General features: G+C 39.6%; 2 protein-coding genes across 6 annotated transcripts; one reads left to right on the forward strand and one right to left on the reverse strand.

The window, feature by feature from the left end:
* Positions 1-7,743: 7,743 nt before the first annotated feature.
* On the forward strand, positions 7,744-78,027 carry LOC128738182 (titin). 4 transcript variants are annotated; one of them, XM_053833114.1, is made up of 7 exons: positions 7,744-7,815; positions 40,628-41,178; positions 41,719-43,343; positions 72,249-74,589; positions 74,648-74,844; positions 74,907-75,119; positions 75,189-78,027. In XM_053833114.1, exons 1-7 carry the CDS (start codon positions 7,779-7,781, stop codon positions 77,422-77,424), a joined length of 7,200 nt encoding a protein of 2,399 aa, XP_053689089.1. In that variant the 5' UTR covers positions 7,744-7,778; the 3' UTR covers positions 77,425-78,027. The 4 variants fall into 4 exon arrangements, with proteins under 4 accessions (XP_053689089.1, XP_053689091.1, XP_053689088.1 ...); XM_053833116.1 differs by lacking the exon at positions 7,744-7,815 and adding an exon at positions 29,401-29,496; XM_053833113.1 differs by lacking the exon at positions 7,744-7,815 and adding an exon at positions 29,793-30,117.
* On the reverse strand, positions 18,300-19,976 carry LOC128738186 (antigen 5 like allergen Cul n 1-like). 2 transcript variants are annotated; one of them, XR_008412081.1, is made up of 6 exons: positions 19,761-19,976; positions 19,531-19,701; positions 19,388-19,469; positions 19,167-19,326; positions 18,811-19,101; positions 18,300-18,746 (listed from the first exon to the last, which is right to left on the reverse strand). XR_008412081.1 is itself a non-coding variant. In XM_053833121.1 (5 exons), exons 1-5 carry the CDS (start codon positions 19,908-19,910, stop codon positions 18,882-18,884), a joined length of 783 nt encoding a protein of 260 aa, XP_053689096.1. In that variant the 5' UTR covers positions 19,911-19,976; the 3' UTR covers positions 18,780-18,881. The 2 variants fall into 2 exon arrangements, 1 of the variants encoding a protein (XP_053689096.1); XM_053833121.1 differs by lacking the exon at positions 18,300-18,746 and having other exon boundaries at positions 18,780-19,101.
* Positions 78,028-104,920: the final 26,893 nt, after the last annotated feature.

The following is a 104,920-nucleotide window of genomic DNA, read 5'->3' on the forward strand; positions in this document are numbered from 1 at the left end:
ACACCTTTAGCAAATTCATGACGGTCACCACAGAACTTACAACGCAATAGTTTTGTTTTTGTCTTCTGCACTTTGTTTACCTCCACATCTGGAGTCGAGATACCTAGCTCAGAGGAATGCTTCGTTGTTATCTCCTCCGCTCGGCACATATCAATTGCTTTCGTGGTATCAATATCAGGCATGGATATCATTTTAGACCGAAGGCTAGGCCATTTATTGGCAGTCACAAGCTTAAATGTAACGAATTCTGCTTGTAACTCACCCAGCTTAGGGGCCATCCAGATACCACGTGGACAGAAAAATACCAATTTTCAACCCCCCCGTCCCCCTCCGTGGACAAGCGTGGACATTTGCTCAACCCCCACCCCCCTCCCCTGTTTGTCCACGTGGACATTTTTTTTTGCTTATGTCAAATTTAACAAAACTGAAATGCATTCTGCTAAATTTTATTTTCAACTTGATTTATGCAGTATTTATTGAAAAAGCTTACGTGAATGGAAGCTCCAGTCTAAAGACCCCGACACAATGCATACGGATTTTCAGTCATTGCGGAAGTTTGAGTTTTTCCATGGATTTTCCGTCAATTTTCCGCAGCGTATTATAATCCGTATGCAAGGTGTTAGAACCTTAATTCTTGTGATCTTGTCTACTGCAAATTATTATCGACTACAATAAAGTCCGTTTCAGCTTGACTTTCGCTTGACGATTCATCTCTGTCCAGAGTATCTTTGTCTAACCAAAGCACCTCAGTTTGGCCGTCTACTTCAATACAACACAAGACCTTTCCGATGCGATGTGATTCATAAAATTTTCTGCAGGCGGATCCTTTTGGAAATACGTTGCCCATGGATGCCCTTGCTTTTGATTTTGAGGCAAACTACAATCCATATTTGGTGCAAGCGCGACCTAAATGATAAATGAGTCACGTTACTGGTGACTATTCGTGGATTCTTCTGTTACTTTTATCATTTTCAAAAGAGGGCAAGGATTGTAAAACAATAATAACATCTTTGTTACTGCATTACATCAAATGTCAGGTTCGGCAATCAACAGCTATGTGTACTAACGCAGGCTTAATCTTCTCGATAAGATTTATACCAGATATGTGCCCTCGTAATGATCGGTTCATGTGTCAACATATGCCTCAGAAGATAAATCTTTATTTGAGCTCAAAAACAATCACTGATCAATGGTTAATGCTAATACATATGTAGAATCAATTCAACATTGCTGTTTCTAATTTCTATTTTTTGTAGAAAAAAAAACTTGTCCACGTGGACATTTTCCATACCCCCTCCCCCCCTTCCGTGGACAAGCGTGGACATTTTCATACCCCCCACCCCCCTCTAAGCTGTCCACGTGGTATATGGATGGCCCCTTAGCTGTTTTGGCTAGAATCTTAAGCCGTGTAGCAAACTCATCGATAGACTCTCTCGGATGCTGAGCTGCTGAGAAATATTCCAGCCGGTCTATGATGATGTTTCGCTTTGTAACCACTTTTTGCTTAATAGCACACAATGCCGCTTCAAGATTCGATTGCTCCTCCACAGTAAGCTCAAAATTAAAATATTTTTTTCTAGCGGGCTCGCCGATAACGGACAGAAGAAAACTCACTTTCTGCGGATCGTCGGCTGCTGGCCACCGGTCCATACCAATGGCTTTTGCGTAGTCTCGCCAGCTTTTTTCGAAAAAGTCAAAATTTTCTTGCATGTTTCCTTCCAAAGCGAGAGGAGACGGCTGCGGAACTGTTACACTTGCAGCACACGGCTGGCGACTAGCCGACGCGTTAGCGGTATTCGATTGATTTACTGCGGTTGTCAATCCACGACATAATTCAGCAAACATTCTGGTTTGGTGATCCAGAAGCTGCTGGAACTGTATATTATCCATCTTTATGGCACAACGTAAAACACGTGACAAGGATACGAAAACAAAATGGCCGCCAACAAACTGCGACTTAACGATTCACACGTTATAATTTTCGTCCTTGCTTCTATAGTCTCGTTTGTTTAACACTGAATTTTCCCGCGATATCACAAATGACGCCGAAAACACTTTAGAAACAAACTTTTACTTCTGACACCATGTTTTATTAAAAGAAATACTATTTGAAATTTTCCACCTTCTTTTATTCGACTGTACTCTACTACAAGCGGATACGGAATGAACCATCTAAAACTAAATTCAAAGTACATAGGATATGGGTCTAAAGCTAAAACCAAAGAGCTAAACACGAGGGGTGCATAGCTACCATAACACACCTGTCATTTTTTCTTGTGGTAATAATTGCGCCGGATATTATTCCGTACGGAAAAGTGACCTTTTAATTCACCTGCATGTAAAACTGCGCCATCTGAACGTGAAATAATATTTCTTATGAAGTGCGTACTGCTTAAGAAATCGTAAACGAAATCGATTTCTTGAGCATTTCTTGTCCTATCTTTTTACCCATTACTTTTCAGCAGCGTACCCCCACGGGAATGACACTTCCAATACCAACCTGTACAAAAAAAACGTAGCCAACATAGAGCGGGCCCAAGCTGACAGCTTCATAGATGGGCTCAAGCTGACAACCGGGTCGGATGTGTAAATTGTTAAATTTTGTTAGTTTTAGTTTGATTTTAGCCAAGGTTTTAGAGTCACATTGCTAATGCCAGGCAGGCAATTGATGCGAAACAAAAGAAGCTGTGAAAATGGTTAGTTAAATTCGTTTTGTGAAATCGCTTTGCGTTTGCCGCCTTTTTCATGTGAGCAACGAAAATGTGACGTCATATCAGCCCCCTGCGTACCCCGCTTTATCAGCAAAATTTTGCTGATTTTTGACAAGCTGAATTTTCAGCTATAAATTCAGTAAAAAATTTATGCTGAAATATTCAGCAATTTGAAACGTCAAAATTTTGCTGGAATTTCAGTTCATATAACCAAATTGCTGATCATTCAGTAATTTTAGTTTGACAACAGTTTGCTGATAAATTCAGCAAAAAGATTAAAATTTTAGGTTTTTCTTCATTTATTTACAAAAAAAATCTATGTACAATTAATACGCTTAATAATCGAATGATTAATTATTTATGTGCATTACCACATGCTGTCGAATTCCATCGGTAAAAACTTTCTACCAAATGACGTCGGGAAAAATATTTTAAATTGCCTGTCGCCGTTTGCTTCTTACTTCTGAAAAATTAAAATATATTGGTTGCGAACAAATAAACATAGCGAATATTACCTCTACGTTGTGATTGTTATCCGTAGAACTTCCGCAAGTCCATGATTCATATTTACGTTAAGTTTGAATTTCATTTTACTTCAATCGTGAAACTTAAAACCACAGAGAACAGATTAACAGGCTCGAAGGAGGTAATCGATTTTTTGTGTGTAAAATCTGTCGGTAGCGCCCTCCAGAAATAGTTTGCCAAACGCATAAAAAAATATCCATGTACCTTTATCAATATTTCTTTGTGCTGGAGTTACATAGCATCGATGGCAGCGACATCAAGATTTAGTTTGCCACTTACTGCTCGAGGGGTGCTCTATTGAAGGATTACTCGTAGATTACATGAAAACCTTTTACACACTTTTTGTCAATTACCTGTTAGTCTGTTCTCTGTGTTAAAACATTGCGAAATGCAGCTTAAAGCAAGAATATTTAATATGGCGGTTCTTTTGACTGTTCGGCTACGCTAATTGCTGAACGCTCAGAAATCGCCAACAGATTGCTGATGTTCAGTAAATAGAAATCAAATTGCTGATAGGACAGCAAGAAATTCATTTACTGACTTTATGTCAGCAAACCAAATTGCTGAAAAGCGATTTCAAATTTTGGTGTGTAACATATAACATATGTTTATTCAACCCGAAATGAAATGAGATAAATTTTATCTATCAAATAGGAGCAAATGAATACCAAAAATTCATCCAATTCCAACCTGTACTGAATAAATAAATTCGCTGTTATAGAAACATACCTTCATCCTCACCTTATATATGCTCTCATTGAGTAAAACAACTATCCATCTGTCAAATATGAAATGGTTCGCATTCTGAACTGATTTTAACCACTCGAGGAGAAATAACCATCAAACTGTCAAATTTTAACTAAAAAGTTAAAAATTTCGCGAAATGGTTCACAGCCTGAGTAAATTTATTATTGCGCAAAATTAAGTTGTTTTCAATATGTATAATATGCGTTACCAAGTAACGACATCTGTTGTATTTAACAGGGAAACATTGATGGTTTCAAGCATTTTCTCACGCATGGCGCATGATGAAACAGTGACGCCAACTTATGTTTTTTTAAGGAAGCTGGCAAGCGGCCATGGTTTCTGAGCCAGTACATCAATCACAACATATTGCGACATTTGCCCCTATTTAGACTACCCCGATTTACATGACTATCACAGTCGAATCTCGCACACGATTTCGCTCAAGAAAAATGAAGTGAAAATTAAGCGGAATAAGGAAAAAGAAGTCAAATTCATAAGTTGATTAAACTAAAAGCCACTTTAGTGTCAGATTAACAGTGCAAAATGCGATATGTTGCATTAAATGATAATCACAGTAGTCTAAATAGTTATAAAAGGGGCCATAAAATATCGCATGTAATTTCGTTGCTGCCCTTTCTGACACTTTCTATCCTTCCGGTCTGATGCTTCTGCCAATGCAGTTTCTAAATAACACTACTTGAACGAACCACGATGATCAAAACAAAACAAAAAACAACAATCCAGAATATTTGTTTGGGGCCGTATTCAATACGGCCCGCGAGATGTGCGTTGCTGACAGCTGCAGTTGAAAGGGATAGGGTTGCCAGTCCCCTGGTTTTTTACTATCAGAAACTAGAGGCGGTGTCCTATTCCTACTTCATGTACAATTTCAAGTTTAATTTCATGTGCATTACCAATTTTATTTTCAACTTTAATGTAGGTTCAAATCCAGTTTCAACTGCAATTTAAAACCAAATAGGGTATGTTGCTGCTTCGTCGTAATTGCCTATTCCCATTCAATCCAACACAAATGATTAAAAATATCAGCATTTTTATGACACACAATGCAAAATTAGTCATTCCCTAATATTTTAGTTAGTTGTCTATCATACGCGATCAATCAAAGTGAGCTAAGATCTATTTAAATGCTTTTTATCATTAAAGTAGTCCTACCAGCCAAATTTCCTACGTTTTTTCGTGCGACGAAGAAGAAAATGTCAACTAATCGTTTTAATTTCCGTCATTCATAAATGAAAATAACTCACGCCAGGAAAACTTGCCTGACCTGCAGAAATTTTACGAAACAACATTTATCATGCCGTCTTACACAAATACATGCGCGTTAGCTTCGTAAACATTGTTGTGATTTTTAGTTCGGACGATGAAAAATTTTGATGGACGGATTTTAAACCGGTACGACGAATTTAAGAAATAAAGTCAGTTGCTTAATTTCAATAATATGCTTTAATAATCGCTTTTCAGTGATTTCAAAGTCCACGGATCGGAAGGTAAGTGTGTTTTAGTCAAATCAGCACAAGAACTTTTGGAGTATTCATTAAATTCATCCAACAAATGATGAAAATTAGAATGGCTTTACTTACTACGACGGGAATTAGAAATAAACCCTAGGTTACAAAAATGTTTTCATTAAGAATTGGGCCACCAGTTGTTATCCTCAATATTATGATTTATGAAGCTAGCTTGTTTAGTTTTTGGTGAAGGCCGTTCGTATGCTCACACTATGGTCTAATAGATTACTATCATATATTTTTTGTTGGTTAACACGCAGATTAGGGGAACTAACCATCGTTTCTATTACGATCTAGGCTTATAACATTTATTTCCAAATATAGAGCGAGGCATAAATCATCATTATAGTGTCTGTTACGGATAAAACAATTAACCGCTTTTATCTCGAGATGTATGAATGGAATGGAACCCATTATGCAACCCAGCAGTGCTTCATTCTTCAACACCGACCGGTTTCAAAATAGAACTCACTATTATCTTTACTGCTCTCCAAATGGATTGCGCGTAAGGAATCCTGAGGAAGATTTCTTTTAGTTTATTTATTGACTCTTCAGTTCTTTATTTGTGTTTAATTTTAGTGACTGAGAAAAAATCGGAAATAGATTGCACACTGCCGGCGCGGCGGTTAGTTTGTCCTACACGTAAGTAAATAAGTACCACCAGCAGCAGTAGCAGCACCACGTAGACAGCTTGATGAAGGCAGCTAAAAATATTCCACCCGGTGTGTGGACGGAGTGCGAACGGAGAAGATGCAGCATGACCGGCCGTGAAAGCCGTTGTGTCGGAAAATTTGCAGATTGGGCTTTCCACATTGCGGTTTCGCTGCATAACAGTCGTACGAAAACTGCAATAGTTACGCATGTAGGGTACACGGTAAAATTTCTAACATGATTTGCTCTTAGTTTTTCTTTTCATTGATCATGAAGCTGTATACCCACACACCCGTATCTTGAAATATGCTATTTTAATTCAGAGTTGATTTCAATGGCTTTAATAAATAAAACCATCAAGATTTTTTTAATTTAGTAGCGTTGGGAAATTTGATAAACCAAATCATGAAAACACCACATAGAGAATCGAATAGAGGTAGGAGACTATTTCCACTATAAGAAGATAACATCAACAGGTCACGATTATTGTTGTTACTTTTTCTATTCTTCTGGAAAAACAGTAAAGAACAGTAAAGAATAAATCGTGTGTTTTAAATCTGACTCCTTGGAATCATGAATATACGTCCGGAACCCTAAACTCACACAAAACACCGCAGCATGTCCACATTATCTCTAAGTTTATTTGTGGCAAGCAGAACAGCACAGCACAGCGCAGCGCAGCGGCTACACCCGCCGTCCGTCGATGGGTCTGAGTTGCGTTCCGGGCCACAGACACTAACGTACCCCGTTCAACCGAAATTTGTAACGAGAAAATAAAAATCAACGCGCGCAAACCCTCGAGCATCGTCACCGGTGGCCATCGTCGTCCGTTCGGCCGGCCGAGCTATGCACGATACATACACTTTACTCTGTTTCTTCGAGCGCTGGGATTTGCACACAAAATCTCTGTGTTTTTGTGTTCAGATTTTTCTTTTCTGTTCTTGGCACTTTCTCGTATCCTTTTGTTTTTATTTTCCCTGTACCACCCAGCCCAGCCCACGTGTCCGGTGTGTGTAACGGAGCTTCCGCCGCCGACGACGACGACGACGACGACAACGACGACGTTTTCATTGCTCACGCATCATCAGATCTTCCGACGGAGCGCAGATCGCTTAGTGTTTGCAGTGGTACCAGTGAATTTATCACGCCGAAATCGAAACAACTGGACGCAGTCACCGGGCAAGGATCTTTGAAGCAGTTGCAGCTGCAAGTGCATTACAGAAGCAAAAGTGACTCGGGTAAATTGCAGGTACACTTTTGGCATTCACATTCGTTTCACCTGCTGATATTGCAATCGTTCGGAAACTATCGCCCAATAAACCCCGGTAATACGAGATATTTTTGACACCGTTCAAATGTATGTGCTAGTGAGTGTTGCGGGAAATTTTGTGAAAGAATAACGAAAATTGTACTCGTTCACGAGGAAAATTCGCTAGAAGAGAATTTTACTCAGTGCGGTCAACGAGAGGAATGCGTCAACGAATATTCGCTATAAATAAGTGTGATAGTATATAATTGGCCGAAAAGAAAAATTCGAGAAAAAAAACTACCGCCATAGGAAATTGCCGAACAACCTCAATTTTATTTGTTATGACCGCTATCTGTTCTAAACAATATGGAGAAGAAAAGTAAAGAAGCAGACACCGGAAAAGGTTTGTATAAATCATGATGAAACATTCTATTCTAGAGATCGATTGCTAAAGTAAACATCCTACGAAGCTGCTAATAACTCATTCTCATGCTCCCGTTTTTCGTTCATGTTTCCCTTTGGAGTGATTCCTTCGGTCGGATAATGCCGGTAGCCGTATTTCCCTGCAGCGCACATGTTGCTCTGCGCGCGGCACCTGTTGTAGGTAAATATATACTGTGAGGCGGGTCAGATTTCGAGCGGCAGGTTGCATGAGTTGTTACGCCTTGCAACACTGCTCTGGTGGTCAGATTTTAGCATGATTGAAAGTTACTCAATATATAGGTACCTACTTCGTAAATGCACCCATCGGGGCCATCATCTGTGTCAAATTCTTTGAATAAAGGCCAGCAATATTCGAGCAGATGCAATTCAATTTTCGATGCTGATGCATTAATCTAGTAGTTTTCCAAGCCCTTAGACATTTGTGCCTCATAAATTAAACTACACTACAACTCAAATAATTCAATTTGTTTATCACTATGTATTACTTTTTCAACCACTTTAGAGCACATATAAAATGCCCGGATGATTACCCCTTTTAAGCTTCTTTTGGGTTGGAAATCGTTTGGTCAACAAAAACACTATGACCATTCAGAAAAACTCAGTACAATTTCTTCTATTTAAAGATCAATTCAAAACAACTCAAAAAATCACAATGTACCTATTTGATTTCATTTTCATTTAAGCTCCTTATGCTTTTATACCATAAAGTAAGGATCACCTAATGAAAATATATTGGTATTGCTTAAGAGGACACGAACGGCTAAAAATTTTGAAAAAATCATTATTGTTTTATTTCAGATTTTGGTTCTGCAGTCTTTTCCGCTTATTTTGATACGAAATTTGTAATGATCCGATCACGGGAAGTGGCCGAAAAACGATCATACGCATAAGCATTCCAGTGCAGTGTGGAACAACTTCGGCGGAATAAAACGCCGCTCCTGGAAAACCACGATTTTCAAACTTTGTATGCCTTTTTCTCAGAAACTACATTACGTATTGGAACAAACATTTTTTTTTGTTTTATTGGTAGTAGCTTGGCAAAGACTTTTATAACTTTTCAGTTTCGTAAACAAAATATAGCTTGAGAAAAACGAAAAAAAAAGAAAAATAGATGCCTGAAAAAATAAAATTTTGTTTGTTTTTTCTTTTTTCTCTGGCAGTGTTTCGTTTACAAACCTCAAAAGTTATAATAGTCTTTGCCAAGCTACTACCAATAAAACAAAAAAAGTTTGTTCCAATAAAGTTTGAAAATCGTGGTTTTCCAGGAGCGGCGTTTTATTCCGCCGAAGTTGTTCCACACTGCACTGGAATGCTTATGCACTTCCCGTGGTCGGATCATTACAAATTTCGTATCAAAATAAGCGGAAAAGACTGCAGAATCAAAATCTGAAATAAAAAAATAATGATTTTTTCAAAATTTTTAGCCGTTCATGTCCCCTTAACGTAAAAAAGAAGAACAAAGACGATGCAAACTTTGTTTGTTCATTGTCTACTTATATTTTTTCCACAACAACACGACAAATTTTTCAACGTGTATGCCCTTTTTGCTTCTGCAGTATCCCTTTAATAATACTCTCAACTGGAATTAGACGAGAAAGTCCTTCAAGTCTAATTATCCACATCCTATTATACAGATACATCTACGTCTACACATCTACACATCTACACAACTACATTTGTCGCAAGTTGAGTAGTCAACATGAAGGTACTTTACCGTAGATACGTTTACCAGAAATTTTAGAAAAATTTTCTAAATTGTTAAGAAAAAATCGAGGATTTTCTTAGGGATTGCCTACAATATCTAACGAACTGGCCATCTGTGCCGCATGCCGCTTCTCGAGTCTCAAGTTCCCTGTCTTCTGCGACTTCTTCTTAATAATTAGCAAATATTTTGTGATCTAAATGGAATTGGGGTCATTTACGCGATTATTATGATCTTTTTCGATGAGATCCAACTAGTTATCATGGCACCACTACGAAAAAGACCGTTTGCTAAATCTGGTCAAAACTTCACCAAATCTGTTTGTGCCTGCGTAAATATTAGAATGCGTTTTCCAGGCGCTGTTACTTCGAGTCCAAACCTTGCAGCAAATTTCTTGCCAGATCATTAATTTGTGTACAACTTTACAAGCAACTCAAATTTGTCAGGATCATTACTTCACGCTACAGCCAGATAAAACTTTAGTCCCGAATGTGCTCAAAAACGATCCTCACGTATGTTTCGTCGTGATCAAATAGGGTATGTTGCTGCTTCGTCGTAATTGCCTATTTCCGTCTTATCCAACATAAATTATTAAAAATATCAGCATTTTTATGGCACACAATGCAAAACTAGTTATTCCCTAATATTTTAGTTTGTTGTCTATTATACGCGATCAATCAAAGTGAGCTGAGATCTATTTAAATGCTTTTTGTCATTAAAGAAGTCCTACCAGCCAAATTTCCTACGTTTTTTCGTGCGACGAAGAAGAAAATGTCAACGAATCGTTTTAATTTCTGTCATTGTCATAAATGAAAATAACTCACGCAAGGCATTGTCGTTATTCTACAGCCAAGAAAATTTGCCTGACCTGCAGAAATTTTGCAGAATAAAATTAGTCATGCCGTCCTACACAAATACATACGCGTTAGCTTCGTAAACATTGTTGTGATTTTTAGTTCGTACGATGAAAAATTTTGATGGACGGATTTTAAAACGGTACGACGAATTTAAGAAATAAATTCAGTTGCGTAATTTCAATAATATGCTTTAATAATCGCTTTTCAGTGATTTCAAAGTTGACGGATTGGAAGGTAAGTGTGTTTTAGTCAAATCAGCACAAGAACTTTTGGAGTATTGTTTAAATCCATCCAACAAATGATGAAAATTAGAATGGCTCTACTTACTACGACGAGAATTAGAAATAAACCCTACTTTATTTCGACTCAAGCGCGTATTTTGGGCTCCAGGTACTGCGTGTTTAGAAGATTACAGAAATGAAATTAAAAGAACGGTGGTGTTATTTTTCTACTCTTCTGATTCGGGAATCCTGGCTTCGTCGTGATTGTTCTTAATACCTTCCAGGATGTATTTAACGAGTAATCCAATAGTTCTTGTGCTGATTTCACTCAAATACACTCATCTTCAGACCCGCGCACTTTAATTTAACCAAAAAGCGATTATAATAAGCATTTTGTTGAAATTACGTAACTGACTTTGTTACTTAAATTCGCCCAAACCAAAAATCATACCAATGTTCACAAAATTAGTATGTATTTGTGTAGAACGGCACGATAAATGTCATTCTGCAAAAAAATCTGCTGGTCATGCAAATTTTCTCGGGTGCAGAATAACGATAATGGGTTGCGTCAGTTATTTTAATTTTATGAATGACATAAATTGAGACATTTTTTCTTCGTCGAATGAGCACAAAAAATGCAAAAATATATTTAAATAGATCTCAGTACACTTTTATTGATCGCGCATGATAGCCATCAAACTATAATAGTAGGAAGTAACTATTTTTACATTGTGTGTCATAAAATACGCTGATATTTTTAATTATTTGTATTAGATAGAACGGGAATAGAGCATTCCAGTTATGTGTGTATTGATGCTTGAAAATGAGGCAAACAACAACAGTAAACAAAAGAGATGCATTCCTTTGTCACCAAGGTACATAATGAATTTCGTCTTCCGCTGGCTTAAATACCAGCAAATTTTCAAAATATGTGCTTGAATTTGGAACAGGATGGAAAATTTGACCGAAATATATGCTTTGCAGTGTGCTAAACGGAGAAACACAACTAGTAATCGCTATTTTTCGGTTTGTTCCTCCAGCATCAGCATCAAATGAGGTAAACATCATGTATATACACGCGTATTTCATGTTCGCTAGTGTGGGTGCTTGAGCTGTCAGAAAGCTCTATAGGCATTTACGAAGAAGCAGACGACAGACCCTGTATCAGTTTCCTTGTTAGAAATATCCACTACGACCAGAACCAAAACAAATATCCACTATGACCAGAACCAAAATTTCAGGCTGAAATAAAACAACATGTGCAGGAGTATTTGAACCTTAAAGTCAGCCAAAAGTATTGTTATTCATTTTTATTAGAGTAAACAAGCGGTAATGAATGTAAACAAGAGTAATCAAGTAAACGAATGAAAACCAGTATTATTAGTTCCTTGAAGCATGTTTTTATGAAATTGTGTTTGTGTCTACTTAGCAGTGTAGTAGAACTTCTCTGGTATTACTTTTGCTGAAGTTGCAGTAGATAGAAGTGTCTCAGCGAAGCAGAATTCGAAACAATAGTGAAAAGGACAATTATAGTGTAGTGTCCGTCTCCATTACGTTACGTTAATCTTTATGTAAACATACCTTCCGATATGTGCAAGTTACGATTAGCGTGTATGAGAATTACGTCTTCTTGCAACGCTTCCGAAATGTCAAAAAGTTAAGCGCGAGAATTCGCTCGTTGAGCTCATAAAGCATTGCACGCAGACTTCAGTGCGTCTTTTTCGTCCCCAGGTTTGACAGTGTTTTGTGGTTTGTTTTGATTACTTATTCGCAAGATCCAGAAACAAAAAAAAGCAGAAATGGCAAAAATATATGTTGTACTGAACTGCTATCATTTTTTTTTGCTTCGGAAAAATCGGGCATTTTCGGTTTCCGCAAACAAGTGGTACGAATTACTAATAATAAATCCACTAGTAATAAATTTAAGTTACAAAGGGAATCAAAACAATCCACACAAAAACTTCAAACCAGAGTTGAGGTTAGGTACCGTGCAAAGGTTTATTGGTACGTAACCTCCGACCGAGTAGGACGTAATAAAACGTTTATCAAGATCGTGCAACCGCGTGTTTTATTTTCTGCTAGAGTAGAGTTAATTGTTATCAACAATATTGTTAAAGAAAGTTTAGTTTTATCTTTTGTACATACGGTGCTATGGGGCTGCTACCCTGGTAGCAAAAATAGCGCTCACTTGGTTACCAACGGGATAGCAGCTTCATTTCACCGTAAATACAAAATATAAAACCATACTATCAACAAATTTCCGCAGGAAAATGATATGCTCCAACCAAACTAATACTTATTTTTCTAAGAAACAGCAGTTTTGACTGATGAAACGCTTCGAATGAATTGCAATATGCTTCAATTGACCGCGCAAATTTGACAAACATTTGAGAAATTTGCCATGTTTTCCTTTTAATACTGCGTACGAGTTTACGCCCCTAAGAACTTAAACCTCTGACGAACTGACATGACACATAGAATAAAATCCTTTAAGGGGACATAAACGACTAAAAGTTTTGAAAATTTCATAATTTTTTTATTTCAGATTTTGATTCTGCAGTCTTTTCCGCTTATTTTGATACTAATTTTAGAATGATCCGACCACAGGAAGTGGCCGAAAAACGATCATACACATAAGCATTCCAGTGCGGCGTGGAACAACCTCGACGGAATGAAACACCGCTCCTGAAAAACCACGATTTTCAAACTTTATGTACCTTTTTCTCAGAAACTACACAACGTATTGGAACAAACTTTTTTTTGTTTTGTTGGTAGCAGCTTGACAAAAATTTTTATAACTTTTGACCGTAGTAAACAAAACACAACCAGAGAAAAAAGAAAAAGAAGACAAAATTTAATTTTTTCAGCCATCTTTTCTTCTTCTTTTTCGTTTTTCTCAAACTGTATTTCGTTTACAAAACTCAAAAGTTATAGAAGTCTTTGCCCAGCTCCTACCTACAAAACAAAAAAAAATTGCTCCAATACGTTGTGTAGTTTCTGAGAAAAAGGTACATAAAGTTTGAAAATCGTGGTTTTTCAGTAGCGGCGTTTTATTCCGTCGAGGTTGTTCCAAGCTGCACTGGAATGCTTATGTGTATGATCGGTTTTCGGTCACTTCCCGTGGTCGGATCATTACAAAATTAGAATCAAAATAACCGGAAAAGACTGCAGAATCAAAATCTGAAATAAAAAAATAATGAAATTTTCAAAACTTTTAGTTGTTTATGTCCCCTTAAAAACCATCGTCCAATACATTTTGATTGCACGCTAGCACATTCTGTTATGCATGTTGCGGAGTAGCTTGCATTTGCAGGGTTTTATGCTGTAGGGCTTTTACATTTGTTTGGTTTTATACTGAAAACTCGAAGCAACACTCACGCGCCGCGGTGTAGCCATGTTGCGAAACATGCTTTTTTGAAAAATGAGTGTTTTTGATTGGACGATGGAATTAATGCGAGTGTCTCGTCTGTTTGTCTGTGCTTAAACTAAATTAAAAAAACTCTAATTACTCTAATCTATTTCTCTATTCCGACCGCTGAGTGCTGCTGGCGTCCTGTTTACTCGCGAATCAATTCATTTCCCGCGTAGGGCAAAATTTGGTAAACAAAATTGGCTAAGCGGAGAGCGTCTCCTGCGCGGCAACCCTTTAACTTGAAATTAAATAAAGAAAACTTTTTCCAACTCAAATTCCACACGTAGGCGAAATACGTGTCTGTCGCGAATAAATATTAATAGTGGAATTTAACTTGGAAATAGTTTTCTTCTATTCTTTAATTTTAGGTTTCGTATTCTACTAAGACGCTCAAAAACTTCAGCCAACCCTTTAACACCCGTGCGGCTAACTAAAGGAACGACCGTAGCGCTTTCTGTATGCCACGCGGATTTATTTCGTTCTTCAAGCCGCAAAGCACGCGGGAGAAGCAGTTTAATTAAGGCTTTATTTAATTTTAATTTCTATGCGCGCACCCCTGGAGTAACTGGGCAACGCATTCTGAAGGTGTTTTAATATTTTTTGCTGCCGTTGGTCTACTTCCTGACCAACTCCGCGGCTGCCTTTAACTTGCCGCGAATTGACCGAGATTGAATCCGCGGGTTCAAGGGCCTGGTTCAAGAAATTGAGTCGAAAATAGGGCAAGGTCGTTTCACCTGTTAATCTTGTTCAATGACTTTACAAAGCACTCTTCCCAAGCCTACGGACATAAAATTTTCATTTTAAATTTTTAAAAATTCATGATTGTAGGTTCGTAGAACTTTTGTTGAAATAACGCTATCTTCAACTCTGACTTCCATTGGGAATAGTTCGCTCCAAATTTAAGACAGGAATATTCAGTGAACTAGTGCAAAGAAATTGGATTCTTCAAGGGACGTGCGTCACATGCAAGCGGTGAACGAAGCATCAGTCACTTCAAAAGGCGGCGAGTCTTCTCTAGCAGATTTTTCCAAAGAAAAAATACTTCGGCTACTTCAGCTAAAGGCAAACATTATGAAAAAGATCTGCGAAAGAAGCAAAATCGAGACAAAACTGGACTAGGTTCTTTTTCTTGTCCGGGGCCGTCTTTTACAGACCTACCGTTCCAAGTGAGGATGGAAAGCGGTCATTCTACCGCATCCTACAAAGATGCGCTTCTCAGAGACCTTCATAGGGCTCTGTATGCCACTCCTCCAGACTCATTCATATTTTCTTAAAAGGGGTATGGATTGAGATTTGGTGTGGTTTGCTTTGCTCTGGACATTGAGCAAGGCTCCGCTTGGCTCAAGGTGACATTAGGCCTCATAAACCAAAATGCCGACGAGCATAGCTTTGTTATTGAGCCTTTTAGTCTTGCTCAGAACAGAATCAGCAGGGTACCGTACTATCCTCTGTAGCATCGACTGTGGCTCTTTAGAACTCCTGGAATGGCAAAATCTGGAAAGTATGGTTTTTATAGTTTCTGGCTTTAAAAACGGTTCATGATAGCTTTTTTCAGATCTTCCACAGTGTTCCACCCTAAGTTGTACATGGTGGGATACAGCATAAATTAAATCACAAAAAACAAGTGAGATCAGCTGCTCATAGCTGCTCTTCCCCGAGATACACCCCCTTAAAGATTACATGTAAAAATTAAAAAAAAAACTAGTGATTGCTTCTAAAGGGAGAAAGATAGAGCTCTACTATTTTCGACGAAAATTACTAATTTACTAATTACTAATTCCTAATTTCTTAGAACATTTGAAAGGCGTACGAAGCGTTATTAAAGAGCTAGATTGCAAAAAAAACTGTTTTTAAGGGTGTCCCTAAGAGGTTGGTTCTATAACTTCTTTCACGTAAGCGATAGAAACCTTCAGTATTCAACAAAGTTTCTCAAAAATAGTTTAGCTATAAATTTTATGGGAGTAGCAATCATTTCTGACTTTAAATAGAAAAAATATTTGTTGTATCTTCTTAGAGCCACCCTAATGTCCAAATATTTTTTCACCACTAGAAAGTGCTTTTTAATGTAGAAACTTTTCTGAAGCAACTATCATCATGTATCCTAAGGTTTTGATGCTATTACTTATGTCTCACTTTTTTTTGAATCCGTCCCATTGTGGAACGTGAGGTGACCGAAAGCAGCACTTTAATGAATACCTGAATGGCGTCTAGGCAGAGAACCATCGCGACGAAGAAAGCAAATTCGACTCTGCTACCAAAGGAGAAGAGATACCAGCCCCAATGATAGGTCAAGTTAAGGAGGCCATCATGCAGCCACTTGTCTATCACCGGATAATTGTTAGAATTTGGGATACACAAAAGCTATCGGATGAGTGGTTAGATGGAATTATCTGACCAATTGCTGGGGGATTTGCGGGAATTTATCAAGCCGACTTCGTAGGAAGGCGGTTAACAACAGATCAAATAAATACACTGCGGCAAATATTCCAAAAAGGCCGTAAATACAGAATTCCCATGCACCATTTGTTCGTTGACTTCGAAGCTGCTTGTGATACCATCAAACGAAAAGAGCTATGGAGAATCATGGACGAAAACGGCTTCCCCTGACAGCGGATCACACTGATTCAATCTACGAAAGATGGTACACAGTGCTGTGTTTCGACTTCAGGTGGATTGTCAAGTTCATTCGAATCACACAGAGGGCTTGCTGCCCAGCATAGCGCTACAAGGTGTTCTGAACCGAGTGGATATCAACACTCGAGGTATGATCTTCAACAAAGCTAGACATTTTGTCTGCTTTGCCAATGACATGGATTATCGGCAGAACATCTATGTCAATCGCTGAACAGTAGACCAGACTAAAGCGCGAAGCATAAAAAATTGGGTTAAAGGTAATTAGGTCTCAAATAAAGTAGATGCAGGCCGGCGGAACCGAGGCCGACTTTCATTGTTCCATGTATGGAGATGAAATCCAATGAAGCTTTCTAATCTACTTTTAGTGATTTCAAATAGCCAAAAGTAGTGAATAAAACTCGTACTGAGAATATTTACTTTACATCAATCTGCTACCGCAGCAATGTTGTTGGATAATATGCGCATCAAAGAGAAATTTGTTGTCAATTTGGTAAAGAAATTTGATTCTCTTCATATGTTTACCAGCTGCACATCGTTAGCTCAACGTAAATTGCCTGCTTCACGGTTGTAGAATAAGGATCCGATTTGCTCTAAGCGATGATGGATTGCATCTCACATAATATCAAATTTCTCCTTTCTTGCTTCAGCTGGTTCTTAAGTTACTTAATTTGTTTTCTGTTCAGGCTTGTTAATCAACCAACAGAACACATCGAAATCGGATTCAGTATCTTTTTTTGTCCTCGCGTAGTGTTACAAATTACTAGGCAACTCCATCCTGAAAAATATACTTATTCTTCGCTACAGCACCACCATAACTTATATTGCATCACATCATAACAAAACCTTGTGATCGTTATATAAATGCCTAGTTAATTTTGTATATTATTATTTGTATTTGTGGCTTGAGCGACATGTTTCTCACAATTGTTTGGAAAGCTTGTGGCTTTTGACTTCGAAAGATTGAAATTCTGCCACAATTTGATTTGTGTGCCGTTATTTTGCATGTTCACTTGAAACTACAACACATCAAAGCCATGATGTTGACTCACCCTAATGCTCGTAAGCAACATATGAAAATTCCGGCGATAAAAATATATCCGCTTGCGAGCAGATGTGGGTGGAGCACGAGCTAGCAGCTTCAGTAAAGAAGCGCGAAATGACGTATAAACATTTTGGAGTAAACGAAAATATCGTCTGATTGTAGGTCAATACAGAAACGCCGCTCGGTGGTGCAGGGAAAATGAAATTCATGATGGTCATCTTTTCTCGGTAAGTTAGGTATACTCTACCTGTCCCACATCACTACACTTTTGACTGTTTGTTTATTGGTGTCGAAGCCAGCTTATTCTCGATTTTGAAAAAACAATATTTTCGTTGCATAAACATGGCCCACTTATGACTTTGTTGCTGACTGTTGTTTATTGAATCATATCAAAAATGAGTTAAGTCAATAGGTGCGTAATGTTATGACGCTGCATAAAGCATTTCACCAATTATGGAAATATTTGTATATTTTTGTTTTTTAATTATTTATCCTAAACTGACCGAAAGTCTCAGTGAGGTACATGGGAAATGCCAATTTGAGTTGAGAACATTACACAACCTTTTTTCAAATTGGCATACAAACCCATCATCTTTTTAAGTTTGACTACAGTTACATTCACAAAAACTGATAATAAATCAATTTATGTGGAGTTAATTATTAACTTCTCTCTGAATTTCCACCATTCTCGAGTTTTAATTGCTCATGTCCCATCTAATTCCATGCATGGGACATTTTCTCCGACAACAAATATTTTGTATTATTGAAATCTAAAGCTGGTCACATAAGGTTAAACATGGATCTAATACACATTCCATTAAATCGATGATTCCAATTCTTCTTACGAAATAATACTATTAATAGAACAGCCGAATAATTGCATACCAGCTTGGTCTAGACAACGACGAAAAATTTATGGAATAAAACCTACAGTAGCGGAATAACATTAATCAACTTTCAGACATATGTCAAAGACACTAGACACGAGAAAAAATTGTCTTGGGTCTTGCAGCTCTATTAATCTGCAACAAAAAATGTGTCGATAAAGGAACATCTTTCATCCCAGATGGTATTGGTTAATTTTACCGTTTTATTTTGGCACGTTTTTGCAGCATTGCCAGAGAACACTTGAACCTTTGTGTGTTTCAAATAAAGATCTAACTACCGCACAGGAATTTGTACGTCCTGTCACACTTTTTCCCCGGACATCCAGAGCACGGTTGGCCTCTACTGTACACGGCTTTCTGCAGCCAGGTCCACGAGGAATAATTGCATGTCATTAGAAAAGTGTCACCGGTTCCGCTGTAGTCGTACATCGATATGGCACAACCAACATCGGTCTGATAGTCCACAGCCATCGCGGTGAAGTGCAACACTCTGAAACATAGGCATAGATTTTTCTTCCTGATTCAATCGAAGTAATTAATTAAACAACACGTTACCCATAACTCTGGCCTTGATATTTATCGACTTCGTTGAGGTAAAAATCTTTATGCTCATCCCACCACGCTTGGATTCCTTCTTTAATGAGCTTTTCCAGGTTGGTCCTTTTAACCGACCACGAACTGTAGTAAATATTTTGCCCAGCGTTTTTGAACTTGACTAAACGAAGCAAGTATTCGAATAACTACACAAATATTTCACAAAGATAATAGAACATTACCGGTACTTCGACATCTGTCATGTTCCATTTCGCACTGTTTCACGTTCAACTCAGCTAACTTCGCTAACTCATCATTCCATTTCTGCAAATTAGAGGTTTGTACAAACGTTACTAAATCTTGGCAAAACTTAAAATATCATTACCAGTTTTGGCATCTTCTTGGCGCTGGGAAAAGTACCATACGTTGAGGACATTTTGCCACTAGCCAGCGTATTCCTTAGGCTATTATGTTGATTCAGTATCAGATTTTTGTACTGATTCGTAATTTTAATCATCCTCGGGTGCAAGTTGTAGCACGCTCCGTAGGCAGAAAACTTCAATCATACTGGTTGTGAGTTATGCTAAACCACAGTACTAATGCTAAGCAACTTACGTCCTTTGGATTACAGCCGATGTGCTGTCCTTTATTTTCGCATATTTTAGTATACGTACTGGAGCAATAATTAGGTGCCGTGCCTCCACTAGAGTACGCAGGAATTGTCACTAAAGCCAGCAATAGAAATAAGTTGTAAGTTTTCCCCATTGTAACGGTACAGTTAATGTGTCCTGCGGTTGTTTTCAATTGCGTTCGAGTCAATTAATGGCAATTGAACAAGAAGTAATGTTTCTATATATACATACACACACTTCATCCATAGCGTTAATACCATTTCTCTAAAGCTGAATCAACTTGAACACTAAGTGATCTTATGCCAGCAAATTGATTTCTGCGTTAGTAATCTTTCAATGTTTGGATAAAGTATTTGCTTACAACAGTCGCGTGTAAATTGTGTACATATCTATATTCTTTCAATAAACCTCAGTTTTTAATAACAACTTGTTAAGCGTGTTTACGCGTCTACGTGTAACATTATTTAACTAGCAGAACGTACCTATCATTTGTCTTGTATTTCATTTTTCCACTGCTGTAAATCTCTGTTCGAAAATTTTCATCATACCTAATAGTTCAACCAGCAAAAATGTCAATTTATACCTTTTTTATATTTTAAACTTTTGTTCGATTTTCTGAAAAGGGTATGCAAGCCAAGCCACATTTTATCAACTCATCAACTCATACACGAACATTGTACACTCCTTTTGAATAAAACCAGTCGTTGTACCACTATTAGGTCGTATTTCAATACTGACAGCTTGCCCAGTCTAGCCAGAATAGGCAATTAATCTCATGCTGTTCTAGAAATGTCTATCACCCTGTTCTGAAGATGATTCATGATTCCAGAAGCTGTAGATTGCTTGCCAAATGAAGAGCTTTTTCGGGAAATTTAACATCTCTCTTAGATACCGAAGACAGCTGACCTGGTAAAGACCAGCAAGATATTAAGTCTGTTCAAGCATTGGCCGAATCATTCGATTCGCGATGTAGCGAAGAGTAGCATTCTGTTCTCATATGGTTTGTCCAGAAAACGGTGTAATGTGGCAGCTTCCATGTCTTACAGATCCGGAAAACACCGACCGGAACAATGAACAAAACACGATGACCAAAACCTACGCCAGGAACTAGTACCGAATGTGGCTGTCGAAACCGATGTGCTTCGTGATGGACGACAAGAGTTTTATACGCTTCCTCCCAGTAAACCATTTGATTTGTATATCTCGATTGCAACTGAGATATACGATCCATATATGCGTACGAAAAAATTATATTTCCCGCCATGTAAGAACATATATGTACCAAAGTGGAGGCGATATACGTGCGAAAATTTTAACAATTGTTTGTAATTCTATTTTGCGTAGTTTTTATAACACGCAACTAAATACTCCTGAATATATGATTAAGATATAATCAAATATTGCAATCGTCTATACTGCTTTATAATTCACAGTCATGAATTGTATATGAAGGCACGCACGACTGCAAAACAACTTATTATTCACTTCGATTCGACATACTCTAATCATTATACAATTCCAATGTGAAATTGACATGAAAACGATTTAATGTGAACTTTCTATTACGATTTTGTGTTATCTGGGCTGCGGCCTCACGGAGACGAGACGCTGTTTTGAATGGATACAATTGGTGACTTATGTGTTGGAAATTGTCAAAATACTGCCATTCTTATTCCGGCCATTTCGGCTCGCGGCGAAAAGCCTCTGCGGGATCCGTTCAGTTTCTGGTAGAACTTTCGTGTTTTCTGAGCACGATTCTGCCACTTCTATTCTGCATACATACTCCTGCGCAGTCAGTACTTTTTCTCCCGGGAGATTCGGATTCGCTGCATATTCTTCTGTCTGTGTCTTTCCACGTTCTGAGGTGTGACTTTGTAAATCTTGACCGCCCAAGCAGTGTTCGCTCATCCATCACCCTCCAACGTTCATCGTCAAACCAATCGTTCCGCTGATGCCGAGTAACGTGCCCTATGGAGTTCTGCGCTACACTGCTAATGACTGTTTTAATGGTGTTCCGATAATCCTAGAGAGGGGCTTCGACTAGCTCGTCCTCTTCCGGTAGCACAGCTTCAAGTGAATGCGCGTAGTTTACGACTACGCCTAGCTGATTCAACCACGCGAGATTTTACCGAGGCTCGGTACCGACTGTTGCTCATAACGGAGAGTTTGAGTGCTGCTTAGCCATCACTAGGGAGTAGTCAAGGCAAGCGTTAGCGCTTCGATAAGATCAGATATCAATGATGTCTGAGAAGTGCCGACAGTCGGCCAAAACGTGGTAGATTTGTGATTCTTTTTGATTTGATGACCTCCAGATGTACTTGTGACAGCAGTCTATGCTGGACGAAGGTACTACGTACGACCATGTTCTTATAGGTGGCAAAGTCGATAAGTCTATTAGACCCATTTTGTTGGTCCGCGGGTGTATCACTGAACCACCCAATAACCGTTTTGTATTCCCTCTCCTGGTCGACCTGAGTAACGAAATCCCCAATGACGATCTTGATACCATGTTTTGGACAACGGCCATATTCACGCTCCAACTGTGCGTAGAATTCCTCCTTACTGTCATCGGAACTTCTGAGGTGAGTGCTATGCACGTTGATGATGCTTATATTGAAGAACCCGCCCTTGATTCTCAACCCGCAAACTCGAGAATTGATTGACCATCACCTAATCACCCGTTTCCGCATCTCACCCATTACTATGAAAGCTGTACCAAGCTCGTGTGCGTTGCCGCAGCAGCAGAGCATTGGAAGTTAAGTTCCACGGCCCCAGTTTCCAATCCATAGCTCTTTTTCGTCGCATGGTTCCATACCGATTGTTCCAGTCCGAATTTCTTTGTTCATCGTGCATTGCTTATCAGTTTTTCATGGTGGCGGCTTGCAAGGTCTCTGGCAGCATCTCCCTGTCTCGCCGGAGGACCAACGAATCTCAAAAGAGCTTGTGGCAAGTCCTACCTGCGCTTGTGCCTGCGACCGTTACTTCTACCGGGGTTGGTTATTATCCGATCTCCACCAAAGTTGCTATCCCGGTTGTTACCACGAGATTAGTACGGATTGGAGTTACTCTAATATGGTATAAATATCAGGATGCCACATCCTCCCCCTCCATAAAATGAATAATTCAGTATATGATATTATTCCGAGTTCATTATAGAGTATATTCATAGTTGGTGCAGTGTTCAAATTATTCGAGTTTGTTATATTGAAATTCGTTAACTCTCATACATGGCCTGCAGAGTAATCGCTTACTTTTGTAATGTGACTACCTAAAATAGAAATTACTAGGGTAGATGATCCATTAGTTGCGCCACTAAGCACAATATAACTTCATTTTGCTTGTTTATTGAGGTACATGCTTCAATTAATGCTTGTGGGATATAAATTTATCAAATACAAGGTATTTGTCACAAGGCAAGACAATTGCTTTCGTTGTACGAGAAGCTTTATAAAGAAAAAATGAATTTTCCGATTCAATTATATTGTACCAACAGTTGCGCTAATGTTTCCTTAATTAAATTTGATGTTCCTTCAATTGTGTTATTCCATATACATTGCTAGGTTGCTAAGTGAAAAAACATCGTAGCAAAACTATAGATGAGCGCCTATAGTTGTGCGCTCCAACTGCGCGTTAGATTTTGGAAAATTCGCATTTTAGCAAATAATGCTTTAATTTTAAATGGTGTAGTCTAACTACCAATACTTCTAAAAACCTGTTATATAATGAATGTAATTGTTTTATCTAAAATGCTACGGTGACGAAAATATGCAATAATAATGAATAGTAGCGCAACTATTGGTACTACCTCAACTATTGGATAAACTACCCTACTTGTCATAAAATCTTTGTTAGGACACGCATAATCGTCCTAGTATCTACCATATCTTGTCATTGATATTGTGCGTCTATGGATCTTGTTTTGCTGAAGTTAATGTTCATATTCTACCTATCCAACGTTCTAATGTTTTCATAACATTCGAGCCTTAGACTCATCTCGACCCTATCTTCATAGGTGTTGGCCTTGTGCTTTTCCCGACTCAACCCCAATAAATGTTTGTAATCAGCCAGCAGATCCACCTTTAAATAACTCATAAGATTGTTGCAATAAGCGGGCGATTCAGTCTATGCCAACCTACTAAAAAGGGGAAAAAGTAGGAGGAATGGCGGTCGTCCAACTTCGTTTGTTATTGCGACTGCAACCATCCTCCTTGTTTCATACAAAACGTTCGGAGCTCAATGAGCAAGCACAACACGCCCAGCCCAAACAAGCTCAGCCTAAAAACAACTCATAGTGCGAACAACTTCGCAAAACAAACGCCAGCCAAAACAAATCACCACTTTGCATTCGGAATTTCCCTCGAATAGTCAATTGCGTTACAAAATATATTCTGTATTTCTTACCACAGATTTTACCTCTAAAATCAAATGAAGGATCAATTTGGCCAAAAGATCGCCAATGTGATGTCCTGCGGTTCACCATCTAGCATAAATTGACCACTCATTTCATTTACTCCGGAAGCTGCCAACCGCTCTCGGCACTTTCTCTCTGCCCGTGTGACATGAGAGCTTCGGGGTCGCGATATCTACAGCCTGCTGAAGGGTCTGCTATCTTAGTTTGCAGAATACAGAATTTCATATTCAACTTCGAGACACCACTTTGTGCGCAGCCAGAGATGCAGAGCTTCCTTATTTCCACTTGTCTTAATGTTGCTAAACGGTTCATATATCCAGCTTGTTATAGTAGATGGAACTCCATGATTGTGTGCTACTTCCAGAAATCTCTTTCGATATTGAGAAATACTCCCAAACAGGAGTTTTTGTGAGAAACTGCTTTCTCGATCGTGAAAACGAATTTATGTAAAAGATCCAGCCAGCACCAACTCGTTTATCATTGTACGAAAATAACTCAAATCATAAATAACTCTTAGTAAATTCGAAATCGTAAATAAAGCCTTGTAAAGTGCGCACAAGTTGATATTCTATCGTTTATAATGATAGTAGATGACAAACATACGATTTTTAGTATAAAGTTGAATAGCTGTAACGGGTGGCAACTAAAAAATCGGCTGTTCGGCGAAGCTTCCGTTTGATGTCGGAACAGGAGCGTTGTACGGCAGTTATGCCAACTTTGCGAATGCATCTCTTGATTCTACCAATCAACTGTTTGCCATTCGTGGCTCTGCAGTTATTTTGATACACCAAGGAACTCAAAATTCCGAAACAATCTTCGATTGGGCGCACTGAGACAGATTTTTCGGGTCGTGGTTTTTGGGCGCAAACGGGATCGAATGGGCATTCAGGAATGATTATGTTTTTTGGCTTAATGCGATGATGCTCTATCCGGTGAAAACACGTATTGTCCATCTGCATGATATTTTTGTAGAAACGGGATCAAAATTTTCTTCAAACATTTGTCTGATGCACATCTTAATTGATAGCCAAACCAGATGGCTTGTTGTTGAAGGAACGAGAAAGAGAACGAGGCACCTTGGCTGGTCTTCCGCTACCTTGCTTGTGAATAGTTTTTGAGCATCTTAGAATATGGTAAACAGTCGAAACCGCAAGATAATCGCTTTTTAAATGCTGTACCGTATACTTTTTGCCGAGATTTCGGTGGCAGTTCGTAGAAGTGTACAACGCGCTCTCGAAATGCTTCTTGTTTCGACGCCATTTTAAGCAACGCTTGGCAAGCATAAACACAACAAAAAAATATTGACAAAAAGAGGAGATAGAGAGCTAACACATACATGCTCTCATTTCTATCTAAGCTCGTTTGTAAAAATTCCAAAATTTTTGTGGTCACCCGTTATGAAGCTGATCGGATGAAGCTTAATCGGATCTTACCGTATAGAAATACCTACAGGGTGTTCAATAAGTTCGAATACAACTTTTCATCGTTGTGAAGTGCGCATCATGTGCATTCTGTATATTGGTATTGGTGTCAGCTTTAGCCTTATATATAGGCTAACCGACGCGCAAGATGTCGACTTGATGTCATTTGTTATTTGTCTACCGCGCGCGATGAAGGTGTACCGCAACCCGGTAACAATGTGACAGCTCCCATACTAATCAAACGTACCTAAAACTGCTGGTTCATGGTTCACGGCAGATGTTTGAAAGCGGCGTAAATATCGAAGAAAGAGTTTATTATCATTTGTTTTGGCAAAAAATCCCTTGTGCATATAAGATCTGAATTGGTTTATTATTTCAATAGAGTATTTTACGAACTGACAACATTATGTCAAGTACCAAAACGTTTCCGTGGTAATGACAATAGCAGCATAAGTGGTTCGTCTGTCATAATAACAAGCTCTATTTGGTTCTGTCATGTAACAGAGTGCTTTTTGTACAACTGCAATGATCTCTATTGCTTGGATTTACTCTTGAATTTTGCTTAACTTGTTCTGTTAACGACAAAATCGATCCTGCAATCATGAAAGAGCATTTCATTTTTAATTGCGCAGCGGATAACTTTCAATGAAACACGCAATATTTAAATACTTTAGAGCAGACAACTCGTACACAAGAGTGATAATCTTGTAATAAATACCACTTTTTATCTTGTAAACAAATCAATCAAACAACCCATCAAGAATTCAAACAGTTTTACCGAAAACATAAAACAATGCTGAAATAATCAATACGCACATTTCAAATCGTTGTCCAGACAGCTTTTTGCGTTCACATTTAACGTAACAAAAATTAACATTTCCTTTGGAAATCGAATGTGCGTCAATTTTGACCGGCACGTAAAAACGACCGTCGCGACATTTTTGACACTGGCGGGTGTTATGGGAAACTGTTAATAACTGTCACTTTGTTACGGGGTAGGTGTACCGCAACGTCGTAGTAAAGTTGTTTGCGAGAGGTGAGCGACCCGGCGACATATTTCGGCGGTTGAAATCCCACGGGGTGAAGCGGAATTTCGTCTATAACACCATCCGTCGGTACCGGGAGACGGGCACGGCCAAGGACCGTGCAAGATCCGGGCGGCCGCATTCGGCGACGACGCCAGCAGCCACCAAGGTGGTGAGGGAGCGGGGTCGTCGATAAATGAACCACTCGATCCGGAAGACCGCTGTTGACCTGGATGTGTCGATCGGGACTGCCCACACTATCATGGCGAAGGACCTGGGATGCAAGCCGTACAAGAAATGCAAGGTTCACGGGGTGACGGAGGCTACAGCGAAGAAGAGGCTGGACAGAGCAAAACTGATACTTTCGCGGCACGCTGGTCAGGAGTTTGTGTTTTCTGATGAGAAACTCTTCATCTTGCAACAGCCGCACAATGCCCTAAATGATCGGCTCTGAGCGCCGATGTTGGCCAGCATCTTTCCGTCCCACATAAACAGCCTGAGCACCGCCTCGATGATGGTTTGGGTGGCCGTATCCAAGCGTGGGAAGCTTCCACTAATGTTTATCGAGAAAAACGTGAAATTCAACGCCGCGTACTATAACACCGAGGTTCTGGAGAAGGCTATGGCCCCGGCACTTCGTGACCTCTACGGGAAAGATCATTACGTCTTTCAACAGGACGGCGCACCGGCCCACACGGTGAATATCGTGCGAGCGTGGTGTCGGGAGAATTTGAATGATTTTCTCGATAAGACTTTGTGACCTCCCAGCTCCCCGGATCTTAATCCCCTGGACTTTTATGTATGGTCGTACATGTTGGCCAAGCAGAGCGAATATATAAAGTGAGCATGAACCAATCAAAGAAGCTCATTTACAAGATCTGGGACATGGGAAGTGAGCATGAACCAATTTAAGAAACTCATTTCCAAGATCTGGGACGAGATGCCCATGGACCAGGTGCGTGCCGCGTGTGATTCTTTTGAGAAACGTCTTAAGCTCGTCATAAAGCACAAAGGGGGATGCTTCCAACAAATACATCGTAAAGGTCCTCAATAAACACTGCTTCAATAAAAATTGACTCAGAAGAGCATATCTTGTATTTTCATTTTTTAAACAGATTTTTAAAGTATATTCGAACTTCTCTGTATATAAGTGTATCGTTTACAATTGTTTCTCAGTGCGTCTATTGCATCCAAAATGGTACGGACAAGCAGGTTTTGCATGTTGAATACACATCAGTACGTAATTCTTATTTGTAACCTTAATATACATATGATACATATGAAAATGCTAGCTGGATGATAAAGAGAGTGTTGTTCGTACTGAGTAGCAAAGAAGAATCATCTTTATTCCTCTGATCGGTTATCTCTTATCGGTTATCAATTTCTAATCGATTGACTCATTCTCTCTGAGCCGTAGCCTCGGAGACAGTAGTTCCTGTAAAACGTATGTTCACCAACATTAGCAGAGGCACATTGGGGGCCGCCCATTTGACATAAAATTATTTGGCATAATGATTTTGGCATAACGCCAGTAGGCATAATCATAAAGGACTGTTGGACATAAGGACCATTTGGGAAAATACCGCAAACATCCAAATGTTCGTTTTCCTAGATGATTCATGGCAAGACGGCGGCAGGTCGTTAGTGTTTGTTGGTGACCCGCCTAGCCATGAGTTGTGTAGATTGATTTCACCATAAGCAACATCACGTGTATGAAAATGAGGTGCGGCCACAGAAAATAGCGGTGCTGTAGTAACATTTTTGCGGTGCAATTAAAAAAATCGCAGCTAAAAGTAAGAGCAGAAAGTATAGTTTCTTATAATATATTTTACTGTAGCGAGCATGACGAAATCAGTTGGATAAAATATTTCTTTCAAGACTGACTGCTATTAGAGGACAAATGAAAAACGTTGAAACCAAATTTTCAGGGTTGGCTACAAACGAAGAAACGTTGTAGAAATCTGAACGACAATCGGATTCTACCATTAACCAGTTGCAAATCACAGATACAAATCGATTCTAGTGACAGGAAACGTAAAATTGCGCAAATACGAGACAAATGCTTTGTTATTTAAGGTATAATCGATTGTATGAAATGCATTCAGACGATTCTGATCAAGACAAATCCAAATATTGCAAAGAAGCTGACAAACATAACCACTGGCGGCTAAACATTGCAACTCATTTGTATCGACATCCAATCAAATCGCTTAGGTCTATTGTCTTCTTACTATATAATAAATAAAACGGTTCATTTAATCCAAACAACTATACGCTTGATTGCTCAGAAACAACAACGACCAAGACAAATTGATTCAAAAACCAATCAGTAAACTTTCGCTGACTGTTCCAACCGGGAACATACATTTCTAGTCCAATGTCGAAAAAAGTGTACATCACTATTATAACCATCGTTTACAAGGTGCAAATCACTACAAACCTGTAGGCCAACACTCACGCGAATTGATTAGTGTGTCACGTGTGTTTCGCTGCCGAGTGCTAAACGGAAAGGCGCTAAAAGTATGACAGAGAAGTTACAGCTTTCTACCGGTTCAATACCGAAACCTCCGACCAATCAATCGGTCGCTCGATGCTAATCCAGTATGGTCATCATCACCAACGAATCTTGTAGGCAGTAAGTGAGTAGTTCGAAATGAGTGTACATTATATTTAGCGAACCGCGGACAGTTCCGAAATATTCTAATAATAAAAACACCTTACATAACGTGTCTCAGACAAGCCGACCGGACCGACAGACCAGACACGAGCGGTAATAATCGCACTCGAATGAGCCAACTGTGAGTAGGGAAAATGATTCTATTTTGGGATCATCATATGTTGGACCAGTTTCATTATAAATTAGTAAGTTTTTTTGTCGTTTCTCATTATATGTTAAAACAATAGCAATGACATTGAAACATACTTCTCGAAAGCATATCGATTGATCAGTAAATATAGGAGTGCTTTCCGCGTAGGTATATTTCCGATTATTTGCGCTGCTCATTCAGATATTTATGCTTGGCTTCGTTTCGTTGCTCAATATGGGCCTAGTCGGTGCGATGTGCCGAGCCGCCAGTAGCTGGTCGGTGTTTTTCAAGTTCAACCGCACACGGCAGTGCACGCTACCCGTTCGCGTCACACAACACAATTAGCGTTTTGGCCGAATCTGTTGCGTAAAAGCGTGAAAGAACGGCCTAAAAAGTGTTATCATCATGTAAACAGAGCAGAAACCATCCCGCCACCGTCGGATATTAACTTGATCGGATTGTATTAGCATAACAGATGTGATAGCAGTTTTAAAAAATTAGTTTTAGTCGATCGGATTGTTTGAAATTTTTGTACTAACCCTTAGTGTAACGCACCATCATCAGCACAAAGTAGAGAATTTGCTGGAGAGAATAGTTTCCCTGGTGATATCACTATAGCTACGCGAGAGGAGCATGAGAATGATCGTCGTCTTTTTTGCTGTGATGGCAAACTACGGTAATTTGGAAAACATGCGCAAACTGCATTTTCATCCCCCGCTGGAAAACAGGAAAACGGATGCACTCTAGTTTATCTTGCAGTTTTAGAGAAAATAGTCTGCACAAACTGTGTTACCAGTGACAGTTTTTATTCATGTATCCACCGGCAAAATGCCACCGAACATTAAACATCGTGTGTTTCGTCTGTTCCGAAAACGTTATGGTAAAAAAAATTGCGTTTGGAGCAAAAAGTTCAACTATTTATAAAATGTAACATTGAATACATCCGGTATGGCGCCGTTTGCCGAATGTAATTGTAGCTGTGATTGCTTGCGATGTCTGCATTTATTAATCAACGCAATGCAGCGACCGCCACACCGCGCCGCCGGGGTGGTGCCTGGCCCGAAATGTGAAATTCCGATTGATGATTAGTAAAAATAGTCCCCTGATGAAAGTGTCTAGTGATGAGTAGTATGTGCCGTGTGTATAGCAATGAATGGTTCGATTCAGATATGCATCCGTATGGTTTTTCGTTCGTCGGATTTAGTTCAGCATCCTTTCAGCTTCATAAATACTAATCCGCCATCATGCACTGGCTTGCCGTTTCATGCACCCACCCTGTAATTTCATATTCCATTCACCAATCAGACTGTGTATATATTAGAATTGACTGCATATAAAAGCTTATAAAATTTAATTTTGTTTAATTGGATTGGAATGTTTAAAATTAATAAAAAACATCTCATTACGAAAAGAAACATTACGTAATTTAAAATTTATCTTGTCAAACGGTATTCTAGCGAGCTGATTTTCCACGGATGGAATTTGGAAAATTTGCGATACTGTATGTATGCGTACATATTATGTCCGATTATTTGTCTCCTTTTTCGATTATGATGGAGACGCACTATGCTTTGATCTTAAGGTGTAGCGATTAATTTACTTTAATTTGACCAATAGGTGAAAAGTTGTGAGTATGTAATCCAGTCGAAAAAACTTTATCAACCCGGTTTAACGATGAAAAGAACGTAATTTTGTTTACTATTTCGCCAATTATTTGGCAATATGTGTTAAAGTGAGACATTATTTTTTATAGTTCTACTTTTTGGCATAGTTTATTCTCTAGTTCACAGTTCTTTCCCTCTATTTCAAGGAGGGCAAATGGAAACATACAAATTTACACATGGTAAGACATCCGGGATGTTCACTCTCTGAGAAATAGTTTCGGTAATAAAATTTCTCCACGCTTCTTGAGAGTATGAAAATTTAGATCAGCCATAAATGCGCGCACCAAAATATGAAAAGTTCATGCATCAAGTGTAAAATTAGTTAATTTTATGCTGGAGTAGTTTGATTTGATCCGAAAAGTTTCATGTTAGCTGTTTATAAATGTCATGTCAACCAAAAAAACCAAATATTCCGTTCAGATGTAAACCTTGCGGCACGCTAGAAATTGCATTAACAATTGTAAAACAAAATTTCCTCTGGCCTGATCATTTGGTATTTTCCTATCAGGTGTTGAATACGTTATTTCCGCAGTTCAAAGCTAGTCTATTGATAATGTGGAGACTAACAGCGGTATATCCACTCTATGAAATGCTTTACCGAACTTTGTGTATTCCATCGTCCACTTCCTGCTAATTACCGTTATGAATTAAGTTTGACAAAAATGCCACAAAACGGTTGAACTAATAGCTGTTCATTGTCCCCCAACGAACAACACACATTGAGATACATTTTCATCGTCAACTATGTATAAAGTTTACTATTCTTTGGTTGAAATTCTCATAAAACAGTCTGCCGAATAAGGCGGTGGGCGGTGCTGTGCACCCACCGTAATTGCATTTTCTCAGCTGTAATATATTTTAGGTTTGTCCAATGCATTTAGCTGATTTTTGGTGTGCGACAAGTTTATGGCAGGCCCTAACAATGTAACAAAAATAATCTTTATTGATTGTAAGGTAGCTTAGAAAATGCAATGAAAGCATAGCATCATCTAAATATTGCCTTATTCGAGAGATTACTCTATACATTCGATTTGAATCCAAACTCTGAAATGATGTTACAAAAACACAAATAAATTAAACTGTTTCTTTACATATTCTGGAGGAAAGATGACTTCCACAAATAAATGAACTTGATCTCCAATAAGATATCGATTTTTTCATGACCAAGTTACTCGCAAAAATAAAAGAATAATTAAAACAAACTTATAAAATCCTGTCTTAAATATGTTTTGACAGAGGTATATAAATGCTTCATTTTTTTGATATGGTGAACAATGAAAAAAACTTACAAATATCATCGCTTGCCTGAACAATTTGCGATAAAAAAAATGTTGGGCAAAGTTAACTAAAGGTTCTTCACAATATATTTACTTTAGCATTTTTTTTTTGTCAAAAAACAGCAATATAAAATGACAAAAAGGCTAGAAATAGATGTAGAAAGGTCCATGAAATAACAGTTAAAAGTCAGCGAAACAGCGACAAGATATGCCAAAAAACTAATAATGACGCCATCAAACCAAAAACTCCACAAAAGGCGATGAAAATGGCAAAAAAAAACATCGCTGAAAAGATACCAAAACAAGATGTCAGAAAATCACATGTTAAAAATAATGAACAACGAGTACTAACCGTAAGGACAACAAAAATAAGGGATCAACATCACCTCTCACGCCGAAGACTCGAGTTCACATCCCAGCCCCGTATAAATCACGAATGACCCAAGTTATTAAAGCGACTATCATTAAATTAAGAAACAACGACAAAAAGATAACAAGAAAAGGCGACGGACTGAGCAAAAAAGTGAACGAAAAATGAAAGACAAAAAACGAAAAAAAAACCCAACGACGAAAAATGAAAGATGAAATACGGAAAAACAAAAACAAAAGGCGATTGATGAAAGTCAAAAGTAGGCGTCCTTGAATAATTTAGAGAAAATTTGGAATGTATCACGAACTGGTTTAATACAATCAAAAACAATATCTATGCGATAAAAATGGCAGTTTTTACACTTTTCGGCAAAACTAATAAACACTTTATATTATATATTATTAGGTTATATATTATTAGGTTTGTTACTTCTAATGAAGTACAAATGTCGGTGAAAGTTTCATTTAAATAAGTATAAGTAAAATAACTACAGATTTCAGCAAAACCTGGCATTATTGATGAGGAGTAACCCTGCCAGCCAAGACCGTCTGTCCCCATGTCAGGGGCAGCTCCCGATGGCTATACATTCTTCAACCTAATGAGCGCCTGCATTCAAGGTTAAGAACGGCTCAAGACAGCGTCTACTCCGAAGTGGGCGGCTGAATTAAGAAACGTGATCACCCGGTACTAAAGTTAAGATGATAGCCCCATCGCGGGACTCGGTAGCGTTGCCCTACCTTAACCCACCTCCACCTTACTGCGAACATTCTAGCAAACACGCATCAAAATATTCGGCATCGATCTGAGTGATGAAACAAAGACGACGAATGGAAACTCGGTACACTTATTTTTACGATTTTTGAATTAACGCGGTTTTTTTATGACGATTTTTGAATTAACGCGGTTTTTTCGATGATTTTGAATTACTGCGGTTTCTTACGTCGATTTTTGAATTAACTCGGTTTCAGAGGTGGGCACCGCTAACCGGAATTTTAGCTTCGCTAACAGCTAATCCGCTAAATCAAAACGTTAGCTTCGATAACCGCTAACCGCTAAATCAACCAACAATTTAGCGGAAGCTAGCGCTAACCGCTAACAGCTAAATTTGCTAGCACTGTAGAATCGGCATTACTTTGATAAGCGCTGATTTCGGCAATAAAAGAAATTTTTTATTTCAAAGGTCTAAGAAAAAATACCTGAGATAATTCCGTGCAAAGAATTGCAGGCATTCATGAAAAATGTTTGAAGAACATTATCGCTTAGCATATTATCACATTAAAAGGGTACAAAACATTTCCATGTTCCATGACATAGATTTCTCGATTTTTTATTGGAGTTTTCCATCGCTGTGAAAATTTTTGTAAAAGCTTTCTAAATAATATTTTCTCTGGATTGCTTAATAAAAAGTTACTTACATTTTGTTGGGTTTACACTTAAGCATTACCGGTAAGTGGCGCGTCTAGTAAAAAAATTTCAAGTTTCTAGTAAAAATGCAATGAAATCAGAATAAAAGGAATCAGAATCAGAAGGTAGAAAATTTGTAAAAAAAAATTTTGTAGATAATAATTTTCCTTGGTTGTTGTAAAAACTTTATTGCGTTGAAATTTGGCCCAATACTTATGAATTTATAAAACGAGTGATGTTCGAGAAAATCGAAAAATCTTCCTTGATGTTTTCAGTGAATGTAGGATCCAGTAAACCATTTGGTTTGTATATCTCGATTGCAACTGAGAAATACGAAATCATATCTGAACGAAAAAGTTATATTTCACGCCATATAAGAACATACATGTACCAAAGTGGAGGCGATATACGTGCGAAAGCTTTGACAATTATTTGTAATTCTTTTTTGCGTAGTTTTTATAACACGCAACTAAATACTCCTGAATATATGATTAAGATATAATCAAATATTACAATCGTCTATACTGCTTTATAATTCACAGTCATGAATTGTATATGAAGGCACGCACGACTGCAAAACAACTTATTATTCACTTCGATTTGACATACTCTAATTATTATACAATTCCAATGTGAAATTGACATGAAAACGATTTATTATGAACTTTCTATTACGATTTTGTGTTATCTGGGGAGACCTCGAAGTTTTTAAATATCGATTTATTTGAGTCCGCGCACAAAAGTAGTCCTCTACGGACTTGAGACAGCAACTTTGTTTACGGAAGTGCACTTGCCGTATTTGAACGAAAGATGTTGCGTACTATTTTTGGCGGAGTACAAACGGATAGCGGGGAGTGGCATAGGCGTATGAACCATGAGTTGTAGTCACTATTTGGAAAGTTGGGAGACTACGGTGAGCCGGCCGCATCGCAAGGATACCGAACGACTGTGCAGTAAAATCCGTTCTCTTCAAGAGCCCCACCGGCAACAGGAATAGAGGGGCCAAACGAGTTAGATGGTTTGGCCAGGTTGAAGCCGACTTGCATGTGCCGAGACGCGTCACAAATTGGAAACGAGCAGCCTAGGACCCAAAAGTACAATGGAGAGGAATTGTTGATACGGCAAAAGCCCCCCCGGCTTTTGGCTGGTAGAGTACGTACAAAAGTTTGGAATTTGGAATCCTTCGACCGAAGCCTGTGCAATATTTCTCACAAATTTTCCTTCTGCCAAAAAAAAGTTAGCGGTTTATTTAGCGGTACATAAATTTAGCGGAAGCTAACAAAAACGCTAACGGTTATAAAACCAAAATGTTAGCTGAGCTAATTAGCTGTTAGCGGATTAGCGGAATTGTGCCCACCTCTGCTCGGTTTATTTTATGACGATTTTTGAATTAACGCGGCTTTTTTACAACATTTTTCGAATTAACGCGGTTTTCTTAAACAATTTTATTTTACACGCCACGTATCCCTCGTGTAAAAAAGACTTGAGTGTACTTGGAACTGCAAATCGCTGAATTTCATAGGGCGACATCCATTTAGTACGTCACGCAAATTTTGACCAAAATCGACCCCCTCCCTCCCCCCTCTATTGCATGCTGTCACACCTACATGAACCCCTTGTACCCCCAAGACTTCCTGTTGACAAGTTTTCTGACGGATTTTGTCATTTTGTGTATTTTCTGCGATCATTGAACATTACCTGGGATGCGAAATATAGTCCGTAAGTGGCACAAACTCTGTCTTTCAGGGAACTTTTGAATGAGGGACGGAGGTACGGAAGAACCTTAAAACCAGCTTTGGACTTCGGTATAACTCCAAATTCATCAGTAGGTTAATTTTATAGAAGCCTTCAATATTTGTATCTTAAAAGGAAAGCTAACTTATAATTCCCCGAATAAATTTTCCATTTCAAATTTTTTTTCATGTGACGTCACATAACTTCATACCCCCCTCACTCCTACGTCACAAATCGTCACGATTAGGTCAACTCCCCTCCCCCCTATAAGCGTGACGTACTTTATGAATGGTCCCTAGGTAGCGATCGGATGCTGCTCGAACAGTTTGAACCCAGCAAACTCGGCATCGTAGCTCTGCGGAAAATTTGTAGCAGGATAAACAATTTGAAAAAGATCAATCCAGATCGTTATCGGGGATATTAACGCCCACGTCGGTTTTGAAGAAGTGTCTAGGCCGGTGATCGGATCTCACACCTTGCACAGTACGATAACGGCCAACGATATATCAACTTCGCAGCTTCTAGAAGCACCTTTTTCTTACGCAAAAGGTATTCACCTAGAGATCACCTTACCAACGCACAATGAACCAGATTGACCATATTCTCATAGATGGTCGATTCTTCTCTAACATCGACTTATAATCACGCGCGAATACTGGATGAAGCATTGCCTTCTTCCGAGGAGTTGAAGTACCTACAACCTTCGTAGACGCAGACGAATTCGCTCGTTTATTGGAGAGGCCGCTACAGTGATACTAAGTGACAGGCAACGGATTTTACGAAATTATATAGGCGGTAGAGAAAAAAACTGGCTTGGAGAAATTGTCTGAGCGTTGCCACTAGGAAAAACTTGGCCCGGTATTTGGCCAAGAAGGTTCAGTTGAGCAAGAAACCAGTCGACCATGATCCTGAAGAGTAAAAAGCACCAAAAGGTGAATAGAGGTCGTGAAGAATCAGAACAAATATTCCGAGCTAATGACATACGCAAGTTTTACGAAAAGGTGAACCAAACTCGTAAGCTTTACACACTGAAACCTGGTATGTATAGGGTCGAGGTGAATGACGAAGTTGCAGAAGTAGGCGGAACGGAAGTTAACCTAGAAATGCTAATGGAAGATAGTAATATCCTAGCTCCTTATTTCCAAGAACTCATACGAGTAATCGGATTGCTGAAAACCAAACAACGCACGCAACGACTCTACACTGGGTTATTTACGCCGCCTACAAGGTTCTCTCCCAGATCTTTTCACGCCGGCTGTCACCGATAGCACAAAGTCTCGTAGGGAATTTCCAGGCCAGTTTCATGGGATCTCGCGCAACTATGGGCCAAATTTTTGCTATCCGACAGACTTTGCAGAAACCTCGGGAGTGTAACGCACCCGTGCATCATATCTTTATTGACTTCAAAGCAGCATACGATACAATCGTTTGAGGCCAGCTACGGCAGATAATGCACGAACAAAGTTTCGCGGACAAACTAACGCGACTGATTAGAGCTATATTGGGTCGAGTGACGTGTTTCGCGCATCTCGGGGACTCCTTACTCCTCTTCGAGACGCGTTGAAGATTGAGCCAAGGTAACGGCTTATCCTCCATGCTATTCAACAACGCTCTTGACGTATTGATCTGACGAGTGGGTATCGAAACAAAAGGCATGATTTTCTCCGACTAACTAAGTTGTCAACTAACCGCTAACCGTTGTCGGCGACGAACTATAAGCAGGGATGGCACGATCACTTTGACTCAATTCACATTTATTTGACAATACCGTCTCAGTCAAGCAAAATTTGACAAAGTTTTGTTTGAAGTATTTGTATAACTCGTTATTATCTACAACTTTTCTGAATAAAGTTGGGCTGAATCTTTTGTAGTTACGGTGCTACAATGCTAGAAGCTCATTAGTAGCTAAGTGAACGTTCACTTGTCTACAAATAAGCTACTAGCCTTGTAGTACCGTAAATATAAAAGATACAGCCCAACTTTGTTCAGAAAAGTTGTAGATAATAACGAGTGCTTCAATCGTTACATACATAACTTTTTCAACTTCTGCTTGACTGAGACGGAACTGTCAAATGAATGTGAATTAAGTCAAAGTGATTGTGCCATCCCTGACTATAAGTGATAGATGAGTTCGTTTATTTGAGATCGCAGATGTCCGTAGACAACAATACAAATAAGCGGCGCATTCAATCGGGAAAGTGGACCTACTTTGTCTTTCGCAAAATACTGCGATCAAGAACTATACGTCGCCGCACGAAGATCATAATATTAAAACCCTCATTACACCGATAGTTCTTTGCAGGCTTGTTATTTCCTCACTCATTGTGCAAAAAGTGCAACTTTTTTTGTTCAACACAATGAGCAGAACTGCTTTCAGAAATGAGAAATAAATCCACACAATGAGAAACAGACTAAACATAATGAGAAAAACTGACGCGCAGAAAAACTTCTTAATGCGCTCTTTAAATGAGAAACTTTCGGTTTTGCTCCCGGTCCTCTCGGTAGCTACAGCAGTAAACGTGAAAACAAAACAACCGGAGCGTACAGCAACTATAGACTCAGAGGCGTCAAGACAATCAAAAGTCGTTAAATTTTGAATCTTAGCGGAGAATTACCTTTGTTTATAATGGGACATTCCTGTTGGTGCGTGTCAAGAAGCAAATGCATGGGAATTCAAATGTTGTCATATCTAAATAACATTTTTCGCTCTGTTGCCGTTGTGACATGCCTAACCATATGATGCAGTTGCGTTCACGGGCAGCCAAACTCAACTGAATATACTAAATGTAAGAATCATGATTCAACTGCATTAATGGATTAATATTTTTCTGATGGCAATGACCGCTACTGACAATCGTCGTTTTTTCCCAACGCACTACCCATGTTAAAACTACCCGTATTTATCATACGTCAGCGCATCGCATCCACGTAATTAAAGAGTATTAACATTCTCCTCAATGAGTAGCACAGTGTGCGGTTGCTCATACAACTGCGTTCAGCAAGAAAGAGAAAAGTTAAAATGAAACGGAGCAGAATAAATCGCGTTGAAGACTGAGCACAGTTTGAATTTTTCTCTTCTCTTTTTTTCTTCTGAGGAGGAACCATCCCTGGTTCTTTGTCTTTAGGGATCTGTGACGCTAATGACGGAAGGCATACACGTCCTTGCCGTGTTAAAGCGGAAGGTACTGCGGACGATATTTGGCGAAGTACAAAGTGAAAGTAGGGAGTGGCGGAGGCGTATGAATTAGGATCTATATTAGGTGAAAGTCGATAGACTATGGTGGGCCGGACGCGTCCAAATAACAATTCTGACGTCACCTATGTAAAAGGGACTGTAATGCGAGTAGCGGCAGTATATTGCAGTATTAATCATTACCACTGGTTTTATTATTGTTTTACGCAATACCAAGATGATACGAATCAAAACATACTTATAGCAATCTATAAAACCATATAAAGTCAGCTAATGACTCAATTTTATTTTGGTTGCTCGTATAACCGCAATAAAACTAGGGGCGTAGCAATACCAAATGGCGTACCAACCGAAAATTGATCTTATTAATGTTACTTGTCAAACCACAAGATCAACTTTTCACAGCGATTATGGTGGACAGATTTGATATGATTTTTTATTTGTGGGCCTTATATGTGACTTTGAATTCTTCAAGACATTGTCAGATGGATTAAATGTAAATAAATAAGAAAAAGAATTATATCCAGTATTTTCTTGGGTTGCACTTCGATACCTTTGTAATTTTGTCAGGGGTACTCGACTAGTCGAGAGAAAGCACGTTATACATCTTAAATATCAAGTTCTTTAAGGCAGCTTCGGAAGTGACGTACCAACTGCTTCACATTTTGTGCTTTCCAACTATTTTTATCGGCTAAAGTCTTAACTTGTCCAGTGAAATCGTCAATCGGTCGGCATTATGCTAGATTTGTTAGATTTTATCGGGCCAAAATATAGAATTATTATTTCTATGATGTTTATGTGTAAAAAACAAAATTTATTGAGATAATTGAGTAGGTAATATATATTTTATGATTTATTGTCTGCTCATTTGGTTTAAAAAATGGCTCAGAAATACCCTTCTGCAAATAATGTAGAGCATAACTTTTTGTTGATTTTTTTTCTCATCAAATTCATGCTTTACATTGGGAGAGATTGTAGATATTCTAGCTCCGGCTGAACATGTACTAAAATAGGAACGATACGTTGCAGTTTGCAGACACATCATTTGTGTAATAAACATCGTTACCCAGTCTTATTAACCCATTAAGTCCCACGCTTTTTCTAGCAAAGAAAAAACTCTCAGGGAAGTTGAAATATATTTTTACGACTATTTGACGACGGACATTCTAGAAAAACTTCTGAGATAGAGCTAAAAATGATGCCTCTTTGCAAAATCATCAAAAATAATCGTTTTTTGTGTGTTTACATGGTAAAGGACATCAAAAACCTTTTCATTTTACATCCCTTTTTTGAACAGCTGAGTATTTTTAAATTTAGTTGCTGCAATCCGTAACTCCCCATACACTGTTAAAGGTTGCAAGTCGTAACAGGAATACGTGTATTTCGTTAAGATCGTATGAAATAGAGTAAAATTGCAAATGTGAACGGTTAGCTACGTCATATCATTGAACATAATCATTATTCATTACGTGACAAATACAATTATGATTTGTTTGGTCGTTTCTAATGTATTATTTTCGTTTTCTTTCATTCCATCCCAACAGTGTCTTTGCGAAGTGGTAATGAAGAAGAGAAAACAATATTGGAAGAACAGCGACTAGGTTTGACCGATAAGCCTCCACCTAGACGACAGCAAAGCAAAGAAAAGACTGTTACTGACGATGATAAAAAGAGCAAGTCGGAAGAACCTTCCGAATCTGCCGAGGAAGAAGAAGTCGAAGAGGAGGAAGAGGTTGAAGAGATCGAAGAGATAGAGGAGGAGATTGAAGTTGAAGAGGAAGTAGAGGAGGAAGTAGACGAAGACGTTGAGGAAGGTAGTGAAGAAATCGCGGAAACTCAAACGTTGGATGAAACCGAAGCGATTGAAACCGATCAGCAAGTTCCGACTGGACATGAGATCGCCACAGATCAGAGAGCCAAAGAAACAGAGTCAAATCCCGAACCGCAACAATTGCCTAAGGAGGAGGAACGGGCACTTAACGATTCGCAAGAGGATGCACTGAAATTCCACTTGGACGGAGCTGAAAAGCCCTCTGTTCCGCCTCCGACATATCTATGGGAGGAAGTTAAAAAATCCAAGGAACAGGTAAGTGAAGTAAGGTATCGGCCAATTTTCGCTTTTGAAAATGTGCCTCGGCAGTTACTAACTCGCTACTTGCTAAGGTCGTGCTTGACTAACTCCGCTTTCAGATGACCGGGGTAATTATTTTTTTCTTTGTTTAGATGTCTTTTACTATTTTTTTCTATAAATTCAAAGCTGCAACAAAAAATGATAGGAGGAGATTTAAAATACAGCCACATGGTTGACATAGGACTGTGAAAATTTTGGCACACTGCGAAAATGGTATCTGAAAGTGTTAACTATGACATATACTATCAATCATCTCTCTCTATGACTATGAAAAATACTATCAAACATATCTAAAGATGATCATTATGACTGATATATAGATTCTGGTGTAGTCTCAGCGTTTATAAAAAGCATGGTTAATCATTGTGTTGTTAGCTAATTTTCATCAATGAAATTCTAACAATCAATGGAGCTTGCCCAACAGACCGCAGACCTAGTTGTACCGCCAAAAGTAACACATAGAACCGAAGAAAACTAATCAATATGCCCTTTCCTACCTTTTAGGGTGGATACCCCTGGACTCACCTGTACAAGGATCCCCTTGGACCAGACGACGAACCAGAAATCATCCTACGCTATAGCAACTCTCCAATGAATCGTCGTCGTAAGGTCGAAGAACAACTAATCGAAGGAAGTCCTCGCGTAGAGAAAAAAGCCAAAATTGAAAAAGATAGCGAACCTGGTCAGGCAGAAGATTCCACTACTGCAGCTGACACGGAACAATCCCTATCGGCGGGTCCTAGTAACGGTCAACCAGAAACTCCCCGACGCAGCAGAGCTCGTACGATTTCGAACGAACCGATGAGTTTAAGATCGGAATTCAAAGCACATGCCAAACATTTTCTTGAAGATCATCCAAGCATACGAAGCTTTAGCAATAGTCTAACCCGGCAGGGAAAGCGAACAAGAGCCTTCGTCAGCCGATCACTGGAGAGAGCAAAGTCGATGGCCGATAAAGGAATCGACAAGGCGAAGGTTCAAATGAATACCCTAAGGCGAAAAAAGGCAGCCTCGGAACCCCCAAGTGGATTACCAGCGCATAAGATCTTAATGTTGCGTGAATCGCCCAGGTTTGGAAATCGCGAGATTCCAGCATACGTTGTGCGTCAACCGAGCGATGAAATCATCACTGATGGTGAAGTAGAAATGGACGTCGATAAGGTTGAAGAAATGCAGTTAGAGACAACGACTGTTGTGCCAGATGAAATTATTGAATTGCCTCCTCCAACCAGTGAGGAAAGCGTAGCAATTGTAGAACCCGAACCAACACAACCTGCAGAGGTTTCGAAGGAACCGGATAAAATGCTAGTTGAAGAAGAGCGTTATGAAATAATTGAGCCCCCTAAGGATACTGTGACAGAAGCGGTTAAACCGGTTGAAGTAGTAGAACCTGTGATAGAACGCGTTTCACAAGAGGAGCCCAAAGCGGTGCCACCCAAAAAAGCACCTCGTAAAAAGAAGGAGCATCACTACGAAGATATTGAGGATTTACCAGCTCCGAGTGAGGAAGTTAAAGCACCAGTACCGGAAACAAAATTGATAAGACAGCACGAAATTGACGGAATTGATCCGATACTAGGTGAAATGTTGGGAAATGAAAAGATTAAAATTTCTCTGCAGATGCAGGACGAACAAATTGCGAGCGATATGCTTAGTCGGAGGAAGCACTTGGATGAAATTCTGCAACATTCGTCGGAAGATGAAAAGGATAAGGAAAAGATACCGGCGATTGGACTGTTGGCTCCTATTTCGTCGATAGATTCAACCTCATCCGACGAGGAAGCAAGAAGATCACATTTGTCTACACTCGCAGAGGAAAGCGATACCGGCAGTGTTGATGTCGTGGTAGCTAGAAAGCAAGATTCTCTAAAGGAAACAGAATTACCCACAGTGCAGGAAACAGCAAAGGATCAAGAATCTGCAGTGGAGCAAGAAGCTAGCAAACCTGCTACAGGCGAAACTGTCAAAAAGTTCGAGCTAACTCCCGCGGAAGAAAGGATGTTGGTTGAGGCAGAACAGAGAAACCTGACGACGTCCGTGGAGGAAAAGATTCTTAACACCGATAGTCCAGTAGCGGAACCGATTGTGGAAACCAAAGCGGTCATCGATGAACGTTGGTCTAAGATGAGGTACGTGGAAAAATTTTGTTGTTGCTTTAGTCCTTCGTGACGGACGCATTTCTTAGAGGGTTGTTTCAGGTTGCACCGATTAAATTAGCACTTGTTGCTCATGCTGATAGTTTAGCTTTTAAAGAAAAGTTAGCATTACCAATTAGAGTGCCGGAAACATTGTTCGCTGCTGGTTGGCTAGCATTCAGCACTGGGGCAGTGCCAAATACCTAGCATAATTTGTGGCAGTTAGTCATCCATAGTCGGCTCTGTGCTACTCGGTTCGACAGTTTGTTGATTTATTATTTTTACTTAATTAATATACAGAATGGATTTTTAAAGAAAGGGTTAGGTTTCAACTGTCCGAAACATCCTGCTCCATTCTTTCTGTTTCGCATCCAAAACTATTAGCTGTAATTTTTTTTTTCAAATCTAAGATCACATATCATCTGTAAAATTTATTAAAATAACTGACTAAGATTCCAATAAGGGCTGTGTTTTCTACAAACAAAATTTACAATAGCTAATAATTTTCGGACATCGCGCTCTGAACTCGACTGAGTAGCTCTTATTTCCTGGCTTTCCTACGGCAATTGCGTCATAAACATTATTTTTCATCTTTTTACTCACCAGCTCGGCGTCGACAATATATAATGTCTGTAATTCAACCGCTAATGTTCCTTAAAACATGCATGTTTTAGTGTCTATATAAACTATAGGTGTTGGCAAAGAAGAACAACAGACAAAGACAACAATATTAGTGCAAAAGATGACTATAATATTTGCAGTTTATAAATAAAACTTCCGGTTACGTTGAATGTAAATCTTTCTTTTCACAAAAAACTGCAGTTCATTTAATCGCTAATAGTGTCACTTTTGGACTGACTTAAATCTAGATAAAATTGAATAAGCCGTCTTTATCCTAGGTTATTGGTAGATTTTGCGCTTCAAATGACGTCTCAGTGGTGTAAATGGAGCACTTGAGTGTAAATCCTTTGGATTCGAAAGAACATATTTACTATAACAAACCTACTTTTAAATTCTACATATGTATAGGAATACACACTTTAATAGCAGTGTTGTGCCAGATACAGAGAGGAACGCTCAGTTTCTGTAACGTTCGGAGCTCCGCTGTTGAAATTAATATTCCCATAAAAACCCAACACATCAGTTGGTGACAAAAATAAAAACACCAGCGATGGACGCAATTTCATACCAATTACCCGAACAATGGAATCTACCCCAAAAAATAAATATGGGAAAGATCGTCAACCAGCGCCAGCGGTCGTGCATATCATCTCCACCGTAAAATGGGGTAACATTACTTATAGCTGACTCTCAAAATAAACATTTATCATCATTAATGATTATTAGTGCCGTACTATAAACCACTTTCTAAACATCTTTGTCACGCCTTTAGGCTTATACCTTTAAAAATTGTAAATAAGGTTGGATATTTATCCAAGTAAAACAATTCAAATCTGATATTACAATGAATATTTCCAGTTAATACAAATTTCTTTCTTAGTAAAATAGAAATTTTTGACGTAGGACTACGTCTTTGTTTACTATACTGGGACTGGGTAGCACTTTGTGAAAACGAAAATAGAAGTGTAACGTTTGAATGAAAGATTTCAAATGCTAATAACTACTAAACTAGTGAACGAAACTGAACAATTTATATGTCGTTGGAAAGATAAAATGACCAGCAATTTTATGGGGATGATAAGAGAGCAATTTTAAGGTGGGCGTAAGAGGGGGCTCTTATATAAAAGAGACACAAAATTCCTCATAACTCTATAACTAATCAAGCAACTGGAACCCAATTTGGCATGTGGGGGTTTGTGGGTTTGTGTTTGTGGGAAGGCAAGAATTTTTTCTATGATGAATTGAGATCCCTCCCCACCCCCACTTTGGTAGGGGGGGGGGGAGGTCTCCCATGCAAATAATTTTTTTTTGTTAGGGGGGACTTAGACTACTTTGTCCATTGAATTGAACTTTTGTAGTAATGCAAATAATATACAAATTTTCTCATAACTCGCGAACTAATCAAGCAAAAGGAGGCATATTTGGCATGTGGGGATTTCTGGAGGTAAGAATTTTTTCTATGGTATTCTGAGACCCCTTCCCCTTCTAAGAGGAGGGGCTCCCATACGGATAAATTACAAATTTCTTCATAACTCTTGAACTAATCAAACTAATTTGGTTCAAAATTTGGCATATGGGAGTTTTAGAAGGAAGGGTTTTTTCTATGGTGTATTAAAACCCATCTGTCTTTTAACAGGGGGCTTCTATACAAATGAAACACAAATTTCCTCATAACTCGAGAACTAATTAAGCAAATGGAACCAAATTTGGCATGTGGGGGTTTTTGGAGGCATGAATTTATTATGATTTGAGACCCCTCACCCCTTTGATAGGAGGATAAGGATAAAGACTCTCATCAAATAAAACAGAAATGTTTGCGAATGTGCCATATTTTATGCTATACAACAAGCGGTAACTAGTAACTAAACTAGTAAAACCTTCTGGGAGCAAAAGACAGTGAACCGGCGACGCTAACTTACGTGCTTGTTGCCATTCATCTCAAAAGAGAAGGACATTCGAATGGCACATCATATTTGCGATGAACGGGTTTTGACTTTATTGTTATTTGTAATCAATAGCCCTTTTAAAGGCCGCAAGCGTGTTAAAGTAAGTACTATTTCAACTTTATGATACACACAAGTGATTTTTAAAAGAAATCTCTATGTCTCAATGGCTGCAGGCGTTGTACTTATGGACCGCCGTCCTCGTATTTTCAAAGCCACCATTACTTTCAATGAAGAATTGAATCTGAATATTTTGCTCTCTCTTCTAAACATTCGCTTGAACAATGCCAGATTCTTATAAACATGTAAATATCAGAAATACAGTTTACATTAGTCTTAGATCTAATGATCTGATATAGTCCTACGTCACCCTTTCGTACAACCCTTAGGGCTGTACCTTGATAGTTTTTTGGAATGTTTTTTCGGCTTTGTAGTCGTTTAATAGTAGCTAAAACAACGTTTTGCTTCTAATAATCCAACGTTTCGGTGATTTTATTTAACCTTTTTCGAGGAAATGTGGCTGTGTTTTGTTGTCATATGTATGTGTAAATCACTCATAAAATTGTCGGCGTAGTTTGCAAATGGCGTCCTGTTAATCTAGGCTATGTAATGTTCTGCATTTAACTAAATGTTTTCTACAACTAACTATTGGTTAAATTTGTTACTGTCCGAAACGACAGGCCATTACGGTTGTCTGCTTTGATCTCTTTGCGCAACACGGCACACGAATCTATTGTTGCTTCTGGTCTCTATCACTGTACATCGTTATGGTTTAGTGAGTCTTGCATCTATATTGAACAACATGGCCTTTCAAGTAAATACAATGCATAATCTCAGATCTTAAAGTTGCTTTTGAAGCAGCTTTTGAACTCTGGAGCAAATTCTGCTTTAAAAACTGAGCCACTTCAGAACTTCTGACGGCTCTGTTTGCTGACTTAAGTGGTGTAATTGGTTAAAGAACACACTCGACTAGAGATTGAGAGCTGTGCGTTCGAGTCTCAGCTTCGCTAAGTTTATATTTTTGGCCTAATATCAAGAACTTTTCAGTTTACCTGAATCTACATTTTTCGCATTAAGCATTCATTCTTCCCCAACATATAAGGAATTGTAACGGTCCTAAGTTACATCCTTATGGAACATCAGAGCGATTGCAGAAGATGTACGATTCAGTTAAGACAACTGTCGCAGCAGCATCACAGGCTGTCGATCTGATTATTACGTCTTAGGGGCCGTGTAATAATTACGCAAGGGCTTTTTCTTCATTTTTGAACCAATTTCGTGTTTTTCGACCAATTTCTAAACCTTTTTTATATAGTATAACAAAGGTAAAAACAAACAAAATCAATTATCTGTTGTAAATTTCTTCATATCCCACTCACGAACACAAGATAGTTCGGTATTAAGGTTGTCAATAGATGGTGGTACATGCTCAGAAACTCACTAGCGTTCACATAATTCGCATTGATCCATTCTACAACCTTTGAACACGTGTCCTCGTCAAGTAGCATACAAAGAACTTCTTTGCCTCTTCTAGATGGCACGTGATAAGACAATGTTATCTTTGTATTGGCACTACGTTGCGTCGAATGTACAGATCTGTAATGACCATTTACGGTATCCTATGAAGCAAAATACTGACCCCACTCATGGCACACACGGCAGGCAAGGTCTTTGGGAACAGCAGAACAATACATCCCATAAGAAACATTTTGGTTGTATAATAGCTTATCAAGCTTCATTGGTACAGCTATACATTAGTTGAATAAGCTACTTTTAAACAATAATGTTTCTCGTGATGTCATAAGGGATTTTGCGGCTGCCTTGCGGGATTGAGAGAGGCAATTGCAACGAAATATGTTGGAATAATAGCATAAATCGATGACATCAGATGGCTCTGGAACAAGTAAGCCGACTGTTGTTTTCCTGAGTGGGCAAGGCTAAAATATTCAGCAGGTTGCGATGCATTTCCTTGCAGCATGAAGGATTTCGACACTTCACAACTTAACTCATCAATTTCAATTTGTTTGTAACAAGTAACATGAGTTGCTATTAAAAATGTAAATTTATCATAATTTTTTCGTGCATGAAAATCTTACGTAAGAAATTATTAAACGCCCCCACCCGCTGTAAGATTTGGGGAACTCCCGCTCCCCCCACCATGCCTAACGTAATTAGTGCACGGCCGGGGGTTGTATTCAACAGGGAAACATCTCAAGCAACAATGTGAGTTTTATCGTACTCTTATGGTGCTTTTCATGATCAATTTTGGTCTTAACCTTCCGTTACTCGCGCTGTTGTATTTTGCACAACACATGTGGATTTTTGGATGCCATTTTGTTTTAAAGTAACAAATCGATGTCAAACCAAAATGTATTCTTCAATTAACTTATTATGAACAAAATGACATAATTATTCAATACATAATGCTTTAAACTGTTCAGCAACATAGATGAGCATAAACCGAAATCGCAGAAACGATGTAAGCGACGCGTGAGGGGTACCGCAATTTGGTCCCTACTGGAATTTCTGTACACAGCAAAGTTATTCAGCAGTTGATGGTCATTTCGCAGGTGTGCAAAAGTTCAGAATTTCGTGACTTCATAGTGATTTCGTGGCGCTAGTGTATGGGTTAGTTTTGTGAATGTGTTCTATCTACTAAATCTCTTTATTTTTAAGATCCTGTTTCCAGAAAATGTTTTAGTGGATCAAAAATGCAAGGCTGATAAACGGAATTATCCAATTTTCACACTATATGTCATTACTGTGCAAAAAACTTTCTAAACATCCTGCCCAAGTAAATCAAAACACCCAAAACATCAGCCCTACTTTCTAACCACAGATGCCATAGATGCCAACAGCAGAAATGTTATCATACTTTATGTGTTAAGATGTTTTATGTGCAAAATATCTAAGAAAACATGATAACGGCTTGAAAAAAAATTAATCAATAGAATGCTACATCTCTTAGGAACGATAAAAGGATTTTTCCGAATGCCGCAACTTGTGTATGGCCGCAATTGTAAGATGTATAATTTACAGCGGGTTTTGGCGCCGCCTGGTGACAAACTTATAAAATTCTATCCCCTAAACGAAAGATCTTAACCTACTGATTAACTTTGCTGAAGACAGTAACTTTCTATATAGCCAGGATTCCGAGATATTTCGAGATAAAGAGTGTTGTACAAAATACAACGCGCGAGTATCCGTGTTACAAAAGTTGGCGCGAGTAACGGAAGGTTAAATGCTATCATAAGAGTGTAATAAAACCCAAATTGTTAGTTGGGATTGATGGTTTCAAGCATACTCTCACGTCACGCATGGCGCATGATGAGACACTAGCGCCAACTTCTGTTCTTTATTATCAGAAACTAGAGGCGGTGTCCTATTGATGATGTACGGGGCTATAAACCATAGGTGGCAAAATGAGAGCCCAATATTGATCAACATAAATCCAGGTTTTGCAAATTTACTCAATTAAGAATTGAATGATTTCTTTATTTTAGCTACACAAACTGTTGTTTTGAAAATTGCTTAAAAGCTTGAACAACAAAAATTAAAAAAAATATAAATAAAATTATCACAAAAATGATACCCCATTGTACGGTACGCATATTCGCGCTACTAATGCGCTGAAGCGCTCATTCACAGCCAGCGTCGTAGACGTGCTCTAATAATAGTCGAAATGAAAATCTATTTTCACCACGAGCGACAGGAAAAAAAGAGTTTCGGTTTGTTTGCTGGCTTTGACCGAGCAGTTCACCACTGTTCTTCACAACAATTATTATTGTTTCCTTTTTCATTAAGTAAAATAAACGAAAATGATTGCTGTCCTGGTAAACAATAGCTTAACTCATTGCGTACCAGACAGTTATAGGGGAATGCAGTTTGTTGAAGTCTTATAACAGATTTTTAAATATTTAACCAAAAAAAATGGGATTTTACTGTATTTTTCCTTCGAACACCCCATCAAGATAATGGACGTACGGCGTACAAATTTTAGCCAAAGTAGATGCGATAATTTGATTAAAATTTTATTATTTGTGACCTTGAAAATTATTACAAAACCTATTTATTTCAACATTAATTTAAAACATAAAACATCCAGTTTATATCATATTTGAAAAAATCAATATAACTTATTTTTCCACAAAATTACAAAGGAAGTTATCCGATTTTCGCAGAAATCGCCTAATTAAAAAAACAATAGCTCTCGAACCAAGCACCGTAGAGCAAACATTTTTTTATTGAAAGTTTCTCAGCAATTCAGAAAAAAATACTAACAGGAAAAGTTGTCCTCGGTCGGTAGTGGAAAACTCCAAAGAAAAATCGGAATAATTGTTTTTCGTTAATAGGGTAAATGCTCCAGTAGTGGTGGACACTCGAAATATTTAATTATTTCTGCAGATTTTGGTACAAGTTTGATACTTACCAAACGATACTGGTACCGGTAGTTCGATACTTATCAAACTTGTACCAAAATCTGCAAAAATAATGGAATATTTCGAGTTGCCATCACTACTGGTACTACCACAATTACTGGAGCATCTACTCTACTTATAATCTTTTTATGATTGTGATTTTTGTTGTTTCTGAGTTATAAACGTTCGTTAGTCATTCATCGCTAAAAGACTGACAATATCAACAATAAAAACTTTTTACAACTGTTTTTCAAATAATATTTCTCCTAAGTAGTTGGGTAAATTTACTGGCATTTTCTTCAACAAATATTCTGCAATGGTTAAAAACTTATGAATTTGAAAACAGGGATTTCCGAGAAAATCGGAAAAGTTTCTTTAGAGTTTTCTAGGATAATAAGAGATCTCAAGATTTGAAAATATTGTTTAATTACGAAAGTCCATTAACCATATTCTTATATCAAATTTTATAAAATTCTAAGACGGTTCGCCCCAGGTTGCATGATCATTTTGAAAAATAACCATGTATAATATAACATAAATAAAGGTAGATTATATGAAATAATACAATTATTAGAAGGTGTAACTAATTTCCCAAACGATATCCGGATCTACGGTAAGAAACTCGTCATTTTTCGCAATTACCGCCGTCGAATGTGTATTTGTGAAGCACGAACAACAGTTGTGGCAGTGCAGGGCAAAACTGGCTTTGCAACCGGTTGACGAAAATTTCAAAATATCCCACCATCCTTCATACCTAATCCTCCACACACGAAATTCGTGTACTTTTTCGTTATTTGACAGCAGCACCACTCTTCGTTGTTTCGTTTTTCACTGCAATTCACGGCATTCACCGATACGGCGACGATCGCGTCCGCCAAATCTCGCCACACTTAGCGGCATTAAATTTAGCTCGGTCCGATGGGAATTCTGGTGGGGAAAACCGTGCTGGTCTCTTAGTGTCCGTTAGAAAATGTCGGCGTTCGCACAGTAGCGGTGTCTCCGGTTTTGCCTTTTTATTTGTGCACTTTTTATTTTTCTTATTTTCTGTTTTCTATCTTACTTTCTATAACTTTCAAAATCATCGAATAGTATCAATAGTATTACAAAGTAACGATATATCGACGGTGATAAATTATCGCGCGATCCCGAAATTCCGAATCATGTTTTAGTACTCGGTTTTCTCCGTACGGTAGAATATTGCTCAACAAATCGAGAAATTTTGTTGGCACAACGAAAGTTTCGCTCAAACCTGCTTCCGATCTCGTGATCAAACAGAACACCGTCCACCACGTTAGTAGTGCCTAGTGTCCGTGTGTTTGTGTCCTCAAGCCAGTGCTCCAGATCAGTGTTTTCTCCCCGGTAAAATCTGCCCACAATGGCTTCAATCGGCAAGAAAATGAAAGTGCATCTCCGGGAAAATTAATACGATTTCACAAGACGATCTGCAATTTTTTGTGCGATGATAAAAAAATGGCTCTTGCTTAAAAATAATACAGATCCTCTCTCGAGCTGCCAGCCGATCCAAAAATAATTCACCTCGTCACCCGTGTGAACCACCTTCCCGGAGGGTGGTGGTACGCTGCCAATTATTGGTGCCGTTCTAAAATACCACCGTCCAGTGTTTTGTAGAGAATAGTTCTTCGACGTAATTTTACCATACGTGGCTGTACTAATATCGTATATCTTGAAAAAAAAAATAGAATCTTAATTTGAAGAAAAGTTTCTATCAATATTTTGGTACCAATGTATCTTATACATCAGGTCGTGAAAACAACCACTTGTCTGGAATTGAAAAAAAATTAATTGATAGTAACCTGAGCCGCCAATGTTTCGACTATTAAGTCATTGATGTTAAACACAAACAAACAAATGAACCAGAGTGTATGAGTGGATCAGCAATTCCTATTTTCTATGCCAGTTATGACTTAGTGATGCTATTAGAGTAAATCTTTCGATTAAGATTTTATGCTTAAAATAATAAGATATTCGTTAAAAATTTTGACAAATACTAAATTCGACAAAACTAGACAATAAAAATATTAAGGATCAAAACTTCAGCAAAAAAGTATAGCTGAAACTACATATGTCATTTTTTCGTGTTGGGGACTTGCCACCGCGACCATTATTTTGATCTATTGTGGTGTGTCCTCTTTTATTTTATGCCATAGTGACAATTTCCTTAAAATTTGGAAATTTCTAGCAAATCATTTAACATGAATCGTAAATTAATGATTGACTGAAGTTTCGAAAACAGACACTGAGGAAGCCTGCAAGTCGTAGGCGAAATACGTATCTGTCGTGAATAAAATACACATAGTAGAAATAAATTGGAAAAGTTTTCTTATTTTTTATTTTTAGGTAAATTAATGATATTTGTTTGTTCTGTTTTTGTAACAAAATAACAATACACAATGTTAATAATGACGGATTATTACAGAATTTGTACCGAAATTTGAGTTTTAAATTCATTGGTTTTGTATTGTTTCCCTCCAGCAACAGCTTTCAATTACTGCACAGTTATCATCGTACGATCATTTTCAACAGCTTCGCGATCCCGCTCTCTAACGAATATTATTTAGATTTGCGTGCTAAAAATTCAATTCTTATCGTCTGTGTACAACTGATGAATACCTGACTTTATAAATTAATTTACGATGAGTTCTAGAAATCATTGTTTACAACTTTTTCATCATCAGCATCAATTACTTCGCAGCAAGTTCAAGATGCAGATCACCCATTAATGTCTCTTCATTTTTTGAGTAGTGAGGCTCTTCTGAGGTTTTTTAATATTTCAATATTTTTTTCGTTCATATTTTTGAACCAAAAGATCTATTTGATTTTTTAATTTTCTTCTACGTTTTATTTGATAAACTTTTTGAAATGTTCATTCAAACTTTTGCTCTTAATTTGTTACGTAGTTGAATAACAATGTCTTTCAGAAGATTTGTATTCCAAGAGAATTGACGTAGAAACTGTCAATAATTCAAGTTCTTACTCTCGCTCTACTTGTTCCATTTTATTGCAATAAATAAGCCCTACCAAACAATAAAATATTAGTGTCAATAATAAAGTTGTCAAGCCAATTACGGTTGTGTCGTCTGTGCTTCGTAAGTTGAGAGATCGTGAATAAGAGAGACGACAGCATTGCATTTTTGCAACGATATTGGACCACTAACAGCAGCCCATCGACCACTAACGCTGCTTCTTCTTGTTTTTGTCACAACACAAGTGAAATCGGTCACGAATAACGGACTGGAAGGAGACATTTCTCGCGCAACATGTCAAAGTGTCCATTTTTATATGTATATAAAAGTTAAAAATCAGCATTACGTACATATATACATGCTAATAAATCGTATTTGATGCGCAAAATTGGCATATCCCTGGTATTTTGGAGGCGATATACGTGATGAGGAATAAACATACGCGTTTCATCGATATAAGTAATTATATACGATAATAACGGGTGACAACAAAAGTCTTGGATTTTTTTTGAGGCCCTTATACTCCATAACAAACCAGCTCAGAGAGAAATGAGAGTATGTATGTCTTAGCTCTCTCTCTCCTCTTTTTGTCAATATTTTTTGTTTTTTTTATGCTTGCCTTCTTTTGCTTAAAATGACGTCGAAACAAGAAGCATTTCGAGAGCGCGTTGTACAGTTCTACAAACTGCCATAGAAGTCTCGGCAAAAAGTATACGGTACAACATTTAAAAAGCGAATATGTTGCGGCTTCGACTGTTTACCATATCCTAAGATGCCCAGCAACTATTCGCAAGCAAGGTAGTGGAAGACCAGCCAAAATAATGGACGCAGAAGGACATCATTCCCTTTATCGTTTCTTCAACAACAAGCCCTCTGGTTTGGCTGTCAATTAGGATGCAGCAAACGAATGTTTGAAGAAAATTTTGATCCCGTTTCTACAAAAACATCATGCAGATGAACAATACGTGTTTTATCCGAATAGAGCATCATCGCATTACGCCAAAAAAACACAATCGTTCCTGAATACCCATTCGATCCCATTTTTACCCAAAAACCACGACCCGAAAATCCTGTCTCAGTGCGCCCAATCGAAGATTTATTCGGGATTTTGAGTTCCTTGGTGTATAAAAACAACTGGAGAACCATGAATTGAAAAAAGTTGGTTGGTAGAAACAAGAGATGCATTCGCAAAGTTGACATGACGGCCGTACAACGACGTCAAACGAAAGCTTCGCCGAACAGCCGATTGCGGACCGTTTTCAAATATACACTTATTATTTTTCAACAATGGATAATGTCTCTTGACTCTTGATAATGTCTAATGACTCTCTTGTCTTGTCTCTTTTTGACAACTCGAGAAAAAAAATCCAAAATTTTAGTTGTCACCCGTTATCCGATTAAGCTCGACCCGCTCCGTATTGCTATACGATTCTGTGCTGAATATCGTATATATGTCAGCTAGATTCGACTGAAATCGAGGGGCCCATCAGTGTGGGGGTATTGTCATATCATATGTGGGAATGTATTGGTGACACCAGGCAGAGAAAATCGGTCAAGAAAGGTAAATTCTGACCTGACCTTTCGTGCCGCTAGTACTTATCGATTTTTTTTTGAATAACCTTCCTATCAGATGTAGTTCTAGGTCAAAAGTAAAACGTCTCTTCTTGCTCAGAGGCTTTGGCACTATTCCAGCTGCACGCGCTGATTTCTCATCTTCTACAATCTGGACATTAAATTCGCGCATTTGATGCGGTAACAAAACGAAAACAGAAGTCAAACCAGAACAACAACAACTGCATAGTTTGCCATACTTATAAAGGTTGTTTACAAAAAATCGAACATAAAAATGTACGTTTAGTTCCTACTTTTTAATTTATCGAGTATTTACATTGCCGGATTCAGCCATAGCCTATTGCTCGCGCTAAACCCCAAACACGGCCAGGCTATTTTTCTAGTCTTATTCGGCAGCCTAATTCTAATTTCACTTGCACTCCTTCTCGTCGCTTGCAATTCCAACCTTCTTCAGTATACCCTTCACGATCCACCAATAGTCTTCAATATCGGCCTTCACTTCGAAGCAATGGCTGGATTCTACCCCTTGGGTAGCACAGCGACGCCATTGTCGTATCACTAAACAGAAATAGAGGTTAAAACACGAACAATTACATGTGACACTCCTACATACACTAACGAATCCGGTAGTAACTGGTGGTCCACCTGAGTTGCAGACTACCGAACCTCAGCTGCCTACGTAATCCGTAGACGGCCCTATTGGCAGTCACTATCCGCCTTTTTACTTCACGGATCACATCGTTGTCACATGTCACTAACGTACCAAGGTAAACTTTCAGACAACAAAATATAACCTATTAGTAAGCTTTTGGCATATTTATTTCATTTAAGTTCAATACCATAACCGTATGCTAGCACTTTACGCTTAACTCCACTCGAAAAGTTTTCTACGACCTGGCTGCAGCTTCATCTGTATGGAAACCCACTTTTTCTTCTTGTCTTTCTCAAGTTTGACCTCCTAGTAATGTTTCCGTAATGTCTGCTTGATAATAGCCTAGTATTTTTCGAAGGGCCTTAGTTCCGGTGCGTTGGGGGGGGATTATGTCCTTGGGTACGAAAGTGGCTCCGTTGGCTTCGTACCACTCCAGGACATCCTTTGAACAGCGGCACGAAGCCAGATCCAGCCAGAAGATCATAGGGCCCTCGTGTTGCATCAACAGAGGAAGCAGATGCTTCTGTAGATACTCCTTCAGTAGATCTGCCCATTTACAGTCCCGGTAGTCACGAACGGCATACTCTGTTTGCCACATGAGTAGATCACTTGCCAAATCATGTATTTCTTGGCAAACTTTGAAAGTTTCTGCATGCTTACTTCTTCCGGAACATCAAACTTGTGCTAGGTGGTGAAGTACAATAGCCCCGGAAGCTGCCGGAAGTCCGCCTTGACGTAAGTCTCATCATTCGTGATGAGAGAGTTGAGGGTTTTCCAGGTGCTTGCGCAAAATCCATTTGCGACGTTGCTTTTCGGGTGACGCCATTTTTTGCCAACTCTCGAAAAACCGACCGCGATAAAAATAGAGTGTAAACAATACACCCTGAACTACTACTCCTCGAATTTTCAAGACAAAATACCCAATGGGTAATTTTCTACAGCGTTTCTTCCGTGGTGCAATTTGATGAGGGACACCCTTTGTCGATGTCGTGCGCTAACCCTAGAAGCATGTAAGATTTAATGATGGTGCCACTACTCTGCACGCATGCCCTGCGGATAGCACCTTTCCATGCGATAGCCCGTCACCATCTAACGTCACAAACGAGTCCGTTGTCTCACCCGCTAGCCTGATGCTTAGTTTTAAACCATCAATGTTAGCACGTATCAGCCTAACCAGTTTTGTTGCCATTTTCATGTATGATCCGCTACAGCTCACTTCGTTTTACTGAATCGTACGCCGCCTTGAAGTCTATAAACAATTGGTGAGTCTGTAAGTTGAATTTCTGGAATTTTGAAAAACGCACTGGAATTCGCCAACAAAGGTTTCCTGCAATGACCTCAAACTGAGAAACAGGAAGAGAACGGGAGAGAATTTTGTATGCATTTTACGTGTAATGGATTTGAATTGGTATTCAAGAACGAATGTGTTTTTTGCTTTATCCGGTCGAAACACGTATTGTCCATCTGCATGATGTTTTTGTAGAAACGGGATCAAAACATTCTTCAACCATTCGTTCTATTGCACATTTTGATTGCTAGCCAAAACAGAGGGCTTGAACCATGGTTTAGAAATACCTCTCTCGGAAATATCAATGTACAGCATCACTTTCTGTTCTAACTTATGTTTAAACTTGTATTTTATGTTCGGAGATGCAGTAGAACTATCCATGGAATAGTTTCGATCGTTTCCGGGAATGTCCGTCCTCGAAAGAGGGAAGTAACTTTTGTCGTCCAAAACAACACATTTCCCGGAACAATTTGTTATCAACCAGCGGCATAGGGATTTCATCGCATCGAAATCTGTCCCTCAGTATATTCCGGGGCTCTTGCCTGGGCTTCTTTCGGCACTTTATTCCGACTGTTTTCAATGTTTTGCAGATATACTAGATGTACTTTTTTGCTCACGGAATCCTTGTTGTTGAAAGCACGAGAAAGAGAACGATGTCCTTCTGCGTTTATAATTTTGGCTGGTCTTCCACTACCTTGCTAGCGAGTAATTGTTGAGGATCTTTGGAGATAGCTGAAACCGCAACATTTTCGCTTTTAACCCTTTATAAGGCAGTGGCAACTATATTGCCACCAACAAAATTTTTTTATTTTGCTTCTATAATTATATTGATGTCATTATAGACGCAAAACAAATATTTTTCGTTGGTGGTAATTTTATTGCCACGGCCTTATAAAGGGTTAAAATGTTGTACCGTATACTTTTTGCCGACATCTTTGAGCAATTCGTAGAAGTGTAAACACTTAAAAAATTCGGTAAAATTTATCGAAATCTCAACAGCCGAACGTTCGGTAAAAATTCGGATCTTTAGTGATGTTTGGTATCATGAAAATTTAAACCGAACATTCGATTGTAGAGATTCCGGTAAAATTTTACCGAATTCGGTACTTTTTTACGGGTGTACAACACACTTGCAGAATGCCATTTTAACGCCATTTTAAACAAGCATAAACAAAACAAAAAATATTGGCAGAAAGAGGAGAGCAAGAACTAACATAATGTACACACTCTCTCCCTGAGCTTGTTTTTTGTTGTGCACAACCATAGCGGACTCGAAAAAATTTCAAAATTTTAGTTGTCACCCGTTAAATCATGGAAATTTATCAAAAAAAAAAACTAATTTGGAACAAAAAATAACGCTGTCGTAAATTTTTCATATGCAATAATTTTTTTTAGAAATTTTACATCAATTAGAAAAATTCGATAACACTTTTTCCGGATTGTTGAAAAAATTCGTAAACATTTTCATCTTAAAATGTTGGTTCTTTGATTTTGTTTTGCTTGGGATAAAAAAAGAAATATCATAGAAAATCTGCAAATTTCTATTGGAGAATTTTGACCTCGTATTTTTAAAGTATTATTTTCGCCCAAGTAGCACTTGTAACTAATCATTAAAATAAAAAAAATACAAAAAGGTTGCACAGCAGTTACATTTAGGATACTTGTAACGAGTTAGGTTACATAAAATTAAAAATAGTTACTTTTTAGTTTTCTAGTGACAAAAATCTCAAAAAGTTACCAGGTAGTTACCAAATGACCAAATTGAAACCTTTTTTTCGAACTGTCAACAACTTGGTCGTCGCAAAACAGTCACCTTTCAGTTACGAGTTACCAAATAGTTATCAAGTGACGCAAATGAAACCTTTTTCCAAACTGTCATCAACTTGCTGGTCGCAAAACAGTTAATTTTCCGTTACGAGTAGTTCGAAGTCAAAAAAAGTCGGCTAGTAACATTTTCGCAACAATTTGTTCACTGTTCCTTGTAAACACAACGGATTAAGGAAAAACTAGACCTGAAGAATATTGCTAATGGTAAAGATAAACAATTGGTACACGGGTTGCGAAATGCTCTTGTAAATGCGTTTATTTACTTAATTGATGGTACTTGGAATCTTCTCCGCCCAGACATTGGTATTAAGTAAACAAATGATGATTATTCTCAAACGTCAAAACGATCAAGTTACATCGAAACGAAACCGGCAATGAAAATAGGTTACAGTGTAACTTAGAAATGACGACATAAGAAATAAATGACTACAACAGGTTTAATATTGGTTACCGTATAACCGATACCGTAACCAGGTCGAAGGCTAAGGTTACGTACAACTAGAATGTAACTGAAATGTAACCTTCTATGATTAACACTGGTGGTAACTGTTTTATTCAAACTGAAACTATTCTTTGATATTAAATTAACACTTTCTTTTCACAACAATCACTAAAAAATACCTTTTCCCGATATCAACAATGTGAACAATGAACAATGGCTGCTTAAAATCATTTCATGCAATATGCCGAAAACGATACAAAATTTCAAGGACGATGGTATAGTAGTTAGAACCAAAGGCAAAATGGCTATGAATTTTACTGTGATAGAAGTGATAGCGAAAACAACTTGATTTTTAATGGTTTCTTGGTGAATGCTCCACTAATTCATTATTGCTAAGAATAAATTTAAAAAATCAAAAAATTAAAATTTAAATTTTTATATTTGATTTACAAAACATCAATTTTTCAACGAAGTAAGTAACGAAAAGCTATATTAAATAAGAGCGCGTGAATTTTTCAAAGCTAGAATCATGCATTTCACCATAAATTTGAAACTGCATTAAAATTTGTGTTGAAATAATAATTTATACACTCTTCTATATTCAACAGTTAAATTTACTGCTTGACGTTGACAGCCATAGATTGAAATAATAAACCTGCTACATTTTCGCTATGCAATAAAAGTTACAAGATAACTAATTTGCCACCAATTGAAAGTCAATTTACAGTTTATGTGTAACTTCAATAGTAACCATTTTGTAACTATACATGTTACATATTGGTTATTGAGTAACTGTTAATGCAACCAGATTTAGTTACATAAGTTGCGCTATTTCGGTTACACAACTGTTATATTTTAGGTTACTGTAACCGAAGTTTTACATTTAAATTTGTCGCATATCAGCCGCTGCGACTCAATTGTGACAACGTGTGCTACTTGGGCGTTCATAAGTCCTTTAACTCTGCACATGTGCGAAATTTCTTAGAATTTTGGGATCGTTCAGCCTAAATATTCACGATAATTAAATAAAAAGCACGGATATAGAATTCGTGTCCAGACAATTGTGAATCAAATGATACGTATACCGGACGTTTCGCAATAACATTGCGTATATAAATATTTGTAGAATTTCGTAGAATTTTATTGAAATTACGCAACTGACTTTATTACTTAAATTCGTCGTACCACTTCAAAATCCGTCCATCAAAATTTTTCATCGTCCGAACTAAAAATTACAACAATGTTTACGAAGCTAACGCGCATGGATTTGTGTAGGACGCATGACAAATGTTATTCTGCAAAATTTCTGCTGGTCTTGCATGTTTTCCCGGCTGGAGAATAACGACAATGCGTTGCGCAAGTTCATTTTATGAATGGCGGCAATTGAAACGATTAGTCGACATTTTCTTCTTCGTCGCACGAAAAAACGAAGGAAACTTGGCTGCTAGAAATTCTTTAATGAAAAAAGCATTTAAATAGATCTCAGCTCACTTTGATTGATCGCGTATGATAGTCAGCAAACTAAAATATTAGGAAATAACTAATTTTGCATTGTGTGTCATAAAAATTGCTGATATTTTTAATAATTTGTGGTGGATAGGACGGGAATAGGCAATTACGACGAAGTAGCAACATACCCTACCGATTTACCGAGCTTTAAGATTAGGTATACCTTGTGCATTGATACTTTTTAGTCCTCTTCTTTACTTTCTGAACATTAAGTTGCGAGTTAGTTTTTGTTATTTTAATCAAGTCCCTCGAACTTTGAGTCCCTTTCAAATATAATTCCAACCTTCAAGAAGGTATTAGTGATCCTAATTTTAGTAGCAGAATAAAACGGAAAGCTTTCCTAACTTTTCTCGTATTAGTGATCCTTTCTAAAACCTAATAATGGTGTAACTGGGCACAATCTAATTCCTTTTTCTTGTTCATTGAGATATTTTATAAAGATAATTTGTACAATAAACGTAGTTGTTTTATTTAAAACGTCAGAGGCATCAAAATATACATTTTAATGTAAAAAGCACACTATTAGCAATAGCAGAATCCCTGTGATACTTAGAAAGTCGTATTTCTTTTTGGGTCATTGGCTGATGGCGGTTGTTAATGTTATAAACATGAATTACAATTTTTTACAATATTTTTAAACATTGAGGCCAATTGAACTGCCGCTTAGGTTCGGCTTATATTTATTTTTTACTTTATACATAGATTCAGATTTTTACTATAAGACTAGATAATATATACGAGTACTGTAAATCTATTTTTCGTTTCACTCATACTAGGTTGTTTGTTTGTGTTAACAATGGCACTGAAATAAGTAATTTATTTACTTTGATCATATTGGTTCGGTAGCAATGCAGTAAAAGATATAATTTGGCTTTATTTGTTTTAGCCGGCAATTTTTTGTTTCATTGTAAGAAGCGTTTGCCAATGATAGAATTTATACGAGTCACTCGTATCACAATTTTCTCATCAGAGAGCAAAAATAAATATTTTTGAAACGCATAAATAAATAATATACAATAATATTCTTCGAGAAATTATAACTCACTTCAGTTGCATAAATTTCTCTCGGGTCAGCAAGGTTGCATAATGAATGCGTTCGACTAATGCTACGGATTGTCGGATTGTGAATTATAAATAAACCAAAAGCCGATGAAATCTGCGTACTTCTCTGTTAAGATGCCAACAAGCGCAGATGGTCCTCTTTACTGAGCTGCCGGTTATTACTGTGCCAACCTGGCATCGTACATGATTCAAGCATTTGACGAGGCACACAAACATACGGGCACTAAAGTAACGTAATGTGGATGAAATTCTAATGTGTTAAATAGGTTAGCAATATAAAGTGACGGTAACTACAGGAAGCATAAAACAAACCAAATCGAAGAAGAAGTGTATCCACGAGGAAAAGAAACCAGTCTAGCCGTCAACATGTCGACACAAGATCTACGCGGGCGAAATTCCAAACTACTGCAGCGTTACCAATCGAAAGCTGTTTCGCAAGATCCACTTCAGCAGCCAGTTGATACGTCACCTTTCTCGAAATCAACCAGCCAACGAAGCTTACAACATTCGACGCTGCTCCAAAAGCATTATGCTCAGGCAGGTTCTCAAAATATTCCTAGCGGGCCACCGGCACCAGCGGATCCGACACTCAATGCGCCCAGCAAGATAACCGGCAGTCAGCGTAGTTTGGAACGATCGAAACTTCTACAACGCTACACTAAACAACACTCACTCGATTCACAAGACGTACCCAAAGCAGCAGAACCTCAAATTTACAGTAGCCAGAAAAGTTTAGAAGGCTCTAAACTGTTGCAACGATACAACCCCAACAATAGATCGCAAGATTTTGCGGGGCTTTCCGCTCGTGAGGGAACACCGGTTGCACGTTTCGCACGTAGTGGAAGCCTCGATCAGGATAGAATAGTTCGTCCGTCGCTCTTATCGCGGTACACCCCCAGATTCGGAAAATCTCTGGACCGAAACAAATCCTTCGAAACCGAAGCCTATAGCAGTTACAGTAGCCAACATAGCCTCGATCAACAAGATCCTATGAAAAGTATGACACAATCGCAAACTTTGGGCGATTATGGAAGTGATCACTTTGATCAATACGATAGTCGAAATCTGCGCAGCAGATCATCCAGTATGGCCAAAGGTCTCTCCCGAAGGAGTGGTTCAAGAGAACTGCTTCCATCAAGCAAAAGAGTACAGCTGGAGAAAGAAAACATCCCTCTTGATCCAGTAACGCCAGAAACGTTGCCTATAATAGCAGCAGCGGAACCAGTCATGGGAAATATTGCATCGGCACTGCCCATGCCCATGCTGAATATTGTCCCGCCCACTCCAGTGGTTGAAGTCAGTCCACCTCCAATGCAACCAACTGCTCAGACGTTACCGGTTCAACCAGCCATCGTTCCGGCTGAACCGATAAAACCAGCTCGCGTCGAGCCAGTTAAGCCACCCAGAAAAGATTTGTCCGCGTCGACAACCGTGAGTATTCCCATTCCCGCCATCAAAACAACCATCAATGTCGAACCACCACTGAAGCCCATCATCAAGCAGGAAACACGTGCCGTCCCGAAAGATCCATCACCACCATTATTCAGCGATAGGGATCGCATGCAACATTACGGAAGCGCTTCCAAAACATTACCTTCATCTGCATTGTCATCGAAATCAATCGCCCCCATATCGCAGACGAAAAAGGCAACCATATTGCTGCCGCCGGTTAGTGACCTCAGCGGCCGTCGGAGCTTAACCGATCTCCGAAAGCCTATGGCGGAGGACAAACATGCACTGGCATTGGAAATTGACGAAGCTAGCGAACGAAACGAATTGCGACGATTTTCACTGCAAAAAGAACCGATCAAGCGAACTCTGGCGTCCGCCTTCGAGAATGTGGCTGCACTTTCCGTTCCACATGCAGTCAGCACTCACGAAGACGAAGATGAAGTAATCGAAACCCTGCCTACAGATCGAAAGCTGAAAAAACGTGACCACACCTACCATCCGTCATTCGTTCCGAAGCAAACTACCAAACAGCAAGACGCAGAAATGAAGAAACTTGAGGACAAAATTAAACTGGAAATGAAGAAGATCGAGCACGATCGGAAAAAGGAGGAGGAACGAATTAGGAAGGAAGAAGAACGACTTAGGAGAGAACGAGACAAGCAGAAAAGGCAAAGTGATAAAATTAAAAGTGAGGAAGAAAAGCGGCTGAAGGAAGACGATAAAAAGATTAAATTGGATGAGGAAAAGCGTAGGAAAGAGGAAAGCAGATTGGCTAAAGAAGAAGAGAAGAAAATGAAAACGGAGGAGGAAAAGTTAAGAAAAGAGGAGGAAAAGTTTGCCAAAGAAGAGGAGAAACGTTTGAAAGATGAAGAGAGGCGTAAAAAAGAAGAGGAGAAAAAGAAGCAGAAAGAAGAGAAGAAAAAAGGTGTTTTGAAAAAATCACTTTCAGCCGATCAAGAGCCTGCAGTCCAACTAGAGGACGAACCCATTGATTTCGGCAGTCATCTGGAGCAATACAGTATAACGGGACCAGAAAAACCAAAAAGCATTTCAACCAGTCGGGGACGCTTCGATGCCACGCCGGTTGGCAGTCAAAGAGCCCTAAATAGGCATACCCTCCCTACGATGTCTAAACCTATCTACAGTAGTCAACAAAGCCTCGATAGAGCCACCGGAATTCAGTCGAAAATGCTGCAACGATACGCCAAACGAAGTGGCTCACAAGACTATACACACACATCGGCAGATGACGACACACAGAAATTTCTACGGGAAGTGAACCGCAGTCAGGGAAGCTTAGATCAGCAGCGAATAACACGCTCCTCACTGCTTCAAAAATACACTCCAAAACCGTTAAGTGCTTCCACCAGTCCTACTAGCCAGCCTCCGGCATCAGCGACACCGGCGACAACGACAACAACGACGACGGCACCGAAAACCCCCAGTGAATTGAGTTTGGATAGAACCAGACTGGAAAAATCATCGCTACTGCAACGTTACAGCAAGCCACGAAGCGAATCGACCGAACCTACACCGTCGTCGACGATCAGTGAGAAAACGACTCTGCAAACCGATAAGGAACAGCGCCTGTCGGCCGTTGTGTTTCATCCGAAGAAACGTCCGGAGAAATATGATGCTTTTGATTACCGGTAAGATTGGGTGCTAATGACATAATCCTAATGACATATTGATTCTAGAAGTGTGTAATATTCAAGTTACAAAAACTATAGTGGGTATGAATTTGCTAAGAGCTTCAAATAGAAATTGGCACGGTATATTTCTGTTAAATACTCGCTCTTCTAAAAGTTTCTTTTAAATGCAATCGATTTCTGTGGTGTTCATCTCCATGTCCACCGGTTGGACAGAATAATGGGATGAAGTCAGGAGTCTCCATTATCGACGGTCACCAGCCATAGCCTTAGCGTCCACCTGCTGCCAGAAGAGGCTTTCACCAACAATCTGAATATTGCCGCCATAAGCCTCTAGGTCTGCCTGTTTAGCGCTGTCCCTCCGAATTCCAGTTGACTGCCTTTCTACAGTTTTTGTTCGCTCCTCTCCTCTACACCCCGGATCTCTGTTTCACTCCTGGTCTCTCTGATCCGTGTGTTCATATCAGTCTTGACTAGCGTTGTCTGGCTGCCAGTCTGTTGAAAACCTTTCATGTTCTGAACCTGTTGTCCCGCTACTGTAAAGGTGGAAGTATTGTTAGTATTCATTCTAGTCGCCGTTGTGCAGCACTTTGCTCGAGAATATCTTAAGTTGAGCTTCGGAGAGATTGACTAGCTTGTAGGAGTCCCTTTGACGGCTTAGTACACCTCTGATGTTTCGCCATAGAGTTGACGTGGTTGACGCGACGTAAAGTTTTGAAGCCGATGACCCTCTAAACTCGGGGTAGTTGTTGAAAGCGTTCAGCACGACGGGTAAACTGGTCCGTTCGATCAGTTAGTAGCTGCCCAGGTATGTCCTGGAGTGGAATCTTCAGTTCTAATACCGCCGACCGGCTCTCTTATCCCATCTCCAAGACTCTTAAACAGCCCTCTTCAGCTTGGCGTTTCGTTGACCTAGCTGGTTCGTGCTTAACTAATGTTGGTCTTCGCCTTTCTCCGTTCATCGATCCTCCGAGGTTCAACTCAAATCCTTTCCCACCGCAGTCTGCCATACACTTCATGACCCGTTAGGGCGAAGGTTTTACACCAGTCCATTCTTGTTCAACAGCTCCGCTATACGGTGAATCTGAGGCTATGGATGTTAGTTGTTAGCCGAAGGCCCTTTCCACCTCAGGATTTTCAATTCGGCGGACGTCATAACGGCATCCGACTTGCTTTGCGAACGAGAGGAGTAATTCCGGTTGAAACAGGGCCACTACTGACACGAGGTTTTCAAATATTGGGACTTTTGTACTTGGTTGGTTGAAAATGGTTAAAAATGAGATTTACACTTTTAATACCTAGAAAGAGTGGACAATCCGTTCTCCAAGGGGCCCGATAGTTTAAAAAAATTGAATTTTTAGCAAATGATGTGATATTTCATAAATTTGCAATGAAACAGCTAACAAATGGCATGGTTCTGAAAAGTGGAAAAACAGAGCATTCAAATGTAGTTAAAAAAAACTTTTGGCGGCCATCTTGGATTTGGTTGCTATATTGGATTTTATCAAAAAATCGCCGTTTTCGCCACGAGCCCCCCAACCGATTTTCATTTTAAGACCACCATTGGAAAACTGTACGATAAGAATCTTCCCAAGTCGGCTTCACATACAATTTGTACTCCACCAAATATTGTCCGCATCACCTTCCGTTCGAACACGGAAAGGCCGGGTATGTGCTCCTTGAGTAGTTAGAACTTCATATGCATAAAGAACTACCGGGTTAACGAGGGTTTTGTACTTTGACAGCTTCGTACGGCGGTGTACGCTTCTTGATCACAGGGCAAAATAGGCTCGATTTCCTGCTTGAATGCGTCGCTGGATTTCCTTACTAGTGTTGTTGTCCGCGGTCACCAGTAAACCTAAATACTCGAACTCAGCTACGACTTCTAGCTCGTCGCATCAACGGTTTCTTTGCGTGAGAGACGAGCATTCGTCTTCACTCTACCTTTTATCTTTATTAGTCTTCAACCCATTTATTTCAACCCAATCCTCATAAACTCCCCTTTCAGTCTGGCGTAGATGGCCTCCACCGTGGCAAAGTATCTGGCTATAATATCAGAGTCATCTGTGAAGCTCAAGAGTTGGCTACCCTTGTTAAAGACCGTACCTCTCGTTTCGATGTCTCCTCTTATCATCACCCCTTCAAGAACGATGTTGAAAACCGTGCAAGATAACCCGTCACCTTGTCTCAACCCTTGCGGCGTCTTGAAGGGACTCAACAGCATCTCATTTACTTACTTGACCAGCCGACAGCCGGGGTGGCTCTTGCCGTATCAAGAGTTCCTCTCCATTGTACTCGGTCCTGGGCTACTCGTCGCAAATTCGTTGCGCGTCTCGACACACGCAAGTCGGCTTCAACCTGGTCGAGCCATCGTGCACGTTGAGCCCCTGTATTCCTGGTGCCGGTGGGGTTCTTGAAGAGAACAGATTTCACTACACAGTCGTCCGACATCCTTGCGACGTGGCCGGCCCACCGAAGTCTCCCAACTTTTGCCAGGTGTACGATGGGAATCTCTCCAGGCAGTGCCTGTAGCTCGTGATTCATACGTCTCCGCCACTCTCCGCTTTCCGTTTGCACTCCGTCAAGAATAGTCCGCAACACCTTTCGTTCAAAAACGGCAAGTGCACGTATGTCTTCCGTAAGCAAAGTTACCGTTTCAAGTCCGTAGAGGACTACCGGTATTATTAGCGTTTTGTACATCGTCAGCTTTGTGCGGCGGCGTATGCTCCTAGATCGAAATGTCTTACGGAGGGAAAAGTAGGCTCGATTTCCAGCTTGAATGCGTCGTTGGATCTCCGTATTCGAATTATTGTCGGCGGTGACCAGAGATACCAGATATACGAACTCATCAACCACTTCCAGTTCATCGCCGTCAATAGTCACTGTTCGTGGGAGGCAAACGTTACTTTCTCGGGAGCCTCTTCCTACCATATATTTGGTTTTCGACGCATTAATTTGTAACCCTATCCTCCTAGCCTCCGTTTCTAGTCTGGTGTAGATTGCCTCCGCCGTCCCACGGTTTCTAGTAATGATGTCGAGGTCGTCTGCAAAGGCTAGGAGTTGACTACTCTTGCTGAAGATCGTTCCTCTCGTTTCGATGCCCGCTCGCCGGATCATATCTTCAATAGCGATATTGAATAACATACAGGACAGCCCATCCCCTTGCCGTAACCCTCTGCGCGATTCGAAAGGACTTGAGAGTGTCCCCGAAACGCGCACGTAACACATCACTCGTTCCAGAGTAGCTTTGATCAGCCGCGTCAGTTTGTTCGGAAAATCGTACTCGTGCATTATCTGCCATAGCTGTTCGCGTTCAACGGTAGCGTATGCTACTCTGAAATTCACGAAAATATGATGCGTGGGCACGTTGTACTCTCGACATTTCTGAAGGATTTGTCGGAGAGCAAAAATTTGATCCGTAGTAGCACGGGCCTCCAAAACGCCCGCCTGACACTGCCCTACGAAATCTCTTGCTATTGGGGATAGACGCCGCAACAAAATCTGGGAGAGCACCTTGTAGGCGGCGTTGACCAGCGTAATGCCGCGGTAGTTACAGCAGTCTAGCCGGTCGCCCTTTATGTAGATGGGACAGACTACGCCTTCCATCCACTCCTCCGGTAGTTTCTCTTCTTCTCAAATCCTTGAAATCAGCCAGTGAAGTGCCGTTGCTAGCAGTTCTTGGCCATTTTTGTAGAGTTCAGCCGGGAGTCGGTCCTTTCCGGCGGCTCTATTATTCTTCAGCAGACTGATTTCTCGCCGGATCTCTTCGAGATCGGGAGCCGGTACGCTGTTGTCGTTTGTAGGTACTCCGAGGTTAACTTCCATTGCGTCTCCTGCTGCTATAACGCCGTTGAGGTGCTCATCGAAGAACTGCTTCCACCTGTCGACCACCTCGCGCTCGTTTGTGATTAGATCCCCTCCCTCGTACCTACACATGTCAGGTTTTAGTGTGTGGGCCTTGCGAGTTTGGTTCACCTTCTCGTAAAACTTGCGGGTGTCATTGGCCCGGAATAGTTGTTCTAGCTCCTCACGATCTCTGTCCTCCTTCTGGCGCTTTTTGCTCCGTGGATAGTGGTCAACTCATTCCTCGCTCGTCGATACTTGACCAAATTCTCTCTCGTGGATATGCTCGGATAGTTTTCCCAAGCTCTTTTTTTCCTCTCTATCGCTTCTTGGCATACCCCGTCAAACCAATCATTTCGTGCACTCGAGGTTTCCACACCTAGCACCGAGGTTGCGGCCTCGTGGACGGCCAAGCGTATCCTACTCCATCCGTTTTCGAGGTTCGAAGCATCTAGCTCCACAGAGGAAGGCAGAGCTTCATCCAGTACGCGCGCGTAGTTTTTGGCAGTTCGCAGATTGTCTAGTTGCCGAATGTTTAGCCGAGGAGGGCGACTTTGACGTGAGGTATAAACCGTCGATAGTTTTGAGCGCATATGTACTGCTACTAGGTAGTGGTCCGAGTCAATATCCGCACTCCGTAGAGAGCGTACGTTGGTGATGTTCGAGAAAACCCGGTCCTCGATGAGAATATGGTCGATTTGGTTCGAGGTTCGTTGGTCAGGTGGTCTCCAAGTGGCCTTGTGGATATCTTTGCGCGGGAAAGAAGGTGCTTATGATCCCCAAGCCTCGGGAAGCCGCAAAGTTGATGCATCGCTGGTCGTTATCGTTCGTGTCGGTGTGCAGGCTATAGGGCCTGATCACCGAGCTATACATTGCTCCCTGCCGATTTGGGCGTTCATATCCCCGATGATGATCTTGATGTCCCGTGAGCAGCTGTCGTACGTTTATGCACGTTTATGATGGTATAGTTGAAGAAACGGCCTTGTATCCTCAACACGCATATCCTCTCGTTGATCGCTTTCCAGTCCATTACGCGATTCTGCATTTTGCACAACACTACGAAGCCCGTTCCCAGCTCATTGGTCGCTCCACCACTATGGAAAAATTGGGCTTTGCCGCCACGGATCCTCCACACCTTCTCGCCTTTGCGACAGATCTCCTGCAGTGCCACGATGCCAAACTTTCGAGCAGTCGCCACCAACGAAGTTTAGCGATCTGCAGTTCCAGGTACAAAGTCTCCATTCCATGTCCTTATTTCGTCGCCTTGGTCCATGTCGAATATTTCGAGAAGATATTTCTTCACTCTTGTTGTTAGTTTTTTAGGTTTAGATAGGTAGCCGTACTAGGGCTTACGCTACCGAGTCTCGTGATGGGGCGGCCATCTTGCAGTATCGAGACACACTGTGCCTTCTCCCCTGTTGGTATACGACCTTAGTTTCCACCGGGGTTGGTTACCCGATCTCCGCTAAGGTTGCTCGTATTCCGGCTGGTACCACGTGGAGGTAGGGGTAGGAGTTGCTAGATAAGAGGTTAGGGACCACAATGGGGTCTGTTTTACGCATTATCCAACCATTTACCAACCTGAAGATCGTACCTCTCGTTTCGATGCCCGCTCGCCGGGTCACACCTTCGACAGGATCTCCTAGATCCGCATAAACCCCATTACTCGATCCAAGGTTGCTTTGATCAGTCGCATCAGTTTGTCTGGAAAACCGTGCTCGTACCTAGTCTACGATAGCTGGCCTCGATCGACTGTATTGTTTGCTGCTTTGAAGATGTGATGCGTGGGCATATTTTATCCCCATTAATAAAAATATCGTCCGCAGTGACGTGTGCTCCCATAAAGCTCGCATGGAAATTACCTATGAAATCGGCTACCGATTTGCTATCAGTATCTGGACGCGTAATTAGCGTAATGCCACTATAGTTGTAGCAGTGAAGCCATTCCAGTTTGGAAATGTGTGACGACTCCTTCCATCTGTTCCTTCAATAGCGTATCTTCCTATCTAATCTTGGAAATAACCCAGTAGTACGGAACCATTGCCAGCGTTTCTGGCCAGTAAGCTGCTGGAGTATTTGGCAAAGTTCTGTCTGTTAGTTTTTGCTTGCTTTCTGTTTTCTCTCCATCGCTTGCTGGCCTTCCAACCCGTCAAACCAGTGATTTTTTCATCCAGCGTCGCTACGGTTACAGTTTCTATTACGGTACAGTGTATCCGACTTCCTCAATCCTTCCCAGTACTTCTCACACTGTGATATTTAATGGCCGTACAGCAGATATTCCTACGATGTCCAATTCCTATCCTTAAGTTAATAATTAAACCGCGTGACCTTGATATTAGTATGCTGGACAACTGAGCGCAGATCTTATCTACCACGAGAGAGTTATCTCAGTTGACGTTAAGGTCCCGAAAAGACCACAAGTCGCTTACACTCATAAAGTGCAGATTATCATTAAGTACGGTCAATCTGGAAACATATATTTTTATCTAGGTCTCTCCGGATGTGCTAACGAATATTTTGAGGTGCAAAACAAGCAACTAAAGATGACTGCAGCGACATTCAGGTGCCTCAAGTTAGTGCCATTTGTAGGGTTCAAGCTTTCTCTACCAATTCCAAGGTGAAGCAAATCCTCTACTTTGTATCTCCGATGACAGATGCCATGTCTTGGATTCTCTCCATACGTCTTATTTTTAGCCCTATTTCTTCTCCAGCAAAATGGCCCGCTATTAGGTCTGACCAAAAGACCACATCCTCTTTCGCGTGATAATTCTTGATGAAGGCGGCATTTTCCGGGAATACTTTGTATTGTATATCTCCTCGTTCACTGCAATCCTCGGAGGAAAGAACAGCAGCTTAGACATGTCCTTCTCTGGCTGATCGTCAGTCACGGAAGGAGCGTCCAGTGTCGAGTGGGTCTCGACATCCGTTATGACCAGGACGTATCGCTTCTCCGAAAAGACATTTTTCATTGACACCTTAAGCTTCTCCTTCTGGGTGATTGTCTGCTGCTCAGACACGGCCAATCTCGACTGACATTTCCCCATAAAAATATCTAATTTTGCCTGGTACCTCTTCACCGAATCGGTTATATCTGTCGGACACGCCGTGCCTCACGATGTCCAACTACTTCGCTCCGGGATGGAGGTGGTAGCACGAACAAAACATCGAGCGTAGTAGCTTCACTGTTTTCCCCATGGCTGCTGCAAATCAACTTATAACGCTGGCATATTTTTTCTGTACACAATTGGGTTGCTACGATTAGCGATGCACCACAAATTGGCAGGATAATCACATAAAAAATCGCTAAATTGAGTTCATTTTTTAATGTATACGCAATGTTAGTTCTACGGAGAATATTTTAATACGACTATGGATGGTTGACTAAGCCAACTTTTGTAAAATACTATAAATTTTTGCAGCCCCAGAATAATAAATCCATAGTACATTTTTTTGTTTCTCAATCAAGCTCAGTAGTTAGCTTAACTGAACTGTAGTTAGTTGATAGACTAGTTTGCTGTGCTAATTAACGGCTTAACATAATGGATTATTATCTTCTATCCAATGAGACCAATGATTTGAAATATACGAGCACTCGAATTCGTAGATGAAATTAACTGTGCCATTTCCGCCCTTCCAGCGATCACGAGTATGAACCAATTGGTGAGGCCATCGACACGGCACCGGAGCCAAAGCCAGCGGCAGCAGTTAGTTTGGCCCTACCAGGTGGCGATATCAAGCGAAAGTTGTCGAGTGCGTCGTTGCGCGTACCAGACGATGATGCCGACACCCTTAGTATGGAGGAGCTACAGAAGGACATCGAAGATCGGTACTTCAACCGTCAAACGGAAGAAGAACACGAAGAGAGAACCGATATTGCTGAATCAGCGGAAAGCCCACCCGAGAAGGGCAGCAAGATGAAAGCGGTGATGGCCAGAGCGCAACAAAGTGGCAAAAAGGCTATGGCCAGGGCGCAGGAAAGCAGCAAAAGCGCTATGGTCAAGGCACAGGCGGGCGGGAAGAGTTTGCACCAAAAACTTCGCAAGCAAACCGACAAGTTTAAGACTAAAATGTCCAACATCAACGTAAAGAAGGACAAGGACGTTGCTCCTTTGGCGTCTCCGGAGATCGTTACTACTCCAGAAATTGAGAGATTGGACTTCACCATCGCGGAACCGAAATCGGAACAAGAAACTGGTGAAATCGAGTCTCCAACCGTAACGATAGCAGTTGAACAAGCAACGGACTTGGGTGAGGAGAGTGCTGTAGAACCTACCACTGGTAAAAAGAAATTCAAAGGACTCAAAATGCCAAAACTTCAAAAACCTGAATTCAAACGACCAGAATTCACGAAAATCTCCAAACCAAAGATGCCAAAGTTAAAAACTCCAGATATGTCCAAATTCAAACGTCCAGAGATGCCAAAATTCCTAACGGAAAAACCAGATTTCTCCAAGCTAAAGATGCCAGAAAAGATTGGCACCATCAAATTACACCGCAGCAAATCCTTGAAAGAACCGGCCTCTGCTCCTGGTGCAACTTCTCCTACGGACATTGAAACGGAAACTCCCTCGGTCACAAGTGCAGAAGATAGCAAGAAAAAGGTCGCATACACTGATTTTAGCACCTATCCAAGGTTTTTGGATAAATTCAAACGACAAAAGTCCGCCCCAGGTAATGCAAGCATCCGTGCATCGACGCCTCCACCGCTGGAGTTCAGCAAGGCTGGCAAAACAACTCGAACGAAAGGACCGAAATTCATCTCACGGTGGGCGGAAAAATCCTCCGAAGATACCGAAAGTACTCGCTTCTTTTCGGGCAGTGAGCTGGGCGAACGCGAGTCATCCGTTGAAAAACGTATGCGCCAGCGATTGGAACGCACCGACTTTGATACGCCAGAACTACCGGTTACTGCTGAGCAGAAACAACTGGAAGAATACGATAAAGAAAATCGTGAGATCCATCTCCTATCTGCTGCACGACACGACGAGTTCCTTAAACGCAAGCCTCCAATGGAACGACAGGAATCCGACCTGGCTTCGGAAGAGGAGAAACAATTTTGGGCCAGTTCCTTGGGGCAGAAGATTCGTCAAAACATTGACATGAATAGTAATGATTTCGATTTTCTTGATGAAGAGGATCGTTTGAGACGCGAAAATGAAACAATGGGCCTCAGCGATCGGGATCGAGCACGTTTCCTGGGTGAGCCAGCGGAACACTCGGAGAAGGATTACGATATGCGTTCAACGACGCCTTACTCCAACAAAGAATGTCAATCTTCGGGAAGTTCAGGCATTCGAAGACGAAAGGGTGTTCTGGAAGAAATAGATGACGATGAGTTCTTCCTTCGCCAGAAGGGAATATCGAAGGATAACATACAAATGGGTGAATATATTAGTTCAGCGATAAAGGAAGGACTGAGCACTCCGACGAATGCTTTGGCAGAAATGGGTCGTTACGAGCCGTACGACGATGAAGATTTGGATGTCAGCGAACGAGCCAGCATGGATTATCGTGGCGAAGGTGGTGCGCGCGGACTTCGATACTACCAACCGAGCTTCGAATCCGATGATGTTTCCAACAAGCAAAGCTTCACTGACGAATTCCATAGGGATACGGACTTCTTCAAGACATTCCCTCCCGATCGTCCTGTAAGAAAAAATAGAAAGGAAATTAACGTTGAACCACAGGAGCAAGACATTCAGAAAGTGCCTTACGACACGTACCAACCGACGGACAGAGACGACGAGGTCGAATTTTACACCCGCAATCGTAAGTATGCCAGCGAACCGCCACAGGGTGGCCCGGAGAAAGACGAACGTTACATTGACGAAGAAAGCATTGGCGCGGCTGTGCCGCCGACTCCACCGAGACGTCGAAAGAAGCGCTTCCGTGATGTCGCCCCATCTGACCTAGAACCATTCGCTAATGGTTTAACCAAAAAGACCATTTACAATAGCTTTACCATTGGACCCGAAACGGTAGATTGATGTTTTTCGGTGTAGTGTCGCGTGGTTATTAATAAGGTTTCTATTTTAGCTCCTTTATCCAGCCGAGGTTCCATTAGCGGAAGAGGAAAGCTTTACCACTCCATTGCCGACACCGAGAAGGTCTCGCTCGCGATCGCAGCTGTCGAAATTTTCCGAAGATGACCGCGCCTTCAGGACTAACTACGTTTTCGGGTTCGAAGACAGTGCCATGGACCGGGGCACTCTCGGTATGTCGGAATCAAACGGGTAAGATGAAAATGTTTGAAATTTAGGCATGTGATGAATGAGATACCATTTATAACCAACAGCTATGCAGTTGTGAGGAAAGAGCCTCCACCACGTCCACCGGCACCGATTCGACGCCGAAAATCAACCCGATCGTTGGAAGGACAACGGCAGTTCAATACACTGCCCAATTACCATTCGGTATCACCGATGCGTCCCATCCGAAACTACAGCACAATCAGTCCGAACCGGCCACCGAGGAACAGATCTGTATCCAGCCTCAACGAGAATCAGCCGTATGCTATATTGATTTTTATCGCAGGACAAGATTCCGTTGGATCTAATTACCTTTTGCTTCATTTCAGAACACTGACTCGCGATAGTAGGGAAGATGTTAGACAGTACGAAGAAATTGAAGACATGGAAAATCAAATTAAACTACAACAGGCTCTGCAATCGGGAGCTGTCGTAAGCAAGATGAAAGATCGGCCACTTCCTCCACCGCCGCGTCCGCCCAGAGAAGGGAGAAAGACACGTAAGCAAGACATCGAGGATGATTTCGACGGCGGTGCTGAACGCATAGTTGTACTGGATCAACACGGACCACGAGTCGTAGAAGAGGTGGAAATCGCCATTCAAACCGATCCTGTTTCCGATGACTACGAGCTAGACATTGAAGTGTCGGAAACCATCGGTGCCATCGGTGGGGATCCATTCGAGCGTCCATCTAAAACTTTACAGGAAATTTTGAAAGAGGAACAACAAGCGGAAATAGATCGTGCTCGCCAGCTAGCTGAAGCTGATAACTTAATGAAGAACATACAGAAATTTAGAGATTCCACCTCATCACTATCTTTGCAGGGCAGCAGGCCGGAAACACCGGCTGCCGCGGTATTGATTGAACGCCGAGTTTCAACCCCTTACTCAAACAACAGTCGTGCAGAACTCGCATCTGCTGTCATTAGACCCGTTAGTACTGATAATCTAACGGAACAGGATCTAGCCGATGATGATACATTCATCGCGGAACTGGTGAAGAAGTACGTTTCCGATGAAAAAGTTACTGAAACCCCTAAGAAACAACCGAAATTCACTACACAGGCCGTTTCCGACGCCGTCGAAGCTAGTATTTCACGCGAAGAACGCGCTGCAGTTCAATCCGAACCAGCTGCACCTCCACGTAGACGTTCCTTAGTAGCGTCAAGTCAAGATCTGACTCGAAGTGTTGATATCCCATCGAATGTGATCGAAGAAATTGTCGAACGCTTAAGAACCAACGAACAGCAGCATATTGCTGAACTACACCAACTTCACCAGCAACAACTGGAAGATCTACGAAAACACCAGGAAGAGCAAAGACAACAGCAGGAGCAAAAGCTAGAAGAACAACAAAAGCAACTACTTCAGCAGCAAAATCAACAACTACAGGAAACTCAACAGCTCAAAGAACAAATATTGCTCCAGCAGGAACAACAGAAGGCTTTGCTTCAACAGCAACAGCAGCAACAACAACAACTGCTGCTTGCCCAACAGCAACAACAGATACTGCTCGAACAGCAGGAAAAAGAGCGTGAGCTACAACGGGAACGAGAACGCGAACTGCTGCGGGAGCGTGAAATCGAACTCGAAAAGGCCCGCGACAGGGAACGAGAACTTCACCACGCTAGGGAGCTGGAGCTCCAGCGTGCTAGGGATTTGGAGCAGCAACGTGCGAAAGAGCTAGAACAGCAGAGGTTACGCGAACTGGAGCTACAACGAGCGATGGAAATGGAACATCAAAGGCTTAGAGAGCTGGAAATTCAAAGAATCCAGGAAGCAGAAGCGCAACGGGCAAGGGAAGTGGAACTACAGCGTGCTAGAGAAATTGAGCTGCAGAAGGCAAGGGAAACCGAAATGCACCGAATTCGTGAAGTAGAAGCGCAAAGGATCAAGGAATTGGAACTCTTAGCAACCAAAGAAACCGACAGCAAGGAAAGCGAAAAAGCTGACATTGCAGAACCAGCAGGTGAAGCCGATGTACCGCAAATACCAGATACAGAGAAACCTGTTCAAGAAGCAACCAGCGTGAAATCCGAAACAATTAAAGAACCAGCTCCCGTCCGTCCCCCTCTACCACATTACACTCCCCAGCCCCCGATGGCCACCCAATATCCGTACCAGGAGTATCTTCAGTTTCCTCTTCCACCGCAAGCCTTCTATCCCGGTCGAAACTATTCCGACGATGAAGGAGCAGCACCGCAGGCACCACAACGACGCCGTAGACATCACCGATCCCGACGGGAATCGACATCGGAAGAGGAATTTCAGCGAGAACAGCGCAAGCAACGTCCGGGAACACGTTCTCCCGAACCGTCAATTCCAGCGCTTAGCAGCCAGCTAATACGAGCCTGTGGATCTTCAATTCGGCAAACCGGTGAGGATCTCATGGCACTGCTTCGTGCCAGCAGCAAGGATGAGAACAAACGAGACCTGCACATTGCTCTCATCATTTTAATCGTCATCGTTGCCGGTCTGATGGCGCTGGGAATGAGTGGCGAGAAGGCGGTTCATCATCACCACTGGGACTACTTCAATCCACCCGGCAACAGTGGGAAAGCATAAGAGCAGTAGCAGCAACAGGAAGGCAACCCTCAAACCAGCCGTCGTTTGTTGAAGGATCAATTTGTATACATCGTTACGTGGACGCCGGCCTCGACGCTTCTATTTTTAGAAACAAACCATGAATTAGCAAATCATTGGTCATAATCGTATAATGAGCTAGAAAAAGTCGTTAACACTCTAACTTTAAAATTTCTTCTACAATTTGCATTTGAGCGTTCATTAAGCTATAGAAACAGAAATTGTTAAGCTATTTGACGATTTAATTATTTCACTACTTGATAGTTTTCACATCTGCGCACATTGTTACTTAATTATCACAATCTAACAAACAGAAGCTACTACCTACAACTAGTTTTGGATGCCAAAGAGCAAAATGATGAACAGAAATACAGAATATTGCAAACGAAACATTTTTTTTGTACAGTAGAAAGTAGAATCGAAAAGCAACATAAAATAAATTTTGAACCGATCATACATACATGATTCGAGAAACCGCGAGTTACAGTACTAGTCAATGGATTGTACATAGGGGATCAGAAGATCAGAAATATCGGACCCTTCATTGCTAAATTATTTGTTTTTGTAGCCATAAACACACTTTAAGCAAGGTAAATAAAAGATTTTTGACGAAGTTTGAAATGGAGGCTTTATTAGTAAAATTGGTATTTGATGCCCTGTCCTGACTTTTTTCTGAATGGACATTGTCACTGCGGTCAGTATTCCGATTTATTGTGATATCCTTCAGGTGTTTTTCTGTATTCCACACTTCATTCTTGATCAGTATCGCTATTGATTCAACCAGCAAAATTCGATTGTAGGTATTTGTTTTATATCTTCACCCTTATACTGGTTTAAAGAGTAGCTTAAGAGCTTATTCTGCATTCTTACGTACAGTTGGATTCGAACGAACCTATTTTGAATTTCAACGAGGCAACTTACACAACCAGCCTGGATCTAACTGTTAGAGATGCGGAGAAATTTATCATCGTTCTTGGGGCAACGTGATATCTCCAACAGTCGAGCATGGTGGAAGGCTCAAGTCACTTACAGAAGGACCCAGCTACCATACATGTCTTGTTATGTAGCTTTTACTAACTTACTAACTTACTTAATTGGCTTTCCGTCCTAAGACATCGCCTGATAAACCAATTTTCTCCAACTCACTCGATTGTGGGCTACCGCCCTTCAGGTTTTTTGGACACCGCGTACTTTCCGCCAGATCTCGCTCCACCTGATCTAACCATATAGCTCATTGTGCTGCGCAGGACGTCTTGTTCCTAGCGGATTTGAAGCAAACACCATCTTCGCAGGATAGTTGTCCGGCATTCTTCCAACATGCCCAGCCGATGGTATCCGTGGAGTCTTATCCGCTCAACTAGCATTTTCATACGGATATTAAAGTTACAAATGAAAACGAAGTATCGATATAAAATCGTATTCTAAATGATTCTAAATTCTAAACGATTCATCTATACAACTCTGTGCTAAAAATCGTATGTTTGTCAGCTACAATCATTATTAACGATGGAATATCAACTTGTGCACGCTTCATTAAACCTTATTTACGAAACCAAATTTGTAAAAACAAATTTAGGATAATTTTCGTATATTGATATACTAGTTGATGCACGGCTGGGCACCTTTTGAATAATGGGTTCGCCATGGAGCGTGCGATCTCATGGTTCATCCTCCACTTCCATACTCCGTTCTCCAGTCGGCCACCGAAGATCGTTCTTATAGTAGCACTCGTTTTTCAGAAACTCCGAGTACTCACAGGGCCTCCTCGGGCATTGTCCACGTTTCATGCCCATAGAGAACAACCGACCTAATAAACGTCAACCTTCCATACTTATCCAGCTTTTTATGAACTATAATCATTGACGAACTGACATGAAACGGGCGTTTCATTCACAAGATCTTGCAAGCAAACGAACACTTGCTTACAAGTGAGCGATCACTTAGGTCAAACAGCAGAGAGATGTAGAAAGGTATGGGAAACAGATTTATGAAAAATTCAGTTTTTTTCGAAGGAAATCTGTATGAATATCGGAAATAACTTGGTAATTTTTTGTATATTGCAAAAACAAAGGATAAAGTAATTTTTACAAAGGGCTTTATTCGTTCACTTGTGCTCCTAGTGTGTTTTTATTTTTTTTTATTGGGGTAAATATTCGATTACATAAAATACTTAAGAGTAACTATCCTATATCATAGTGTGTGCTTAATCACAAGTGGTGACTTCTCAACACTACCGTGTTCCCCCGCTGGAATGACCTTCCTTAATCTGAACATTTTTAATCTGAACCGTTGGTATGAATGCGTTCACAAGTCACAACTACCAGAAAACGTTTGTTTATTCTCCCGAAAATGTTTTTATATTCAGTAGCCGGGTTGGAACTAACCCAGGTTTTTTAACTGAGGGGTTGTGCACAAGACACGACCGCATAGGTGACGTAGGACTGCGTAAGTCCCTTTGTAGAGATAGTAGGATGTATCCATGTATGTAATAATACGATTCTTCATGTATACAACCTACATACGCAACGTTTGTCAAAGTACTATAGTAACATTGTATACGTTCAATCCTCAACCGATTTTGGAGTTATATTCATTTTCGAGAAAGATTTTCCGGAATGACACCCTATCCCAAACCTTGCCGTAAGACGTAGTCCTACGTCCAAAACAAAAACGCCGAAAAGGGTAATTTTTTTCTAAGGGGTTTCCACCTACGCCCCTTTAAAAAAAGTTTACTTTACTGATTACCTCTGGTTACCAGTAATCAATCTCTTGTGATACAAAAAAGCAAAGCCATGGGTTTATACCGTCTTTAGACATTACCCTTCTTTATCGACAGACTTCGCAGCCGGCTGTTAGAGTACAGGAAAATTACGGGGCCAGTGCAACGATCCTATTGACTCTAACTAGCAAGCACCGCCTAGCCGAGATTCGAACATACGACGACTAGCTTGTTAGACCACCATCGTACCTCGAAGCTAACTGGGCGGTTTGTGGCTCTTGTGATTACTATAAATTAATCATGATTACCAATGATTACTTAAGATTAGCATTGATTACTATACTGATTACCATTGATTACCTAATTAATTCGTAAATGATTACAAAAGTAATCTCTGATTACTACGCACTTATACGCCTTACTGGAAACCCCTTGTTTTTTTTTCAAAGGTGCGTAGTAATTACACTCAAGTCGCTTTTTACGCGAAGGATACGTCCCGCGTAAATCAAAACCGCGTAAATTCCGAAACTCGCGTAAAAAAACGCGTAAATTCCGAAAATCGCGGAAAAAACAAACCGTGTAAAAAGCGACTTCAGTGTTTAACTGTTGGAAACCCCTTGTGTGTATATACCTTGGACAAAATTCAAGTTTTCTGCCATATTGGATATTAGCAACCGGGCCTCGTTCAATTTTATTGTCCATTTTGAATTGGAATTGAACGTTGAAGGTTGAACCTTACCGCACGCGCGCCTAGGAAATCAAAAATGGTAAGTAAATAAAATAGTAAATGCGGTTTATTTTCGAAGGTGCCTAGAAAGGCTAAACAGTTGTAAGTTTCATTATAATAAATATCTTTTTTGTTTTAATAATTTCTTTTTTTAGTTTTGTCGTCACTGTGGATTCAAAATGTCAACCACAGGAACAGCAAAAACGTCGAAAACACCAGCGAAACCGAAGCCGATACGGGAGGTGCAGCCGCCGGTACGAGTAGATCCGGTACGGGAAGTGGTCAGTTAATAAACCCTCAACTACCACCGGGTTTTCTGCAAACACATGGGAAAGAAAGCCAGAAAAAGTGATGGAGACTCCTCGTTCTAACAAGATTTCTTAGGACTGCGACCAACCTAGTGCAGTTTGATGTCCTGAAGGTAAACAATTTTGTTAAAGCATAAAACCACCCCTTTCAACCTACATAGTTTATTTTTAAACATTCACACTTAGATTTTATCACCGACCACGGCAAAATAAAATGCCGAGATCTCAACAGCTGATATCTCGATGAAAATCTCGGTAAAACATTGAAACACCGAGATCTTGGAAATCCAAAACATCAAATAATTGTCAAACTTTACCGACAATCTCGGTATTATTTTTCCAAGATATCCGGTAATAAATACTGAAACTCGGCTGAAATTGCCGAAAATTCGTAAAGCGTAAGCGATCCACTGTCAAATTTTAACGAGATTTTTTGTCAAACACTAGCTGAAAATGCCGAACTACGGTATTAATATGCTGAAAACTCGGTATTTTTAATAAGTTTATGAAAATCAATAAAATTTTGAAGAAAACTATCATAATTAATCCATATGCGCATTTTGACGTAGGACTACGTCTTTGTTTACTATACTGGGACTGGGTAGCACTTTGTAAAAACGAAAAATAGAAGTGTAACGTTTGAATGAAATATTTCAAACGCTAATAGCTACTATACTACTGAACGAAACATAACAGTTAATATGTCGTTGGATAGATAAAATGTCCAGCAATTTTATAGTAACATATTAATAATAATTTTTTATACGCTAAATAGTGAAAATGTGTGTAAAGTTTTAAGGCAGAATTTTCCAATACATTTCCCTTGTTATCGCCTAGCTTCACAGGCACGGACGACAATTAGATACACCAAAGGATTTGGATCCAAATGATAACCTTTGAGACCACTTTGTAAGCCACACCCCTTTTCCAATCCAATTGGCAACATCGATGGCTATTGACGGCAACAACGACCCCGAAAACAAGCAGAATCAGCGGGCAATGGCCAACGTGAATCCCACACGATGCACTTTGCGTTACATTTTGCATTATCCCCATCGCAGACATGCGAAATTGTTCGATAGCTTGCTCAATCAGTGTCGGACAATCATTTAAGCAGCAGCAGCCGATATGGTTTCCTCCACCACCTACACTAGCTTACAAGTAGCAGCGGCAGTGCCAGTGACTATAAAATGGTGCACTTGGTTCGCCGCCTGCTCATTTATCGCACTATCGCACTGACGGACGGTCAGTATTTTATTTATCATCGACGGCTATCGGACACTGAAGGCAAATGGAAACGGATCGACTGACGGGCAGCAAATTCAGCAGCAGGCCGTTGTGGTCTTAAACAGTTCTTTAAGAACTATAGTAATTGAAGAATGGAAAGATTTTTCTACACTTTCTAAAATGGTTAACGCTCCATTTTGCGTTATACCATGGTAACATGGGAAATGCTTGCTCATTCAGCGTCGGATAATCATTTGAGCAGCAGCAGCAGCAGTCGATCTGGTTTCCCCCACCACCTACACTAGCTTACAAGTAGCAGCGGCAGTGCCAGTGACTCTAAAATGGTGCACTTGGTTCGCCGTCTGCTCATTTATCGCACGATCGCACTGACGGACGGTCAGTATTTTGATTAAACTAATCCATTTCTACTTTACAGTGATTTGGTATTTCCTATCACACCTGTATTAGCGGACAACCATCATCCTAGAGTCTAAAGGACCGAATAGCGACATCCATCTATATATTGGCAACAGTAATTATAGTACTGATTTTTAAGAAGTGCTATCAGTTCAAACATAGTTCTTTTCAGGGCCACCAAACAATTTCAAACGGTTTTTTTTAAAACCACCATTGATTCAATGAAGAATTAAATCAGAATATTTCGCTCTTCTTTTACAAATAAACACTCAAACAATGATACTCACAAATACTCAAATATGCATATGCTTGAAATGCAGTTTACATTAGTCTTTGATTTAATGATCAGACATAAAGTTATACTTCATCGATTAAAACATGTTATCAATATAATGAGTATTATATGACACAGTCCTACGTCACCCTTTCGTACAACCCTTAGGGCTGTATACCTTGTAGTTTTTTATTTTAAACAACCATTGTTTAACAGTGTAATAGTATAGTTAACAGTATAAACTATTGAAATATAAAGGAAAAGTTTTAAGGTAGGACGAGCAAATTTTTCACCTGTAGTGAAACGTTATGGGTTGGGAGGGAATCGTCAACCTAGAAAAATGTTTTTCATATTTTATCTTCCAAAATTCAGTACAGTAATTAAAAAAGCTTACTCCAATCCATTGCACCAACCCGTTCAAAGGATTTTCTTGTGTTGCGGCTGCATCACGCGTGCGCTTACAGCCTCTGGTAGGGTTCTTAGACCGAATGATAGCCAGGAATCGAAAAAAAATCTGCAAGAATTTATGCGTTAAGTTAAAACATTAACTCATTCATGAACATTTTATTTACCATCCGAAATTTCTTTGAAGAGATGCCGATACGCGGTTAGAATTTTTTCTGCCAGATCCGCCATTGATCTATAAATACTGTCGTACACTTGTGTATTTTACGAAACTCGATGTCAATCTATGAAAAAATCAAAAATACTATCAAATAGGTCAAAGGTTTTAAAGGTCAACCAACCAGTTCCCCGTCATACGCGGAAGCAGACGGAAATTCATCCAAAAAGGCATCAAAATTCCCGGTGAATCGAAGGTTTATTCTAATAGAAATATTACTCTCTTTTTATTTTCAATTGATGGGACAATAAATTTCAACTCTTCAACCTGTAACCAGAGGATTATGTACAAATAGAAGATAATGCTAATGTATAGTCATACCAATTCACTCTCGTCAAACTCACTAATCTCATGTTCTTCGTTAGATTCAGTTTTAAGATGATGTATATTTTTTGGTCGTCTTGAGATAACTCTTTCATCAGACAGTTAGCCAAGTATTCCATTCGATAAAATATTTTTCCTGCATGAGCATCGTCTACTCTAGCATTTTTATAAAACCAGAGCGCCTTAAATAATAAATAGATGTAATTATTAATTACAATAACCTATGTCAACGAAAGTTGTAAGGATGCAGCTGAAGTTACCTGTGGTACATCAGAAGTCTTAGATTTTAAAACTGGATATGATTGAACTAGCGATATCGCCAAAACTTCTTTATGGAAAGTACTTGGTCGTCTGAAGGATAGTAATATGTATATGAAGCAGCTTTTAATTTAAGTTAATTATTTTGTATTAGTGACACTCCGTACACCGATTTGAGGAAATCTCCAACAGATTTCTAACAGATATGGTTCACAAAATTTAGATCATCCATAACGGTCACTGCTTAATAAATTACTGTTATCACCGAGTTAAATTTCATGTTTGCGCTTTTTTTTATAGAACTTTATACTATTTTTTACTAAACTTTATATCCATTGTTAAAGCACAATAAACTAGCTGAGAGGCTGCTTTAATTGCCTGCTTTATTACTTTTTGTGTGAACTATGGGAATGCGCAGTGAGATAGGTCGATATGATGGTAACATTTTCCTGCTGGTCGCGTCATTCACCTGGTTTCAAACAGCAGATACTGTATAGGGCTATCAATCCCCTGATCACAAATGTCATAACTTAGTTTGATATTGACATTTAACGAAAATACCACAAGACAAATCTCGGGAAATTTTTCAAAAGAGTATAAGTCACAAAATGTCAACAAACGGGTTTTTATGCTATATGTTACTGTATAACATGTAAAGAAAGCACTTATTGAATTATTTTAACGAAAATTGACTCTAATAAGTTTAAACCATTTTGACAATATGACCGAACAGCCCTATAATAATTAAATTATATTTTTGTACTTGCACCCTTTTGTTAGTAAACCGACGAATGTATGAAAGAACTGTCATTTGACATACGCATTTGTAAAATCGGCGGAAATAACGGAAGAAAAAATCAGAGGGGTTGTGTACAAGACACGACCGCATATATAGGTGACGCAGGACTACGTAAGTCTCTTTGTAGTGATAGTAGCATGTATTCATGCTTGTAATCATTCGATTCTTCATGTATACATGCTATATGTAACATATAAACATGCTACATGCGTTGTATGTAACATTTATCAAAGTAGTAACATTGCATACGTTCAATTCTCAAAAGATTGTGCAGTTGAAAACCACTTAACAAAATGAAGAACACAAACTACTACTTTCCTGCTACCTTACTGAAATTAAAGATTGTTTTTATTACCCATGGTTCCCCATGTTGAAGGGATTTTATCAATTCAATCCTATTTTATCTACAGCACATCTTTTCACTACACTTCTAATGAAATGGCAAGTATGCGTATTCATACAGAGTCGTATTGTAACCGAACACTACAGCTGTAGCACATTTTTCCAACACAGATATCAAATTCGCCTAGATTTAATCGTCTCACAGTACAGAATTTGCAATCTGTTGGTACAGTGAGCTTGTGTCATTTTTTCTGGCATGCTTCCCTAACACAGACATCAAATTGGACTAGGTTTAATCGCGTTCGTAAGAAATCTGTTGGCACGAGGGGGCTTTGTCACTCTTTCTGGCAAACTTCCCAAGCAAGGACATCAAAATGGTCTAGGTTTAACCGCGGTGTTAAGAAATCTTGTTGAAATGAAGAAATTTTGTCACTTGTTTTGGCTTACTTCCCAAGCACAGATATCAAATTGGTATAGGTTTAGATCATCGTGAAGAATCTTCCAACCAATCACAAAGCGTGAATTCTGGTAAAACATAGGTTCACTATTTTCAATTTTTCAATAGTTCAACATCAAGAATCCATACTTTTCTTCATTTGGGTCAATTCTTAGAAGATTTTCCGATCGATTGGTGTAAGAATATTGGAAATCGATCGGAAAACCGCTGAGCTATTAGCGCTCAAAACCTTTCATTTTTCGTGACGCTCGCATTTTTCGATTTTTTGGAATGACAACCTATCTCAAAACTTGCCGTAAGACGTAGTCCTACGTCAAAATCAGAGGGGTTGTGTACAAGACACGACCGCATATATAAGTGACGCAGGACTACGTAAGTCTCTTTGTAGTAATAGTAGCATGCATCCATGCTTGTAATCATTCGATTCTTCATGTATACATGCTATATGCAACATATATACATGCTACATGCGTTGTATGTAACATTTATCAAAGTAGTAACATTGCATACGTGCAATTCTCAAAAGATTGTGCATTTGAAAACAATTTAACAAAATCAAGAACACAAACTATTGCTTTCCTGCTACCTTACTGAAATTAAAGATTGTTTTTATTATCCATGGTTTCCCACGTTGAAAGGATTTTACCAATTCAATCCTATTTTATCAACAGCACATATTTTCACTACACTTCTAATGAAACGGCAAGCATGCGTATTCATACACAGCCGTATTATAACCGAACACTACAGCTGTAGCACATTTTTCCAACACAGATATCAAATTCGCCGAGGTTTAATCGTCACGCAGTAAAGAATTTGCGATCTGTTGGGACAACGAACTTATGTCGTTTTTTCTGGCACACTTCCCTAACACAGACATCAGATTGGACTAGGTTTAATCGCGTTCGTAAGAAATCTGTTGGCACGAGGGGGCTTTCTCACTCTCTCTGGCGTACTTCCCAAGCAAGGACATCAAAATGGTCTAGGTTGAACCTAGTGATGTCCGAAGTTTTCAATTATTCGATTACCGATAGTGATGTCCGATTTTTCCAATTAATCGATTAGCTAATAATCGATTACTTTTTGGGCGGCCAATAATCGACATCGATTAATCGGCGCTATATAATCGATTAGTCGAAAAAATCGATTGGTTATAACCTTTACGTCCCGATACCAGAAATAAGGATACTTGCAGTTACACTTTCGACTCTATCTCCATTGTTGTTCAATCGATTTCTATGCAACTGACGTTAAAAGAACTACTTCAGATTGGTCGGTAAATAGCAGGTTTTTTCTTGAGCTGTTTTCTTTTCAGCTGGATACCAGGCTTACGACTTGACACCTCTTTATCGACAGACTTCACATCCGTATTACTAGAGGGTTATTAGAGTAGAATGGGACAGTTACGAAGCTAGTGCAACAACTCTACTGATTCTATCTAGCAGCATCACCTGGCCGAGATTTGAACATACGAATACGACGATCGGTTTGTTAGATCAGCATCGTATCTCGAAACCAACTAAGCGAAACCAACTAACTGGCCAATCGCAAGTGGTTAATTTAGTAGCTAAGCGCCAGCCACTGTAATAAATTAAATTTGCTAAAAATTGTTGAATAATAAAATTTCAAAAAATCCGGCATAATCGATCGGCCAGGTAATCGATTATCTAATAATCGGAACATAAAGCAATCGATTAAAAATTAATCGATTATTTTAACAGATAATCGACTAGTTCGATTAATCGAGAAGTAATCGGACATCACTAATTACCGATTAATCGTCGAGCGTTGTCTGCACTAATCGATTAATTCAACTATTCGTGCTAGTGGTATTCGATTACAAATATTCGAATATTTTTTTCATTTATTCGATTAATCGAACGATTATGAACGATTAGCGGGCATTATTCGAGGATTATTCGCATTCATATTATTTCCTTTGAACTATTCGATTAATTCAACTACTCGTGCTGGCAGTATTCGATTAAAAATTATTCGAATATTTTTATAGTTATTCGATTAGTTGAATTAATCGAACGATTAACGGACATCACTAGTTGAACCGCGGTGTTGAGAAATCTTGTTGAAATGAGGAAACTGTCACTTGTTTTGGCTTACTTCCCAAGCACAGATATCAAATTGGTATAGGTTTAGATCATCGTAAAGAATCTTCCAACCAATCACGAAGCGAGAATTCTGGTAAAACATAGGTTCATTATTTTCAATTTTTCAATAGTTGAGTATCATGAATCCATACTTTTCTTCATTTGAGTCAATTCTTAGAAGATTTTTCAATCGATTGGTGTAAGAATATTGAAAATCGATCAGAAAACCGCTGAGCTATTAGCGCTCAAAACCTTTCATTTTTCGTGACGCTCGCATTTTTCGACTGTTTGGAATGACACCTAATCTCAAAACTTGCCGTCAGACGTAGTCCTACGTCAAAAAAGCACCTCATTTCACTTGCGTCATTTTGTGTAGGTTGTGGTTTTTATACCGAAAGGTTCTGAAATTATGCAAACTTGTAAATTGTATGTTTTTACCTTTGTTATACTATATAACAAAGGTTTAGAAATTGGTCGAAAAACACGAAATTGATCCAAGGCCCGGAGGGCCGAGTCACATATACCAATCGATAGGGTTCGACGAACTGAGCAATGTCTGTGTGTGTGTGTGTATGTATGTGTGTATGTGTGTATGTGTGTTCGCTCCGAATTTTCTATCGCCTGTTACTCGGAGATGGCTGAACCGATTCGATCGCTATTACTTTTGTTTGAAAGGTATTATTGCCTAGTATATCACTATTTAATTGTTTCGTGGTCTGACTTTTCGTTTGAAAGTTATAAGCAAAAATGTGAAAACTACGTGACACGGTTTTCTCCGGAACCACGCAACCAATTTTAACAATCTTAGTACCAAACGAAAGCTCTTACTATTACTGAACATTTTGCTAAGTTTTATTGAAAACGGACAAGCAGTTTAAAAGTTAGCCTGCCTTGAAAAACCTGTTTTGACTAGGTACAAATGAACGCCTGTTTCTCAGAGATGGTCAAACCGATTTATTAGTTTCATTTGGCAGGTAATATAGCCGGATAGATCACTATTGAATGGTTTTTTGATTGGACGTTTAATTTGAAAGTTATGAGCAATCGAATACACCACACCAAAATTAACAATAATTTATAATGATTTTAACCAAGATAATTTACCTAATTTCAATTATTTAAATATCAAACGAGAGGTTTTCACACAACGAATATATATGCAAAATTTCATAAGAGTTGGTTTTACCGGTCAAAAGATATTAACCCTCGAACACTCGCGCCCACTTTTATAACACGGTTACTTGCGCGCGTAAGAGCCCAAAACCAAAGAAAACGTGCGCACTAGGGTTTTGACTAAGAAAACTTAGTTTTAAGTTTATTAAACCTTTGGAAGAGTTTCCTAAAATTGAAAGCTCTATCGTCTGGTAGAATTTGAATTTTGATTAATCCACCTAAAAGTGAAATAAAAAAATTACTTTCCTTTAGTTTCAATATAACACATTGATGTGTTCTGCAAACTTTTAGAGCATATTATTGCAAGAAATTTTGCTAAAGACAGTAACCTTCTATCTCTTCAGTGAAGATAGAAAAATCTTATTTATTGTATATGAATTTGTAAAGTCAGTTTTTCTATTCTAACTCTTTTTGTAATTATTGTATGACTTTTTCATGTATTACAAAGTTGTACAAATAATAAAAATACATAACTTTGCTGAATTTATTATACCTCTATGTTTGCTTGTTTAGGAACTGTAGAACTTGGATTGTGAAAAATACCCTGATTTTGACCCCGAATTACTCGACTACCAACAGACGGGTACATCTTAAACATTTTACATTTGTTGGTAGTTTTGCTGCATACAGACACCATTTTTCCATATGAAGAAACGAGAGAAAATTCCAGTTGGGTCAATTGCGGTACACCTCACATGCTACTTGCTTCGTTTCTGTGATGTCGGTTTATGCTAATCTTGCTTCCTAACAATTTAAAGTATTAGTGCATTAAATAATTCTGACATTTTGCTCATAACAAGTTTACTGAAGAATATACGTTAGTATATACGTAATATACGATTTGTAACTTTATAACAATATGGCATTCAAAAACACATGTTGTACAAAATACAACAGCGTGAGTAACCGAAAGTTAATAAAAATTGATGAAATTTATTCAAGAAAACTTTATTGTTGTGAATCAAATAGAATGGCATTACAGGAAATTATGCATAATTCAAAAACTTATAAACTAGACCTTTACTACTCAATGTATATGTTAAAGAATAATATTTCATCTTACAACTTACTTTTACTTGCACTTACCCTCATTAGTAACAACTCATGAGAAAAGGAACTATCAAAATTTATAAGTGCTTGTATTTGGTTCAAATTTTGTAAACTTATTCAATTTCCAAAAATTTCATGTAAGTCAAACGTGTCGATTTCTATCTCAAATAGCAAGTAAGATCGTATAACAAAGGTTCCTTTCACCACTAGGTGGATTAAATCAGGTTTTTTTTTAAATAAAACAAGACATAAATGTTTTCCAGCTTGCAGCTGCTGCTAGGTAAGTAATTAGGGTAGACGCACCATTAGTGGTGGTAGTACCAGTAGTGGTGGAAACTTGAATTAATCCATTATTTTTGCAGATTTTGGTACAAGTTTGATACTTATCTAATAATACTGATACTGGTTGTTCGATACTTATCAAACTTGTACCAAAATCTGCAAAAATAATGAAATAATTCAAGTTTCCACCACTACTGGTATTACCACTACTACTGGTGCGTCTACCCTAGTTGCAAAATTTATTAGTAGAAAACAGTTATTTTTTTAGTTTCTTCTACATTCTGGTTGAAACTTAATAATTATTGTGTTATTCTTTGGATTAGTTTTTAGACTATTTTTGGAAATTAGTTAAGCAAACTTTTTTAGAACGCAGATACTAGTCCTAAGTTTCTTTTTTGTGGCAACATATGATGTATTTGTGAAACATTTCCTAAGTTGATTATTGGTTAGCCATCTGCGTTGTATACGATCCCATGTGCTATGCTATGCTATTCGGAGTTGCGTTATATTTGGATGCAATACACGCTTGCCATAACAAATACACTTTTACCACCCTATTGGCATCTCTATATCGAGCTGGTAAGTGACAGCGACTGAATGTCCCGGGCTCCAAATTTGACAGCGGGCCCAAAACACCGTCGAGTGAAACGTAGCGACGAAGTGCCTTCTCATTTCTGCTCACGCTATTATGTTGGCACCCAAAACATAGTTGTCTGCCAATATGGTGACTTTTCCACTTATTTACCTTAATTTCAATGGGTAATAATTTCTATTGCCTTTCGCCCGTTGTGCCTCAGACTCTTGCCGATTGTTTTCAATTTGGCTCGGTTGAATCAAAAGGTTTTTTATGCCTAGGAAACCAATCTCTTCAGAAAACATACTTTACCTATTATTATTATCTATATGTACCTATAAAAATGAATTTCTGTATGTCTGTCGGTATGTTCCTTATAGAATCGAAAACCACTAAACCGATCGGCGTGAAAAATTTGCAGGAAAAATGCAGGGGTTTTTGGGGCCAGGGAAGGTTCTTCTAATAGTTAGAGACCCCTCCCATCATCAAGAGGGGGGCTCCCATACAAATGAAACAAATTTCTGCATAATTAGAGAACTAGTCAGTCACCCTCACCTCACCTAACGGCACCTCTTTGAGAAAATGTAGAAAAACTTTCGATTCTGTAAACAACGTGAAAACACCTTGCCTATATGAATTTCAAGGTTCCGTACTATCTTTTTCAATCTACAAAAACAGCTGCCAAGCCCGCATCTACGCTGCGGACAAGCCTTCTATGTAAGTCAGCTTTACACCTACAACCTCACATTCTTCTCTTCATATCTAAACAAAAATTCTGCAACCTGCATGATGTGGGATGAGACCAAGGCCAGGCGAGGTTCGCAGGAGGTCGCCTCGTGCCTGCTGCGGGATCTCCGGAAGATGCCAAAGACTGTGACGCATGTATCATACTACAGTGACCGCTGTGTGGGTCAAAATTTAAATAGGACTGTCATTTTTGCATTTGCGTATTTCATCGAGTTGGCGGCTCAAGATGGCAGAGATTTAACAATTGAGCATAAATTCATGAAGACCGGACATTCTCATATGGAGGTGGACAGCATCCACTCTGCTATTGAAAAAGCGAAAAAAAAACGCAAATCGACATAGAAATCCCACATCACTGGCTTGTTTTAATTTCAGCCATCAAAAGATCGGTTCCATTTTTGGTGGAAGAGCTCGAGCAACGAGATTTTTGACGTAGAACTACGTCTTACCGCAGGATGTCAATCCAAAATTTGGATTCAACCCAGCGTCACGAAAGAATGAAAGATTTTGAACGCTAATAGCTCTGCCAATTATGAATCGATTTTTATGGTTTTGATACCGATGGACTCATAAAAGATGTAGCAATTATGTGATTTCTACTGTAACATTCTTTTTCAATCACTAATTAGTAAAAATCACCGAACAGTTTCAAGGTCAAATTATCTCATACATTTTCTTTGTGATCGTCTTGCTCCACAGGCAGGGACGACAGTTTCGTGTTTTCGATTACTTCATGTTTAAAAAAAAAGCAACAAAACCACCTCGTCCTAATAGGTCGAAGATTCTTTAGTCTTTAGTCGACGTTTAGTCTTATACTAATTTGATATCTGTGCTTGGAAAGTATGCCAGAAAGAGTGAAAAAGTCCTCTCGTCTTAACAAGATTTCTTAGGATTGCGACAAACCTAGTCTAGTTTGATGTCCTGAAAGTAAACAATTTTGCAAAGCATAAAACCACCCCTTCCTTTCAACCTAGTTCATTTTTAAACAATGAATCTTGTGCAAATTGATGTCCTAAAGGTGAAACGTCACAGAAAAGTGAGCAGCAATCCTTTCCTTTTGCCAGATTGTATTCACATTCGCGACTACGAAGTTGCTAATATTTGTTTAGTTTTTGCGCGAGAAAAAAGTGAAGGAAGTATTTTTGCTTTTGTTTTGACAATGGGTTTTCGTGTAAGTGCGAACAGGATTAAAAATCTCTAGCTTTCGCAGTCGCGAATAGGTACTATTCAAGAGTCAAGCATTAATTTCTTTCGAAAATGATGGAGAAGACAATGCAGAAGTGATCCGTAGTGGTGCTAATGTTTATTTGACCGTCAACTCAGTAGGCAGTAAGGTACAAAACATTTTGCAAACAACTTCAACTCACTTAGTAGCCTTCAATCATTAAAATGAATAAAACGATCTGAAAAATTATCGACTTGCAAAAATTTGGATTTCTCAACCTGTAGCACAGTCAAGCCATTTTAACATAACAATATTTTGATATCATCAAAATACATATGTATGTGAATAGTGTTTGATATTAACGAGAGAAGTTGGTTAATAGCTGGGTGCGTGAGGGAGATACGGTTCGTTAATTGGGTGTTGGTTAGTTGGGCCATGCTCCAACTTGAATGTCAAAATTCTATTGAATTTTTGAGTTTAAAAATTTCAAACAACTGTCTGTCGGCCAAATTAGCGAATCAGCTGAAGTGCAGTCGTGACCCAATTAACGGATTCAGACTGTACTCCGATTCTGGCACTGGTAAAAATATCTGTTTTTGGCATCACAAGTTACACAAAATACATACCAAAAATACGATACAATTATTTGGCACTATTATTTACTTAACTCTATTTTACGTTTTTTTTTGTTGTCAATATGGCGTGAAAGACAAGTCAAGGTTTTTTTTCGCAAAAACCCGCCTAACGTAGTTCTACGCCAAATACAACCTTTCTGATTTTTTACTAAATTTTTTATCCATTGTTAAAGCACAATAAACTAGCGGAGAGGCTGCTTTAATTGCCTGTTTTATATGCGCAGTGCGCAGTGAGATAGGTCGATATGATGGTAACATTTTCCTGCTGGTCGCGTCGTTCACCTGGTTGCAAACAGCAGATACTGTAGGGCTATCAATCCCCTGATCACAAATGTCATAACTTAGTTTGATATTGACATTTAACGAAAACACCACAAGACAAATAGTGACAAACAAGAAACAGCTCAAACAACTTTTACATTCTCTCACCAACGGTCAAAGTGAAAAAATCATACTAAGGATCAGGCTTGTGAATTCGCGATTTAGAGACGCCATTTTATTTTTTCAAATTACACAACATTGATAAAGTAGAAGTGTGAATACGCAATTAATTTATTCTCATCGATTTAGTAAGTAGATATTCTCCAAGGGTACGTCGCTTAGAACATTGTGGCAGGCTCAGTTTAGAGAACAGCTTACCTCATTGATTGCAATTGCGGTACATTCATTTCACAGTTTATGGCACACTGTGGCCCACCTATTTGACATTTAAATTTTGAAGTGTTGGAAATTGGCAGCCCTGCCAATGTTTGTTTTTGTCAAGGTTTTTGTCAAAACGATCAAGAGTCTGGCTGGCGCTGGGCGCAGCCGAGTTTGACTGGTTTCACACGATCAGCACCTCGGCGGCACAGTAAGGCACAGACTGAACAAAATTTCTATGAATGAAGTGAACGGAATGTTCTCAGCGACTTACCCTTGATATTCTCCGTTTCAAGTTTTATTGGTTTCAAGTGTGGATCTACAAAACTCGAAGAGAAATTTCATTAATAGCGAATGAAAAGCGCGCCACAGTGCTCAGATGTAACTTTAACGTCCATGGATATAGATAATATAAGCAGTGACTGGTCCGCCAGAAGAATCTGCGATGGACAAGCGAAGACTCGAACATAACCGAAATACTGAAACGCACGATGAGGTAGACAGTAAAATTACGAAGACCTCTAACAAGAATCTGAAAACCGCAATAACAAACAAACAGAAATAACAGCCAAACGACATATGTTCGACAGGGTCAAGGAAAGCAGGGAAAAAAAATAACTTATCGAAGAAAATTAACAGGAAAGAGGATACAGGTAAGCCTTATAGTGACGAATTGGGGGAAAATTCTACCTACAGAACTTTTGTTATTGAAAAAAGAAAAACGATAATTTACAAAGCAACACTGAGGGAAAATAGGGAAAAATTTCCACATCCAATAGAAGTAGCAAAGATCCTTCACAGTATTGGAGTGAAAAATTATGTAGAGATGAAGGCGATAAGGCTAGGACGTTTCCAAATAACATTCGAAAACCCCAGAGAGGCTGAACAACTTATCAATTCGAAATTACTTAAGGACGATTTTGGTTACACTGTGTTTGTCCCGCCAAGATTCAAAGAAAGTATAGGTGTGGTTAGGAATATTCCTCCATCATTATCTGAACAGGACATATTAAACAATATAGACAGCGGTAACATTGCCATATAGAAAATTGAATGAATTTGCAGAAAAGTATCGAAAAACAGTTTTTCGCCAACCTACTCAATTAAAATTTATCAAAAATTAAAAATACAAAAAATCAAAGGGGTTGTGCATAAGACACGACCGCATAGGTGACATAGGACTACGTAAGTCTCTTTGTAGCGATAATAGGATGTATCCATGTATGTAATAATACTATTCTTCATGTACCTTCTGTTGACCTATTTCACGTTATTTTGTAGAATAGGTTCTAAATAACCAAAGCAACAAGTTCGCTTTAATTTAGTCATTTGTACTCGGTCATAATAAATACGCGATCAAAATGTCGTTTTTCGCTCCTCTACAGAGATTATTTATTTTGGGAATGAGCTTTTATGAATATAGTGGAAATTTATGTTTAATTCGTATCATTAAACATACAAAATTATTGTTTGTCAATAGTTTTTACAATCATGAACCATTTTAAAAAGATATAAGCATTTTTTGTTTGAAATGAGCGGTAAATGAAGCAGAGCGGTGAATACCAATCTTATATACAAGGTTAGTCAAGAGAAGTTTTCTGATGTTGAAATTTTTTTGACGTAGGACTACGTCTTACTTTAATAGGGTGGCACGCTGGAGAAGCAAAAATGACCGCGACACGACAAAGTGATAGATTTTGAACGCTTATAGCTCAACCAATTCTGAAAATATTTTCATGGTTCGCAAGCCATTCGAATCACAAAATATCTGCCTTTTGTATAGTTTTTATTAAAAGATTGTATTTTGCAAGTAACTCCTGCAATTTCCACGTAAAGTTGAAGAATTTTCCCAAATTCCGTACAGTATTCGTTCAGTCATCGCCATAGTTACCATATGAAATTGTTATTAATAACATACAATCAATTTAAGTGGGAAGTGAGTGGTTTTGTGCATCTGATATTACAATGTCTCAATTGCTTCAAGCAAAATATTTGCGTAAATACCGCAAGCATGTCCGTGAGCAGGCATTATTACTTGTACCAGCTAAGAGGCCAGCGTTGACTGTGGTAGAGCGCTGTAAACTCTACCGTTTGAGAAGAAAAGGAAATCGTAGTGATTCAGTGTATTCTAAAGTGAGCAATACATCATTGGATGGTGCATCGCACCAAATAGCTGGTCCCTCCAACATTGAAGTGTTGCGTAAGGTGACCGCTCCGGCGCACGTAGAGGCCAGCGTATCGCCTAACGTAACAGGTGAGTCTTATAGAAGCCGAAAATACGTAAAGATGTAGGGTACGCGATCAGTCATCAAACATTTTCGGCTTGTTAATATATTTGGCTTGCATTATATTTTACAAAATCAAACAGTGCCGAGTAATTGGAAATTTATGGATATTTCATTCCATGCTTTCAACTTGCCGGATAGAATATTATAAAAAATAATGTAGGTTCAAAATATTAATATGTGAAATCCTCGCAACATGTGCTTTTTTATCATGCTTACATACAACTTCAAAAGTGTTACAATTCTCGGGTAAAGTATTGTTTTACTAAAAATACGATGTTTTCTATACAAGGAATCCTAAGTAAAATTTACTTTGTTGAATAAATAAATCGATAATCATACACAATATTTAATGGAGGCTGATATTTAGCTAGATATTTACTGCCATATTCAGCATTACCATAATAAAATACGAGCAAACAAAGTTATTAGTTATCTTTTTTATTGCTTGAACGATACTGTTTATCACGTTTATACGCATTCCTCTGTTACTTAATGTCTATAATCATAATATGTCCTGCTTGCGGCGGCATTTAATGCGTCAATAGCAACGAACAATTTTCCGCTATTTTAACCAAAATTAGGAATAGAGAGTAACTCGATCCTGGTGAAACTAAGCTCATAGAGGATAGGTTCCACACAGCACATCGACATTAGTGCCAGAAGGTTTTCCTTACCAACCAGTAAGGAGATGACACCATGTACCTGATTTTAACGGTTAGTAAGTTTCTGATTAGCCAAATCAATTTTATTAATTGTTACTCTGTAGTGTTAATTCACCACTATCTTAACCAGAGACAATGTGATTTCTTCCCTTCAACCCTTTAAACAAACCAGTTGAAATATTTGGACATATCACATTCCACATGTAGCAAAAATTGTCCATTCTAAACGCACCTTTACACTAATTTTGTGTAGTCCTACGTTGAATATGCGGTCGTGTCTTGTACACAATCCCTCTGATTTTTTTTAACTCACCTTGATTGTATATGCTACAAATCCGGCATGTTCCTATTAATGTGTTTTTTCATGTTCATATAAAAATTTTCTGATGACTTTCTCAAGTATGTGTAGTGTAGATATCGGCTCCGAAAAAGCAATGGAAAGCAATTTAAGTTTTATCCATGTAGACAAATTAAAGGTCAGATGAATTATCCCAAATAAATAAATAAATCTATACCTATAAAGAAGGATTTCTGTCTGTCTGTCTGTCTGTCTGTCTGTCTGTCTGTCTGTCTGTCTGTCTGTCTGTCTGTCTGTCTGTCTGTCTGTCTGTCTGTCTGTCTGTCTGTCTGTCTGTCTGTCTGTCTGTCTGTCTGTCTGTCTGTCTGTCTGTCTGTCTGTCTGTCTGTCTGTCTGTCTGTCTGTCTGTCTGTCTGTCTGTCTGTCTGTCTGTCTGTCTGTCTGTCTGTCTGTCTGTCTGTCTGTCTGTCTGTCTGTCTGTCTGTCTGTCTGTCTGTCTGTCTGTCTGTCTGTCTGTCTGTCTGTCTGTCTGTCTGTCTGTCTGTCTGTCTGTCTGTCTGTCTGTCTGTCTGTCTGTCTGTCTGTCTGTCTGTCTGTCTGTCTGTCTGTCTGTCTGTCTGTCTGTCTGTCTGTCTGTCTGTCTGTCTGTCTGTCTGTCTGTCTGTCTGTCTGTCTGTCTGTCTGTCTGTCTGTCTGTCTGTCTGTCTGTCTGTCTGTCTGTCTGTCTGTCTGTCTGTCTGTCTGTCTGTCTGTCTGTCTGTCTGTCTGTCTGTCTGTCTGTCTGTCTGTCTGTCTGTCTGTCTGTCTGTCTGTCTGTCTGTCTGTCTGTCTGTCTGTCTGTCTGTCTGTCTGTCTGTCTGTCTGTCTGTCTGTCTGTCTGTCTGTCTGTCTGTCTGTCTGTCTGTCTGTCTGTCTGTCTGTCTGTCTGTCTGTCTGTCTGTCTGTCTGTCTGTCTGTCTGTCTGTCTGTCTGTCTGTCTGTCTGTCTGTCTGTCTGTCTGTCTGTCTGTCTGTCTGTCTGTCTGTCTGTCTGTCTGTCTGTCTGTCTGTCTGTCTGTCTGTCTGTCTGTCTGTCTGTCTGTCTGTCTGTCTGTCTGTCTGTCTGTCTGTCTGTCTGTCTGTCTGTCTGTCTGTCTGTCTGTCTGTCTGTCTGTCTGTCTGTCTGTCTGTCTGTCTGTCTGTCTGTCTGTCTGTCTGTCTGTCTGTCTGTCTGTCTGTCTGTCTGTCTGTCTGTCTGTCTGTCTGTCTGTCTGTCTGTCTGTCTGTCTGTCTGTCTGTCTGTCTGTCTGTCTGTCTGTCTGTCTGTCTGTCTGTCTGTCTGTCTGTCTGTCTGTCTGTCTGTCTGTCTGTCTGTCTGTCTGTCTGTCTGTCTGTCTGTCTGTCTGTCTGTCTGTCTGTCTGTCTGTCTGTCTGTCTGTCTGTCTGTCTGTCTGTCTGTCTGTCTGTCTGTCTGTCTGTCTGTCTGTCTGTCTGTCTGTCTGTCTGTCTGTCTGTCTGTCTGTCTGTCTGTCTGTCTGTCTGTCTGTCTGTCTGTCTGTCTGTCTGTCTGTCTGTCTGTCTGTCTGTCTGTCTGTCTGTCTGTCTGTCTGTCTGTCTGTCTGTCTGTCTGTCTGTCTGTCTGTCTGTCTGTCTGTCTGTCTGTCTGTCTGTCTGTCTGTCTGTCTGTCTGTCTGTCTGTCTGTCTGTCTGTCTGTCTGTCTGTCTGTCTGTCTGTCTGTCTGTCTGTCTGTCTGTCTGTCTGTCTGTCTGTCTGTCTGTCTGTCTGTCTGTCTGTCTGTCTGTCTGTCTGTCTGTCTGTCTGTCTGTCTGTCTGTCTGTCTGTCTGTCTGTCTGTCTGTCTGTCTGTCTGTCTGTCTGTCTGTCTGTCTGTCTGTCTGTCTGTCTGTCTGTCTGTCTGTCTGTCTGTCTGTCTGTCTGTCTGTCTGTCTGTCTGTCTGTCTGTCTGTCTGTCTGTCTGTCTGTCTGTCTGTCTGTCTGTCTGTCTGTCTGTCTGTCTGTCTGTCTGTCTGTCTGTCTGTCTGTCTGTCTGTCTGTCTGTCTGTCTGTCTGTCTGTCTGTCTGTCTGTCTGTCTGTCTGTCTGTCTGTCTGTCTGTCTGTCTGTCTGTCTGTCTGTCTGTCTGTCTGTCTGTCTGTCTGTCTGTCTGTCTGTCTGTCTGTCTGTCTGTCTGTCTGTCTGTCTGTCTGTCTGTCTGTCTGTCTGTCTGTCTGTCTGTCTGTCTGTCTGTCTGTCTGTCTGTCTGTCTGTCTGTCTGTCTGTCTGTCTGTCTGTCTGTCTGTCTGTCTGTCTGTCTGTCTGTCTGTCTGTCTGTCTGTCTGTCTGTCTGTCTGTCTGTCTGTCTGTCTGTCTGTCTGTCTGTCTGTCTGTCTGTCTGTCTGTCTGTCTGTCTGTCTGTCTGTCTGTCTGTCTGTCTGTCTGTCTGTCTGTCTGTCTGTCTGTCTGTCTGTCTGTCTGTCTGTCTGTCTGTCTGTCTGTCTGTCTGTCTGTCTGTCTGTCTGTCTGTCTGTCTGTCTGTCTGTCTGTCTGTCTGTCTGTCTGTCTGTCTGTCTGTCTGTCTGTCTGTCTGTCTGTCTGTCTGTCTGTCTGTCTGTCTGTCTGTCTGTCTGTCTGTCTGTCTGTCTGTCTGTCTGTCTGTCTGTCTGTCTGTCTGTCTGTCTGTCTGTCTGTCTGTCTGTCTGTCTGTCTGTCTGTCTGTCTGTCTGTCTGTCTGTCTGTCTGTCTGTCTGTCTGTCTGTCTGTCTGTCTGTCTGTCTGTCTGTCTGTCTGTCTGTCTGTCTGTCTGTCTGTCTGTCTGTCTGTCTGTCTGTCTGTCTGTCTGTCTGTCTGTCTGTCTGTCTGTCTGTCTGTCTGTCTGTCTGTCTGTCTGTCTGTCTGTCTGTCTGTCTGTCTGTCTGTCTGTCTGTCTGTCTGTCTGTCTGTCTGTCTGTCTGTCTGTCTGTCTGTCTGTCTGTCTGTCTGTCTGTCTGTCTGTCTGTCTGTCTGTCTGTCTGTCTGTCTGTCTGTCTGTCCGTATGTTCCTTATAGAATCGAAAACTACTGAACCAATCGGCATGAAAATATGCATGTAGAGGTTTTTTGGGGCCAGGAAAGGTTTTAGTGATGGTTAGAAAACCCTCCACCCACTAAGAGGGGGGGCTCCCATACAAATGAAACACAAATTTCTGCATAACTCGACAACTAATCAAGCAAATAGAACAAAATTTGGCATGTGGGTGTTTTCGGTGACAAGAATTTATTCTATGGTAAATTGAGACCCCTCCCCTCTTTATAAGGGGAATTATAACTCCTCTCCTCTTTAAAAGGGGGGGGGGGCTTCCATACAAATTTCCTCATAACTCGAGAACTAATCAAGCAAATGGAACCAAATTTGGCATGTGGAGGTTTTAGAGGGCAAGAATATTTTCTATAGTAAATTAGGACCCCTCCCCACTTTAAGATGGGGGGCTCCTATACAAACGAAATACAAATTTCCTCATAACTCGAGAATTAATCAAGCAAATGGAACCAAATTTGGCATGTGAAAGTTTTCTAGGGCATGAATATTTTCTATGGTGAATTAGAACCCCTCCCCACTTTAAGAGGGGGGGCTCCTATACAAACGAAATACAAATTTCCTCATAACTCGAGAACTAATCAAGCAAATGGAACCAAATTTGACACGTGGGTGTTTTTGGAGACAAAAATTTTTTCTATGATGAATTGGGACCCCTACCCACTTTAGGAGGGGGGGCTCCTATACAAATGAAATTCAAATTTCCTCATAACTCGAGAACTAATCAAGCAAATAGAACCAAATTTGGCATGTGGAGGTTTCTGGAGGCAAAAATATTTTCTATGGTGAATTAGGACAGCTTACCTTTTTAAGAGGGGGGGCTCTCATACAAACGAAATACAAATTTCCTCATAACTCTAGAACTAATCAAGCAAATGGAACCAAATTTATCATGTGGGTGTTTTTGTAGGCAAGAATATTTTCTATGGTATATTTTCTATGGATTTCCCCACTTTAAGAGGGGGGGGGGCTCCTATACAAATGAAAAACAAATTTCCTCATAACTCGAGAACTAATCAAACAAATGGAACCAAATTTGACATGTAAGTGGTTTTGGACGCAAGATTTTTTTCTATGGTGAATTGAGACCCCTCTCTTCTTTAGAAAGCGAGTTATGGTCCATCTCCCCTTTAAGACTATGGTGAATTGAGACCCCTCTCTTCTTTAGAAAGCGAGTTATGGTCCATCTCCCCTTTAAGAGGGTGGGCTTCCATACAAATGAAATGCAAATTTCCTCTTATCTCGAGAACTAATCAATCAAATGGAACCAAATTTGGCATGTGGGAGTTTTAGATGGCAGAAATTTTTTCTATGGTGAATTACGACCCCTTCCCCTTTTAAGAGGGGAGCTCCCATACAAATGAAATTCAAATTTCCTTATAACTTGAGAACTAATCAAGCAAATAGAACCAAATTTGGCATGTGGAAGATTTTGGAGTCTTGAATTTATTTTACGATAGTTAGAGACCTCTCACCCCTGTGGTAGGGGGATATGGACTCTCATACAAATAAAACAGAAATTTTTGCGAAACTCAAAAACTAATCGAACTCGAGAAATTCGAGACTCTTCCATAAAACATTAGTCAATACAAGACCACAAAAACTATCTATAGTAACACTAGATCATTCAGGACGAGACGGTCGCGAGTGTTGCCGGTGACCCGCCGTCGGAAGCGCCGCCCACTGGGGGACTTGCAAAACTCGAGATTGTGACAAAGATCATCCGAGATTCATTATTTATGTACAACACAGGTTAATTTGTGGCAATACGAAGTTTGTCGGGTCAGCTAGTAAATAAATAAATAAATAAATAAATTTTTTTAATGGTAGGTACAGATGTCGCTTTTACACTGATGTATTTTTCATCTATGATTTCTATGCAAACATTGCAAACATCTATTCGGTGTTTTCTAAGTGAATCGATGCTGAGCTTACAGGTTTCGCTTTCATGTTGGTTTGTTTCTTGGCTAACGGATTGCTCACAAGCAGGGATGCCAGGTGATTTTTTGAAAAGTCTTCACGAATCAAGGAAAAATGTCTTCATTTGTCTTCTTTCGGTTTCCGCTCATTTAAATTGCATGGTGAAGACATGTCTTCAAGCGAAGACATTTCACTTTTTTGTAACCAAAATGTCTTCAAAATGAAGACATGTCTTCACTTCTGGCATCTCTGCTCACAAGGGAATATTTAAAGTTAGTCTAACGTAACGGACGTAGCGAACTGTTGCATATTTGGTCGGTGTTAAATCAGACCGGACCAAGTCGCAAAATTTAAAATAATAAGTTAATGACAGCAAACGATTAAGAATTTCTTAAGCTACATTTCACCCTAATCAGATTACATAAGTGTTGCAAACAGCCAGAGATATGAAATGATTTCGAGATTGATAGCTTTAAACTACACAGCAGCAGCAAAATTTGAATGCGTTTTTCTCGAAATCAGAGTTTTGTCCGTTTTGTCACTTGGTTCAGTCTGACTTAACACCGACCATTCGTGCGTTTGTTTACGTAATTTGTACATTGTTCCCAGGATACTTGTACGTTCCGGATGTACAATTCGACGCTCGTGCTCGTCTCATATTTATTTATATGTCGCTTTCAGGTTTGCAATTTTCTTAGTTAAGGTGAAGGTCGTCAGTGGCCAGCTGCTTTTTTACTGATTTCAGTACTTATTTCCACTATCATTTGGTTTATGCTAAGTTTATGCTGAGTTGCTAGTAGTAGGTAATAATCTGTTATGAACAATTATGAAACATAGAATCGCGTATGCATTTTTGCTGTTGAACTAGATCCGACAATAATTCTATCACATAAAATGTTATTTACAGTGAATTTTTTTATCAGAGAATTTTATAAGTATATTTTCGACACTTTACGACCGTTAATTTTATAGCAAAAATCATTGGCCAATTTCATGCTCAACGTAAATATGGCATCACTCCCGTTTCCTTGGTAACGTATCAACAACGACGGTCGCGGATTCGGAATTGCAATCGAAACGAAGGAAAATTTTTCATATCAATTCAAGTGAACAGTTTGGGCAAAATCGTTATAATATCTTACCAGATAACTGTTCGGGTGGTAAATTAAAGTTTTCTGTGTTTCAAGTTAAGTTTCTCGAGTGACGTTATGAATGGAACGGGGGAAAAAAATTAAAGAAAAATCGACGACGAAAAAGTGAAAATATAGTGATGAATTTTAATTGGGCAGAAATCTCAGTATTTAGTGTAAGTTATGCCCCCAAAAGTAATAGAACCTATAGTATGCATTGTTATTTCTTCGAGTTGCAAGATCTGATTGCGGGTAGCAGGTTAGTTGAACTAATTTTATTTTTTTGTGATGGTTTCCCGAGTCTATGGGAGCATGTTGATACACTGAAGAAGGGAAGGGAAGGGTGATATTCGGTGCCATACTGACTGCCATAAATGGACTCTGACGACCTTGTCCTTAAGGCATTGCCGACAACCGACAATAAAGCCGAGCCGGTTCTTTGAATCTGCTGCGGAAAGGCTTTCGAATCTGAGAATCTCATAGATGGCGCTTTTTTGGTAAATTGACTTGCTAGTGATTTTCGGCAACCCTATAGATTTTTTCTGCTGATAGGCTTTTTCGCCTATGAAGTAATTTGCGGTTTCGTCACTAACCAGAATGACATTAGCTGAGGATCGGTTATGTAGGAGTGAGAGGGGAGCGAAGAGTGGAGGAGAGGATCCGGGAGTTTGATATTTGATGTTTTTGATATTATTCCTACTGCAAACAGCCTCAGCGAGGGCCTCAGCCAGTGTTACCAGGTCGATTGCCCATTTTCCCGCTGCCCAGAGCTTGATTTCCCGCTGGCCAGGATCAATTTCCCGCTAGAAATCCCGCTGAATCAAAAGTCATATTATTCTTTCGTTTCTGGTGTAGAATAAAAAAAATTATTTCAGTAAGGCTTGCATTTGAAATTAGGATGATCTGCTGAAATTGAGAGGTTGCAATTGAATGAACATTATGCAAATTTACTGCATTCATGTTGACGAAGTTTTGGGATTCAGGAAACAGAAAACGAAATATTCTGTTATCCTTTATATAATGACAGTTTACTGCGAAATTTCGCAAGAATTATAAGATTAAGGAGTCTAAGAACACAGGCGAAAATTTCGAAAGAAGCTTTTAGCACAAATGATAAAAATCATGCAAATTTTCAACAACGCTGGCAAATGGTTATGGTTTTTGGTGACAAAAGAAGATATGTTTCAATCTTTAGAAGCACCCAAAAATCAAAAATATCTGTAAAGCGCATCGGCTCTTTGTTCTCGCCTTTATTTTGATTTAGCACCGATTTGTTTTGGTTTTGT

This window comes from Sabethes cyaneus, chromosome 2, assembly GCF_943734655.1.
Source record: "Sabethes cyaneus chromosome 2, idSabCyanKW18_F2, whole genome shotgun sequence".
Taxonomy (NCBI): Eukaryota; Metazoa; Arthropoda; class Insecta; order Diptera; family Culicidae; genus Sabethes; species Sabethes cyaneus.

Coding starts and splice junctions, on each gene's coding strand:
- LOC128738182 (XM_053833113.1), top strand. CDS start 30,075: ATGAGAATGATCGTCGTCTTTTTTGCTGTGATGGCAAACTACG. Junction 74,590..74,647: donor TTACCATTGGACCCGAAACG/GTAGATTGATGT, acceptor TTTCTATTTTAG/CTCCTTTATCCAGCCGAGGT. Junction 74,845..74,906: donor GGTATGTCGGAATCAAACGG/GTAAGATGAAAA, acceptor TATAACCAACAG/CTATGCAGTTGTGAGGAAAG.
- LOC128738186 (XM_053833121.1), bottom strand. CDS start 19,910: ATGGGGAAAACTTACAACTTATTTCTATTGCTGGCTTTAGTGACAATT. Junction 19,470..19,530: donor CCAAGAAGATGCCAAAACTG/GTAATGATATTT, acceptor TCTAATTTGCAG/AAATGGAATGATGAGTTAGC. Junction 19,327..19,387: donor TGACAGATGTCGAAGTACCG/GTAATGTTCTAT, acceptor TGCTTCGTTTAG/TCAAGTTCAAAAACGCTGGG.